The sequence below is a fragment of the Sinohyriopsis cumingii genome, chromosome 3, assembly GCF_028554795.1.
Source record: "Sinohyriopsis cumingii isolate HCF-2022 chromosome 3, ASM2855479v2, whole genome shotgun sequence".
Classification (NCBI taxonomy): Eukaryota; Metazoa; Mollusca; class Bivalvia; order Unionida; family Unionidae; genus Sinohyriopsis; species Sinohyriopsis cumingii.
In genome coordinates this window covers 61,901,516-62,043,758 of record NC_142963.1, presented here as the reverse complement: position 1 = coordinate 62,043,758, position 142,243 = coordinate 61,901,516, and the positions used below count along the sequence as shown (strand labels likewise).

Here is a 142,243-nt window from a genome sequence, read left to right as displayed (position 1 = left end):
CTCCAATGTCGTAACGGTGAGTGAGCCTGTGCCAAGCATGATAATAACTACCTTAAATGTTGACAACCATGACAACAATCACACTGGTGGAACAGTGAATGCTATGTCTTGCTTAACACTGATACAGAGTTGACTATGTAAATAAATAAATAAATAATATAGTAAACTAGGCAAAGCACACAAGTAATGAATGAGGCCATCAATAAAATAATAAAATAAATATCAGTAAATGCCAGCAGTATGCTTTAAATTAATTTCTATCCAAACATGCAGTATTGTAGTAGAGATGAAATCCCTCTGGACTTTTATTACCAAGCCTTCAAGGCTTTATTATGAAGCCCTGGTCAGATCTTTACAAAGGTGAACTTATATATTCATATAACAGGATTTGTAAGTTTAAACTATGGTATTAAAAAGATGACCAGCTTTAGAGTAAAGTGAGTAAACATCAATAAGTAGGACTAAAATCCATGTGAGAAGTTATTTGTATTACACTCCTCCTCCTCCAATGTCTTTATATCCAAAACTGCTTCAAATGTAATTTGGATAAAAAAGTGTTTTGCAGATGCTATTAAGGAGACTATCATATGTAAAATAACAAAAATGTTAAAGTCAGGCAAATTGATTAAAATCCCTCAATTTTACAATAAAAAATTCAAGTTATGCATGTTAGTAAGAGCTGTTCAATTTAAACATACGTGCTTACATAGTAACCAGGAAAGACAGTTTTAAAAAAGGTAAATATATGCCAGGATACTTTGATCTCTCAAAGGTCATGTGAAAATTGCATCCGTGGGTGACTACTCCACACTGAAAGGGCTTTCCCAGTGTCCCAAAAGTATGTTTTACTGCAACAGCCCTAATCACATTTACAACCTTTAAATTAACTTTAAGTTAAAAAGATATCCAATGCATAAAATGACCAAATACTCCCACACACATAAATTAATAATTGAGCAAATGGATTTTGTATGGAATGCATATTATACAAATTCGATTCCTTCATACTTTTTGTCCCCGATTTTGGTCTCATTCAATAAAATCTTTCCTTCAATTGTAAAAACCAATATATAGGAAGCTATTTTTCCATCATCTTCTTCTGATTTTAGTGCAACTATCACATTGTCATTTGTACCAGGGACAAACTTAAAGGATGAAAAGCCTCTAACTGGATTTTTCTTTCCAACAAATCTGACTTCTATATTATCAAAATCATCATCACAGATAATCATTACATTAGATGCCCGCCTTTCATCAGCCTTTTCATCATATCTCTGCATGCTAGCCCTTCTCGGTAGAAAAAACCATCTCTGGTGAATTCTACTCCACATTCCAGATTCATGAATCATATAGCCTGAAAAAAAGAAAAATTAACAGGGGTTAACAGAATTATGATGGTAAAATCTACCACAAATTAAACCTGATATAGGTGTACACAAGCTTTGCATGGTTAGTGGACACCGATATTTATTGTGAATGACCATGTTCATTGCAAAGAAAGTATGTTGATCAAGGAGGGGCCTAGTTAAAACTAATGATCTGAAATGAAGGGGTAACTAATATTGTACTGTTGCACTTATTTCTTTGCTAGTGGTTTTGTTTGTTTTGTTTGTTTCAAAGGAATTTTTAACACATTATTAGTTATATCAAACCAAGGAAATGGAGCTAAGTGCCTTTCCTGAGGCAGCCAATCTGGTTGGCCTGGTTGGGTTTTGATCCTGCAACCACTGGATTACAAGTCCTGGGTTCTACCAACTAAGCTACTACAGCATCCTTGTTTGCTAATGGAGGAATATTTTTTTTTATATTAAAAGTATATTGGAATTTGTAATGACAAATGATATGTACAGTATCTCTCTGTAGTATATAGGTCAAATGCACAAGTCAACACTAACCAGTAAGGCAAATGATCACTGCTTTCCAGTGTTGATACAGGCACAAATGGAATGGACTTAGTTGTTGGTATGCGCATTTGTAATGTAATGTTTACTTCTACCTTATAAAACATAAATCCACTTTTTTGGAATGGACTTAGTTGTTGGTATGCGCATTTGTAATGTAATGTTTACTTCTACCTTATAAAACATAAATCCACTTTTTCATTTGTTTATTATAATCCAGTAGGAAAGGTTGTTTTTGAGTAGGTATATCCATCTACTACCAGTCTGAGTACACATTTTACCTGGAAGATTTGTCCCTGTTTTGTCTCTCATGGCATTGTATTCTTTATGCCAGTCTAAATGGGAGACATCTCCAACAGGGCCAATGCTCTTCACCCACTGTGGGTTTTGGTTAATAACTTCACCTTCTGTAGATGTCCATTCCTTTCCAAGACCACCAACAAATAGTCTTTCATCCTTCACAGTGGCCCATTCACATTTAAAACCTGAAATAGCATAATGATATCATTAGCTCTTTGTGTCATAGAAACAATTATGGGGGTGGGGTGGGGTGAGGGGTGTAGGATAGCCTCAAAACTGACTGGAAACAAAGAAAAAAGAAACAAGTCCATATGAAACAAAATAAAGCTTGCTTCATTGTGAAAGGCAAAATTCCAAGTCAAACATCCATAATTTCACCAAATTCTTTAGTAAAATGACAAATGACTTCTTAATATAATTATACAAATATAAATATTTACACCAAGTTTGATTTAAATACATTGAGTCCTTCAATGGTTACTGAGAGACAACAAAATTCATGATGGATATAAGGACAGGACATATGTATGGGGCAAAGATATTACAGCAGTATACATTTAAAATTGTTAGACAAATATACAAGGTAATTACCTTTTGAAACATTGCCTTCCCTGACAAAACTGTTATTTTTCCAATATTTTTTTCATATTCTGACATTATTGTTACAATGTCATGGATTGAAAATTCATTCACCCAGTTCAAAATGGGAAGTTAAAATCTTGGCTGCCAAGAGATTTTCTGGGACTGACTAGTTATTCTTTGAAATGAAAAGGATGTTCTAATGAAAATATTGCTGATGTTGTCCACTGGAAGTCTATATTTGTATTGGAATATTGTTTTCCATTTATTTTATTCAAGCTAATACAAGCGAGTTGCTCCCATTCTTCATGATTAATAAGTGACTCCAAGCAAGCAGACTCAGGGCTGTCAACAGAATGTTAGGATGAGCAGTCTTGGACTCTTCACTCATGAGTCCCCAGTCTATATTTGAGAGTCCCTGGCATACATTCGGGAGCCCTCACTTCCAAAAGGAGAGAAAGAAAAATGAAAAGCACATGCTCATTATTTAAATAATATCAGGATTAAATTCTTACCTATTAATAACATCACACAACAAAGAAAAATATTATACACATAATTTTTTTTTACCACTACAACAATAATATAAGCAAAAAATAAACCACAACAATAAAACTGACAACAATTAGTTTCAATCCCAAAAATGATCACTGAGAATGCTATGTAGTTTTCTCTCAAAGTAAAAATCTCCATTCCCACCAAAGAAACAGGTGGCATTACCGCTTACTGTACATATATATAATCATGAATTACCACCATTAAATTAAACAAACGAATGAAAAAATATACTAAGCACCATATGTGCAAAAACATTTCAGGATTAACATGTTACAGCAATTAGTAAACAGTGTCAAACACTTTGAATTGACCCTAAGGAAATAAAGTGGGATATAAAATGGGCTCAATAGAAAAAATGTTACCACGTGTACGGTATCTAAACACATGTAGCTTGTGACTGCAGATCTGAATTGTTGTTAAGAAGATTACACACACTTTAATAACTCGTACTCAAGTATCACTAAGCAAATGGAATGTTCACCTTTTGTTCTTATTTTTCCTTTTTCTTGTCGGTTCATTTTCACCACAAGTCCACTGCCCCAAAAATGACAAGATTCTGCAGACTCATTATTTGTGATTCAATGTACTTTTCTGCACTCTTTACAAACGTTTCTAGTGATACTGTAGTACCCAGTAGAAGTCACATGCACTTAAATAGCAGTAATTCTTATTATGGCATATAGATGGTTTAAACATACTGTCCAAATCAAACTCTGAAAAAGCTTTTTTTAAAATTACATTCATGATTTGTGTCTGTATTGTCACCAATTTCATACAAACACCATTACAACAAAATAGGGCATTGTTTTTTTGCTAATCAGTTGCAGGTGCTTACATACACGCTCATCAGGACATGATTATGTTCTTTAAGTATTTTGGTTGGGCAGTCCTTTTGAAAACATAACTGCAATAATAAGGATTAACTTTTTATTCGTCACATTGGCTTCTTGCCTGCTTATTTAAGTCTAGCCTCTAACTATTATGCAGACTGTCCACAGGCAACCAGAATATGAAAATGTGGCAGTTCCTGGCGAAAATGATATCATCGCTGGGAGAATCAGTGAGTACTTTGAGAATGTAATGTGTATTTGACCGGGAAACTCGGGTACCTGGGAGTAGAGACTGGTCTCAATTTGTAAGTACATGTACTTAAAATTCCTGTAAGACGGGTCACATAATAAGTTCTGGAAAACAACCAGTCACATAGTCAAATTTAGATCTATAATACCGCCAGCTGTTATATTTCTATAATAGCTAGATCCGTAAGAGTTTATTCTGGTCAAGTAAAAAAATAAAAAATAATTGAAGAATAAAGTTTTGAAATTGTTCAACCCCTGAATGTGCATATAATACTTGCAGTAACTTTTTTTTTGTATTTTCTATTTTTACCACTCCCATAAAATACAATGAGGATTGTGATATCCTTCTGTAACAATTGTTACTTTCTATGATTAATTTCATTCATGATGTCAAGCTTTGAAAATCTGATAACATACAGCATGAAAGTACATGAACTCTCAGGATTTTATCAGCTTTTTGAATTGTAGAAGTCCATCTAAAACCTGATAACTTAATTGTTGTACTGAAGGGTTGGTGGTACAAATAAATACACTGATTCACTGGTTGAACATTAATGAACAGTGTTCCAGCTAGGAATTTCTTATAAAGGGGAGGAAAAGCAAGGCACTTTTCTCACATGAAGGAATTCTTCTGGACACAAAAGAAACTTTTTCAGAGAAAAAGATCTAATGACAAAAATGTTCTGAAGTAGAGCCAGGCAAATGCAAAGTCAGAAGTTTATCCAACAGTAAATGAACAGATAAAGAACTTAAATAAATAGAAAACAAAACAAATTTAAGAATGTGTTTTATTATTATTATTATTATTATTATTATTACAGTAAGAGGTGGAGGAACATGCTTTTAGATGGCGGTGGGGGGGGGGGACTAGAAGGTGCTCAGTGCCAAGGGATGGGCACTAAGAGAAAGGAGGGGAATGTCCTTTAGCTGGACCTCTGATATCTGAGCAACAAGGTCTGCATCTCCATCTCTCTCTCTCTCTCTCTCTCTCTCACTTAAATGTTACAGGAGAACCACTTTTCAACAACAGTTATAGCAGACTAATGTCATGTACCTAAATAAAGGAGTAACATGATAAATCAATTAGAATGGGAATAAAAGAAAAAATTAACTTCATTATAGTGGGAATAAAAGAACACATTAACTTCATTAGAATGGGGTTAAAAGAACATATCAACTCATATTGAATGGGGTTAAAAGAACGTATTAACTTGATTAGAATGGGGTTAAATAACATATCAGCTCAATTACAATGGGGTTAAAAGAACATTTACTTGATTAGAATGGGGTTAAATGAATATTAACTCAGAATGGGGTTAAAAGAACATATTAACTTGATTAGAATGGGGTTAAAAGAACATTAACTCAATTAGAATGGGGTTAAAAGAACATATTAACTTGATTAGAATGGGGTTAAAAGAACATTAACTCAATTAGAATGGGGTTAAAAGAAGTTCCAAATGTAAAGCATATGTAGAGGTAAATGTCAAGCAAATTTCATAATCTATTAAACCAAGATTTGTTTCTTTAACTGGTACACAATATCTGTTAGATCCATGAGAAAAGCATTTAAATGATGTTCAGCATTTAATTAAACGGTATTAGCAACTAAAATTAATGCATGCCAATTTAATAAATTTATCTGTTCTTAGTAGGAAATATTAGTGTTCATTTATTGCCATGTCACTGTGCCTTATTTTGAACTTTTAGTGCAAGAATGTTGTTTCTATAGCACCCCTATGATGCATATAATCACCCCAGAAAACAAAGAAATAAAATCATTGTTAATTGTTGACTGACTGAATCAAAAGCACATCAGACTTGATGAATATCACAAACTCCTTGCCAAATAAACATCCGATGAATAATTTAAGTGGTTGACATAAATGTTTTCCTGATTATGATGTGCTTGAGCACCAATCCAGAGCACACGTTCAAGGATATCATTATAGATAAAAACAAAACAAAGTTAAAATTTTCTGCAACAACAATGCTGCATTTACTTCCAAAGCAGTGTACAATGTGGCAAAATGTACACTTCAGCAGCGAAAATAAACAATATTGGAGATGGTTACTCAAACATCAGAAAATCTTCACTATGGATGTCTGAGGATGAAATCTGTTTGCAAGAAACAGGTAAGTATAACTGTGACTATTGTTTTTTCTAATGACCCAGTTTTTTATAGCTGGTACAGTTTCTTGGATTCCACTTTTTCCATTACTGATATTAACATCTGCAAATGTTGTACTTTTTCTCTACCAGACAAAATAATTTCAAAAGATAATTTTTTGCAACTAATATATATTTCTCTGATATCATGCCTATTGAGAGATGTTAGCTTGCAATTGTTAACTATATATTATACAAAACGTAAGTGACTTTAATTGATTGACATTTTTCTAACATATATTTATGTATAACTATGGCTGATGATTTTAAAACAGCAACTACTGACAGTCTATTTTCAGACTTTTTACATTGTTGTTCTTATTTTTCACATACTGCATGCTCCATTTAATTTTAAATTGATTTTGTTTCTTAATGCAAACTGTAACTGGTTTGATTAAGTGCACCCAATTAATTAAATCACCAACCATGACAGTTCTACTAAATATAACAAAAAGACTGCACAGTACCACACAGGAGGCACAAAGGACCACGGTTACAAAGATGGAACAAAGGACCATAAACTAGCTTTGATTCTAGGCTGTGTCCTTGTGCCAATGACCTTTATATGTCATCTTTAACATAAGGAAGTTCCCTCAGATGAATCTGTGGGAAGCTTAAAAATGCATGAGAAAACAGATAAAAGATTGTTCTATACTGAACTGACTGTACTCAGTTTACCGGTAAGTACCAGGCTTACTGAATAGAGTGCACTCATTTCCAAAGGAAGCTTAAGATGATCAATTTTATTGGTTCACAGAACTATTGTACTGATTTTTATTAGCTTGGGCACCAACTGACAAAACATGATTACCACTGACAAAAAATGTAACATGATGAAATCTTCAACAACATAAAATTGTTCTATTTATTTCCAAAGTAGCGTACATGAAGGAAAAACTAGATTAAAATGTCCCAAAAAAATTCTGGATGGGAATGGCTACTCATGCATAAGAATTTAAATCCCAGTTTAGAAGACTGGTAAGGGGAGAGGCTGATAATAATCATAGGCACTCTGGTTATGGATCTAGTCATTTTAAGAACAAATATTCACTCTTCTAGTATTACAGCAAAACCTGTCTTGAAAGACCACCCCTTCCACCCAAAAATTATGGTCTCTCATGTCATGTCATAACAAAATATAATTAATAAATCTGTGCATTGCAAATCTAGTCTCTCTCGAGACAAGTGGTCTTTCACAGCAGTGATCATTCAAGACGAGCTTCACTATAGTAAACTGAGGCAGTTGTTGTGGTGCTAGACCATAGTATGGCTTGTAAAATGTCCTTATCAGTTTAAGAAACTGTTACCTGAACAGTAGAATGGTTATTTTAGTAGACAAGGATATTGATCAAAACTGCACTGAAGTCTGACACTAAAATCTTATTACTAATTCAAAAGATGAACTGTTCAAAAACTTAGTACAATATACTTTTTTGCATCATTGTGATTTTAACATTCAGATGTATGCACCGAGTGTTATGTCCGTTCAATTTATTCTGAATGATCCACCAATTAAAATGCTTATGGTTTTAACGATTTTGCTGATTGAAACAAATTAATTGCAAATAAAACACAATCCCACGCTGAAAACTGGCTTCACGAGAAGCAATATATTCCCGTTTAGTCTGATTATAATTAAAAGTGCAATTAAAAAAATGTACTGTACAAATATTTATAAATATTCAGCATGTGACAAAAAACTTAAATATGATCTGTTTCCACCAATAATGAGAAATCACATCTATGGGCTCATGACTGTCCAAAAGAATTCACTCTCAATAATTCAGTTTTGACTCGTGAGATTTTCATGTTGACTCTTGAGATTTTGGGGTGAAGGGTCAAGTGACTCTTCAGTTTTGAAATCTATTGAGAACCCTGGATCAGCTGATTTTTATTCTTCTTTGTTCCTCCTAAATATGTTTATTATTATCTGAATAAATATCTCTGGATTCCAAAACTATTGTCACTTTCTGGCATATATGAAAAATATTTTTTTAAATACAATTTGAAACCAGATATCTTTCAATTTCATATTAAAATGTTCACAATAAAAAAAAAAACGTTTACAATGGCAAACTTGACTTCCAATATATTTCCTCCTTTGTGGTTCTTTCCCAACATTACCTATTTAGACAGTTATGATGAGGTTGGAGACCACAGTTCATTCCCTATTAAAAACATTAAATTTTCCAAATCCAGGCAATAGCAGTGAAGGATACTCAGTTTAAACAGAGGTTACCAAAATTATTGACCCCTACCTGTTTCATATCAATAAGTAAAATATGCTGAGTATGAGAAGAAAACAGTCCACTTATTAATATAAAGGCAGGTAGATCCTGATACAATGTCACTTAACTGTGCTAGTCTAGCATGGGTAATTTCCTTTCCTGGATAAGTGATTTTTAAAGTCGTGTCCTATTATGCAAATTAACAGATAAAACCAGATCATAAGCCAGGCCATATTTTGCTACCCTTGTGCTACCCCTTGTTTAAAAATACTACCCTATGCCACCAGAGGCCCTGGGTGGCCAAGTGGTTTAAGGTACTAACATCTCACCTTTATCCACATGAGTATGTGTCTTTGGCCCTGCCAATGTGGGTATCTGAGAATGCTTGCCAGTAGCTTCTCATGTGTCAGTGGTTCTTCTCTTCGTTTTCCCCAGGCTCTTCCTCCACCAGATATACTGGCTGCAATGTATAATCTATCAATGCTGCAAAATGGCATTAAGCCAATGCACCACCACCATATGGTCTATGCTACTACCATATACTTTAAACAAATTCCTGGGGCCCCACTGTGGCAGAGTGGTCTAAAGCACTCAACACCACGGATTATTGCCATTTCACCTCTGTCTGCGTGGGTTCAACTTCAAGTCTTGGGTTCGGAAATTTTGGGTATGAGAGAAAGCTTGCCAGTAGCTTCTCGTGGGTAGGTGGTTCTTCCTCCACCATTTATACTGGCTGCAATGTATAGCCTATCTTGTGCTGAAAAATGGTGCTAAACCCTACAACAACAACAACAACAAATTCTATTTTTTCAAAAGAAAATGAGTTCTGGTCTTCCTTCTCAAACATATCTGCCCAAATAGCTTATACTGGCTTGGAAAATTCAGAGGAAACTCTATGAAGTATGAAGAATCTCCTACAGGATATTTCACCTCACATTTGTGCCCAATTATAGGCGTGTGGTCCTTTATACCTCCCTTGTGGTTCTGTATGGTCCTTTTTTGTATGATGAGCTGCAAGTCATAGCTGCAAACTTAAGTACTGAAATGTTCAATGAATACTGAATAGAAGAAATGAAAAACAACAGAATTTCAAAATATGTTATGTCCTTTACCACACACTTGATTTCATTTACATGTTTACCTTTTATATCTTGTCCACTGCCATCTGTAAGCAAAACCCATGGAATAGCTTTGTTGTCTAAAATTTCATATACTACTCCTGTCCTGTCATCTACAGAATATAATTTTCCATTAAAAACAATAAGCTCAGACAGTTCCATTCCCCTCCCTTCTTGCGATAATGTCGAAGAAAGAACAACTGGACTTTCATTAAAATTAACTTCAACGTGCGATTGATCGTCTGATATTGAAAAATTTCCATAATTTAAATAACTTATCCACGTGTTTGGCTTCAGTTTACTTCTAGAATCAGTATCCAAATCAGACACCACAGCGATAGTGTATTGATAACCAACTTGAGTCCTCAGTGGACGACTCAGTGGGTAAGTAAAGTCGTACTGTTTGCCGCCATAAACACGATCATGTCCATAATAGCAAAAGTTTTTTAACCTCTGAGTCTTTGGAATAAAGAAGTACATTAAAATAAAAACTGCTGTCGCAAACATTGCTCCATATGCTAAATTTCGAGGCTTCAAATGAAACCTAGCGTTGCCAACACGGTAAGGTGTTGGCGTACGGATCGCTTTCATCCAATCATGTACGGCATATGGATAGCTAGCAGCCTTCATTACTGTCAGAATGCGTCAATCTTCTTTTTGGAATAGGATTTCTGATACTAAACTGATGTACACATCACAACAGAAATTTTAACTTTAAAAGTTCTCGTCGTCTGCCATGTTGTATACTCATATTTCCGGTGATAGCGGTTTATACATACTAGAATGCGGATAAAAAAAACAAAACAAGATACGGAATCAAAACAAAAATGCATAGTTCTAGTACCGGTAACACTGGACAACAAATTTTTACAAAAGTCATGTTACTGAAATAAAATTAGTCAATTCTTATCAATTTTTATGTGCTGAACACGAATATGACAGTCAAATTGCAAAATTGGCTCTAGTTTTTTTGTAATCTGCAAGAAATTAATGTTTACATAACGAAATGCATTCCAATAGTAAAAGGTCAACTGTAATAGCCTACCTATAAAAAATCAAGTCATTGACTACATCTTAGATTTCTTCGCCTGTCTCTTGTACAGCTGTTCGGGAGCATCTCTGAGGAGTGTCCAGCAGTAGTCAGCCAGCATTGTAGTGGACCATTTTCCCTGGTATCTTTGTTCCATTGTTGCGATATCTTGATGAAAACGTTCGCCGTGTTCATCACTAACAATACCACAGTTGCTAGGAAAGAAATCCAAATGGGAATGAAGGAAGTGAATCTTTAGAGACATATTGCAGCCAAGTTTCTTATACTTCATCAACATGTCTTCTACTAGTTCCTTATAGTTTTCTGCCCTAACATTTCCGAGGAAGTTTGTAGAAACTAGGCGAAAAGCATTCCATGCTTGTTTCGCGTCACCTTCCAGCAAGTTGTTGAACCGGTCATCTTTGAAAAGCTCTCGAATCTGAGGACCCACAAAAACTCCCTCTTTAATCTTTGCTTCGCTGAGTCGAGGGAATTTTTCATGCAGGTATCGGAATGCTGGCAAAGTCCGGTCAATGGCTTTCACGAAGTTCTTCATCAAACCTAGTTTGATGTGAAGGGGTGGTAGCAAGATTTTCTGAGCCTCAACCAGAGCTGGGTGTTGGATATTCTTCTCTCCAATGGCTACATTCTGCCTGTGAGTCCATTCCTTCCTCATGTAGTGCATTTCCCTTGCTCGGCTATCCCACTCGCATAAGAAACACATGTATTTTGTATATCCTTGCTGCAGTCCCATTAAAAGGGCAACTACCTTCACATCACCACAGAGGTGCCAGCTGTACTTGTTATACTCAATGGAATTCAGTAGCTGCCTTAAGTTATCGTATGTCTCTTTCATGTGGACAGCATACGCTACTGGAATAGATGGAAGAATGTTTCCATTGTGCAAAAGCACAGCCTTGAGACTCAGTTTCGAAGAGTCCACAAATAGTCTCCATTCTTGTGGGTCATGAGTGATTTTTAAAGCATTCATGAGGCCCTCAATATCGGAACAGAATATCAGATTACTTTCCTTTCTGAAGAAAGGCTCCAATTGCTGGTGGCGCTTTCGATATGCAGTAATTGTGACATCTTCTTCTAGAAGATTCCATTGTTGGAGTCTTGATCCTAGCAATTCTGCCTTGTTCTTTGATAAGTCCAAATCACGAATCAGGTCATTTAGTTCTTCCTGTGTTATTCTGTGTGGGGTTGATGATGCACCACAGTGAAAATCTGGATCACTGCATGCTGATGGACCAGGAGAAGAACAGGTCGACTCACCTTTGTCTTCGTCAGATGAATCAAGAGAATATTCTGCTGGAGGTTCTGGAATAGGAAGTCCCTCACCATGTGGAACTGGTCTCAATGCAGACGGAATGTTTGGGTAGACTATTCTCGACTTCTTTCGCTTCGTTATTCCGCCGGAAAGAGGAGGAACCAAGCAGAAGTAACAGTCATTTAGGTGGTTGCTTGGCTCTCTCCACACCATTGGGACTGCAAACGGCATTGATGACCTTTTGCAATTCAACCACTGTGAAAGCTGTGTTGTACATGTAGCACAGCATATATGCGGAGCCCAAGGCTGTCTTGGTCACCAACCTTGCATCCGAAGTAAAGATGATATGCCTTCTTCACTTGAGAATTGATACTTTTCTTCTGGTTGGCAAATGTCACTTCCCCACAAATATAGCAAAAATTGTCCGCGGTATTAACACACTTTCGAGGCATTACTGTTCTTTATTGTACGTAAATGGATAAAATAATAAGTTTTATGTAACAGTAGCTTGAACTGTCTCGCACAACGTCTAAAATATTTTAAATGCTGAACCTATCTGATTGGGCTTTATATAGTACACTGCTTACGTCAGCTTCAGCAGCCGCCTGGCATTAGTATAATAGGCCTACACATGTATAGTACACTGCTGACGTCAACTTACTTCAGCAGCCGCATGGCATTAGTATTGCATTGCATCAGAAAATGATGCAATCAACTGTGGATGATGTGAGCATGATGGTATTATGCAATGTTACATCATTATTCCGGATGTTGCTGCAGTCCTACTGGAGAAATTTACACAGTGAAACATAGAAAATGAGGTATATGAATATCTTCAAAACGAGAGCCAATACAAATTTTTCACGGTTATATTCGTGTTCGGCACACCAAAATACTACAGATTAGGGCCTTTTCAAGTCAGTAATGATTTCACTGTTGACCAGTGTAATGTATATTTTGTCCGGAAAAGAATCTCCTCGAAACCAAACACACAAACGAGTTCGCTTAAAACTTTTTCTTCGTGATAATGAAAACTTTCCAAATATTTTTCCACACTGCATTCCATACTCTTGGTGGTGAAAAGGAAATTAACAGAAAGGTCAGATGTAAAAAACAAAATGCCCCCAGATTTTTTACTCTTAGCCATGAAATAAGTCAGAAAAGGATAAGAAAATCTCTTGTATTGGGAACTAACTAGTTTCAAAGTTTCTTTAGGTCAGGGTTTTGAAGGACCATGAAAAACTGAAAATATAATTTAATATGGTTATGTACCACTACACTTCAGCTCGTCAAAAATCTATGTTTAAGCCTCCCACCAGTGAATTCCATTCAATGCAGTAACAAGTCACTGCAACTAATAAACATTCATTCTAAATTTCTTGCAATAAAAAGTAAACAACCTAGTGTGATACAATGTACACTATTTATCCATCTATAAGGCCAAATAAAAAATAAGTGTGGTTCTGGTTACCAGACCAATCCTATTTTTTTCCCTGCCAACCCTACATTTTTGAGGGAATTTTTTTTAACAATTCGAAAAAAGGGAAAACAAATTATAAAAAGGCATGTATTTATGACTGAAGTTAAATTCAGGATGCAAATGATGCTTATTTATTCTTCATTTAAATCATCAGTAGCCAAAAAAAAAAAAAAACCCACCTATTCACCCAATTTTTTTGTCAATGTAACAAGAATCACACATATTCTTTTATTTGGCCTAATCATAATTGATGTCAAACTGCAAGCAAATAGACCCAAATCTATCTTTGCATAAATTACCATAGATCAGTGTCTTCACTGTTAGTTCTCACTTTTGAAATGTTGGAGTATTTAAGTTTATTTATCAAGAGTCCATCAAACTGACTGAGATGCTGTACTGTCTAAAGAGAATTTCAAGTGGTTTCTAAAGTCTTTTGCTGAGTATTGAGACAATCTCTGATATTCCTGAGAGGATCCAACATGCCACATTTAGTAACAAACGTATTTTATTACATGTTTTTGTTAACATGTTTACAAGATACGGTACCTGTATGTCTAGTACTAAATTCTTTGCCATGGTCTTTGACCTTGAACAATTTTATCATCAAAGATATCAGAGAAGATCACTGACCTTAACTTTTCAGGCAATGTCAAAATATATACACATGCTAAGCTGGGTTAAATATATAATAATGGGGTTTTGGGTAAAGTTATATAATAATTCAGAAAATATGAGCTACATTAAAAATTGTTTAATATACAGGTTTTGTGGGAAAATTTAATAACTGTTAAATGTTTTTTTATGTTGCTACTCTAGGAAACTTGCTTTCAAAGCACTTGGACCTGTACTCCATTTGTGTGTATGTAGGTACTGTACATATGTGCCAGCTGTAGAAGTGTTAGATATTACAAGGTGTGACATGTGTGTAATGCTAAGTTGATGAGTCTGCAGGCTATTGGGAACATATCAGCTAAACAGCCTGTAGCCCAGTGGCAATACATACATCATATCAGTTATAGAGCCTGTTGGTCATTGGTAACATGTGTGCTATGTTTACCTGGCAGACCACTGGTAACTGCATGGGAATTTACTAGGCATAAGGCTGGACATTTGAAATTATGAAGTTAAATGGCCAGGACATATAAATAACATGGTCATAGGAAGTAAAAACCTCATGTGGTCAGGCTACTTGTCAGGTGGTGTACTAGTAATGGTAAATAACTCTTAGGAAGCAATTAATAACTGCTCCTTCCTTAAGATGGTCTGACCATTAGGGAACATTAATTATAGGCATAAGTCATGTTAATTCAGTCAGTAATGTCAGTTTGAAACTTGGAATTTAGTTAGATCCAATTCATAATAAATTAGTCAGTTAAGATTGAAAATAATTCTGAAAATTCATTCAGTAAATTCACTAGGAGTTGAGTTAGTTCAGTAGAGTGGTGACCATGAATGAAATATTCTTTTGTATAAAGTGGATATGACTGATGTGAGTTTTAATATGCTACAAAATGTAGGCAGTGAACATAGCAAAATCCTACTGAAATATCATCTGTTGTCTAAGAGAAATTATATTTTGAATTTATTATGGACAGCATGGGATGAACAATTTATGTATTATTATAAACATGCAATATATGAGAAATAATATAATTTATCAGTGCATATGTTCACTCCCCTGTCATGTGATAAATCTATAATAAACAATTTTTAAAGAATGAAATGAAAAAGTTATTGAAGTGGTATCAGATATATATCCCAAAACGTTGTTTTAGTTGAAAATTAATTAACATCAGTTTTTCTTACAGTACTCAAAACTGAAGCCGGTACATTTAACAAACCTAAGACTCTGACCTTAAAATCAATATCAATGTGCAGGATAATGGGGATATAAACTTGTTCATTGGAATGCAACTAAATAAAAAATATTGTAAAATTCACTTATATATGCAAAATTTGTAGTGACCACCAGCTGATTAAGTACAAAAATGCAAGCAAATTGACTTTTGAATTTACCCCAAGGTTAATTCGGAATGGTTTTCAAACCTTCTGCACAAAAGTGTGGATATTCTATGGGTAGATCTGCACTAGTTTCATTCAATCAATTATTGCATGTGTTTAAGTAAAAAACAAAACCATGCTATTTTCACCATTCATCCATACAGGAGGAAGAGAGATAACAATTAGACTTTTTAGATGGTTGCATACACCATGCACAATTCTGATCCATTTGCACACAACAAAATGCACTAGCATATGAGGGCATTAATGCAGTAATATTTCTTATCATTCCTAACCAACTATATAGACCCAGATCAACTTCAAAAGATGTTTTGCTAGGAATATTTTGTATGTTATCTCCAAATTGCTCCTTATTTAGTTGTGGAAACACTATACTGGCAACTATTCACTACAAATGGTTTCTTACAGTCTGTGCCTTTTTTAAAATTCTTGATCCATCTTGTTTATTCGGTCAAGTACCTTTTGTCAACTTAAAAGATTTACTTGCAAATATTTGAGCCAACTGAGAAGAATGCTAAACTATTTCTAAAAAATCAGTAACGATGATATTGATGATGTCATTATGACAATAGCAGTTCTAACCATTATCATCAAATTCATGGAACTCATTTCTTTTATACCTGTTGTTGTTGTTGTTGTGGGGTTTAACGCCATTTTTCAGCACATGATAGGCTATACATGGTGGCCAGTATTCATGGTGGAGGAAGAACCCCGGAAAGAACCACCAACCCACGAGAAGCTACTGGCAAGCTTTCTCACATACCCACATTGGCTGAATTCGAGAGATGGCAGTGATCCGTATTGACAGAGAACACTTTAGACCACTCAGCCACTTGGGGCCCCATTTTATACCTGTAACTAATGATACATTAAAAAAAATAAACACACATGATTGTTTTTACTAGAATTGTAAATTGCTTTCATACAAACCATTGTGAGACAATATGACATGCAACAGCTCCATTTAAACAGATGACCATGTCAATCATACCAGCCATGTTTTATCAACTCTCATAATTATTCCCAAATTAACTATTATTGTTATGCTGTTTACTATAGCTAAGATGTATTTGCTAACCAAATGTACCAGAGATACAAAATTTGTATCATTTTTGTGAGAAAAGTCCTGATTTTGTAACTGAAGGAAAATTTATAGCACTTTGGATAGGAATGTGCTGTGCAGCTCATGCGCAACTAAACTTTTTTAAATTCATATACATTATGCAATTTACACTCAATTAAAGCTCAGTGTATATTATTAATTTGACTTCTAGGTATATACATGAACAATTATGAAAAGCAGCCTAAGATTCTGATTTTAGTCCAATCACAATTAACACTAAAGTGATGAAGCCAAGGTGGTCCTTTATAAAGCAGTTCCAGTGATGTATCCTAAGCTGAAGCAGGGGTAAGTTACTGTTAGTAATAGGAGCTATTCATGAAGTGAATATTAAAGATCATCTTTAATATTCACTTCATGAATAGCTCCTATTACTAAACGACCCAATTTCTGTGTGCCTAACAGTGATGAAAAGACATCTACCGGTACTGACCCAAATTGGCAGTACATCCCCATATATCATCATTTAGGTTGTTTCCCACCTCACCCTAACAAGTCTTTTCCTGGGTTAGTTGTTGGGTTGATGATGTTCTTCAGACAAGTCCTTTAGCTGATTAATGAACACAAGCCCATCAGTCAGATAGAAGCAAACCACAAGGTCCATATGCCATCATATGTATCATTTATCACTGACTTGAGACAAATTGCATAATCTATGTAAATAACTGTACTGGGATACTAGTATCTCTCTGCAGGTCAATCAGTCACTCGGATTGTTATCTATACTAAATTTGCTCTCAACTAAGATAGCCAATTACTGTATGGTAACTGGAAAATTAAATAAATATAACTTACAAAATGAATGAGAAGATATTCTGTAGTGGTACAGAGCAGTACAATTCATTTTGTTTCATCGAAAAAATAGTAACCCATTTATGGTTAAATCTTGCCTAGTAAATTTATATCAACAATTAGCACAATTTTAAAATACATCCTTTTAAAAATTGTTGTTTAGGCTAAAAGAATTGTTCTGAACATTTTAAAGAATATGCAATGGTGTCTGTGAAAATTAGTTGATGATCTGCATAGCATTAATAAATGGATTATTAATGATTAATATTAATCTCTGGATTAATTAATGATTCGGGACATGTCAACATAATAGTGCTAACTATTTATCTCTGATGCCCTGATATCATTGCCCATTTCCAGCACTTGTAAGGGAACAGGATTACCTATTAAACGTTGTGCATAAACCATTTTTGTTCTATCAATAACAATGACCTTGACCTGACATTTTGACACCAAAATTGATAGGCTTCTTGCATTGCATACCCCAAGTGCAAACCATCCACAAAGTTTTATAAGTGCAGATGATGGAGTACTTGAGTTATGTGTGGAAATGGTTTTTCTTCCTCAGTCATAATTACCTTGATCTTTGCCTTTTGATGCAGAAATTGATAGGTTTCGTCCTTACCCATGTGCAAGCCATTCACAAAGCTTGTTAACTGTAGATGGTGATTAATTCATATCATTGTACAGAAACAAAATTGATAACAGACAGATGGATGGACAAGCATCGTAACACAATATGCTCTGCAAAATCCAGTCTCCAAGACTTTTTATGGAGTGCGCACAGAATATGTATACACATGCTAATTGTAATGCCAGACCATAATATCTTGATACTGTGTGCTCTGCCAATTAAGAGGGGTAATTCTATGGAAATTGTGTTCTTGTGAAAATTAAAGGACCAAGAAAACCCACAAAACTTTATGTTAAGCCTATTATATCTGCATTTATGTGACCTTGTTCCATCTTAATGGGTTATTTTGTTGACTATATCAGAATATTTGAGATAATTCAAAACTACTTTCAGATTATGAAATGGCTTTTATACATTTATGAAAACCACCAAAAATGTCCAGATCAGTACTTTTTATGTTAGATGTAAACAAAATTCATTCACAGGTCCATATATATATATATATATATATATATATATATATATATATATATATATATATATATATATATATATATATATATTCCATCTGCAGATACATGTATTTTTAAGTTTGAACACAAGAAAATTCTTTTAGCCAAGTCCTTGGTACAGACTTGGGGTAAACTTGTCTATCCCATGATCTGTTTCCAAATAGTAAATATCAATCTTAAAGTGTCTGGGCTATCAAAAGAGTCCATTTGGACTAAAAGGGATTAAGTGAAGTCCTACTGGTCAGATCCAGACAATAACCTATAAATCTGATATTGTTTACTTATATCAGAGCTTTGGTAATTGGACTAGTTAAATTTATGAAATCACTCTTTGGTGAACATCATTCAGCACAGTATTTTAAAAACTGACATCACATTTTATCATACATAGAAACACAGTACTGAGATATTATGATTTCTCTGTGTTCTTCCATGTAATCAATTTATTTGGTTAATCTGAGAAATAAATATGCCCATGAAATAACCAACAGATCAACCATTTTTCAATGTCATAAGTAGGTATTGAATCTGCAAATGATTATCTAATGTGTACTTTTCTAATGACAACCTTACATACTTTTTGGGCATCAACTGCAATTCTTATGAAACTAGCTGAAAGTAGGTAATAACTCTAACTGTAATAAAGAAAACAGAGCACCTATGAAACAGAAATTCCTGGAAAGGATAATGAATAGGACATTCCTATGAGCTGCCAAGTTCAATAATATTGAAATAATAAATACAGAATATTATTTCTTTTTGAAGTGCATTAAAATATTTTGCTGCAAAAAAGTCACATCTTATTGATTAGCAAAATTCATTTGTATTGTTGTGTCCTGGTTTTGATTTGGGTGGAATTATTTTTTGAAATTATTATTAACTGGAAATATAAAGTGCTCATCTATAATATTCTTAGACAGAAACATTAACTTGGAATTATAGTGAATTCAGACAAGGACATCTTGAATTATATTATTGTGATTCATCAAAATACTGTTGGCACATCTCCACATCACAGGCTACTAAAGACACATCAACACATTCAGTGTTGGATCTTATTTCAAACACCAACGGAATTTAATTAGAACTTTATTCATTATTAATAATAATAATAATGAGGACTTTGTATAGCGTCTAATCTTTAGAAGCTCTAAGCACTTTACAACATTAGACAACACCTATAAGATAAAAAACATATAATGATATGATTACAAAAACAAACACCATGAAACTAGAAAACATTAAAAAAAACATGCTGAGAATATTTAAGGTAGGGAACATTATTAGGTCTTTAAGTTTGTTCTGCAGTCGAAATAAGTGAGTTTTGAGAGCACTCTTGAATGTGATCACTGTGTCTTTGTGTCTTAGTTCAGTGGGCAATTCATTCCACGTTGCTGGGCCCTGGTGTGCAAAAGAACACTGTCCATATGACTTTGTTTTCATAGTGGGAATAATGAGTATACGATTGTCAGAAGAGGAGCGTAAGTATCTTGCTGGTGCGTACACATGGGTGAGGTCGGATAGACTAGAGTCCAACAGTGAAATGTAGCACAGAGAACAAATTTTGTGTTTGATTCTGGATTGAATGGATAGCCAGTGTAGGGTACAGAGCGGTGGGGAGGTGTGCTCTGATCGTAGTACTCTAAGTATGATCTAGAACTATTGATTGAACTTTTTTGACTATTTGGGATTTAATTTGCAATACTGTAAGTTTGTCTTTTTAAATGTTCACTTTTATTCTAGGGAAATAAATTATTTGTTGAATTTTAGAAAACTTGCTGGTTTTCTCTCTTTTCTATTAGTTTAAGACCATAGTGTCATAATAACACACATATTCAAACCAGCTTGGAGGTGAAAATTTCTCAAATCTATTTTTCAAAACAATGAAGTGAATATTGCCACCCCAGATACTACTTTTAGCTAAAGGTAGCTAAAAGTTGTCTGCCAACCGATGTGGCAATCAGGCAGAGTGATCTCCTTTTAGGTATAAGAATTGGCAGCAAAGTCTAAGAACCTCTCAGTTACTACTGGAGCAGAAGGAACACTCTCTATGGATGTAACTACAGGGATGCTGGGAGGGTGTATGTGTATTAAGATTGGGTAAGTATTCTCGAAGATACATACCCAATCATAATATCTTAGGCAAACAGGTAAGAGGTGGATGGAGGTATATCCACTTATCCCAGAGATACCATCCCCTAAGGTATGAGATAACTTCTAGCTAACCTGACTGTAGAGGACTCCATCTGTCGTGTCTTAAGAAACTGTCAATCAACCTAGAATGGCCACCTGTTGTGCTGAGGATATAGGTCCTACCAGAGTGAACTGGGTCCATTGGGATGACAGATCTTGGAGATAATAGTCAGAGAATGTGGACTTCAGTCTCCATCCCACAGTCTGAATGATGTTGGTTAGTGAACAGTTCCAGATGAATGCTAGGCTGATGGTAACTGCTCTAACAATGTGAGATGAAATGCATAATAAGTTAATGTGAGCTGGGGTTATTTCTCTGTGCCGAGTGAACAACCCTCTTAGGCCAGGAACAGTTAGTCGGTGTAGATATATCCTCCTGTCCTGTCTTGAGAGGTAGAAAGAGGCATGATCTCCCTCAACACAATGGCTCTGTTTTATTAAGGTACCACTTTAAAGCCCAAGCTGGGTCTTGTAGGTAGGCTTCAGCAGATGTGTCCAGATGAGAGTGGTTTCATGATGAAAATTTGGCTACCCATAGAAGGAAGCTGGTTCTTGGCAATGAAAGAGGATGCCGTCATGAATTGGACTGACACAGCTCGTCAGAGTTGCATGTAACTGAAGTCTGCTGATAGGGCATGTATTTTGCTAATTCTGCCTGCAGTCGCTAACGCCATGAGGAAGCATGTCTGGTATGAAAGGTGTGCCAGAGATGCCCTTAAAACTGGTTAATGTCTTTTTCAGCCAGGTTAATATCCATGACAGGTTTCACTTGAGCATAGTGTTAATGATTTGGTCATGTATACTCAAAGTTGGCAAGTAGGTCAGACAAGTCCTTGTTTTGTCCAATATCCACTATTCCATGATGACAAAAGGTGTCAGTGATCGTGGAGCAGTAACTTCTTATCATACTCGGTGCTAAGTTTCTCTCTTCGAAGAGCCAGAGGAGTTTATTAGCCATCTGTGGCATAGATGCCTGAAGAGACAGAATATGTTCGTTTGCACAACACAGAGAAAATGTGCCATTTGCCTTCGTATGCTTCAGAGTGGAGGGCCTGCATGTGTGAGCAATTCTCTCCACAACTGGTTGTCAGAAATGTTTAATTCTGAGGCCTGTTTAATATGATCCAGGCATGCAGATTCAGTAGCTCTGGGCAAGAATGAAACAACTGCAAGATTGAAATGGTCGTTGATCCACAACTCCTCTCATCTGATTGGTGCAATCAAGCTGAGGCAACAGGCTTATTCTCTTGCTTAATCATCTGCATCACTTTTGTAATCAGATGTGTTGGAGGGTAGGTATATGCATCCAGGTCATTCCAATTTAGTGATAAAGTGTTGATTGCCTGAGCTTTTGGATCTGGTAATGGAGAGACAAAAGTTGGGAGTTTGGTATTCCACCTTGTTGCAAATAGGTTTCATGAATGGTCAGTCATATCGGTAAATATCTGAATGAAAACCATGGAATGGTGAGATCATTCCATCTGAATTAGTTGACTGTTCTGAGATAAAGAATCAGCCAATACATTTAGGCATCCAAGCTAGCTCAATGCGGAATCGGACCTAATTGTCCTAGGTCGCCTTTTTATTTGCTCATTGCCAATGATTCTTCTGACCCAATGGAGGCCAAAAGTTTGCCAATGGAAAAGCCTCTGCCCATCTGTGGAATTGGAACATCCAACTTGGCTCATGATGGTTAAAAGGATTGTTAGAGGATAAAGGCTGTGCGAGCACCGAGGATTTTTTCTGCCAATTGTAAATTTGCAGCTGTGGACACAGTATTGGTCGAAATGTGTTCAGTGGCTCTATTCAGTACTTGGGCCATTCTTGAGACCAATTCCCATGCATGCCCTGATATATTTGTTGTTCGAGGAGAGAAGCTATGTTCCTCATGTTGGAAGACAGCCAAAGAGACAAAGTCCAAGACTGAAGCCATGGCAATGATATAGCGCACTAACTGCCAAGTGTCATCAAAGGATATTTGATCCATATGCATGGAGTGTGGTTTTGTTACCCCAAAGTGGTAATATCACTGCCCACTGCTGGAGTTTCCAAAGGAAATACTTGTGTATGGACAATGTAGAACTGACTACAAACTGATGAAGGCAGCTCAGAAAGATCACGACATGCTGTAACTCTGGTCCAGGCTGCTGATGGAGTAGGAGGAGGAGGAAGTCCGAACTCCAGAGTCAAATGAGGAAAATCTGAATCTTCCCATGAATTAAGATGGTCTAGAAGGGATGACATCACATGAGAACAAACAACATCCTGTAATGCATAAGACTTAGCTGGTGAAAGGTGAAGAGGTCTGCTGTTCAATCAACTCTTGACTTAGGTACCAGAGCCGTGAGCAAGACATGACCGAGTAAATTGTATAGAAAGCTTACTGTACTTGTCTGAACTGAGCAGAACCAGTACAGAAATGTACACGTGTCTAAATTACACATCAAAATCTTCACATAGAAGGGAACTGAGGCACCATTATAGATCTGTACAAAGTGTGACAATATCCATTATCAGCCTATTACAAAAAGGCCCACAGACCACCTGTACAAGTAAGAACACTGAATTTGGTGCCTAGATACTACTAATGCCTTGCTATAGAAACTCACATATGTACCCATCATAATGGAATTACTCATATGCTTGGAGACTGCATAATTACTAAAGACTTGCACAAACAAATTAATTATAGCTCAAACTGAATGTGAAGTCACTTAGACTCCCCATGCAAATACCTAAATGTGTGACAATAACAGTGTTAGCAAACCATAAAGGCAGAACTTTGACTGCATAGGAAGAGAAAAAGGTTGGACAACAACTTTGAGCTCCCTTTAGCTAAAACTAATATCTTGGAGGGCTGGATTGCAAAGTAGTAGTAGGTCACCTAAGGTATTATGACTGGGTAATGTATTTAAAGAAGACACTAGAGCAGGGATCAGTATGCACTCTTTCATATGGATATCACAAAAATCCCTCAAAGGGACTGATGCTCTACTGGGTGCATAGAATTTCCAGGAATTTAAAACAAGAGCATTTCTTCCTTTTAACTGGTGAGTGTAGAAACTATCTCTGATATTCTTCTGCAATACTTTTAAATCAGTTGCTGTGGTGGACATATTGGATGTGATATTGGCGCCATCTTCATTTAGGACCAAGTAGTCATCATCTGAAGCATTTTGGTATCACTGTTCATATGATCATCCAATCATGGGGAGCAGTGACATGAATGTTTTAAAGACAGCTGTCATGGCAGCCATATTTGAGGTATAATTGTCCCCATTTTCATTTATGACCAACTAGGAATGATAAGAAGTATATTGGTTAAAATCGCACATTGAAATAGCCAACCATTTGGAAGGAGTAAAGATAATACATTTATGATGCTCACCATGGTGTCCATATTGAGGGTTAGTTGCCTATTGGGCAATGTCACATGACAGCTAGTTGGAATAGGCATATAGATTCTATTTTGGGGTTTGGACTGAGACAAGGAAATCCCAGTCAAGGGGTTATTATATTGTGTCTCCTCGTGGGGAGACATATAATCTAACTCCGTAAATGGGATTTCCTTGCCTAGGTCCAAACCCCAACACAGATTATTTTTCTCATCCAATAATTTCCTTTAAAGTAAAAAGAACTCTTCACTAGTGTAATGTAGTTCACATCCAAATTGTCACAGAATAAGGCAAGAAATAATTTGGTTTCACCTTAGAACGATTTAATCATTTTCGTTGTATATGTGTACAACGTTACCTAGGGTGAATAATTGTTTTTCTGGGTAAGCAACTGAACTAACATGTACCTCATCGCAGATAAGATTGCGGCAAGATTCACTAAATGCACGGTAAGCAAGGAAATTTTACCCTAATACTCACTCTCCTGTGGATTTAAGGCATGTTCCATTTCTAACTGATACACTGGTCTATGGAACTTGTCATGGAGTGAAAGTTCTCCATTTGTGTTCTCCAGCCATAGGGGTAAGTGTTAAATTTGTATTATTTGTATTTTATTTGATATGTGACACATATTCAGTTCTTAATGTCATATCGTGAAATGATGCATTTATTACTATGCAGATTTGAAACATTGTCAACTTTTGAATTACAGGTTGCTATTAGAGTTTAGTTTAGTAGCATGTATTAATTCTGAACCTACTATTATGACCAGTTTGGTTTTATGGTAGCTGTTTAGGGCTGTCAGAAGATGTCTGGAGCTGTTTATTCTGTGTGAAGCTGTTTAGACCTGTATGTATCTGTCTGTACGTATGTATGTGCGCACCGTGGATCCATGAAGGGAGGTTGTAGCCAATACAAGTGGGCCAACCCAGTCTAGGATAACTGTGTGCTGTCATGCGTATGTGTGTGTGGGTATCTCAGGCTATCTGTCTGGCAGTCTGTGAGTCGATATGGAAGATGATGTAACCGTCAAGGCCATACGAAGACAAAACCGCTAGTTTGTAAACTTGTGCGCATGGTGGATCCATGAAGGGTGTGTACGGCCAATACAAGTGAGGGCCAACCCAAGATTTTGAGAGAGCTGTGTGGTTTGTCAGTGGACATATTTTGCAAGTTTTACAAATATATATATAAATCATATGGCTGTGTAAATGACTGAGTCATGTTTGTTTCAATAATTTGGATCTTTATTTTTGATTACATGAGATTATGTAAGTCTCACTTTCATATGAATCATTTTTGTTTTCCTACTTGTGAATGTTTGGATAGAATATTTGAATGAGACATGTTTGGAGCATGAAAGAATCACTCTTATTTGTTATATATAATATTTTTATAAATTCATTTTACATAAATTAACATTCATCACATTGTGTTGTGTTGTCATTCGATCGAATCATCCATTCTGGTCTATCCTGTTACACAAATGTTTACATGCAGCTCATTAATACAAATGTGTTAATGAGGGCTGTGGTGAGACCGTTGCATCTGAAGTACCGAGTTTATATATGCAAAGAAAAATGACAACAAAAAACGTCCTATAGTAATTAGGTATTATCACATTTAATAAATGGATGTTATATGAAATTAACAATAATTAATATTTATTACAAGAAAATGTTTCATTTTCATCAGTTCCAATTTTTAAAAGTTATATTGTAAATAATGAAACGAATACTGGGTACACAACATGTTGCATTAGATTATTCATGGGTAATTAGAGATCTGTGTCACCATCAAATATAACACTCCTTTTCTTTTTTGGAGGTGAAACTGTTTTGTGACATACTTATGTTATAAATAATATTGATTGTAAAATTACCACAGTGTATGAAAGACCATCCAAATACGGACCCTAGCTGATAACAATGTGCTGAACTTTCAAGTTCACGGTTTCTATGAAAATGATTTTTTTCTGTCTTGGAAATATGGCAAGTGCTACTGTGAAATTTGCTTATGGATTAATGTGTGGACAGATAAAAATTCCTTCTGGCTGGTAAGTACATTATTTGTCATTAAAGACTGAAGGTATATGTTTGATTCAACTGAGGCACAATTTCAGATGCTTAACAAAATTAGAAAAAAGCACGTTTGACACAACACATTTCTGGGTGTTACTCAGTTTTCTGTAGTTGTTGAGAGAGCTGGGATTTTTGTTGCCGGTAATGTGTATAGCCTTAGTGTCCCTTGATTAATAGACTTTGTTGGGATTTTGGACCAAGACATGGAAATTACAGTCAAGGGGTTATATTATTTGTCTCTCCACAAGGCTATGAAGTGTGTAGGCCTAGTCTATGTGCACGGATCAGTGTTTTCTGTCATAGTTCATTTCACACAGCATTGAGAAGTTTATCCTATCTGTAGCACAGCCAATTTTCAGGTCAGCATCATTAAATGTAGCTAACAGTATATAATTTGTTTCACATGAAGTATTTAAATTTAGTTAGGTGGCTTTAGCTACATTTAATGATGCTGACCTGAAAATGTTAGGCTTCACATTGTGTGCATACATGTCTCTCTCTTGAGAATGTTTTGTATGGTGTTCTCAAAGATGGATTGACCCTAAGTTACTATGTTTTTTGTTATATATTTTTGTTGTTGTTGTTTGTTTTTAGAACAACTACATCAGGCACAGCAGAAAACAAGGTTTTCTTTTTTTTAAAGTAGTTCTGAGCAAGTGGACACCTTGACTGAGACGACTGGTCTGAGATGACTAGACTGAGATAAGAAAAGTAAGGTTAGCAAAACAGCTAGATTTCTGTTTCATGGGTGAGAAAAAGATATCAGAAGCAAAAGCTCTGTAGTCAGTGTACTCAGTTTGAAAGATATTATTTACTGCTGTTGGGATTTTACTGTTATTAGTGATTTAAAAAAAGAAAATCAGTTTAAGGAGGGATATGTGGGAGTAAAAAAAAGATGCAGTTAAACAGCTCTATTTCCTGAATAATAAAGAATTTATATTCTGTTAGTAACTGCAAACATTGTTTGAATTAGATCACAACATACGTTCTTATGGGAATGTATCCTCTGTATTGTCTGTAATACAGATTGGTTTATGTGGAGTACCACCCAACTATCTTGGGCCTGAATTAGTACTTGGTCAACATTGATGGATGACATTCAGGTTTTCGTGGAATTTCTCTACTTATTTATTTAGACCTTTCTTCCTTCCTGTTGTGTATCTTGTGGCAATGGTGGCAGTATCCTAGTATTCCAATCTCAGTGGTAAACTAGTGTCAATCCTGTGATTGGTGGAGTATATTAAAATTTCACAAATGACACACTGATAAAACCAATTTTGAATCAAAACTTTAATTGAACTAAAATCTTTCATGATTGGGGACTAGGCACCTAAGTAAATGTTGCAAATCTGCATGTGACAGAATAAATTGTCTTAGCATCATAATGATTTATGCTAAGTATGATGAGAATCCATCAAGGGGGTTAGGAATGAGGAAACATGCAAATGAAAAACTTTAAATAAAACCCAAATTGTGAATGCTGCCAGTGGTGGTTCCCTCCCCCAAAAAGTCAATGATCACAAAGTCTCACTTGCAAATCAACCCTTCTGCATATGCCCTGCATGAGCTCAAAAGTTAAACCTTAACACTGTTCACAAGTCACCAATAACAGTTACCACCAAAAAGTGATACCTCTCAAAATCTGATAATGCAGATGAGACAAAAATACTCAACACAAATATATATCTGGAATTAAACTTCTTTATTCTTCAATTAATAAAATACAAACATATGTTTTCACTTCAAGTAACACATTTATTTATTGTAGTTTTATTTGTACTGGTCTGAAATTTAATCATCTGTGCCACACATATTTCAATGTAACAGTCAAACTCTAAACTGGGTGACAAGTTGTAATTTAATGCATACAAATGTGCAACTCCCGCATAATTTTAGAGAACTTTTTGACCCTTGCCAATATTTTAAAAAATCTGTTGCAAGTAAAATTCATTATCTAGATAACAGAACATGCTATATTAACTGAACAGAGATCTTTGTTATTAAGATCGTCATTAAGAGAGTTAGTACCAAACCAATCACTTCCAGAGTCTTGTAAGAAAACAAAATAACTTCCAATCCTCTTCAAATACTAATAAATGTATATTTTGACTGTTTTAAGTGATGGAAAGAGTAGTAAAAATTCATAAGCATTACCTGACATATACATGCACTACTAATGAACTAAAGTCAATTAAAATATTTTCCAAATTTACTCTTGAGGAATTTGCCGAGCCTGAAGTCATTCTGATAGTTGATGAAATGTTTGGCATACTCAGGATCACTGGGCTGCCACTGTGGTGTGTGAGGCCAGAATGTTGGTTTTTCAGGATTAGGACCTTGGTCTGGGAAGTAGTATGCATGCATTTCCATTGTCATTTCATTTGGTGGAGGCAGGCTGTCAATTGCTTTTATCTGAAATCAACCAATGATTTACAGACTGAATAAACATACAAATAAAAATATCTGATTTCTGGATATACGTATTTTTCTTTTCACTCTTATACAGTATTAAAAATTGTTAGAACCACAGATGGGTTGTAGAAAAATCCTAGTGCATGATGAAGGAAAGAATGAAAAAGCAAACTACACAAAAGAATTTAAATAAATTAACTTGCGGAACGAAGGGCACATATAACCCACCTCTCATGCACATCACCCCTTGTGAAAACACTGCATGTACAATGATTGGTTAACATTCATATCTAGCAATCAACACAAAGAGCAAGAGTAGCTGAATTTGAAAAACTGTCATGCATTGCATCCAGATGCAAATCAAAATGGGCAACAACGTACAAAATCAAAAGCAAACACATGTGCCAAGTTTTCTATCGTTAAATGATGACAATAAAATGTACCAAGTTTTACAGTAATCCATAAAAAAGCTACAAGACATGAAAAAACAGCTATAACAGAACTTTCAAGATTGCTTCCAAAATGGCCATACTAGAGGTCAGACCACCCAAAAATCATATGGTCTTTAATGGAACTCTAGTGTTGATATGACCACTCATCACCCCTATAATATATGTGGATGATCTTGATGACACAAGCTGATATACTATATCAGATAAAAATCTGATGCAAGATCACCTCATTAATTGTTTGCATGTCACTCATAACTTATCTCACCCAAGATCTTAATGATATAAAACTACACACCTAATATGGCCAAAATCTAATCAGAAATATGGCCTCAAGACTGTTCACTAGTTCAGTTAATCTGATGCAAGATCACCTCAATAATATGCATGGATGTCATGTCATGCATAACAAAATTCAGCCAAGATCTGCTTACATACCATATCTGATTGAAATCTGATCAGCAATGAAGCCTCTGGAATGTTTACAAGAAAGTGTTGACGGACGGATAATGATGACTGATAAAAACAAAAGGACAATGAACATCATACCACAAGGTCACATGTTCTTTGACCAGGTGTCGTAAAAACTGGGGGACTAGTTGTGCTAAGGAGATTGTGTCATGCTACAAGACAAAAAGGACATTAACTTTTTAAATAAACTACAGGAATAAAGTGATTGGTTGATATGTGTATTGTCTGTGTGCCATATGCATGTGTGCATGTGTGTGTTTTCTTTTTTTGTAGATTATATTTATTATCCCTAGATTATCTGATAACCATAAATGTTTGATTGTAAGGTGTCCTTGGGATGGTTCCCCGAACCCAGTGGTCAACCTATTACGGGCTTAATTTAAAAAATAAAAAAAGGATTGTCTGGAAATGAGATGACCAGAATCTTGATCAAGCGAAGTTTTATGGCAATTCCTCAAAAATTAGGGGACTAACTGTGCAAACCTGATTGTGCCAGATAGAAGGACAGATGACAGACATGAGAATTACTATATGCCACCGCCACCCCCAATGATATAACACGTGTTTATGCTGTTGTTGATTAAAGATTCCATTGCATAAAGAGTTAATCAGAAGTGAACATTCTGTACTAAAGGAAGAAAAGACAGGAACAGTGCACTGTGAACATTCTTCCCCTGAGGCAGAAAGATGTTGTAATATTAGTCAGATTGCATTTTTTATTCAATACTGCATCAAGTTTTACATTAAAATTGTGAGATTTCATTACACATTGAGGCAGTGGGTTAAATATTTTGCACTGAACCTTAATTGAGCAAGTCAACCAGGAACATTGGATAAAATAAACTAAATTTAAAAATTCAGAGACACTACCATGATCCAAAGCACACTTAAATGGTGAAGCTACACAAACGACGTGTAACAGCTGTCTTTGTAGTAACTTCTGAAAGATCATGTGAAAAATTGAATGAAATGGGCTGAAATGGAACATAATTTTTCCAAGCCCTATTTTTATGTATCCATTAAATTTCTTATTTTCAGACTAGTGAACCCCTTGTTTTCAAATGGTGGAGGGAATCCAACTCCTCCCCCCAAATTTCAGTTCAAGAACATACTCTTTACACCCTATAATGGAAAGATACTTTCTTGTAAAAAATCTAGATGAAATATTTGGCGCTTTCGAGATGAATTCAAGGGTTTTATTTTCCTTTTATTTTCAGCAACAGTTACATTATCTGACAGTAGATTATCATCTTTATTTGAACAAATTGGAATGGCTAGATGCCAGGAATCTCTAATAAATGGTTCTTGAGGAGATGCTGCTAAATGATTTCCCCTTTCCAGTTACGATGTCCATGTCTGATGGTGGAGCAGTTTCATTTGTATAAAACAGATCTTCATGCCAGAATGCTCATCGAAAATCAGTTGGTTAAATAATTTGTGATATTGATAATAATGTTGACAGAATATGAATAACTTACACAGGACCATATAATGTGCTTATTTGTAACGATGTGAGATGCTGATGAAGAATTTGCACTCAAGGCTTCCCTTTCCACCTTGATTACTGTACGGTAAAAAATGAAGGGGCTTTGGAGAGTGGGTGGTGAAGGTTGGGAGTAAAACTAAATTTGAGTATTATTATTGTTCAGCCTGCAATTTCCTAAATGGAAAAACCCTCATCCATGCCACAGGTACCATCCCTCCTATTCTAGAAAGTTCTTAAAACACATGACTCTATGATACATGCCCAAGTGCAACAGCACAGTCATTTATTTCTAGGATTCTGACTATAGAATGACATCAGATTGGGATAAAAGGAGGGTATCCAATAGTGATAGGTAAGTATTACATAATTAAAATTTGTTGCACCTCCCATTCATTTTAATATCAGTAAATGTTACCTGTCACTGCTGTTTAGCTGAATTTAAAGAGGGTGGTTGATATCCTCCAGAGGAGTGACAAGTTTAATTACACTGTAGCTGAACCACTCAAGTACTGTTATACAGCAGCCATGTGGGTCACTGTTTGTTCATCAACTATTAAACCCAGTGAAAAAAACACTTAGGCTCTGATTTCATAAGGACAAAAATAAAAAGATTATGTGAGCACCAAAATGCAGCTTTCATAATGTCCTTCAAAGATGAATTAGATCCAAGAAGTAGCAACAGCCCATACCCATTTCAATATTTCCTTTTCCCTTTTAATCGTGCCAAATAGAACCCAAAAGCCATTTAAAGGAAGGAGAGGACATTTCCTACACTCCCTTTTCCCATTTGAAGATGCCAAAGGAGAAGCCAAGTGTCCTAACTGGGCAAAAGAGATCATCCTGGCCATCCCAAACACATAAGCGACTGAGACTTGAGGATTGGAGAAGTTAGTAATGAGGGAGGATGGATTTTTGTGAGAATGCCTAGTTGACAACAAAGAAACGGAGTTGTAATTCTCAGTGCATCAGAAATATTCCCTCCTGTACAGAGGTCTAACTTGCTTCTGATCCTCAATGAAAGCTACAGCTATAAGAAAATAGTTTCAAGTACAATATTTTCAAATGAAGCCTCACTCAAAAGTTCATAAGGGGGTCCTACCAATGTCCTAGGTTCTAAACGAGTGCCCCACTCTGAATCTGACACATCAATGTGCAGACTGCAGTGGGGTTTTAAGGGCATGCAGTGGAACTTCCATCAGAAATTTTTCTTGATGGTACCACCACCTGAGGTGGTAATGAATTGCTGACCCTAGAGGAATTTAGGCTGAAAAAGAATCCTTGTGTGGTTTCCAGATTGCCAACAAGTTAAACTTTGAAGGAAATATATATAAATGGAGTCTTCTGAGGTTTACCATGGACTTGAAAGTCCCCAGAAGAGAAAAGAAGCTTGAAAGTCTCCAGAAGAAAAAGCTGAGCTGGAGGATAGCAATGAGGTCTTGGTCTAACAAGTTCTAGAGATCCAGGATTCTGTTTATTCAAGGGAACATGAAACCAGCCCAGATAGGCAAGGTGAGGAAAATCACTAATATGTAAACAAAACCCTGCAAAGGAATGAGATCTGATTCTAAGTCCTAGCTGAGAAAGTGTGGACCAAAAGCAGGACACATGAAGTGATAGAGACTGTTTCCTGTTGTCATGCCACTTGTCAAAGTACTGGTTAAGTAGGATCCCCTGATACCTGAGATGAGCAGCAATGACTCTCATCACTCTGGTTAATATCCTGGGTGAATGGTGTGTCACTGAATTTGAAAACTTCCTGTCCAATGCAAAAATGGAAGCATTTTTCTGCTGAGGAAAACTTGGGATGTGAAAGTAAGCATCCTGAATACTGACGGAAACTGCCCCATCTCGAGGCCTGGCACTATGGGCTGATGCTGCAGTCCCCAGCCTAAAGGTATCCTCATGCAGGAATTTATTTAGGGCAGAAAGATAAATGATGAATATTAGTTTCCTGCCTCTTTTTGGTACCAGAAAAAATCCTGGAGTAGAAGACTGGTGACAAGATGTTTTATATCATCTGTACTGTGCCCTTCTGAAAAAAGGTGTGCACCTCTTCCATCAATTTAGTTATATTTGACTGCTGAAACAAGATAGGGTTCCATGAGAGAGGATTGAGTTCTGTGAGAAGTGGATATAAACCCACCATTACAATGGAAAGGATCAATGAATCTTCCATGATGCCTGACCAGACCTCTGAAATGAGAGGTGGTTGGCCTCCAACTGAATTGAAATGAGGAATGCATGACAGGAGAGATAGTGAGTACATACAATTGCATCCCCCCACCCCTGCCTTAAAAAGGAGAAGTCCTAACTTCTTCGTCTTCCATTTTCTGCCCCTCTATCTTGTTGACAACTGTTGTGAAGGAGGTTTGAAATAAGGTTGCCTACTTGGTTGAGGTTGTAATTTTTTTCTGCCCCATTGTGTGAACAGGCTGAGCATGCTTGCTAACTGGTCTAGATTGGCCAGGAGCCAAAGCAAAAGGCTGATATTAATGGTCCTTCAGATCCTGAGACGAAATGGAAGGTACGAGACTACCATATAAGGTGTCTGATTCCAGGGAAGCAGCCCTCAGGAGGTTCTTGAAATGCCCTTGCAATACCTTTGAGGTCTCCAAAGTGATATCTGTGCAAAGATAAAGCAATAATGCTGGCAGTGACAAGCTCATAGACAAGGCATGTCTTGAAGTCTTTCATACTGCAAAGCAACAGGCAATAAAGATTTTCCTTCAAAAAAGTAAAGAAAGCTACAAAGAAGTGAGAAGCTATAGTCACAACTTAATATGGCCACAGTCTCTATTAACTCAATTATATTTGTAGAGAGGCAAGCAAATGACCCTAATGAAATGCTCAATTGCAAAGTTCTTTCGTCAGATGGATAGGGTAAACTTTATAAACTGGGATCTGATACAAAGGATCATACAGTAGCAAGGAGGACTGACCACCCTTATGCTGATTGCAGCCCTTTGTTAAATCTTGGTACAAGCTCTCTGACCATGCTAGAGTGAGAGAGCGTGAAGCAGATCTGGTCTTGATGTAGCCACCAAGTCTTTCAAAGCTGTACAGGGTCTTGGTGTCCCCAAAACACTAAAAAGGAGAAGGAGGTGGTAAACCTAGTATACTGCCTTGTTAAAGGAACATGTCATATCCTGTTTTACCACCTGGGATACTCAGTAGGAAGGGCAGGAGGTCTAAGATGTGAGGGTAAACCCACTCCTTTTAATTGTTGGCAAATTCCTGAGAATCTACCAAGAGAGACAGCATATCATCATCCTGATCATTACTTCAGGGTGATGCAAGCTTATCAGAACCCCAAAAATGCCTCCTAAGGGAAAGCTGGGAAATGTGGACATTGATATCCTGTGACTTCTCAGTGGACAAGAATGGACCATCCCTGGTGATTTGTGATTGTCTTTTCTGAAGGAAAAAAATGTTTCCCTCCCAGGCTTCTTAGGGGAAGGGGTCTGACCATCTCCTTTTCGAGATGCTACCTCCCGAGCTGAAGGTGGGATTTTCTTCCCTAAACATATCTATTGCTAGGGGTGATATTTAGGTCACCAATAGCACTTCAGGATGATGACTAAGATCACTCCTATTAAAGGCAAAGTTCCATATCCTGTATGAATTTAACTGAAACATTGGAAAGGTTGTACATCAGTCCATCCCTTACCAAGTATGCACATTGCCTGGTGACTGGTATGAATGGTGTGCATGTTATGTGTAGCTATCCTACTGGGCATTTTTGTATCCACAATTAATCCCACTCTGTGACAGCTAAAATTAATTTCTAAAAAAAGACATTTATTGATCACAACAAAAGGTGATGTTTAACATTGAGAGTTGCATAAGCTCTATTGTTATTTACTACTTAGCAATAAGTGAAAACTTTAAAACTGTTTTACTAACCACAATGTAAACATGTAAATGAACATAACTCATGAATTTAAACTTACGGCACAACTTATGAATGGAACATGTAATCTCTACTAAAACAGGAGATTAATTTTATAACTGTTCGTAATACAAATTGCATTAAACGACCATAAGGACATATAAAACATATACCTCCATACTAAATATAAACACTTGCAGACCTGCCAACCCTAACAAGATCATCTCAGTAAGGCAGTTGATTTTTTTCCCTTAAGTATGACCAGTTGTCAGTATAGGTATACCAATATATCATGTATATGTTATTGTCAAGTTGGAAAACATGTATTTAAAAAGTTCAGTATTCCAAACTGATGCATCAACAGTAAATATTAAGTTGATCTGAAACGTTTGCAACATACATATACACCTCTATTACATAAACTTCAGTTCCTAACCCTATGCAGCTCAATGGTTTGTTGCTATCTTTAAACCTGATGTAATGCTTGGATTTTTTTTCTTTATTTCACATTACGACGGCAACTGTCTCGCCCACCACATGACATATTCATATCAACATATGACATCCAATAAATGTAACTGTGTCGCTTCCTGCTTTTATTCAGTACAATCTGAATGTTCTTATTTATTCTTCTGTACCGATTACAACAACTTTTTTTAAAGAGACTTATTTTTTTCCTTTCGTCTTTAACATATATTGGTACCTGGATGCCATTTTAAAAAAATTATATTATCAACAGTTTGATCATGCAGATGCTTAACATGGAAAATTATGTGTAATTTCAAGTGTATAAGGCACTACTATAAGTTTGTCTGGTTCTCTAATTCCACCAGAGCTAATATGAAACCAGGATCCAACTCAAAAATGGATGAGCCAATTATCCAGATTTTACTGCAACAATCATATTCCAAAGATTATCCTTTTTCCCTATAAGTCAGTATTTTAAGGTTCATTTTCATAAGACTTATGGCAAAATCATAAGAGTTGGCAGGTCTGCATTTGAAGTGAAAACATCATTATATTATTGTAAGCAAAAACACTGGATATTATCACTCTGGGCTATCAAAATAACTTCTGATAAGTAATGAACTGAGGGATAATGTTCCTTAATCAAGAGGAATATAAATATAAGGTCCTGAACAGCAACAAACTATCAATGAAAGAATTTTCCATGTGTTGTCAAGATGTCGTCCTGAAAAGAAATGAGGTGCTACTGCATATGGGCCAATGATGTTAAGTCAGACTAGGTTGATGTACACATTAAGAGGTTATGTATGACAGATATTAAAAACCTCTTGTCATTAGTTAAACAAAAAATCTCAACCAAAGATTGTTTAATAAGAAATATGGGTCACAGTGACCATCTTTTGTTGTAATGGTTTGTCACTAATAGTGTTTCACACATTCATCTACTTTGATGATTCTAGCATAAGCAGAACTTGAGAAATAAACTTCAAATTCAATATTTAAACAAATTTAAACAAAGAATGTACAATAAATGTACACTGATGTAAAGTGTTAGCTCTCTCCAAAATAATGAGATGAAGACATTTTTTCAAGTTCACAACCAAGACTTAAATGGGCATGAAAAAATAATTCTGATTTTCAGTGTAAAAAAAATCACCAAGACATAATGTTTTTAGATCAATAGAAATGTCAAGTTCCCATTTTTGGGCAGTTTTCACAGTAAATAATTAGCTTCATGTTGATGACATGGGTGTGAAAAGTTAAATTTTGAGACAGCTGAAGTGTAACCATAGATTAACATCAAATGGAGCAACCTTTGCCTTTTCTGTCAAGACAAAGAAAACCTCTATTATCAATAAGACATACTGATTTCCCAAAATTTTTCAAAACAAAAAAAATATAAGACACAAATAGCAAAAAGGTAACCATGTCAAGAAAGTATGCTGAATATAATGTTTCCTTAATGTATATCAATGACATAATAAGTCAATTAAACACATTTAAGCTAAGAAATATATTGTTAACTGAAAGTAGCTTTTCACTCATTATTTTTGTTTACTAATGAATCAATACTTTAGCTTTTTCACAGCTGGATCCAAACAGAGAAGAAAGAATCAATGAAAAAACTTAGTAAAAGTGCCCATTAATTATACACGATGAAACAGTTTGGAATTTCTTTTACGGTAATGTGATACAAATTATCAGTGGCTCAATGTGTTGATGATTGGCTCAATGTGTTGATGATATAAGACAATTAGCATGACATCATTGTGGGTCAGATTCTGAATCATGTGAGTCTGTCACCTTGTGTTGTGTTTTTTTAGAAGGGGATTGTGGATATTATGATTTTTTCTCCCTTTTTAACTGACAGGATTGAGTGTGATCAAAGACAGCTCCATATTTATATATAATACTGATGATTTACCATAGCCTTAGACTCCTCAATTTCCTTTTTAAGTCCTGCTACATATTCCTTTGTCTCTACAGCCTGCAACAACAGAAGTACACAAATAAATTTGCTTGTACAATGAAAAAATACTAATAATGATAATGATGATAATAATAAAAATAACAATAATATTTGGTGCATAGTATCTGTTCAAAAATCAATTTTGTATGGCAAACCTGTAAGAAGTCACCTGTGTACAAAGGCCAATTTGCCTTTTCCCATAAGTGGCTGCCACTGACAGGTTTGATTGTATATTATTCCAGGTATTTTCAAACCCTGTTGTTAGTCATTATAGTTCTGGAAATGTTATCTCAATGGGCAGGGACAGGATTTTTTTCTAAGGGGAATCAATTTAAAAAGAAGTGTTGTTTATTCTGCTTTTGAAAAAAAAATGAGCCAGTGGGTTGAATAACAAGTTCCTTGATGGGACTAATATTCTAATGTCTGAAAAGAATTTTTATTTAAACTGCTGATTAGTGTTTTAAACCATCTCTGATAATCTTGAGCAATACGGCGATAAATTTAGCTGCCTTGCAGGTCCATGTGAAAAATTGGTATCATTCATTTAAGACAAATGAGACATAATGAACACTCTTGGTGAAAACCTCATGCCAATATGACCAACCATTCAGGAGAATTGGTGACAAGATTTGCAATTCTCATTGTGTTAGCCACATTGAACGTGTGTATGGCACCATTGTTCATTTAGGACAAACTAGATATCTTATTGGTGAAAACCATATGTCAACAAAGCCATTAATTCTGGAGAAGTTACATTAGCAAATTTTCAAGATGGTCCCCATGGTGACATTATTTGCTGTAAGATCTGCATCATTTTCTATCAGGAAGAACTACTGATGCTACATAGCTCAGCAGTAGACTCCTACCTCCTGCCGCATAAACGTGGTGCCAGGGGTTAATGAGTTAACAAGGATTTTGGGAATTTTTTTACAAATTGTCAAGGAATGGCTAAATCTGTAATTTATGTGCAGTGTTGATGCACAAGTGATTAAATATGCAAGTGATATTCAAATTTGGTGACATCATCAAAATTCACCCATTAACTCATTAACCCCTTAAGGTTTTTGTCGTTTTTGCCTGAAATGCGAGTAGGAAACACATTTTGGGGGCTATTTCTGAATACATCTTAATACATCGACTTCCAAGAGATTTTCCATTAAACTAATGCTATAACTGGGTTAGAAATATTGTTTTTCATTGGCTTTTTGCCTGCGCATGAGCAGAAGGGTAAAAGTTGGGAGTTCGTTTTTTTGCTTAACAGATGCATCATTTTCATATCAAGACAACTCTTTATTCCAAATGCCCATCTTATCCTACTTTTTGCAAAGGTTCACCTGTCTGTGTGCTGTTGAGACCAGTCTGCCTTAGATATGAGACCAAAAAGTCTAAAAACCAGACATAAAATCGGGTCCAAAAAATTAGGTTTTTCCCTCTGCATTTTGTATTGCAATAGAACGTCCAGATTATTTGGTATCATTGTAGAGTTACATCTGTCTACCTTTCTATGATACCACCCACTTTGGTGTATCATACATGACCTTGATGATACAGAGCTTGGCAGTAGGCTACTACTTCCTGCCACATAAATGTGGTGCCATGGATTAATGAGTTAACAAGGATTTTGGAAATATTTTACAAATTGTCAAGGAATGGCTAAATTTGCAATGTAAGTGCAATGTGGATGCACAAGTGATTAAAGAAATATGCAAGAAATATTCAAATTAGGTGACATCATCAAAATGCACCCATTAACTCGCGAACCTCTGGAGGTTTTTGTCGTTTTTGCCTGAAATGTGAGTAGGAAACACATTTTGGGGCTATTTCTGAATACATCCTAATACATTGACTTCCAAGAGATTTCCCATTAACCTAATGCCTAGTTGTGTTAGAAATATCGTTTTTCATTGGCTATTTCGCTCGTACATGAGCAGAAGGGTATAAGTTGGAGCTTTTTTCTTCTTTGCTTAATGGATCCATCATTTTTGTATTGAGACCACTCTTTATTCCAAATGCCCATCTTATCCTACATTTTGCAAAGGTTCACCTGTGTGCAGTTTAGACTAGTCTGCCTTAGATCTGAGACCAAAAAGTCTAAAATCCGGACACAAAATCGGATTCCAACCATTGGCAAATTTAGGGTGGAAAAAAAAAATTGAGTCTAAAACAAATTAGGTTTTTCCCTCTGTATTTTGTATTGCAACTCAAATGTCCAGATTATTTGGTATCATTGTAGAGCTACATCTGTCTACCTTTCTATAATACCACCCACTTTGGTGTATCATACATGACCTTGACGCCACAGAGCTCGGCAGTAGGCTACTACCTCCTGCTGCGTAAATGTGGCGCCAGGGGTTGATGGGTTAAAGTGGGAAGAGTTCATATTGGGCAAGATGAAAATGCATTATGCCTCAACAATGGGAAATATCCATGTAAGTGAAAGTTTTAAAAGTTATTTTACTTACAGCTTGATGTTCTTCCTTATCAATAACAGCTAAAATGTTGTCCTTGTCTGTTGGGTAAGGCACTGACATTCCTGAATACTATAACAAAAAATAATATGTATAGAGAAAAAATGATTCAATACAAATACAACAAGAGTCTTACTAAACATATTCGCTTATAAGTCAAGTCCAACTGAAAATTGCACAGACCCAGATCTGAAGTCATCTACTGTACTGGCAGATCTGTGTCTGTGCAGTTTGATGGGAGTAATCAGAAGAAAAAAACAACATAGACCCTGATCTACAGGTGCATTATGCTATGGCAGATCAGGATCTTTGTTGTTTGCAGTTGCACTTGACTTGTAAGTATCTATTGTACATAAAATCCTGAAATTCAACAAGTTTCATAAAGACTGTTGGAAATGAACACTCAAGGAAAAATCTTCTATATCCTAATGAAAATAGCTTAAGTAGTCCACCAAGCAGTGCCATAAGATAACTGAGGCAGAGTCATTATGTGTTGTCTTTGTATGTCATAACTTGTTATTGCACTGTAGCAAGCCATGTTTTCAAAGCTACTATGTAACTTTATACTTTTTTAGGATATTTGTATACAACACTGAAACAATGCATAATATTAGCCATGTACATGATTCAGTAAACTGCTAGTAATGGAGACTTCAATTGGATCTCATATGATGTTCTAATAGATCAAGGTCTATGTTGTTTTCTTTCTTCTTAAAACTAGATGGGCTAAACCCAATCTACCAATACATTATGTGACTGCAGATCTGGCATTATGCTGTTTGCAGCACACAGATAACTACAGATTGTTCAATTCTTATGCAGATGATACTGCCAGAATGTGAAGAGATGGGAGGCAGGTGTGACTAGCGATAATTGTCAAGATACCAGAGACTGGTTACTCCTTGCATTGGACTGGCAAATTCTTTGAATTTTTGTTCTTTGCCTATTATGCTGAGATTAAAAAAGTTCACAAAAATGAAATCTGATATAACCTGTGAGACAGAGCTATAAAGTTAATAGGCAGGCATGGAAAGTAAACAAGCACCAATAACCTATCCAAAAAGGCATTAGAGGGAAAGTACAAAAATGAAGTAAAACCAAGAGTCTCTCTAAAGGACTAACACTCTACTGGGCAAAAGAATTTCCAAGAATTCAAGATAAGCCCCTTTCCTTCTTTTAATTGCTGAGTGTTGAAACCAGCTCTGATATTCTTCAGCAATAACAAGATTTTCAAATTAGCTGCTATGGTAGACATACTTGGTCTCAAACTGGGACCGTTTTCATACAGAACCAAGTAGACATCATCAGATGTCTTTTGGTGAAAAATAAATATGACCATCCATTCAGAGGGAGTTGAGACTGCAAGCTTTTCAAGACTGCCATTGTAGAGGCCATAGTGGTTGTATGATTTGCACCATTTTCATTTCAGACAATTAAGGTATCATGAAAAGTCTACTGGTGTAAACCCTATCTTATATAGCAAGGATGGAAACAGCCTCGCCCGCTAAAAAAAAACTGAAAATTTTCCATGCATCTCTCAGGCATGTGTAAAGTGTGGAATTTCGCAAGTAACAGAAAACATGCACAACAAAATCATCAAAACATGTAAGAAAAGATTAGCTATCCTTATCATTTATTAACCTGAATATTCTTTAATTGTTTTGACAGGTCGTTTGTGAAAAACTGTTGATACCCCTTCTTTCAGCTTGTATTAAACTGTTTTCTGAATAGCCTGGGATGCCTGCTGGGAGGGAGAAAAAAATAATCCTATTAAACTGGTTTTAAAATAAGGGTAGTTGTTTTTTTAAAACATTATATATATTGATTACTATATATAATATAATAAGCACTTCAAGTACTGGCTAAACCAGTTCAATCAGATGCATAGATCAATTTCGGGATTTTTTTAAAATAATCTTAGGGTGAAAAAGTTTCAAGGGTTGGCAACATTTTCTTTTGGCCAGAGGTGGTTAATGCCATTTTCAAAGATGACAGTGACTGAAAAACTGATGGAAGCTTCTGGTATTAACCTGATCTTCCCTGTCTGTGCTTTTTCGTTTTAGCATGGTTAGGGAGAACCTTTTTTCCAGTTAATCCAGGATTAATTTTGTCTTGCCAGCTCAAGCACGACATAAGTCCAGGTTCCAATAATTTCCAAATACATTCTGAAAACATTATTGTGATCTTTTTCTTCCAGACAGCTCCATCTGAACAGATTTCTTTTTACAGACTGTTCAAAGTTAGTTGTATCCAATCTTTTCCTGTCAGCAAATTTCAATACCGCAGAAGCGACAAAAAGATCTGGGTGTGCAAGACATTAATCAAAACTGCATAATAAAGGACTGAAACAAAGCAATTCCCGTCTGCACAATTAACTTCTGGTATACCCTGTCTTGTTGTTTTGTTACCGTCTCTCCTACTCAAATTACATTCAGGAACAAATATGCCAATAAAGAAAAATGGACAAAAGTCTGATGGAAATTTTACCCAAAAAAAGGAAAACTGATCTGCATTAAAAACCAGATTTCCGACTAAAAACAGAAAATTCCATCTCTGATATAGCCATCCATCTGGAGATGCTAGAGACACTGTTATTTTCAAGATGACCATACTTAGGAGTAATTTGTATCATTTTCATTTAGAATCAACTAGACACCATAAGAACTGAAAACTGCATGTCAACTTTCCATTCAAGATGGAGAAAGATAACATTTTCAAGACTGTCAGCATGGCAGCCATATTCAGTTTCAGATAAGCACCATTTTAATTTAGGAGAAAAAGCTGCAAAGTGAAATTGACAATATTCAACTGAAAGCTCCTTTGAATATAGTGCTTTTAAGTTGAGTCCAACTGCAATCTGCACAGACCTGAGTCTATCCAATTTGTCAAGAGCAATCACCAGAGCAAACAATATAGACCCTCATCTGCTAGCAAAATTATGCAACCACAGATCATGGTCCACATTGTTTGCAGTTAGACTGGACTTAAAAGTGAGTACATATGGGAGATGATCTTTATTATTACAATATCTGCAGTAGAACTGCCTTTGGTTCTCATTTCTTTTGAACTTACAGCTTTCTCAAACTGGTCCACCATCGCAGAGGAAGAAAGCCTGCTCCTGTAGAAGGCAAAATCTAGCTTAGGCAGAGCTGCAGGTAGGCTGTCTACTCTGGAAAAATGGATTGGTAGACTGTGATGAAATTCTCCAAATACTGTATAAAGCTGAAGTATTTTTTTAATCTGAGAAATCAAGTTGTATGCCACATATCACATTTCAACTTAACCATAAGCATTGTTAAACATTTCCACATCTCTCATCATAGCGAACATAAATGCAAGCAATTATTTTTTTCTACCAGCATAAGCATACTAAACATTACTTATTACAAACTGTTTATATTCCAATATGGATTCAGTGCTCAAAGAATATTTTTTTTAGACACAGGCCCAAGGCTGGTGACTTTAAAAAAAATCACAAGCCCTGACTGAAATTCCACAACAAGCCTTTAATTTTAATTTCCATATGCCAAAAAATTCCTGTTTTCAATATTATTGACTCGAAACTGGATGGATGTGGTGTTGAAACTTCTCTGCTGGTCTCTCAGAGCGAATCCTGAACAGAGCAAGTTCTCGTATGTTGACATGCTCATTGCAGCATGTGCAAAGACTTATTTGCCTCTCCTCCTGATTTTTTTTTTGCAGGTGTGCTTAATAAAGTAAAACTCAACCATTCCTGAAATTTTTCATTATTTGTTGTGCTTTGCTGATAGTAATGATAGCTAGTATATTGCTCCCTAAATTGGCTTCAAAAATGAATCACACTTGAACACTATTCTGACAAATGAAATGATCATGATTTGTATTTTATATATGCAGTAAAATCCAACTTCAAAGAAATCTTGCCACTGTTCAAAAACTTGTCAAAAACCTATAATACATATGGCTTTAACATTTTCATTCAAAGCAATAACTTGTTCTCCTACACGCATCTAGCATCTCTTTGATTAACCCATATTGGCTTGTTCCACATCCTGATCATACGGATGCAAAATAGCACAATGGGCTCACAGATTGCAGTCTTCAAACACACTAGCTACTGTCAGCCAATTAAGTAATATTAAGTGAAATGGTGGCTTATACCTGACTTCTTTGCCTTTTAATTACTGCTGTTTAAACTGCCTTAAGGATATCTTAACATCAGCTCCAATCATGACTGTTTACCATTTATATTTGCTACATGTAATGGGCAAGTGGAAGTGTGGGTTTTTTTGTTGCTTTTTTAATTTTCGAAGATTACTGAAAACTATTTTCTATCCAAACATGTCAAGGTGTTTGGGAGTAAAAATTCTTGCATTTAGCATGACATGCCATTATACAATTTGATTAAAATCATATCAGATCTCCACTTCATGTAGAACAAATCTGATTATTTTTTACAAGCCTTATGGGCATCTCTTATGGAATACAGGATGGGCCAATCTGAAATTAGAGGGGCCCTCAGCATCAGGCTCTCAAGATTTTTTTTGACACTGGGATTGTTTTTTTTAAATATTTTCCGTGTTTACAAGACAATATGAAACAATTTTATTAACATGTGTAAATGCAACAGCCTATAAAGGCATTGTATTAGTGTGATCATAACATCCTACTTTATGTTTGTACAGATAACTGAAAACAAATTCTTAAATAATAAGGACCCTTACAGGCACAAGGACAACTGTACTCTGATGAAGTTATCGGAGGGAACAAATTAACAACAACAATACCTATACATCAAACCAAAGAAAATCATAATTCCCACAGGATCTAAACACAGAATGTAGGGCTCGAATTTAACACAAATTTCTTTGTAGCCAGAAGGACTAGTATATTGAGAAAATTACTTGTCCTGTCAAATCTTTACTAGTCCTGTTCACAAAACAATGTCACACAGCTTTCATGTACATTTACCGATTCAATTTTAAAGTTCGAACAACCCCAACAAAACTGGATGTTTTCTGTGTGTTTGTTTTTGCGAATTGCGTACACCAGTTACACCACAAAGCATTCCTTTCCTCGTCATAATTCAGCCATTCCCTGTATTTTGTCCATTTCTTCTGAAATTTGCATTATGCTTTTCCCTATCATAAGAATTATTCCTCATCATTCTCATTCAACTTTTGCTTTTTTCCCCAGTAGCTGAACACCTTCTATCAAATGCCACATTTTGCCTGTCTTATAAGGAGGAAATTGTGCCTTGTTTTGAAATACGAGATGTTATAGTATAGCTGACGCGAATTATTTAAAGCAAGAAAAGGAATGGCACAATGTCCTTTATATAAGAAAGTAAGAGCAAGAAACATGTTTCAAAACACGTGTCTTTGCCCCCTCCCACAATTAAATGGCCTCTCCCTAACAAAGACTTAAGCGGATGTTCTGCATGATCAAAGCAGAGGTTATTGTAAACAGTTATAAAATATTAACATCAGAAGATAATGTTTGTTTCAGCTTGGAAAAGGTGTGTTCCCATCACGAAACCATCTGACACTTGGCGCGTTGTATTTAACAGCTCCAATTATGGTATCATAAGTTGTAAGTTTGGTAATTGTTCCTAATTAATCGAACTCAGTGTATTGTTGAAATTAATAATAAGGCGGAAAATTTTCAAATCTTAGATGCCCATGCTCAGAGATTTTAATTCCCAACAAATGTACGGCATTCTGCTTGGATATATCCACGTGTATTCAATTATTTGTTCATTCTTCTAAGGGAAAAATATAAAAACTATTCTTATCATCATATAAAAAATAGTTGTATGGAAAGGATGTGTCAATAACGTAATCGTAATAAATTTATCTAATTCTTATAATTTTTTCAATGGAAATGTAAAATATATAGTTTCCTGTTTGTGACTGTTGGAGCGTTTGGGTAGTGAGCAAAATTTCTTTGAATAGTTTCTGCCGTGTTCTTTTGTGTGGTATACCGCTTTGCAGTTTGTTACTGTGGTCGAGTGAATAATGTGTGATATCACGTCATTTTTTCAATTAATTCGTTATCAGATTAATTACGATCAATTACCAAACTTCCGTTGTTAATGACAGGACCATAATTTGCACTATTAAGTGAAATGCACAAAATTGGATAGATTCTTGTAATAGAAACGCACCTTTCCGAGGCAGAAATTGACTTCATCTTCTCATGCTAATATTTTATGACTGCTTACAATGGCCACTGCTTTGATTCTACAGAACATCTGCTAAGTCAAGTCTTTATTAGGGAATGGCATAAACAAATGCCGACTATTGATAACCAAAACTTACTAGCCCATCGGGCTATTAATATTATGAAAGTTACTAGTCCGACAGGAAATCTGCTAGCCTCGGGCTAGCAGACTAGGCTAGCAGACTACCACTAATTTCGAGCCCTGGAATGGTCATTATGCTCTACAGCCTGAATTCAACATGTATCTGACTATCAAAAGGGCAACTTATTTTACCACAAATTCAAATTGTTGGCTTTGTTGTTGTTGTTATTATTATGACAGTGTGACCCCGCTATAACACGGTAGTTGGGAGCCATAAAACCCGAGCACGTTATATACCAAACCGTGTTATATGCAACCAAGTCAGTTTGCTGAAGAAAATGTACCCCACCCCCAAAAAAACACCAAAGAAAATTGAGGGTGGGGGTGGGTAATAAATGCGGGCGGTATAATATACGTGCTTCATCGGCACAGTTGCCATCTTGAATTGATGCATATTAAATGAGAAATACACCTGTAGTGAAAACAGAAGACATAATATAATAGTTTACTTTATTTAGAGAACCATGAATTGGTACATATACGTGAATCCTGTTTATATATAAATGTCTAATGTATAGCATGAATAGAGGATCAACACCGTGTACTCACTTGCGAACCTCATCATATACACTGAATCCACAATACAAGTGATTCCATCGAAAATATGCACACACACAGCTTTAAAATATTCAATGATTTTGTAACAGGTCATATTGGTCTGAGTTCAGTGGAAAAACATAGCACAATCACGTAACGAATGACGAAACACATTTACTTTAAACTACGTTCCAAGTCGGTAAAAGTTAATTTGCATTTTAAGCTGCCATTGGTAGCGTTCGTAAGCATAAACTTTCTCCTACAAAAAGGAAACTTTCATAGCACAGTTAACGTGTTCCAGTCACGTTGGAAAATGCAAAAATCCATCAGATTTCATCACTTTTATTTAAGTTTGGTACTGACTTCCTTTGAAGAAAAGTTCTTTGCTGTTATTGAAAGATTGTAGTCTGCTTTCTTTGATGAAGGGTGCATGCGCTATTGAAGTCACCGCTAAAGGACAGCTTTGGAGAACCAAATGAATGCCCATTTCTTATTGTGGTGGCAACATCAAATAACTGTATTGCACGATTGAGACTGGTATTTTTTTCATTTGCTGAGCACATTTTCATAACAGTCGGTGCTTCAAAGGTAATCTGTTTCCTTTGAAATTTCAGCAATCTATTTTATCTGGGTACATTTTTAAAAAGGAATTGGCCGTCGTTTAGACTATTCTAATCGCTGTCCCTCCATGCCTACTGAATAAACCAATAAGTAAGATGTATTTTTTTTTTCATTTGTGGTAGCAGCGTGATGCTGCCTTCCACGCATGCGTCTGAAAATTAACAAAGGGTCAACAGACGATAGAGATGCAGGTGTTCTGATGATAGGGATTATTACAGAAAACGTGAGCGTTCTGAAGAACTTAATTCTGAGTGAAACGAAGAGGAATTTTACTTACCATCCACATACAAATGTCAGTCTTTGTAAATATATTAATTACTAGTGATCGGCCGAAAATCCGATGAAAGATAGATTACGAGACAATGCCTCGCCCAGTTGATCTCCGTTACCAGAAATGTCAGCAACAAAAAAGCAGATATTTCACAACATACAGAACTCACGCTAGATGTCAGGATAAGCGGATTATGATATAACAATGCACTGTTTAGATGGTTTGTCAGTATGGACAAAGAATTTGTTTATGTAACAATAGATAAATTTCAGTGCATTTTATAGCCAGTTTGCGGCTTCCTTTCATGGGGTCTCTGAATTTCTTCACTCCAAACCAATGGTTGTATATAAAGTTTAAACAGCCAACAATGTCACCAACAAATAAAAAAGCCACATGGTATGGTAAGGAAAAACAATCCAAGTTTGCGACATTGGCAAAGATCTACGCGATCCCAGAATAAACTTTATATGCATTTTTTTCTTCTTTTTACTTTTAAGAAGAAGAAAAATACTTTTCGTGTACGAGAAAAATACTTTTTCGTGTACGAGAAAAATACATATAAAATTTCAGGATCCAAGCCATGATCGTCTTGTATTATTCATACGCGATCTCTTCCCCAAAATGATAAGCAACGTTTTACGTATTTTTTTGTAAAACTTAAGAATTTTTTTTGTGCACAAGAAAAATACACGTATATGAAATTTCGGGAGCCACGCCATGACCACGTTATAACTGAATTCGCGTTATAACGGAGTGCGCTATAGCAGGGTCACACTGTATTATTCAGGTAATATTAGGAAATTACCCATATACAAAATCAAAACCACATTAACTCTTTGACATTTGGAATAAATACAACTTGGATAATTTCACGGCTTATATAAATTTGAAGACTAACGAGTTATGGCACTAAATCAAGTTATAACTTTGGGAAATACAGCTAATCACCAACTTATGTGATGGCTGCATTCCCGAATATGGTTGTATAACTCAAAATTGTATAGCTCGGAATTTCTGGCTTTACTGCCATTAATTTTCACAGAAAAATATGTAATTCAATTAATTTTAATACCAATTATTTTAGCTGTTTACAATTACTGTTTTTTTTGACAAATGATTTCATTGGGTTTTTTTGTCCTCACAAAAAAGCTAAATATAATAGAAAATTATATGAAATCACATTAACAAGAAACTCACACAAGCATTGGTCTTGCTAGGATTTTCAAACACAACATTCATTTAAACTGATCGATATAGTCATGCAGAAACATGTAAAATAATCCTATTATTCTCATTTTTAAAATGAAACAAATATACATGCCATAAAAATCTGCATTGCACGAATTCTTTTTTTTTACTTTCAGTACATCTACACAAAATACATTATCAGCTATTCTGATGAGGTAAATCAACTTCCCACGTTAATAAGCATCCAGTCTGCTAATCAACATGTGTTAGTCACATTTTTCACAGTAGATAACTGCATCAGTAAGACAATTTAGAATGGCATATAATGTTGTAAAGTTTTCAATGGATATTTGATTAGTGATATTTTGCAGTGGTTCTTTTGTTATTACAATTTGTGGAAATTTACATAAAACATAACACCATGATAAATTTCATAAATAAATCAGCATCCTGTATATTATTTCTTTCTTTTTATAAATATTTTATTTTCTTCTATCATATAAAAAAGTAACTGAACTTTATTACATTTCTGATCAGCCTTTTTGAGAATTTCATTATTTAACTTATTTGAACCAATTTATTATTTATAAACTGGATTGATAATGGAACAAATTAAAATTAAATTAAAATAAAAAACCCTGTAACATTATGTGTTCTGTCTCTGATTATTTACACTTTTAGAGACCAAGCTACAAAGGATGCAAACAAGTTTTTAAAAAAATGGGACAGTCAAAGATCAAGGTCCTGTACATTAACAATGCCAATTAAATACTGAACTATCATATACTAAATCTAACACCTTTAATTGGAAGTAAATATATTTATCATAATACGAACAGTATTATCCTCAATTTGATTATTTTGGCTTTCTCTATACAGTATGTTTCAAAATGAATACAATAAACTTATGAAAATCATTAAAAATGTGTAGTTTTGTTAAATGTCATTTTACTTATAAATATGAGGTTTTATTTATGTGCTATTGATCTTGCGCTGTAATATATAATTTTGTCTGGAGCATATATAAAATACATCACTGAAAAAAATAGACTTCTGTGGGGTGCATCAAAATGGGTGAAGTACTACACGATCTTTATGGCATGGGGTTGTCTGGATGAAAGAGTGTTTAAGATGAGTATGAGGGAATATATCATTGTCATTTCTTATAAATACTTTACTAAAATAAGTGATGTTTTCAAAATAATGAGAGATATCAATATGAACGAAGAATATGTCTGAAAAGATGAAAGTAATGCGCAAGTGCATCAAAACTGTAGTACAGGATACCTGGCCACCATTATACAAGTCCATAGCAAGCAATAATTTTTGTCTGGAAGTTTTTGTATGACACTTAAGAGATACAGAGCTTTCAAGAAATAAGGGTCAGTGGCCCTATGTTCTATCCTAATTCGTGTTGTTTGCTGTTTTAAGTTTATTTTAAGTACTGTTCATAGCAATAAAAAAAACTTTACTGCCCTAATAATCGCAAGGTTTGCAGGTCAATATAACTTATTTCCACCCTCCCACCCCCTTACCGGCCGACTTCGAATGTTAATTTACCGATTTACAAAAATGTCATTCTTTGCTTTGAATAGTCTGAAGTACTCTCTCTGATTTGGCGGTACACGCTCAGCAAATGCCTTCCAGTTCACAGCTGTTTGTGCCACTCTTTTTGATGCCATTATCGTCTTGGCCGTGCTACCGAAAATGAAGGGCACTGAAGTCTCGTCCAGATAGTCTCACGAGTCTACGAAACGAGAATTGATAACAAATGGCTGTCAACGGGTGCTCGTTGAAACTATCAACATTGTAAAATTTCACTGGAAAATCAAATTGAAATGAGAAATGTGTTTCATTTATTTCATTTTCAACTTGTAATTTATGTATAACATTCACAAGACTTATGCAAGTGCAAGAGGGCGAGCCAAAGTACGGAATGGCAGCGAATGGTAAACTCAATTCGACAGCACTGAATGGCAAGGCAAAGGGTGGAACCGCCACTGACGGTGGTGTTGATGATGTTGAAATGTGCACAAATGAGAGCAGCGTTCATTTGAACTCAGCTGATTCAAAGTCGCGCAAAAGTGACTGGATTAGGTTAAATGTTGGGGGCACGGTGTTCATGACGACAAGAACGACTTTGTGTAAAGACCACAAATCATTCTTATACCGGTTAATTCAAGATGACCCAGATCTAAACACTGATAAGGTAACAAAACTTTTATTATTTTTGTGTGATTAACTTACATGGGAATAGGAAACTCATTATCTATCACACACACACACACACATATTGCGTTGCTTGCTTGGGTACCTCAGCTCCCCATTCTGTCCAAAAGGAGAAGTGACTTCTCAATAAAATTCAAGCCTAGCATGTTCCCAGATAACCAGCTCAAGTCAAAAAGTACACAAGTTCAGGCACCCAAATTAAAACAAGTGCAAACACTTTGAGCTTCTGGACATGTACTGTTTTTATTTCGTACAGTTACAAACCTCAGATTTTAGAAATTCAACATCTCCACAGTATAAATAATTATATTCATGAGTTTTTCCATCCTGGACCAGACATAGTGGTCATTGTGAATCTCTGCATTGAGGCTTGAATTGGATGGATTGATTCATTGCCCTAATTGGAAAGTCACAGCATTATAATTATGTAATTGTAGAGGTCTGCTACCTTGATGTGGAACTTTATCTGTTGGTTGGGCTACAATAGACAGCGTGGAAATGCTCTTTTTTATTTGCACACACTGCTGTTTAATACTCTTAAGACTCACCTGGTAAAATGCATTGACATATGTATATTGCAAGAGATGAAAGCTAAATTTCCAATCAAATTCTTCTTCTAATAATATGCTGGGTTCCTCTGGAGCATACTCACACATGACTAGCAGAGAACTCGCCCCATGGAAAACTCGCCCTGGGAGAACTTATCCCAGGTGTCAGGAGAACTCGCCCCATGGTGATCGGAGAAGTTGCCCCACTTCGTCTAGAGAAGTTGCCCCACTTCGTCAAGAGAAGTCGCCCCACTTAGCCTGGAGAAGTCGCCCCAAGGATAATATATAGTAATCCTGCAGAGATGTCGCCACATGGTTGTTAAGGCTTTATTTGTTGTTTTTCTTCAAGTTTTCCATTTGATCAACTCCGCTTCTGTACTTAATGAAAAATAAGTGTTATCCGTCCCTTTTGCTCTGCTCTTCAAATCATTAAATGCATTTTATTTGGAAAGATAAGAGAGGATGTAAGCATGATGTGATGTGTGCAGTTTTATGTATAAAATGGTTCCAACCTAATAACCTAAGGCATCCTGAGATGACTTTATGGCATTGACTTCTATGACATGAAATCGACTGAATTGGCACTGACCGTCAGTAAGCCAAAGGGTTATGTTATTATCTCTCTAACTGAACAATTTAATCTGATTTTTCATTGAGATTTGCTAACCATTGACAAATGATACTTGAACTCAATAAAAAGCATCATTGATGCCTACTCAAGAAATGTGGTCTCTACTGAGTTCATCATCATGGCTAATGCGCATAATTCAGACGGTTTCTGAAAGATCACTTGTACTACATCATTTAGTTTATATCTTCTTTTTTGTCAATGTTCGTAATTATATTATTTCTCAATAATAACAAACTATTTCAACTTGAACGAGAAGTTTAAAAAATATTTCACTACTAAATTACTGATGCAAAATAAACAAGATTACGTTATTTTGTAATATATAATAACACCATGATCACGCATACTAGACCCAGATTCACTAATGAGGCACAAATCAGTGTCGCTGACACGTTAACTCATTATATGTTTCTTTCCTTGATGCATACATTTTTGCTATATCAATATACATCTATCATTCCCAAAAATTCAATGTAAACAATAAATAAAACTTGGATTTGAAAATATTGCAACCTAAATGGTGTATATCAATACCTACGTTACTGTTGCCAGTGTACTTACGAGATATTACTAAATTAAGAGACCAAGATTAAATTCCATTGAAAATATTAAAATCAACTGTTACAATGAATAGTCTGCTCTTTGATGGATGGAGATAAAACTTATGAGGGAAAATGAAGAACGATGTGTGTGGAGTGGAAAATTTTGTGCAAATGATTTCGCATTTAATTTGTGCTTCTTCAGGCACAAAATGTTTTAAAAGAAATGGATAACATCTTTTATTTTAAAACAACAATTATGTCATTATGTAACAGTAAAATAATAAAATAAAAGAGACAAAGTCATACATATAATTATATTGTTATAAAGGATATACAATTTATAAATTAAAAAAGAAAATTATACAATTTTGTATAGTGCATTGGTATTAAGGCCATTAGGATACAAAGTATCTAACTTATGAATCCAAAAAGTTTCTTTTTTGAGTCTATTCATGTCACCATGCACAATATCTATTGTCATGAAAGACAATTCGCTTAGAGAGTGATTATTGGTGTTAAACTGTGTTGAAATATTAGATGAAAGCTGCGGATCTCTATAATTTTATATATGAAAGCGATGATTATTCATATTAATAGGTTTTCTTTTTTTTGCACATCTTTAGCACCGGTGTATGTTACATTTAGATGATGAAAATATTTTTGTTTTTTCTTTTCTGTCTGTTTAGTACTAATAAAAAACATCTTGCAGATTCTTGGGTCTTCTTTACGCGATATTTGATTTATTTTTGTAAAGTGCTTTTACGCTGGTTTTATTTGATAACTTTAGGAGACTATAAAATTTATTAATTATGCAACGTAGATTAAGTAATGAAGGATTCGATTGTATTGTGAAAGGAATTACATCTCTCTCTATTTTACATTCTGCTGTGTTTAAAGCCTCATGTTGAGTAATATTAAGGGCTCTGTTCAATGCAGAATCAATTATATGTGTACGATAATTTCTATCTTGTAAATATGTTTGTAATTTATTCAGCGAATTTTGTAATTGACAATCCTCTGAAATAATGCATCAGTATCTTTTCGACTGGCTATATGGTATATCGTTTTTACATGACATGGGATGACATGAAGAATATTCCACATATTTGTGAATATTAGTTTCCTTGATATGAATACTTGTAGAGATAGTGTTATCAATATTTTATATCACATTTATGTCTAAAAAATGAAACATGCCTACTAGAGGCAGCATAAGTAAATTTAATTGTCAGATGAAAATGATTTAGGCGATCAGTACATTTTTTCAGTTCTTCGGTTGACTGCTTCCAGATATAAATATGTCATCGAAAAATCTGAACCAAAGAGATGGATTAAACTTTTTGTTTTGAAGAAAATCCTTTTCAAATTTACCCACAAAAGGGAAGAATATGAAGGAGCCATATTAATACCCATTGCCATACCCATTATTTGTATGTATTTCATATTATTAAATTGAAAATAATTATTTTCCAAGATAAGTTTTATTATTTTACGAATATCTTTGCAAGATAGTGTGCTATTATTAGGATTGTTATCAAGAAAATATTTACACGCTTCAATACCAACTGCATACGGAAAGTTGGTATCTAGTGATGTTACATCTAATAATACCAGGATTGAAATTAGCAGATAGCTGTGGAATAGACTTCAACTTTTTAATGAAAGTTGTTGTATCTTTAATGTATGATTTCATTATGAGTTTTGGGTAATATGTAGAATTCAGGTATACACATGTTAAGAGGGAAAGTATCAAATTCCTCATATACAGAATTTTTTTTATAGTCATCTCATTAATGCATGTTGAAATTTTTTATATAATTTCTATTGACGGATCTTCGACAATATGTTTGTAGTAGTTTTCTTCATTTAATTGGCGTTCAACTTCTTTAATATAATTTTCTTGATTCATAATAATAATAGTGTTTGACTAATCATCCTTTTTAATCACTATACTGTCGTCATTCATTAGATTATATAAAGAATTGATTTCGTCTTAGAAATATTACTATGATATTGCTTTTTCTGATTACCAGTTACTATATCTTTTGTGATTGCTTATAAATAAAAATCTAAATATGAATCATGTAAAAGATGTTTTAATTCTGTTATAAAAAGGTTATCTGGGTTTTGGGGCGACTTCTCCAGACGAAGTGGGGCGACTTCTCCAACCACTCTGGTGCGACTTCTCCAGATACGTTGGGGCGAGTTCTCCCAGGGCAAGTTCTCCATGGGACAAGTTCTCTGCATACCCTCACACATGATGTGAACTATGTATATGGGGTGAGAGGTCCATGTGCAGCTAAAAACAAGTTAAAAACATCTCTGGTTTGAAGCTAAGCAATCCCCATGCCAACCCCTGCTCTGAAAGCATCAATTGATTTGTCATTGAGTAGTTTGGATGGTAGGGAGTTCCACAGGCAAATTCGGGATGGGAAGAAGACCTTGTATGCATTGACTCTAGTGAAAGGGATGAGAAATCTGCATGAATGTCCTATAAAGTAAGTTCCTGTATAGTGAAGGTTTAGTGTTGCTGGGATGTCAGCAAGCTGGTGTACAATCCAGTACATGATAAGAGCCATTGCTTGTTGTCGTCGGACTTGGAAGTTCTTCCCATTCCAAATGTTTGGAACATAGTGGGGACATTACTGGTTCACCAATAATCACCAGTAGTAAACTGTGCTACCCGATGTTGTACTGCTTCAAATTTGGCAATGTTTGATTTGGTAGATGGGTCTCAAACACATACTCCAACTGTGGACCTACTAAGGATTTGTAGCATGTTAATTTTTCTTGGTTGGGACATGTAGACAAGAACACAGTGGTGTTGTTAACCATCTTTGTAACAGTCAGTGTGGCTGTGCCATGATATGGTTCTATCGATGGTGACTCCTAAATATTTGGCCTTGGATGTCGTGACCATGGATGGAATATATGGATGATTTATCTCCTATTGGTAATTTGGATGACCTTGCACTTCTCATGATTGGACTCCATTAGCCAGTCCTGTTCACATTGTTGTAGGTGGTCTAGGTGTGCTTGTAATAGTCCTTTGTTCTAGTCCAAGTTGATTACTCTGTACAGCAAGCTGTCATTGACAAAAAGGCTAACTTGGGAATTTATTCTCAGTGGCAGTTCATTGATGTAAATTGTGAACAGTAGTGGACCCATGACCATCAGGCTAAGGGTCTCAAGGGAGAATAGTCCTTGACTAATGAGTCACCTTCTATAAATAAAGCATTATTATTATTATTATTACTTGTGGAAAGCCAAAGTAATGGGAGCTGATGAAGAAGACAGGCCTTCTAGCACAACATTTTGGTTTCTTCCAGTTAAAAAGCTGTTTATCCACTCAGGGGTCTTGCCTTTGACACCATAGTGATGATGCTTGGCTGCAAGGCACTTATGAGGGACTTTATCAAAAGCTTTGGTGAAGTCAGGCAGAATTGCATTGATCTGTTTATGCCAGCTGTTAGATCCTGGAGTGTGATTATAAGCTGGCTCTCACATGATCTGTTCTTTCTGAAGCCATGTTGTCTCTGTTGTGGTTGGATATTAATGTACATGAGAATACCATGAGTTTGGTGTGCATGGCATTGATATTTGCTTTCTTTCATAAGTACATGAGTTTCTTAACTGGCATGTCTCCTTGGAATGATGTTAGTGTCAAGTATTATTATGTTGTGATCACTGATCTCAGGTATAGGGGAGCACGTGGCGACAAGAAATGGGTGGTTTGTTAAGAAAATGTTGAGTGTGTTGTTGTATCTTGTTGGGAAGTCGATGATTTGTTTAGCACCCACTCCTTGAGAATATAAAGATGCTTCACAAAATACAAAAGTACCAAATGAGAAAAAGAAACTACACTTAAGTATTAGTAGTTTCATACAAGAAGAAAGAGGTTGAAGCAGCATGTAACATCATTGCATGGATTACAAACATAATAAAAATGAGAAAGGCTGTGATTGGGGGGTGGGTCATTCCACCATAATTGAAGAGCAAGATTGACACATTTTTACTGTCAGTATTCAGCCTCTACTACAATGAAGCTGCTGTATTCTTTTCCCAGCAGATCAAACAAATATACTCACAATTGCTGGTTTGGTCATAAGTTCAAACATATACTTATGATTGTTGTTTTGGTCATCTGGTGAGTTTATTATTACCAAATGTATTGGTGAAAGTTATGAAAAAGTATATTTATTTAAATATTTTCAGTAGGAAATTGTATGCCTATTTTCATTTGATGAAGATGCAACTTCATTTTTTTAGAATTGATTCTTTTGGCTATGAATATAGCCAATCAGAAAGACTGTTTTCAAAAAATTTCTGATGGGTTTTGATTATTGTCAGTTAATACTTTAACCATATTTATTCAGTTTATTGGTCCAAGTTAAAGCTAAAAATCAAATAGGAAATCTCTACTGCCATTTTAGTAGTAGACTACTGTGAGGGTTATTATTGTTGGGGTGGGGTGCTCCTAATATTTTAATTAAATTATTATAAAAGTCTCACCCAGGCTCAATTTGGTTGAAAGTTAAATTAATAAAAGATAGATGTAAAGCTCAGAGCCCACAGTCAGAAATGCTGACAGTTAGATGGTTAAATATACAAAAAGGTTGAAGTTTAGTGAATAACAGTTTAATAACAATTCAGTAATCAATGATTCAAATTCCCAATTACACTCATTTGCTTGCCCTTTTAATAGCCTATTGCATCACTTGATTAGCAGTGTGAGATCGAATTCCACCTGTCCTTGTATTCTACTCATCTGTGGTATTCTTCTCTTGCCTATATCTGCCAATTCCTTCTCTTCCTCCTCGACTTTCTCCAAATTCCTTCTCCTTCTCCTTGAATTCTCTATACTCCTTCTCTTCCTCCTTCACTTCTCTCCTCCAGACTCCTTTTCCTCCTCCTGTACCTTCTCTCTACCTTTTCTCCACTGACTAGACTTCCACTGACTTCAACTCTTTAGCTAGTTTCATTTCCATCTCCAACTCAGGATCATTTTTCTATTGGATAGTAAAAAAAAATAGTATGCAAGAAACTAGATATGCTAGAACAATGGTACCCAATCTGTGGCTGCAGACCCAAAGGGGCTGGGTGGGGTGGGGTGGAGTATTTCAAGGGGCATGTATTTTTACAATTAACAGAGCCAGTTATGTATAACTATTAGCATGTAGGGTCTGTAAAAAAAATTGAGGTTAAGAAGAGTTGGGTACCACTGCTTGAGAATCATGAAGCTTGGTGAAAGAATGAATCTTGATAAGCACTTTTCCATAACTGCAGAAGTAGGTCATGGTGGTGCACATTTTATGCTTCACTGACTTGGTTTAGGTATTATGTTTATGTTCATTTCACTGGCATCAAAACCTATACTTCATCTTGTACTGTCTTAGGTTAAGTTCTGACATTTAGTTCATGACCACATGAGTTTTCCATCATAGAATCATGAAGCTTGGTGAGGGGATGCGGCTTGACAAGTACTACACTTATGTTGCAAAAAAGATGTATTTGTGACAAGCATTTCATGCTTCATTAACTTGTTGAAATGTATTGGGTTCTGGTTATATCAGAACCATAAAACTTGAAAATTGTATGCATCTCAATTAGTACTACAACCAATAAAGTCACTGTGACCTACATTTTATGCTTTGCTAACATTGGTTAAGTATTTTTGTTTAACTCATGACTACAGATATTTTTCTATACTATATAAATCCTAAACCTACACAGAATAACCTATAAGGAGTATAGTTGAAAACGGGAGTAAATGTGTTTCTTCAGTGGTGAACTTTCCAAATTAATGGCTCACTGAACCTGTTATATTGTGATAGATTACAGGTTAACTCTATTTTGTACAGTATATGAATGAGTGTGGGAATTAGATGAGTTGACTGCATGCTATTCATATGAGGCCTTAGCTGTACACACACAGACACATTCCATATTAGGAGGTGTGATTTAGGAATTATCTATTAGCTTGTATTTGTTTTACACCGTCCAGTTTGGTAATAAAGCATTGCAGTGTGAGATAACAATAAATGAAATTGTAATCAGCTGGTCAATATCAGTGATGAGATAATAATGCAAGTACATGTACATATTGGAAAGTGAATATATAGAGTCTTTAAATGGCAGCATCCCTGATTTAGAAGACCAAGAAATCGATTTTAGTTTTAGTCATGGAGACTGCTAATTATGTTTGGTAGAGATCCTACTTGTAATGTATAGCTTTAGTGTTGAATTGCCTGTGAATGTAAAGTGTTGATTTATTAATCTGCCTTAATGAAATAAAGCTCAATCTCACAATGTTACATTAAATACTTTGCAGAAAATAAAATAGATCTGGATCTACTGTCACACAAAGTCCCACCAGATAATCATCTTTTGCTGTTCACTCTAAAGTATATATGTGGGTATTTATGTAAAAACAGTGTGCAGAATACATGTATTCTAGTCAAGGGATTTATCTGACAGTAAATTTTAAACCATGTGTTTTGTAGGATGAAAATGGTGCCTACCTAATTGACAGGGATCCTTCTTACTTTGGCCCAGTGTTGAACTACCTACGTCATGGCAAACTTGTAATAAACAAAGACTTGGCTGAAGAAGGTAAGTGACTTGCATTGTGAATTCTTGAGGACCAATAAGTCACTAAAAGTAGTCATACTCACTTCATGTACATGGGAGTTCCAGTAGGAATAAAGAGGGATATTTGAGTTGATCACTTGTACTAATTTCAAAGCTGCTTTTATTGAAGGATTCATTATTGTGGGTATCATCAGTTTTTATGGTTTTTGCAAATGTTGAGATTTTCATTTGCACGTATCTTCTTGGCTATGTCCCAGTGGTGAAGGTGCTCGTGTTTGTCAGGTCTTTAAATTTGGAGTTTGTAGTAACCATAAAACCATAAATCCATGGCTGTTGGGACTTCAGCTTATTATAAGGATTTCAGTGTATCTAAATTACTTGAAAACTGTTAAGTTCCCAGCATTGTGCTGTGTCAATTGTCATTGTCCTAATACAGATATTTGCTACTTTCAGCCTCATTTAAAAGGTTTATAAATTGTTTTAATTCATTGCACACAGACTGCTCAAGTGATGTCACACCATTCATAACCTCCACCTTTCTATAAAGTGGGTTTTATTTCACTGTCATGGGGATGTGGTGGATGAAAGGGAGGTGGTCATTGCATGCAGCCTAAGTAAATGGAAATTTATGTTGAATAAAGTTTTTGTTAATTGACACTGATAGCCTTGGTATTCTTCTACAAATATACTGGTGACCACTCTGGTGGCCTAACTGGTTAGAGCATCTGCCCCAGATGTAGAAGGTTGTTGGTTCTAACCTTAACCGAGTCATACCAAAGACATAAAAATGGTACTAACAGCTGCCCCACTTTGCACTCAGCATCAACACATTAGTGTTAGGACTGGTCGGCCTGGTGTCAAGATAATATGAGTGGGTGGGACATGATGCTTCATGTCTGCAGCGTGATTCCCCAGTGCTAGACATCACTATAAACTGCCACAGTGCAGACATCATTGTGATATGACTGAGAAATTATTAGAGTTATGCTAAAAATCCAAATCTCACACACACAGACACACAATGATGGAATTTTAATTTTGCTGTAAAATTGGCACTATGATTCTGGCAGTGTTTGTACCGTATAATCTCATTATAAGTCAATCCAATTGCAAACTGCACAGACCCAGATCTGCTATTGCATAGTGCACTGGCTGATCTGGGTCAGTGCAGTTTGTTAGGAGTAATCATTAGAACAAATAACATAGACTCTGAACTGCAGGCCCATTATGCTATGGCTGATCAGGATCTTTGTTGTTGCTGTTTGACTCGACTTATTACTAAGTATATATGGCATTTGTTATGTATGTATGATGGGTTTATGGCCTGAATTACATGAATTAAGATTCGTTTCTTTTTATTCTACAACAGTTTTAAGTGTAATGGAATAATAGTGGTAATATCAACAAAAATACCTAAATAAAAATGTCATAACCAACCATCTTCACCAAAAGACTTCTTTTGATATATAGTTTTTTTGTAAATAGAATTGAACTGATATTCATTGCGGCCACCACAGGAACAATCTTAAAAATCTTGTTATTATTACTCCTTTAGAATGAAAAGTGATATCAACATCGGGTTTCACCAGAAGATTTGTTAAGATCTTAAATTAAAATGGTACTGATCTGATGGACATGATGGACATCTAGAAATGTTTTTATTACTACTACATGTACTCTTAAACAGGAAGTGATTTTGACAGAAGTTTTCATTAGAAGAGTTCTTATGGTCCATAGTTGGCCCTAAAAAAAAATGATGCAAACTGACTCTCAGGTTGGCCACCATGGTGATCATCTTGAAAATATTGGTATGTCTACTACTTCCAAATGGAGTTTTCACCTGTACACTTCTTATGATACCTAGTTGGAACTGAATGGACATGGTTACAGTCTGTGATCCAATATGGCCACCACAGCATTTAATTTTAAAATCTTGTTATTGCTGAAGAATATTGTGGATACATTCAACACTCAGCAGTTAAAAGGATGAAATGATCTTATCTTGAATTCCTTGACATTCTTTTTGGCCAGTAGAGCATCAGTATGATTGAGGGACTATTTAAAAATGTCAGATCATCTTGTGACTTTTAGTATGTCTGTTAGTAAGTTATAACTTATTACTATCTTCATTATACCTCAGACATATAGTGTTGACACTAACTGAATTGCCTGACATATTCTATTTAACAGGTATCTGTACTAGAGTGCCAAAAGCATGACATTTATGTGCAGCCCATGTCACTTTACAAATGCAATAACATTATCATTGAAATTATTTTTTTAAAAGAAGCAGGATTTATTGCTTGTTCAAACCATTAAATTGACAAAATTGAATACTCCATTAAAAATATTAAATTCACTGCAATATATTAGGGACTATCCTAATACAGTTTCAGAAGTGAGACAATGTGAATTACATATTTTTACATGCTTCTTTTAGAAAAAGGGGACTAATTGGCAGATTGCGATGTCATGTACAAGTCATGAGGGGCAATTTTTATACTTTGACTTTTCAGGTTGCTTAACTGGATCTTAATCAAGTTCCTGAAATTTAGAATAGATTTTCAAATTTGACTTTGTTAAAATTCATTAAACTATATTTGGAAACTATTGACCATGTTCTACAAAATAACACTTGTTACACAACTCATTTTGATTGCATCTAGCAGCATAACGTAAAACTGCCTTTCTTCAGGCCATAATTTAGAGTACATTGAAGTCGCTTATCTAATTGTTGTTTTGTTCTTAAGGTTTTAGTTAATGTTTTCATTGCGTATAATTTATAGCCTTGATAGATTTTGTTAACTTTGATGCTTATCATTTTGAATCAAAGACATTTGAGTCTCACTGGTTTTATAGGTGTTAAATGAAAATTAATTGTAGCTTCCAATAAGAGTAGTTACACATATAGAGCAAAATTTTTGCATGGACTTAATATGTAGGCAGTGGCCTTCAGGGTCTCTCATATTTGTTGCACAGAGCCCAGGGATACCAGAATAATGAGTTAGGGCTAGCATTTATTGAACTCAGATAGTCCAGTGGGTGACTGAATAGTCATTTGATACCCCTTAATCATAAGATAAATACAAATATCTTGTTCCAAGGAGAATATATTTCCAATGGCACATAAAAAGGCAAAATGGGCAAAAATGTTTTATAAAAGAGAATATATTTCCAATGTCACATAAAAAGGCAAAATGGGCATTTGAAAATTAATGGTTTCATATTAAATTGCCTTCTCTTGACTCCTGAACATATCTGGGCTAACTAATTATTTTCTGGTAGACTAATGGGCAACCTTTCTTTTTGAAATTTGTTGGACCCTTCTTATTTTAACTTTTGTGACATTGGAATCTCATGTTTTCATTTAAATATTTTCAGGTTACTGTTACACGTGTTTTATGTCACTGTTATTTATTGATTTCAGGTGTATTAGAAGAGGCGGAGTTCTACAATATTACAAATTTAATCAAACTTGTGAAAGAAAGAATCAGGGAAAGAGATGCTAAACAGAATCAGGTACATTAAAAAAAATCTTCATTCATTTAATTCAAAGACAAAGTAAATATGGGGAGGAAGACTATACATTTTTTAAAATAATTTTACACATGATTTGTCACATATGATGATAAAACTTTTATTAGTACATTGAAACACCTATCTTCATTGTTTTTATTCAAAGGCAAAGTTAATATAAGGAAAAATAATAAGCTTTGTAAAAAAATAAATATGCATCGTTTATCACATGTGATGCCAAAACTTTTATGGTCTTGAAATACAGGTTTGCAGAGTTAATTTACAAACTTAATGTATACATTTGCCCATATTTGATTGTACATATTTCCTATGTGAAAGGTCTCACAGATTGTCAGTGTGCTGCTTTTGTCTTGATAACCCAGGGAGACTTCTTATGAGCAATTCAACACTTATTTCTCCTAACTTAAAACTTGTATCAATCATGTTTTGAAGAAAAATATTTGTAAGATCCTGGGAATAAGAAAATAAAATAGTTTGAAGAAAATGATGCATAATTAAGAAAAATGAAATCATTATGATGGTATATTTGCACATTTGTTTACATTCCAGACCTACATGAAGAATGTGTACCGAGTCTTACAGTGTTCTGAGGAAGAACTCACACAAATGGTATCCACCATGTCTGATGGTTGGAAATTTGAGCAGGTAATTTGTAAAGTTGGTACTCACATAAATGGTATCCACAATGTTTGATGGTTGAAAATTTGAACAGGTGATTTGTAAAAACCTGCCTGGAACATCATGATTTGCTCAGCAACTACCATCACATGCCTGGTGTGTCATTACCACTTAACTTTGTACATGATGTCATCTTAATGTACAGTATCTTATAAATGTTTGATCGGTCACAACAATTTTGGCTGCCAGAATGGAGAATTCCCAACCTAGAGAAAGAAAGTCGACTTTTATAATATATACATTCACATGATTGAGATACTATTTATGACCTCATCAGTGTGCACCTAATTATGAAGAAATTATCATGAAATTATACTTATCTAAGCAAACATGATGTATTTTGTTGAATAGGGTATATAAGTAACAGCTTTACATTTGAACCGATTCCCAACACTACTTGTAACTTTTTTATGAAACGGTATCCTGATCAATGTACACAGCTGAGTCAGTTTAAAAATAGAACACAAATAACTCAGTCTCTTTTGTTAATAGTCATAACATTCTTAATGTAATACTTTTGTGTTTATCTTTTTGTTTAATATTTATAGGTTACTGCATTTGTATAATGGGAAAATATGAATTAGTTTTTCAGATGGAAATACTGCATGACCTTAGTAGTGCAGTATATCCATCCGACAAAACGAGTTCATATTTTCGCATACAAATGCAGTAACCTTTTCATTATATGCTCATTTTCTTATTCTACCTAAGGCTTTATTATATAAACAAAAATACACTACAGTAAACAAAGTAACTGAATGTATGTTGTATTCCAAACTAAATACACAAGTGCAGATTCGTCATTACACAACAACATTATTAATGCGCACATAACTCCGCTAGATAAATTTGAATTTAGTCATGAAGTAGACATAACTTAAGAAAGAAAATGGCATCTTGGTCAGTGTATCCCCCAGGGGTGTAAAATTGAGGGCACAAAAAACCCTTTGGTGTCAAAACTGGAGGTCAAATAAAAAATGTGGGGGTCAAAAATGTACTGACACATTTTCATACGACTCATACCTTTTCAGCTTGAAATAGGATATTGCAACTTGCACGACTCTCTCTCTCTCTCTAAACATACAAATACACCAGCATGCACAATTAACAAACAAATGGATTATCCATTCAAAGAATAATTTTATTAGTTCATTTTTCTTTAAAGTCATACTTTTAACAGTCTCCTCAACAATATTATAGCCCAACACATTACATATAAGCCAATACAAAAAGCCAAATAAATCTTTTTAACCAAATGGGAGTTAATTTACTGCCTTTAATCAAATGTGTACTATCATAGGCTTCATCGTACTTCGTCCTAGAACACATTTCTCCAAATATCAAGGAAAATACTGATTCATCTTCTTTCTAATAAGTTACACTTGAACTTTAAGATCTTTCTTTTATTGCAGTAAAAGTTAAAAACCAACAAAATCTGCAATGACCCGCTGACTTTGTAATCCAGATAACGCATTTGCCTCTGCAAGTTTACTGATTTCTATGTTGTGAAATAATGTCTTAGGTTATAATGTGTTCTCCAGATATCTTATGGCGAATGAGAGCCTATTTTTAAAAATTCTAAAAATCCTGTCACGAAAGGATTGTTCACTTTTGCAGTGTTTGCAATCATGCCATCAGAAGTCACACCGGTAATCATAACGAATATTCCTGTCAAGGGAATAATTTTCTCCATTTTTCATTATAAAGTTAGATCCACGGTTACTCTTTTGTGTTCTGCTTCTTTCACTTTCTTCGCTAATGCTTCTTAGTGCATGACATTTTAATCTGACGATCACTTTCTAGTGCGATGAGCCTTGATGTTAAATATCTAGAACAGCTTGCTGAGCTCGATGAAAATCGCGAGAAGCTCGTGAGATTAAGGGAAGCTACTCCTTCACAACATTGCCTATGCTAGTCTGGTTCATTGTTTGTTATATTCCCTGCGTTGTACTTTGCTAGACGAATAGAGGAGAGCAAGGCAGGGAGCAAATGAAGCGGGGAACCAGTCAGTGCCTATACACGAATTATATACGTTGCCATCCATCGTCCATTGCATTGGGTATTAAACAAATCATGATCATATTATGAAAATCCTTTGCGTCAAAAAAACGCACGGTAACAAAATGTGTGCGTCAATTTTCTCCAGCGTGCATCCCTGACGCACAAATGTGCGTAAAGGGAAACACTGATTTTGGTTTCCTTAAAAATGAAATTTGGAGTCATATTGTGAATGAATGTGCATTGCAACAACATTTACATTTGATCTGGAATGAACAGATTTTGGTATTTTTGTTGTTTCTATGAAATTTCATGATTATGGACTGGATTTATCTGTGCCAATTCTACATGAAATACACCGGATTTCAGCAGTGATGGAGCAGCATGTTGACATCTGCAAGTGTGTTTCTATTCTGTTATTGAATGTTTGAAATCATAATGTGGGGAAAATATGAAGGCTTCCAACTGCAATTATCAAAAAGATGCTATGAAATATATTGTTTATTTTATTTTGAGTGCAGTAAGAAGGATGTAACTGTACATGGAATATAGTCGAAATTACAGTACAATTTTGAAATGTGTGATCAGGCTTGAGAACCCATGACATTGCTCATGTAATTCTGATTTGCAGAACTAAGAAAGTACATTTTGAAGAAATTCAGGATGTAAAACTAAGTATAATTTTGCCATTCTTATTACCAGCTAAAGAAGACAGTTTATACCTTGTCACTTGCATGTTATTTGTAGGGACCCAGCAATTTTATGAAATCTGGCATCTATCACAATTGTATCAAAAAAAGTTAACACGGAATATGGCAAAGCAGCTGGTATGTGGCAGTCCACAAAACATCTGCTTTAGTTGATTCAGAAACAAATTTAATCAACCAAAACGTAAAGCACCTACTACGTGAGTGTACATGATTTGTTTACAAAGTAGTTATCATGCTGCCTTTGCTGCACATTTCTGATATCACGTTCAGTCACCTGCTTCGTTGAAAGTTTATTTTGTGAGTCTGTGAATTCATCCACATTGTCAATTTTGGCATCTCTACTTTCAAATGGCTCAGTTGGTTTACTTCATCCACAGACAAATAAAATAAAAGTGCTAGCACCTAGTTCCATTGTTTGTTTACAAACAGAAATTAGTTCTTTATTCATACGAGTTCAATATGAAGTGTGCCCGAGTGCAGTATCATAAAATATTGCACGATTCTGACAATGTAAAGTTAATGGAGGAAAAAATGAGCATATATATTACAAATTGTAATAAAGAATCTAAGACAAGTGCAGATTCAGGCTGAAGTTTGCAAAATGAATTGTGTAGTTTCTGTTTGTTCATGAACACCAATATTATTATTTAACTTATTTCATATATTTCCTTTGGGATGAGCACTGAGGTAAGATGGTATATATATATATGAAATAGTTCACTCTGGGCAAAGACAACCAGTTTGATAAATGCTATATTTGATTCATCTAAATGTGGCTGCACTGTCATTCTTTTTATATTCATTTCAGTTGATAAATATTGGCTCACAGTATAATTATGGTACAGAGGATCATGCAGAGTTTCTGTGTGTAGTGTCCAAGGAATGTCCAAATAACTTAAATGGCCAAGAGACTGAGCCCACAGACAGAGCAAAGGTAATGGAGATAGTTCCATGAGTTTTGGATTCAGCATACTCTGGCTATAGTGTGTGATGTCAAGAGTGATTTGGAAGTTGTTTAATTTTTTGATAATTAAGTGGTCATTTAAGCAATTCTGATTAATAAATAAATAAGTCTTTTTTTTATGACCAAAGTGTAACCAAGTATTACCCTTGGACATGAAAATATGACTGAAAAACATGAAAGTCTTCCTGAGAACAAACTGAGGAGCATCATGCAGAAAATTTTGTTTTAGATGAACAAAAAAATTTGAGAAACAAATTCTAATAAATTAAATTGTATTTTTTATAATAATTTTAAATGTGACTACAATCAGTTTTTAAAAAAAATTATCTTATCAAATTAAATCCTCATTTGTCACTAATACAGTTATTATCAAATTTTAATGTTTTTGCACCTCAGAATCACAGAACCCATTTATTTATATTGCATCACAGGTTAGATAGGCAATTAAAGGTTCACAACTTTAAAAGTATTTTGAATGCAAGAAAAGCCAGACTGATGCTATTATGGTCTTGAAAATTTTTGAAAGTCTTTACATTTGTTTGGGTAGCAAAAGCCTTTAAATTTTGCAAATATTTGACCATCCAATCTTTCATTTTTACCTATATACTTGTTTTGGTGGATCTGGAACATTAACAGTTGTAATAATCCTTGATTTTATCACATTATATTTATTTAATACCTTTGGTATTGTTTTCTTGTGATCAGACTGATACATTTTAGCAGAACTTCCAAAACATAGTTTTGGTGTCATTATGAATTAACGTCGGCAAATCACAGAAGAAGCACGGTGAACTTTGACCCCCACATCAGTTTGAACAGGGAGAAAGAATGTTGTCAATCACAGATGTAACAAATCCCAGTTACTCACAGATTAGAGAGTTCAGAGTGGACATTTCCATGCAGTATATGCTTTGTGTAATGACCCAATAGATTGTAGGGAAGGTAGAGGAGTATGCTCTTTCCTCACACATGGGAAAGTAAAATACTCCAATCATTACTACCTTTCTCTTTGTTTTCAGTCAGTCCCCTATGGGATTGGACACTGCTTTGATCTGTCAACACCCCACTTTTCCTATAATCCAATACATCCCTTATGAAGCTTGGGGACTCCATCACACATTTGTGAGCCAGCAGTGTCTTCCCTTCCCACCATGGTGCCGTGGATGATTTGACCTGAATGGCCTTTCCCATCTCTTCTTATTTCATTATTGAAGAAAAGTGAGGAGGCTGCCATCATTCTCCAGCATTCATTTGGGATTTTTAGTCCCCATTGCGAAGTAGGGAGTAAGAAGGGTCTCATCCTGTTCCCCCTCCAATGGACAGGGACAATGAACCAACAGTTGTAATGTTCCATGCTCCAAAGAGGGAATCTAGAAGGGACAGGCCTTTCACAGCTCAAGAGTGATGACAGGACAACAAACATTCTTTTCTAGTGGACATGGATAATTTTCTAGAAGACCCAGTTGTGTTGTATCCTTTCCCTTCCTTGAAGTCCCCATCTCCATCCCACCCTTCAGTTCAGTTGATGGAAGATGGGGAAATTTGGAATTTCTACTAGGCAGTTAATGATGTTTACCACCTTTTCAAGATAAGTGCGCCTTGTCTTCTGGATCTTTGAACTCCAGGATCTTGTCCAGTGTGGAGAGGCTCTTGGGAATGCAGTCAGAATGAACATTCTATATCTCCTACACTCTGTGATGGTCATTGAGTTATCACAGAAGTTGTCCCAAGGCCAGGAAGCATCAAGGCATCAGACGAGATAGTCTGACTCCTCTTCTGTGCTTTGGCCCCTGGTTTCCACCTCAAGTTACAGGGTCTACACCCGTACTGGCCCCTCTAGCCTCCCACATTGGACTCGGGTATCTCCCAGGTGGTGATATTGGTAGAAACCTTTGCCCTTTTCTCCATTATGTCTCTAAAGACTATGGAACTTGACACTCGTACATAAGTTACCATATTCTCCTATACTGACCTTTATGCAGGGGCCTCCTTCAGTCTGTTAAGGAGGAATCTCTGGCAGCCTTAACTTCTCATCACCAAGACAAGGCACATGCTTGATGTCTGTGACACTCCTGGTTGAACTTCACTTTTGTAATTATTCAGCTCTGATTCATATATGGTCTTATTGGAACACAGCAAAAATGTTTTGAGGACAGTGCCATTTGATGCAGAGACCTTATATTCTGTGGCTTAATCCTCACAGTGACCACCCAAGATCAAAAGGAAAGCAGTTCCAGTTTCTTACTGGACTCCTTGGCTGAGACAAACTGGCAAAAAGGACCCATCCTGAGAGGTCTTTGGGACCCCCTTAAGCACTTTAAGCTGGGACTTCAACACAACCATCTACAGAATACTCCCCCTTCCCAAAGGAGGAAGTTGCACTGCACCCTCTCCTGTTAAGCCCCCATTTTTCTAAAGTCCCACTAGATACCAGGCTGGGCCTAATGGATGATGCTTGATTCTTTTGCACAGGAAGAGTCTTATTACCTTTACTTCCAAATACCTACACCTCCATCATGGACCCAAATTTAGTTTCAGCAGCCCAGATTAAAATCCTTGTGGGAAGGAGTGTGCACCTTTATAAGGAAGGCTGCATTAGAGAGGGTGACAGACATCCAAAGTCCAGGATTTATTCTCAGATCTTGCTTGTTTCCAAAAAAGGGGGGGACAGTTTGGCTCATCTTCAATCTTTTCCCATTAACCCTTTACCTCATAGAGCAAAGTTACCCAGTGCTGTGCGCTATAAATAAAACACCTGTTACCCATTCGACTCCATATGCATAGGCCTGCCTGTTAACTGTTAGGCAATGTAGTGTATGTTACGTTTAACAGCAATTTTAACCATGTTATATTTTTGGTACACATCTATTATGTGTGGAAAATTTTAAGAGTAAAGTCCAATTGTTATTGCTGTGTAATTATTTTTCACAGAAGAATTTTTTATGTGCTTTAAAATCTTGAGATAACTTGTTCACCGTTAAGTCAGTGAAGCCGCATGACCAACCATAGCTGCCATTTCTCATACTCGAAATTATTATCTAATACAGTCATTTCTGCGAATGACCATTATGTCAGATCACATGGTCACTGTTTATGCTCTGGTCGAAATCTGCTATTTAAAGTAACTGGGTCATATTCTCCACTCTCCAAAATGGAGGTTGCGGATTTCATTCAGTACTTACAAAGTTTTCACGATTAGAATCACAACTATGAAAGCTTCGATAACTTAGGTAAAGGCTCTGATATTGATGTAGGCAGCAATTAGTTTTTATTAATTATCAAATTCAGATGACTTAGTGATGTAGACGCGGACAAAAAACTTGTAAATTTCGAGTATGGTCATATCAGCTTGAAGTTTTCACTAAAGACTTCTTCTAGTGTAAAGTTGTTCCTAATGAAAATAGTGCCAGTCTGATGTTCAATATGAACATCATGACAGCCAACTTCAAAATCTTGTTATTACTACTTTTCCCGAATGAAAAGTCAAATCAGCATAGGTTTTCACCTGAAGACTTCTTTTGATATTTAGCTGATCCTAAATGTCCACCTGGACATTCATCATTAAAATCTTGTTAATGCTGCTACACCTCAGTGGAGGATCATGTCAACATAGGGTTTTCACTAAAAGATTTATTACAGTATCTAGTTGGGCCTGAATGAAAACACTGCTGGTCTGACGTCCAGTATGGGTACCACACACAACAGCCATCTTGAACATTTTATTTTTGTTAATCCAGAACAATGAAAAGTCATATTAGTCTGACCCGGTAGTTGTGGTCTGTCTGACCTGTTAGGTCTTTCTGTTGACATCAGGGTGAGGTGGAGACCAGTGGTATACTAATTAAAACACTAAGTCATATTGTCTACTGTTTATATCCAATATACACAGTAGTTCTGTCCACCTTTCCAAATTCTACACTAATGTTTATCTACATTGTTTCTCACTATATTTGTCCCCTCAGAATATCTTTCTATCACTCCATTATGTCTATTAGGTATCCTTTCTCTTAACTCCCCATCTTGTATATCTCTGTCTGCTTCTTATTTTGTCACTATTTCTCTAGAAGGGATGGTCAAAATGGCATGGGGTTTTAACCAGTAGTCTTCCAATGGTATCTAGTTTGACTTCATCAGTGTGGGCTAATCTTACATCCAGTATGGTAGCCACAACAGCTAATTTGAATATAAGCAATGGTTTCAACACTTCACATTTAAATGGAGAAATTGTCTTATTTTGAACTCCTGGGAATTTTTTTCAGACAGTAGAGCATCAGTCCCTTTGAGGGACTCTTGTTTCGAAGATGAAGATGTGCACCTCAATCAGTAATGCTATATGGTCGAATAAGTGGGTGGTCTACATAGACCTCCAAAATGCCTACCTTTACAACCCAATCCTCTTAACCCACAATAAATTCCTGTGGTTTTATCTGGACCAGGAGTCTTTTCATGTTCAAGCTCATCTCAGCAGCCTAGTTTCTACTCCAGAACCTTCACCAGGGTGTTGAGTGTAATATCTGCTTGCTTAGGGTAGATCGTCCAGTATGTTGACGACTAATTGATGAAGACATCCTTGTAAGGATGTGTCATGCTGTTGGGGCAACATGACTGATCTAATCCAAATCCCAACAAAGAGAAGTTGGCTCTGATACTTTCTCAGAATTTTGTTTGTATTGGGATAAATTTCCTCACCAGTCGGGGGTCAGTTCATGTTCTTCAGACAGGATTTCACAGATTCCATCTCATTGCAAGGCTCAGGAAGATTTAATTCTCTGCTAGCCTCTTCCTCTCTTTTCTAATGGCTCAGAATGTGTCAGAAGTCTTGGTTTCTCTCTGAAGTCTTCAGATGTGGCCTCTACAGTTGTTCTCGTAAATAGGAGACCTCACAAGCACCTCTTGTTTGTCTAGATCCCCTTATCCAGACTTTGTCACAGTGGGAATAGGTGGCAAAATCTGGACAGGTTTCTGACGAGTTCCAATCCATGATCCAGATCCTCACTCTTTCCTGTACATGGATACCTAAGATTAAGGCTCAGGTGCTCACCTATGGTCCAAGGGATAGTAATGAATGGTCTAGTAGTCTCCAAAAGAATCTTCCCTATATATGAATGGCCTAGAAATGCAGGCTGTATTTTTAGTACTTGATGAAGAGCTCCACCTAATTAGAAATTGTGGCCTCATGGCTGTTATGGACAACACATGTGTGAAGTATACTCAGATGCCAAGCGAGCATTCATGCCCCTAGCTCTCTGTTTGGAATTCTGTAACCTCTGTTGTACAGCCTCATCAAAAGATCATTGTTAGAGTTTGCCACAGGCAAGAGAAATATTCTGGCAGATAGCCTGGCCAGACAGGGTTGAGTAGTTGTCGAGGAATGGTTCCCACACCAGTAGGTAGCAAAAAATACTTCAGCAGTGGAAACAGTCAATTGTACAGTTTGAACAGCACACTCCTATATGTCATGTCAGTTCAAGACCAGAGGGTATAGGTGCTAGATGTCTTCTATTTCAGTGGGATATGCATACACCTTACCAACTTTGTGAGTAATTCCTCAGCTTGTAACTATGACATAATTAAAATTAGTTTTACCCCCCCCCCCCATTACATCTTGTACCCTGCTCCTATTCAAAAAGGGGGGTAGGGAATGAATCTCGGAAGAGTGTCAAATTAGTGGTAGATTTATTTGGTGGATTATTCTGATTATTACAAAAAGATATGGTTGAGAGTATTTATTAGAAATTACCAATAAGTTAAAGTAGTAAATTCATTGTTTTCTCTGCATTCTTCATTTCACCTATATTTATGGGCAACTCACTTTTTGTAATCATTTGATCCTTTTTACAGGTACTACAACAGAAGGGTTCTAGAATGTAATGTCCTTGCTGGAATGCAAGAACAACGTGAAATATGCAGTACCCTGTTGATGAAGCAAACAATGGAAATTGCCCCACTACTTTGCAGCACAGCGCATCCCCAACATCTGCTGAAAAATTGTGACTCCTTTATTAGGGCCTCACTCATTGAAGTCTATGGAGCCCTATAGTAATTATGCTGTCTGTCTGTCAAGCTGTCCAACCATTAATGATTTGGATTCAGCAAGATAACTTGACTGGAAATAATTGGATTTTAAGCAAATTTATTCTGCAACTTTCTATTGATAAGACCTAAAATGAGTTTAATTCCACCCATCTGTGTTCTAATTTACAGGCGTTATGGTTCCTGATTACCCATCATTCTAGCTCTAGTTTTTATTGCTTACTTTTACCAATGGTCACTGGATTTCAGCCAGATATGGTATGCCACTGTTTAAGAATGAAGGCTTAAATATGTTCAGTTTTCAGCATTCCACAACATCATTTTCTGGGACTTACAACTCCAGATTAGCCAGACTGCAGATTGGCTGATGCATGAGGCCACAGTTTGCACAAAAATATTAGAATGTTAATCATGGCAGTGGAGCATTTTTCATTAATATTCTATGTTACTTTGCCAGATTTTCCTCTCTCAGGCATATTAGTATAGTAGGCATGAAATGATCACTTATTACTATAGTGGAATTATTAAAAATAATGTTGTTAATTGTTGATTCTTGCATGGCAGAAAATGTTGTATATACTATTGTAAAGTATAAGGTTCTTTACTGAGCCAAGTCAAATCAATACTTATATCCTTTCTTGACTAATTTTTAAAGATCTTCATGAAAATTATAAATATGCATATTTTGCCATGTTGAATGAATAAGGATTTTAAAGTAATATTAACATTGCTACTATTTTCTGTTAACATCAATGAAATTGCAAGGTAACAGGTTTTCATGTATGATTTACTGTACTACATTTTTTTGTAATAAGAAAGTGATTAATGTAACTTGAGCAAGAGTTTTTGCAGGTTTAATGTTTCTGCTTAAATAGCTATTGCTGCTTCTGTAATAAAGATTTGCAAGAGTTATCTCCCATGCCAACTAGAGCGCGGCTTTTGCTAAGGCTGCAACGTTTACACAAACAACAGCTTAGTTTATTTTACTTCCTGTAATTGCTTACAAAGTTGCTAACCATGTAAATGAAACATTACATGGCTGGCTGTCATGCAGGAGCTGTCCTTTCCAATTAAATGATATATTTCCACATCTCTACCTAAGACAACTGTTTAGCTTAATTTTCCTGTTAATTCTTTTTGTAAAGTTTGAATGATGTTTGCAATGAGTGTGACATCACTTGGAAAGAGCCAAAATTGATGAGAATTGGTTGTGCCACACAATACACATCAGGTTGATTACTGGTAATGTTGACATAATTTCCATAAACAACATTTTTTGCCTTTAAAACCATGTTTGATAACAAAACTTTGAGTAATATTTTATTTTACAGCAATGTGTTTTAAGTTTACAAGCCACTCTAGTTTCTTAGTCATTGTAGATCCTAGAAAAGCATGCAGTATTCATGACTTGGAATTACATCTGGCTGCATCATCAAATTTTTCAGCACGACACATAAATGTAGCAGTACATAACAGTATCACTACGATCCTAAGGACCAAAACTAACATATGTTCAACAAAGACATGTCTCACAAACTGAATCACGCTCGTATAAGATATAGCGCAAATGAAACGATCAGAAATTGAATGTGATATGGCATGCATATTGTCTCAATTCTAAGCCTTATGACGTATTGGACAGAAAGTTGAGTGTTTAATCAGTGTGACTAAACTGCATTGTTCTGGTTATTGTATACCATGTACACATTTCAGTATTTTGGTAAACATTGCAGCCTTACCTCAGTTGAAAATGAGTATAGTTTTAGACAGTACAGAAACACAATTTTGCAATAATTTCAATGGTACAAATATGACCAATTAGTTTCCAGTTAGTATCAGAAGAAATTAAACTTGCTGCATTATATGACTGTTAGTTAAAAACATGTTTTAAAGTTTTCTTCCCAAGCATGGTGGAATATTGCCAAGAAAATTTAAGCTGAACTTTGAAATCATACTTTGCATTGATATGTTTATGGATTACACATCTGATGATAGAAAGATATCAGCAATCATATCAGTTCTTAGAGAAACATTTAGTAGAATAAATGGATTTTGAATTTTCACTTTTGCTTTATTCTTAACTCGTATTTTTCTACTTTTTTCAGTCAGATGGTGAAAGTGTACCATTTAGCCATCAGTGGCTTTGAATAATATGATAAATAGTGTGAAAGTATGGTGAACGAGTGTATTATTTAGCCATCAGTCGCTGTTGAATAATCTGATAAATGGTGTCAAAGTATGGTGAATGGATGTATTATTTAGCCATCAGTTGCTATTGAATAATATGATAGTGTCAAAGTATGGTGAATGGATGTGTTATTTAGCCATCAGTAGCTGTTGAATAATCTGATAAATAGTGTCAAAGTATGGTGAATGAGTGTATTATTTAGCCATCAGTCGCTGTTGAATAATCTGATAAATAGTATCAAAGTATGGTGAATGGATGTATTATTTAGCCATCAGTCGCTGTTGAATAATATGATGGTACCAAAGTATGGTGAATGAATGTATTATTTAGCCATCAGTCGCTGTTGAATAATCTGATAAATAGTGTCAAAGTATGGTGAATGGATGTATTATTTAGCCATCAGTTGCTGTTGAATAATTTGATAGTACCAAAGTATGGTGAATGAATGTATTATTTAGCCATCAGTTGCTGTTGAATAATATGATATTATCACAGTATGTCGAATGAATGTATTATTTAGCTATAACTCAATGTTGAATAATAAGATAAATGAAATAGTCAATATCAAAGTGAATAAGCTTTTATATCATAAAGCTTAATGTGTATTCCTTGGTTTGTATTTATAACTTGTTTGAGTTTCTGCATGCATTTGACTCTGTATGATGTATATGTGAATAAAGACAATCACAGCAAATAAGAATCTTACAGCATGAAAATTGTATGGATTTTTTAATTTATTTTGAACACTTTTGATATGATTTAGTGCAAATACTATCACCATTCAGAAATGAATATGATCTGTAATTAATTGATTGTGTGCTTTATGATTTTTTAGTCTTTTCCCTTTTTAAAAATGACATCTTTAAGCACCATTTTATGTCAGTTGTAGAAGTTCTAACAGAATGTGGACATTTTTGTGGATCATGTGGTTGACTCAGTTAACTCGTTTAAATTAATCTAGCACTGCATATCAGTGGTAACCTGTTGACTACTGTTGCTGGTCACATGTTTGTTATTAGAGACATAGTATGGTTTCACTCGATCATAAACCAGTACTACTGCAGCTTTCAACCCACAAGTTACTATAAAGTGGACTGACCTAATTTATACATAGTGACACTTGATGTACAATGCATGAACAGGTGGAATGTTCATCAAAGATAAATGAATTGAATGTAATGGTAATAACTAAAATAGTATACTGATTTCATTCTTGCAAGGCTTGTTATCAAGACTAAAAACCACTAGACATAGACAAATGAAAGTTTGCTACCTTATTTGTATCTATATATAGATGATTTTAGTCGATTTTCATGCCATTTTTCACATCTATATGAATCTTAAAAGCTAAAAAAATGTTATCAATGCCTTATTAACATGATCAGGGCAAACCAACATTATGCTTGGCTTGTGTTTACATATATATAGTTTAAAAGCAAATGTAAATGTAATTTTTTTACCATCAATTTAAGGAGTTGTGTTAATAGTAAAGCCACCTAATTTTTTGTAAGGAATTTTCAGGTTTTATTTGCATCTGCATCACGTAGCAGTTTGGTAGTAATAATGCATAAATGATGTGTTATTTTTATCAGTATGACTTTTCTGGCAAATTACACAAGTGAATATATCTTGTACAATGTTCGGTCTTGCAAGCTAATGGTCAGCATAGTTAGTATGACTAACATGAGTTTAGAAATATGTTTCTCCTGGTTTCACTGCAAAATATTTATCCTGTCATCAGTCATACCAATACCTGTTGTCAACTTTTTTAAGTAACATAAAAGTGTCAAACATGTTGTAAAAGAGCACATTATATGACGCAGTTTGATATTAAAAAAATTTGATTTTAAAGTGTTCATAAACTAAAGTTCTTTTAACAGAGATGTATTTTATATACAGGGTATAAATCAAATGTTCATCTATTTGTATCATCAGTGCAAGTCTATCATCTAAAATGTTTGCTTGATATGTTTACATTTTTATGGACACAACAGATGTATATATGTTTTGTGTAAAAGAATGGATACGTTTTTTTTCTTCTTCTCATAGTTCTTACAGCACATTTATATGTAAATGCAAGCTTAATGTGTTTTTAAGTGAATCAAGCTGATTCTCTATTGCAGGGGTGCACAACCCGTGGCCAGCAGGCAAGATCCGGCCCACAAGTGTGTTCTGTCCAGCCCTCAGGGCAAATTAAAACAACACAGAAATCTGGCCCCCATGAACCGTAATTATATTAAAGAAATTAGTGTCTGCTGCCCTCGAGTGGTCTTAGAAAATGCAATCTGGCCCTTGGCCGTAAAAGGTTGTGCACCCCTGCTCTATTGGGATAAGTTTCAGGTTATTACCCACTTTGAAACTTTTAAGTTGGTTGTACCTTACAGTTTAACAACAGTTGTAGTAATCTCAAGTGGAGTGATAATTAGTCATTATTATTGAAGTTTAGTCGGAAATGTCAAATGACCAAGCATTCAGTTATGATTTTTTTTCATCATTATTACCAATATTCAAAAAAAGGGCTACATCACAGAATTTTTTTAGCTATAAATTTCTGTAACTCTTTTTCTCCAAACCCATTAGCAGCAAAAAACATGTTTCATATATGTCTCTTATCAGTTATGTACTATGATTGATTAAACTTGACTGCTGCCAGCTAGTTGAAACTAGTAGTTAGGCATCAAGTAATGTCGTACAGGTTGTGTTGAAAATGTCAAAAACTGATTATAATGAATAATTAATTAGTTATGAGGAACCAATCATTAGTATTACAGTTTCAACCAATTATCAACACTAGTAATGGCAAACAATTGCTGTGAGTTCATTAATTTTCTTAGGTATCAGTTTTCATAGTTTTATGACAAATTTTTCACTGATATTTGTGAATTGGAGAAAGGTTCTTTGTTTCCACAGAATGGTCATTGTTCTTTGAGTCGTGTAATGTATGGTTTACAGCATTATTTGAACCCATGAAAATAGTGAGGAATGGTTTTCACGACTTTGGACAGAATAAAATTATAAAAACCAGTCATCAAATATGATAAACTTCTAGGAATTTAAACTCAACCTGTGCATGGTGGGCCAACTAACCCCCCATTTTTATGTTCTTTTTATCATTAAACTTACAAATAGAAAAACTTTGATTACAGAAAATAGAAAGACTTGTCCCTGACTTAACATTTCTTTAACTGTTTTATTTTGTTCAACAATTATAAATGCCAGTGTTTAGAAAAGGCAAATATGTAGCAAAATTTTACTTCTGAAGAAAAAAACCCTCATGTAAACTATTTTTTTATAAACAGCTCTTTGCAGTATTTTGAAAATGGAAGTCCAGGGCTACGCATCTCCAAAAAATATAATGCATCAGTGGAGAAACTTCTTAGGCTGTTCCATTAAAAACATGGGACACAGGGAAGGCCCTTTTAAAGCTGGATACTCACCCATAGATGCAATTTAAAATTTCTTATCATTTTAATATGAACTCTGAAATCAAAGTACCCTGGCATGTATTTTTAAGAAACTGCCTTCCCTGGGTTCCATGTATGTTAAATGGAACAGCTCTTACTACTAAACACAGTTTATTGCCTATTTACACAATGTGTGGAAAAAAATTATAGATTACTACTTTTGGCTAGTTTTTTTCCTCTTATTAGTGCATCATATGTACTGGTGAGGGATAGCAGTGTTTAAACAAGGTTTGAACCGCTCTGGTGGCCTAGTGGTTAGAGCATTCGCCTCGGATGCGGGAGGTTGTGGGTTCGATCCCTGGCTGAGTCATACCAGAGACTTACAAAAATGGTACTAACAGATGCCTCACTTGGCGCTCTGCATTAAGAGGATAGAGTTAGGACTGGTTGGCCTGGTGTCAGGATAATGTGACTGGGTGGGACATCATGCTACATGTCTGCGGCATGATGCCTCAGTGCTAGACATCACTATAAACTGTCACACTGCAGACATCGTAGCGATACGACTGAAAAATTGTTAATGCTACATTAAAAATCCAAATCATGCACACACACACTCAACAAGGTTTGACAGAAAAGGAACCAGATGGCACCCTTCATTTAATAATGTGGGCCAGTGGTGTGATTGTAGTGGGCCAACCTCATAATTAAATAAAATATCATTTATATAATCTATTGTACCTGTTATTTGTGTAATTGCATGAAATGGTAACAAAAATTAACCATATCTACTGTAGGATTCTCTTCTTCAATACTTCTGACCATACTCTAACAGCTCTTGAAAAGTCAAAGTTTATGATTCTATGCTTCTTTCATCTTATAGTCATCTTTCTTTGTGAAGTTTCAGTTTTCAAGCAATTTCTTGAGGTAGTAATACTGTATTTCTTCGTTTTTATCCCTCCAGTCCATTGGAAGATAAACTTATTGTTCGACTTTTATCCTGGATTTTATGCATTTAACAGCAGCATCACACGAGTCATCACATATGCAGTAAATGTTGTCCCTTTCACAATTTAGCCTATTTCCGTAAAGAAATGTTATTTATTCTTTTAATATGTTACCCAATCATAATACCTTAGAAGATCTACTTCCTCACAATCCAGCTTCCCAGATACTGTTTTTTGCTAAAGGGAGCTAAACATAGTCTGCTGACCTATGTAGCAATCATACAGAGTGATCTCCCCTTAGGTAAAAGATTTTGTGATAAAGCCTAAGAAGCTTCATTGTTTTTACTTGTACAGATGGTCTATAGGCTTTTTTCCCTACTGGTAATTGCCTCATTTTGGATATTGTCACCCCCACTTTGCAAGTATCTATAATGTGAAGGATTTTGTGTGTAATATCAACACTTGTGTACATTTCTGTATTACTTCAGCTCTGATAAGACAAGTACTGGTTTACTTGGTCGTATCTTGCTCATGCATGCTTCTATAGGCGACACTTGAGTGATGTTTATCTGTGTAAGCATTCCATCATATTTAAAGAGCACTTAGTAACTTGTGCATCTTCACAAGATATGCGTGGGCTACAATATTTATGTGTGCAGGTTTTCATGCCCTTGAGAAACTCTTTATATGTATATATAATTCCATCATTTCTGTTACATACAGGTGAGTTTCTTTTACCATGGTATCCTTAGCCTGGAATGCTATGCTTCAATGATTCTACTTGTACATGCCATCCTTGACCTTCCCTAGAAGTTGCATTGTAATTGAGAGTGTCTGCTATCACTTTTTTCCATCATTTAGTCTAGCTCTGTACCCACACTGTTATTTTAATTTACCTGTATGCTTCATTGCTTTATTATAGTCTCGTTATCAATTTCTGGGTCAGCATTTTAAGATCTAGCTCTGCACAGACATTGCATTTGAAAAGACAGGTGGAGGGCTATAGTTGCATACATTTTGCTCTGTTTGTCTTAAAGATCAGGGAAAAGCGCAAAAACACAGCTCAGGCCAAAGACATCACCAGTCTGCATGCTGACCTTTCCTCAGTATGAAAGTTCTGGCAGACAAGGGAGGTAAATCAACTTACCCTTCAGCTATGAAGTGCCAGACACTGACAAGCTCTGAAACGGCTCCGACATCACCACAGGACTGAGCGTTTTTGGAAACTTCCTCTACCTTGCCTCAGTGTTCGACTTGATTCTTATTGTAGAACAGCAAGGGAAAAGAGCTAACAAACAGCCAAGTTCCCTCACATCTACAGACATAGAGACATGTTACATGGATCAAACATCACATAACCCATCCCAACTGATGATCCTAATGCTGTCCTCCCCCCACAGATGGCCTATTCTCATTGCAACCAGCCTAGACCATGAACTAGGGATCACAAAGGGCAAAAACGTCAATAATACGGGCTGATTCACTAACATCCCTGCTTCCAGCACTCATCTGGCATGTTGCCACAAATAGTATTCCCATCTCAACAGATGTCACTTCATAATTTCTCTACACTCTGGCATGAGAAGAGACTCTTTACTCAGCGAATGTCTCGAAGTCACGGTTTCTAATGCAGGGCATTTTACAAGTTTAGGGAGTGACAGAGCTCTTCACTCTTTGCCAGCTAAGTCTCAAGCATTACAGGAGACCTTAGCCTCACCTCATGCAACCAAGATGATGTTGCTTGTTCTCCAGTGCTGTCACTTATTCTACACTATCCATTGGAATGGGAAGATTCAGCCTTTCGAACAACCATTAAAGACATTTTCTACCTCTGACCCCCAGAGTTTTGTCCTCCTCCCCCCACTCATCAACAACCTGGACCAGGCTGCAGCATCTTCTGATCTTATGACAGAAGGGAAGAGTCCAATTCAATTACTTTTGCATTTGTGATGAGTTGCAGATGTTCTGACCCGCCTTCATCATCAGTTCATCTGCGGTGTTACCTTTCCACACAGTATGCTTTTATTTGGAAACCCCAGCAGTTGACAGCAGTATTGACACTTTGGGGATGACAAAGCCACACTCCATACATATGGACCAGATGGCCTTTGAAGACATAAGGCAGTTAGTGTGCAATATTGTTGCTGTGGCATGTATGTTGGACTTTTGTCTCTTTAGCTATCTTCCAACAGATTGAACATAGCTTATCTTCTCCCGCTCTGAATATCTCGGGGCATGCATGGGAGTCTGTCTCAAGAATGGCCAGAGTACTGAACAGAACCACTCATCATACTTTGGCTAATGCCATAACTGCAGCTACAAATTTCTAAATTGGCAGAACACGACTCTGCTTCCTGCCTGCACTTTCCTGAAGGACTACCATAAGGCCACATTAAGAGCAAAACCTTCATCCTCTATCCGTCTGTTTAATGTGATACAGAAAGCAAGAGATTCAGAGTGTCACCTTATCCTCATTGCACCAGTCAATCAATGAGCCCATCAATCTTGCAACGGGAGACTTTGGATTTTCCCTTAGCTACTCAAACAACCACGACATTAGTTATTTCATTCCTACTCAAAGTTTGCGCCGAGTATGATAAAAGGTCACAGCTCCACGATCACTGACACCTTTTGTCATTGAAGAGAGGATATTGGACAAAACAAGGACTTATCCAAACTACTCTCCAACTTTGATTATACACGACCATTAACATTAGGCTTATGCCAATGTGGAACCTATCTTGGGTATTAACTGGCTGAACAAGACATATTTGAACCACTTTCATGGGCATCTCTGGCACACCTTTCATGCAAGACCTGCTTCCTCCTGGCTTTAGCAACTGCAGGCAGAATTAACAATATACATGCCCTATCAGCATACCCAAATTATATGCAGTTCCGACAAAACTGGTCAGTTTTACTCATGACAGCATTCAAGTTCATCGCTAAGAACTGGCTTCCTTCCATGGGTAATAAGCCTTTCATCATGAAAACTCTGTCTAGTCTGGACACATCAGCTGCACGCCACCTACAATAACCAGTTTGGGCTTTTGTGTGTTATCTTAATAGAACAGATCTGTTGCATTGAGGGAAATTATGTCTCTTATTACTTCACATAAAAGAACAGTAGTATCTATCAAAACTGACTAACTCATCCAGGATTAAGCAAGTTATTCGTTCTGCATATAGAGAAATAACCCCAGCTCAAATAAATTTATTATGCATTTCAGCTGACAAGGCTAGAGAAGTTACTACAAGCCTAGCATTCAACCAGAACTGTTCGCTAACAAACATCATTCAGGCTGTGGGATGGAGATCAGAGCCCAAATTTTCTCGCTTTTATCTCTGAGATCTGTCATCTCATATGACCCAATTCAATCTGGCAGGACCTATGCAGCTCAACAGATCACCTTTCCAGGTCAATTGACAGCTTCCTAAGATGTGGCTTCACAAATTTTCTGGATTTGCTGGGGGGGGGGGGGGGGGGGCTATTTGAAGCTGTGCCCCGACAGATTGAGTCCCTTCCAGTCAAGTTACCTATAGGTTGTCTTGCATATCTGATGGGATCAGAGATGGTATCTCGGGTAAAGGGATGTACCTCCCTACTTACATAATCCCCTAATGTATTTTTGGTATTGTATTTAAATAAGAAATCAATTTTCCCTTGTAAAATATGTATCTTTATGAGTACTTATCCAATAATAACACACATACACCTCCTGGCCTCCCCGCAGTTATATCCACAGAGAGCGTTCCTTTAATACCAGTACTAACTGACGCCTTATTATGCTTTGCTGCCAAGTCTTGTACAGAAAAGATCACTGCCTGATCGCTACATAGGTCGGCAAACAACTTTGAGTTCATTTTAGCTAAAAGTATTATCTGGGAGGGCTGGATTTGTGAGGTAGTAGTAGTTCTTTACGGTATTATGATTGGGTAAATATTCTCAAAGAAACTTATTTTACTAGGAAAAAGATTGTCTCTTTCTGTATCCACCCATGTGAGAAACTTCAGAGTTGAAAAATGACAAATGGTGCTAAATGTGTCTCGTCACACGTTTACAAGAATCACCCAAACTAAAAAAATTTATTTTAATCACAGATGTTCATAAACCAAGAGTAGAAGTCATCTAAATAAATTATTTGAATGTTTCTTATTTTTTCAGCAAGGTTATTGCAGTTCAGTTCCTTGCTGATCTTACGCTCGACCTCTCAACCCAAAAATAGGGGATATACCGAGCATACAACTATTTCTAGATGATCTTGAGCTTTGCCTTATATGGGATTAGGAGAATGGGTATATTCTGAGCATAGTGACCATTTCATTAATAAAAAAGCCTGTAATAAAAAAAGTAAGGGAGCAATTTGGATATCTTTTGATTGGTTGGTGCATTAAAGGGAGAAAAAAACAACTTGTTAATTCTATTTGCCACATTAAATGTTTCTTTTTATCTTGTGGTACTTGGTATCTGTTGTGAACAAATGCCACAAGGGTGCATCATAACTGAAACACTGAGATTTTTGAACCAATGCATATGATGGATTATGTTTTATTTCATTTTTAATTAGAAAAAAATATTGATCATTAGGACTAGTGGTAAAATAGCAGTCTTTTGTTATTTTATTTTTGCATTTTTGGATTGAGCTCAAAAGTTTAGTTTGCCAAAAAATAACTGTTGTAAAGAATTTTTCTTTATTCCATAGAAAAAAGGGGGAAAAGTGCATCCAACATGGCTTTCTCACCAAGGCCAGCTGTGTCACACATATATAATTATAGGAATGAAAAAATGGGAAAGGTGTGTCCAATATGATTTTCTTACTATGTCCAACTGTGTCACATGTATATAAACATTAGAAAAAACTGAGAAAGGCATATCTTACATGGGTCAGCTGTATCATTTATAGGAATTGGGGAAAAAAATCTTTCTAAAGTCTGTATATTGTGTTTTATTTGTGAAGTTGAAAACTGCATGCTTTACAATTGCCCTAGAAGAAATATACTAGGACTTGCAGTATTTCACATGCATTATGTTACAGAATGTCTGGATCCACTGAGTTTTAGTTAAACAGTAGTAAATATATTTATCAGTATATATTCTCCATTACTCGATTTCCATACGTTAAAACAGATTTTCATCAGAAGTAAAAAAGATTTCTGCTAATCCACTGTAATCTTTATAAGCAAGTGTTTCAGTGTTTAAAAAATAAAGCCCCGTATACATGTACTTAACTGCGTCAGACTTTGATCTGTTGTTTTCTAATGCTCTGACAGGTCTACACAGTTTGTTTGGGATTCAGAAAATAGAGCAAATGGCATGCATGCCGATACATGGGTGCTTCAGGTAACAACAGGTCTGTATGTAGTAAGGAAGTCTTTCGCACTGTTAGTGGAGAAGGAATTTGTATTTACAAAATAGCATGTCCTGCTTCCCCATGGAAAATGTCTGTTTAATCCACATCATCAAGTAAATATGTCCAAGTACATGTCGGGCAGTAATTTAACCACACGTCTTTATTCATTAAGCCTATGTTTACGTCTTGAGCTAACTTTTCTTGCATGAGACAAGTCTATGTGCATTGAATACAGCGAGCTACCTCTGGAGACCATTATATTTTGCCTCCTAGCACCATTCACTGGTAGCCTGTCCAGTGGGTTTGTAATGCTAGCCTTATTGAATGCAGCCCATATAGTTATACAAAAACAAAAGACAAATGAATGGGTAGGTCGTATGGTTTTAGATGTTTGTTACATTTTTGTGTGTTGTGTCATTTATCTTGATGGTATTATGCTTATTATTCATTAATTTTTGTAGTAGTATAAATATGTAAAACATTTATCTGTTTAATTTCAAATATGATGACAAAATGTGTTGTGTCTCTTTATTAAATTATTTGTCTCGAGTCGCATGATTACTGCATATACTTGCATATAGGTCGAGTCAAGCTGCAGACAACAAAGATCCTGATCTTCCATAGCATAATGTGCATGCAGATCACAGTCTGTGTAGGAAATAATTAACCAGCAGATCAGGGTTTATGTTGTTTACTAATACTGATTACTCTCAATAAACTAGAGACCCAGTTTGCGGTTGGACTCGTGAGTATATATAGTAGTTATGCTGTCAGTCATTTATAAAGTAAATCTTTCATGTATTTGCATATAGTGCACTTTTAATGTCTTAAGTAGAAAATAAAATTACCCTCTTTTAAAGTGATGAGGTTACATGATAAATTATGACTTGTTTTGTTTTTGTTTCCCAGCTATCATTCAGGGGATCTGTAATTTTGGTTTATTGTTAAAAAACATAAGATATTGTAATATACATATGCCATGGTGGGATAGGGGACAGATATACTGTATATATATTGTGGCTGCATAATAATAATACTTTATTTCAAGATAATGCAGTCAGCCGTACAAACACCAATCACCCTGCAATTCTCAAAAAAAACAATCTAACTTGAACATAGGCAAAAAAAACAAAATCAAATGCCAGAAACACTTGCATACCATGTGTTTACTAACTTTATTACTCTCGCTCTCACACATAAATACACACTTTTTTGAGGATGAGCACACATGGCTGTGTAGGATTGGTGCATGAGAGCTAGGCAACTGTGACAAATCTTCTAGTGAAATCTCATGTTAATATGACCATCCATCCATTCAGAAGTAGCAATAATATATTCAAGATTGCAACCACAGAAGTCCTGTTGGATGTATGACAGGCACCATTTTCATTTGCAACTGACCAGTCATCATAAATCTTTTAGTGAAAACCCAATGCCAATAAGATGAGTGATAATTGGCTACCTTCGTGAGCACAATTTCAGCTAGACATCATAAGAAATCTTTTGCTGTCAATATGACCATTCATTCAGGAGAAGAAATAAGATTTTCAACATGGTCTGTGTGGTAGCCATATTAGCTGTCCTCGACTCTGGGATGAATGGTTTGCAAAGGTTTATGGTAGTTCTTCCAGTAGTTTAGGAGTAGTGATAACAAATTTGTGATATTGGGCAGACCATCATAGACACTGTTATGGTGTATGACCAGAAGATCTAGAAAGGAGTGTATACATCATAGGGACTGGTTGTGGATCTTACTTCTAATGTGCATCTCTCAATACATGACTTGTTCAGTATGGCAAGTTTCACTTGCTGAGCTACATATATAAATTATTTTTAGTTTCCGATTATCTTAAATTTTACAAGTGTACTTTCCAAAACAGTAATGCATACACTCTGTAAATTTTTCCTTATTTTATAAACAAGCAGTGTTATTGTACTTGTGCTATTTCAAGTTAATTTTCCAAGTATGCTGGAGAGATCATTTCATCAACTGTCTGCTTCAGACAGCAAATGTGTTTCTTAAAAGTGATAAATCGCAGTTGTCAACACAAGTTGGCAAAAGACATACCATATATACTCACTTGCAAGTAGAGTTCAACTACAGGCTGCACAGACCCAGACCTGTCATTGCATAATGCACTGGAAGATCTGGGTCTATGCAGATTAGGAGTAATCAGATATTTACTATACAGATCTTTATCTAACAACACCTCATGCAACAGCACATCAGGGTCTATGCTTTTTGCAGTTGGACTGGACTTGTGAGTATGTATGGTAGGTGAATGTTACCTACCTCTGCATTGTTCGAGTTGTACAGCAAATGCCTGACTTACCTTCACTGCTTTCTGCAGTCACCAAAATCTCCAAAGTGGAACCAAAACAAAAGGACAAAGAATTGCACACAACTTGCATAAGCTTTAACATGTGATACAATGTACTATGTACTTTTACTGGCTTTAATGTTGACATGTTGTAGCTTTTAATGTGAATTAGGAAACTAACGCTCTTATAGGACATAGCAAATCTTTTAAAGGGCAACTCCTTTCCTTTGCATGTGGTGTAATTAGGCATTAAACATGACAAGGCATAAAAACACTACTGCAACAGGTTGAAGTTTCATCCCATCTAATGGTCATTCCAGAATAAAATTCATCACAGTATGAATAATGTATTACAGAACTTTTTCACCTCACAGATAAAATAATTCAACCTGTGGTATAAATGCTAATGATCATGATGATAATGAAAACAATAGCAAGAACAACAAAATGATAATATATGGTGGTAATGATAATAATAAGAACATATGCAGCAATAATGATGCCAAGTAATACAAATGAAATTCCAAAATTTTGATCTGCAGGATGTAATATAAAGTACGGCAGGTGATGAATGAATTTTCTATCTGTGGAAATTTCAAAGCATTTATATTTTACTTACTACCATCTTAACCACAGATGGTTATTAAACATTGATAAAATACATGGGAATGAATACTGTTAGAAAAAGGGTAGGGAGGCAGAGTCCATTACAGAATTTTTACCCATGGGTGAAAGGTATATTGTGTTGCAGGTTCGATCTGACATAATGAGATTTGATTTTTCATAAGTGGGATTTGGAAGGGAGAGGCAATTTCTGTTGGGGTGTAAAGTATACCATTATCTACAATTATCTTACACCAGGCATTCATGTTAATTCTGACAGATTCAGTTTGGTATTTGCAAACAGCACAACAAAAATATTACAAAAGGATATTTATTATGGCATTATAATAAATAACTGCACATTTCAAACACTGTTGATGTTCTTGTACAATTTTGAAAAATCAAGTACAATGAGGAAATTTAGGAGATATGAATCAATAAAAATAAAGATGCAGCTGTTGATAATCATGACAACTTTTACCAATCAATTTATTTGCAAGAATTCAAGTAAAAATACATACAAAATGCATATAGAAAGATAGATTTACTAGTCAATTAACTCCTCAGCATAATTAATATAAAACATGTCATGACCATAATGTACAGAACAAGATCACTACATACTTAATCCATGCTAATCATTACACCAGAAGTATACAGGATAATCTTCTAATCTACAAAGGAAAGTGTTCTAATTTTAAAGCTTTTATTTTATTCTTCCACCCACCCACCCAGATCTTTTTCTACCAGTTAAAGGTAATCCTTTATACCCCTTCATCCCCCACCCCTACCCCTTCTATCAAGAAAACCCAGGTACTACTGTATATTTACATAAGGAGTTTGTTATCTTTAAAATAATAAAGACCTTCCCAAGAGAGAGAGAGAGAGTGCGAGTCATGCCCAATTTCAGAACATGTACTCAGTTTCGAAAACAGTCATTTCAATTAACATCCAGACCACTTCATTATGCAGCAATCTTTGGGGTCAGCCTCATGCTATTTCATTTTCATCTTTTACCGCTCATTGCTAGACATTTTGCTGATATGGCCAGAACTGTTCTATTCCCTGCCTGGCTGGTTTAAAGGTTGCACTGTTTATGCATAATTATTTTCATATGCTCACAGGTTATACTCAAGAACGACCTAATCTGTATCCTCCTCCTCCACCTCCAGGGAAGCCTGGCCCTCTCTGCCTCTGACCTTGACCTCCCTGACCTTGACCTTGGTTGCCTCCTCGTGGGCCACCAAATATTGATCTCCAGCCATTATTACTCTGACTCCACTTGACAACTAGAAACAATATGGCTGCCAACAGAAGTCCTTGTAGACCAAGCAGTAACCCAGCTAAGATAGCACCAACTGTTACAATTGGTTCAACAGTGTATGGACCTAGATTCCAGCGAGGTATACCCATCTGCAGTAGTCTCTGATTTAGCGAATCAAATATGGAAACTTGCTGGCCTTGCATGTATTGCTGCTCTGGATTCTCATCATGCCGAATACCACCCATATTCTAAGGAAAAACAAAAGATAAAAATGTCTCAATTTAAATTTTAACAATCGATGTATGAGAACATGTTGCTTTTATTTTCATTTAACTAAGGTTTATATATCATATTTGTTTCTAAACAGCAAGTGATTTTCCCTTTTGCAGGACCAAAATAGAGGTGCTAGGCTGGAGATTTAAACAAGTAACAAAATTTTTGTTTCCTTCTTGCATTTCTGGGCAAAATAAAAGAATTAATAATAATAAAAATATTTAATAATAATAACAAAAATAAAAATAATAATAGCAATAACAATAATAGTAACAATAATACCAATGATGACTTTATTTGGAGAGGGTTAGTTACAATAACTAATCTACTTTTTTGAGGCACTTTCCACTAAATTGTTTGATCATTTGGAAGTTCATATAACTTATAGCATTTAAACCCACACACACATGTACCTGAAAACACATATTCAAATACAATATATCATGTTTTACTATACAATCATCTGATAGAAAACTTAAGAGGAAAAAACATAATAAAAACAGATGGCTACATTTTTCACACTTGATTTCTTTTAGGATTTCATCCATTGTGAAAAGAATCAGGACTGGAAGACTTTGTTATGACACAGGAAATACCATTCCATACTAGTGAACCTGAATATTAAAAGATCTTTTTAAAAAAAAACACAATTCTTACTTGACTTTAGTGATATGAAATTTGTTACTTATCCCACCTCTAAAGTTTGGAGTGATTACTGATGTTGATAAGAGTGGACTTTCTAGACACTTCAGACAGATATTTGATCTTTCTTAGGAATATTCTTTCATGTATAAGTACAATCTTGATATCATTTATTACATCCTGAATATTGGCTATATGTTGATCTAATATTAAATGACATGCCCTCTTATGGAATCTGGAAGTTGTCTTACCTTTTGAAACACAAAGCATTACCGAAAATATATCACAGTAGACAAGTTGGATGAGACATTTTTTGTTAAATTACCCTATAGTGAAATGGGATGGACATCTTTTCTTAAGTAGCCAAAGATGAGAAAAACATGTAGTGCAAAACATTTTCATCTGTAAAGTGCAACTCTCAAATTCCTTTCTTAACAATCAGACTGCCATTGCCACCTTTTTGTCCTTCATATTTCTTGTTTGAAAAGAGTTCTTTGAAAGTGGTCAGTAAGTAAGCACTGGAAATTGAATTTCAAGCAGGGTATCTGCATTTAAAATTCAATATTAGCTTCTGGTGACGAGTTTTCCTGCACAGAAACATGCATTCGTTTTTCAATAACAGAATACTGATTAGATTAAAAATATTATTTTGCTGCCATATCACAATGAAATCTGGTTTGTGAATTTATTTCCTACAAAATCTGGAATGTAGATGTTCTGTCATAAAATTTGTGCGGTATACCTTTTAGTGTTGATGTACAAGTATGCCAAGTTTCATCCCTTAATGTTGAACAGCTTGGAAGATAGACAGTGGAAGGGAAAGTATGATGGAAAACATAAAATACTAAACCATTCCCATGAGGACGACATCCCAATGTGATACAAGACACACCTATTAGCGATGATGTACAAGTATACCATGGGTTTGAGTCAAGGATTCGGCCAATGTGGGTATTTGAGAAAGCTTACCAGTAGCTTCTTGTGGGTTGGTGGTTCTTCCAGGGGTTTTCTCGGGTTCTTCCTCCACCATTAATACTGGCCGCCATGCATAGCCTATCGTGTGCTGAAAAATGGCGCTAAACCCCAAAACAACAACAAGTATTCCAGGCTTCATCCCTTAATTTTAAATGACTTCCAAACTTAAGTTAATGAGCAGAAATGAAAGTATGACAGACAGATGGAAATGAAGCAATCTTGTTTAGGACGGTCACATAGGAGTCCAATAAATCGGTCCTAAAACTGGTATTAGCACATTGCAACAACCAACATACCAAATCAACTTTGGAGGCTGACCTATCTGACAGAACTGTCTTTACTCCATTATTGTTCTGTTTAACTAACCCGTCTCTGTTGAGCCTGCGGTCTTGCTCTTACATCGTCATCTGCAACTATTTCACCAGTGCTAAGTATTTTCACCATCACCAAGTAATTTAGTCAATTAACCTGGAAAAAAATGCAAGGAAAAATAGCTGTAGGTTAATAGATAATGCCATGAAAGCATTATATACTTTATAACAAGAGCACGTCTGAATACTGAATTCTTTTGTGCAGATATTACTTTCCATTTTTAGTTGCAAGACCTTAACCATTTACCTCTTAGCCTCAATATCAACTGACTCAGTCCTTACCCCAAGTGAAAACCATCCACAAATTTTGGTCCAGGTCCAGGTTCAAAAACCATTTTTCTTCTTTTTGTTACAGTAGCCATGGGCTTTGACCTTTTGACCCCTACATTAATATGCTTTTTCCTTACCCCCAAGTGCAAGTCATCCACAATGTTTGGCATAGGTTAGTGATGTAGAACTAATATTATTGTAACAAAAGCATTTTTTTCTTCTTTTATTCACAATGATCATGATGTTTGATCTCAAAATTACAAGAGTTTTCCATATCCCAAATGCAAGCCATCCACAAAGCTTGGTAATCACAGATTATAGTGAACTCAATTTATTGTGTTGAAACCATTTCTCTTTTCTTCAGTCAAAATGCCCTTAACTGTTTTAAGCTTCTGAGCCTAAAAATATAAGATTCTGTCATTGGCCAATGAAAAAATGTGTCATTCTGATAACCCAACTTACCATAATTTAATGACCCTAACCCAATAACATTTTATTACCAATAAAATAAATAATAAAACTGTACAGACAGTGCCTCGTTTTTCACATCTTAACTTGTAACTTTAGATTGGAAACTATCACATGAGCAAATACAAGCTAGATACAAATGTAATAACAATAACAAATTAGTGGTGACCTTCCTATGCTATTTTTCACACATTTCCAGAACCACATATTTGTTATGTTAGCATTACTCCATGTGCAATCTATCCACAGTGCTTGGTAACTATTGACAGAGAGCAACTCAAGCTGTTGTGCTGAAATAAAACTGGTAACAAAGTGATGGTCAGCACAGTCTTTGAGAAGGGTTATGTAGGACTCCTGTTAAAGGTACTCTGCAGTATTGCCCTTGAGTGGAGTTATCTTGGACTTGTGCTAAAGGTATACTGCAGTATTGCCTTTGAGTAGGGTTATGTAGGACTTGTGTTAAATATACTTTACAGTATTGCCTTTGAGTGGAGTTATCTTGGACTTGTGTTAAATGTACCTTACCATATTGCCTTTGAGTGGAGTTATCTTGGACTTGTGTTAAAGGTACTTTACAGTATTGCCTTTGAGTGGAGTTATCCTGGACTTGTGTTTAAGGTACTTTGCAGTATTGCCTTTGAGTGGAGTTATCTTGGACTTGTGTTAAATGTATTTTGCAGTTTTGCCTTTGAGTGGAGTTATCTTGGACTTGTGTTAAAGGTACTTTACAGTATTGCCTTTGAGTGGAGTTATCTTGGATTTGTGTTAAATGTACTTTGCAGTATTGCCTTTGAGTGGAGTTATCTTGGACTTGTGTTAAATGTACTTTGCAGTATTGCCTTTGAGTGGAGTTATCTTGGACTTGTGTTAAAGGTACTTTGCAGTATTGCCTTTGAGTGGAGTTATCTTGGACTTGTGTTTAAGGTACTTTGCAGTATTGCCTTTGAGTGGAGTTATCTTGGACTTGTGTTAAATGTATTTTGCAGTATTGCCTTTGAGTGGAGTTATCTTGGACTTGTGTTAAATGTATTTTGCAGTTTTGCCTTTGAGTGGAGTTATCTTGGACTTGTGTTAAAGGTACTTTACAGTATTGCCTTTGAGTGGAGTTATCTTGGATTTGTGTTAAATGTACTTTGCAGTATTGCCTTTGAGTGGAGTTATCTTGGACTTGTGTTAAATGTACTTTGCAGTATTGCCTTTGAGTGGAGTTATCTTGGACTTGTGTTAAAGGTACTTTACAGTATTGCCTTTGAGTGGAGTTATCTTGGACTTGTGTTAAAGGTACTTTGCAGTATTGCCTTTGAGTGGAGTTATCTTGGACTTGTGTTTAAGGTACTTTACAGTATTGCCTTTGAGTGGAGTTATCTTGGACTTGTGTTTAAGGTACTTTGCAGTAGTGCCTTTGAGTGGAGTTATCTTGGACTTGTGTTAAATGTATACTATATAAAAGGTAGATGTAAATACTATCAGCTGCTGATGAAGAGTTTTATAAAATTACATGACAATTTTATAAATAAAATAGTATCTGACATGCATGTCAAATTGGATTTTGACCAAAAAGCTCGACCATATACCACTTATATGCATTGTTTTGAGTTTTTAAAATATTCTCCCTTTTGAATTTAGTGTAATGCAGTGGAGAAATTCAGTTACATTGAATAACTCTATATACGAAAAAGCAGCTTCATATTACATGTGTTATCTTGAATCTGAAGTTACTGGAAATAAATGTTCTTCCAAATAAAAAAAATTGAGTCAAATTTATTTTTCCTTTAATGTGTTTGCTAAGAAAATAAATACTAGTTAAAATACTAAATCTAGTAAAAGGGATGTAACTCTAACAGTATTAAAAACATAACATAACTGCATGAATAGTTAACATTCTAATGTATTTAGTCAATTATAACCATGATCAAGACCAAACACTGCTATAAGAAATATCAAGGTCATTAAGGATTGTACATTTCTTCTAGATTGTATTCTTCAGGTATTTGCTCAGTGCTGAAAAAGGTTTCTGTTTGCTTTGTGTTTTATATAACTGAACTTTTCTTTTAATTGGTTTTGCTTGTGCTTGTGTTATTTTATTTTCCTCTTTTCCTTTTTCCTTTCAAATTTAGTGTAATGCAAACTACAAATTCAGTTACATTTCAACACTGTATATTGCAAAACAGTCTCAGATCAACTACCTGAAATGTAACGTGTTGTTCCAAGTACTAAATACCAAGTTAAAATCCTGCTTTTAGTAATGTTGTTTGCTAAAGCAAAAAACTAGTTATATTTTACCTTTAAACTTATTATACCTAGTATAAAATGATATCAACTCTGTAAGAGAAATATTCAAAACCTCAAGTGGCTGTATGTTTATGAAAAGTTAACATACTATTGTCTACTTGTGTGTGTATGAAAAGTTAACATACTATTGTCTACTTGTGTGTGTATGAAAAGTTAACATACTATTGTCTACTTGTGTGTGTATGAAAAGTTAACATACTATTGTCTACTTGTGTGTGTATGAAAAGTTAACATACTATTGTCTACTTGTGTGTGTATGAAAAGTTTACATACTATTGTCTACTTGTGTGTATGAAAAGTTAACATACTACTGTCTACTTGGGTGTGTATGAAAAGTTAACATACTATTGTCTACTTGGGTGTGTATGAAAAGTTAACATACTATTGTCTGCTTGTGTGTGTATGAAAAGTTTACATACTATTGTCTACTTGTGTGTATGAAAAGTTAACATATTACTGTCTACTTGTGTGTGTATGAAAAGTTAACATACTATTGTCTACTTGGGTGTGTATGAAAAGTTAACATACTACTGTCTACTTGGGTGTGTATGAAAAGTTAACATACTATTGTCTACTTGGGTGTGTATGAAAAGTTAACATACTATTGTCTACTTGGGTGTGTATAAAAAGTTAACATACTATTGTCTACTACAGGGTCTCTCCAAACTTTATGAAACAAGGACTATATTAGCTTTTTGAAGCAACTGTGAAAAAATTAAATGTATGCAAAATTGTTATAAATGAAATTAATAATGACAATTTAAACAATGTACTTCTAGACATATTAAACATGAAACTACATATCTATATCAAAACTATATACTTTTATATTGGTAAGTGTTAATTTTTTTTTTTTTTTGTACCATGCGGTGTTGTTCAGTGGGTAAGAAATCAAACCATGGGTCAGATCCAGCCATAGTTTTGATACCCTGGTCTACTATAATCATAGTTAATGGGAAGTAAGAAATATTAAAATCATTAGGGTTTGTATATGTGTATACAAAATATACATAATACAGAGGAAACAAATTATAAGCAGTCATTTCATCCAAAATATTGTATGTGTATTTATTTATGTGACTGGCATATGATCATACTCAACAGATGATTCAGATTCAAGATAGTCAAGTTTATCTATAAAAAAATTCACAAGGCAAAATAAAAAATATCTTTCCAGTGATCCGACCATCCCTGTTTCTCACTGCCAACCCTAGCACTTCTTACTCCCACTTGGTAAAAAAAAAAATTAAGAACAAAACAACAAACCCAAAATTGATTTGTGCATCTAATTTAGCCAGTTTTACAGAGCGCTTTGATGTGCTTAGTATGTTACACTGGTCAACAGTGAAATCATTACTGACTTGAAAAGGCCCTAATCTGTAGTATTTTGGTATGCCGAACACGAATATAACCGTGAAAAATTTGTATTGGCTCTCGTTTTGAAGATATTCATATACCTCATTTTCTATGTTTCACTGTGTAAATTTCTCCAGTAGGACTGCAGCAACATCCGGAATAATGATGTAACATTGCATAATACCATCATGCTCACATCATCCACAGTTGATTGCATCATTTTCTGATGCAATGCAATACTAATGCCATGCGGCTGCTGAAGTAAGTTGACGTCAGCAGTGTACTATACATGTGTAGGCCTATTATACTAATGCCAAGCGGCTGCTGAAGCTGACGTAAGCAGTGTACTATATAAAGCCCAATCAGATAGGTTCAGCATTTAAAATATTTTAGACGTTGTGCGAGACAGTTCAAGCTACTGTTACATAAAACTTATTATTTTATCCATTTACGTACAATAAAGAACAGTAATGCCTCGAAAGTGTGTTAATACCGCGGACAATTTTTGCTATATTTGTGGGGAAGTGACATTTGCCAACCAGAAGAAAAGTATCAATTCTCAAGTGAAGAAGGCATATCATCTTTACTTCGGATGCAAGGTTGGTGACCAAGACAAGCCTTGGGCTCCGCATATATGCTGTGCTACATGTACAACACAGCTTTCACAGTGGTTGAATTGCAAAAGGTCATCAATGCCGTTTGCAGTCCCAATGGTGTGGAGAGAGCCAAGCAACCACCTAAATGACTGTTACTTCTGCTTGGTTCCTCCTCTTTCCGGCGGAATAACGAAGCGAAAGAAGTCGAGAATAGTCTACCCAAACATTCCGTCTGCATTGAGACCAGTTCCACATGGTGAGGGACTTCCTATTCCAGAACCTCCAGCAGAATATTCTCTTGATTCATCTGACGAAGACAAAGGTGAGTCGACCTGTTCTTCTCTTGGTCCATCAGCATGCAGTGATCCAGATTTTCACTGTGGTGCATCATCAACCCCACACAGAATAACACAGGAAGAACTAAATGACCTGATTCGTGATTTGGACTTATCAAAGAACAAGGCAGAATTGCTAGGATCAAGACTCCAACAATGGAATCTTCTAGAAGAAGATGTCACAATTACTGCATATCGAAAGCGCCACCAGCAATTGGAGCCTTTCTTCAGAAAGGAAAGTAATCTGATATTCTGTTCCGATATTGAGGGCCTCATGAATGCTTTAAAAATCACTCATGACCCACAAGAATGGAGACTATTTGTGGACTCTTCGAAACTGAGTCTCAAGGCTGTGCTTTTGCACAATGGAAACATTCTTCCATCTATTCCAGTAGCGTATGCTGTCCACATGAAAGAGACATACGATAACTTAAGGCAGCTACTGAATTCCATTGAGTATAACAAGTACAGCTGGCACCTCTGTGGTGATTTGAAGGTAGTTGCCCTTTTAATGGGACTGCAGCAAGGATATACAAAATACATGTGTTTCTTATGCGAGTGGGATAGCCGAGCAAGGGAAATGCACTACATGAGGAAGGAATGGACTCACAGGCAGAATGTAGCCATTGGAGAGAAGAATATCCAACACCCAGCTCTGGTTGAGGCTCAGAAAATCTTGCTACCACCCCTTCACATCAAACTAGGTTTGATGAAGAACTTCGTGAAAGCCATTGACCGGACTTTGCCAGCATTCCGATACCTGCATGAAAAATTCCCTCGACTCAGCGAAGCAAAGATTAAAAAGGGAGTTTTTGTGGGTCCTCAGATTCGAGAGCTTTTCAAAGATGACCGGTTCAACAACTTGCTGGAAGGTGACGCGAAACAAGCATGGAATGCTTTTCGCCTAGTTTCTACAAACTTCCTCGGAAATGTTAGGGCAGAAAACTATAAGGAACTAGTAGAAGACATGTTGATGAAGTATAAGAAACTTGGCTGCAATATGTCTCTAAAGATTCACTTCCTTCATTCCCATTTGGATTTCTTTCCTAGCAACTGTGGTATTGTTAGTGATGAACACGGCGAACGTTTTCATCAAGATATCGCAACAATGGAACAAAGATACCAGGGAAAATGGTCCACTACAATGCTGGCTGACTACTGCTGGACACTCCTCAGAGATGCTCCCGAACAGCTGTACAAGAGACAGGCGAAGAAATCTAAGATGTAGTCAATGACTTGATTTTTTATAGGTAGGCTATTACAGTTGACCTTTTACTATTGGAATGCATTTCGTTATGTAAACATTAATTTCTTGCAGATTACAAAAAAACTAGAGCCAATTTTGCAATTTGACTGTCATATTCGTGTTCAGCACATAAAAATTGATAAGAATTGACTAATTTTATTTCAGTAACATGACTTTTGTAAAAATTTGTTGTCCAGTGTTATATAAATACTAATCATTATAATATATATAATGTTAAACAAATATCTACCAACCCTAATTTTAAAACCTGTGCAATAGGAAACACATATATTTTGGCCTAATGTAGATTTAAATTATCTTTAATTTAAGGACAAACCTTTGTATCTAGAATTTACTTAACACATCAACCCCTGGAGGTTTTTGTCTGAAATTCAAGTAGGAAACACATTTTGAAAGCTATTTCTCAATAAATCCTAAAACACCAACTTCCAGGTGATCTTCCAATAACATGCTGCCTAGTTGTCTTAGAAACATCGTTTTTCATTGGCTATTTGGCTCGCGCATGAGCAGAAGGGTAAAAGTTGGAGTTCTTTTTCTTTTTTTTGCTTAACGGACCCAGTACTTTCATATCGAGACCACTCTTTATTCCAAATGTCCATCTTATCCTACTTTTTGCAAAGGTTCATCTGTCTGTTTGCAGTTCATACCAGTCTGCCTTAGATCTGAGACCAAAAAGTCAGAAATCCAGACATAAAATCGAATTCCGACCACGGGCAAATTTTGGATAGAAAAAAAATTGGGTCCAAAAAATAAGGTTTTTCCCTCTGTATTTTGTAGTGCAACTAGAAATTCCAGATTTTTTGGTATCATTGTAGAGCTACACCTGTCTACCTTTCTATAATACCACCCACTTTAGTGTATCATACAGAGCTCGGCAGTAGGCTACTACCTCTTGCCACTTAAACTCGTCACCAGGGATTAATGTGTTAAATAAATTTTAGGTAGTTATAAATCATATTAATGAAAGTATAGGCAAAGGGCAATAGATTCCAGATTTTCAGATTTACTGAGCATTGGATGTGAACAGCCATCATGGCAGCTGTGTCTTTCTTGGCAACTGTTATTTTTTGGTTGAAAGAGTGGTCTTTTTGGACATGTAATACTGTCATGCCCAACAGTTAAACATTCATAAATCTTGAAGTTCTTAAGTGTAGCCCACAGGTATTAGGAAACTGGAATATAAATCTGTCTTACTGTAATCATCTGTACATCTCTTCTGGATTTATATGTACTTTCCTACAACTCTTCTAAACTTTACTTTTTGGGAAAGGAATAAGATGCAGATCTTTGTGTGTTTATTAAATATTGCAAACAAAGTATGGCTCCTGTAATCTAGATATATTCTCAAGACTGTCAGGGCCTAAATAATGATTTTAAAAAAGTAGTATGTGGTTTACTTTTTGAGAAAAGAAATATAATATAATTTGTCTGCAGGAGATACATATTAACAACAATCTGGTGCATTATGTGAAAGCTAAATGGGGAAACGGGGCCATTGTATATTTGTCTCTTTGCATCAAACTCATGAGGCATGCATGTTTCATTTAACAGAGCTGATGTCGCATTGCACAGATCCCAAACATGATAACTGTTTAAATCTAGACCTTGGCTGCAACAGGTGACTTAAAAAAGAGCAGAAATGGATGCAGCATGCACATTTTGATGTTTCAGAAATACATTCTTTAGGTGCAAAATACATTTCAACAGATAGCCATACAATAAAAAAATCCAATCTGCAAAGACATATTTAAAATTTAGCCATTTATTTTTTAAATAAAGCTAAAATTGATTCCTAAAGAAATATTTAATTTTGTTCACATGACAAGCAAACCACATGCATATAATTTTTAAAATACAAATTGGTTCCTGAATGTTATTCACCTTATTTCAGATTTGTTAATTGTGAGTTCTTGACACTGAATAGCCAGAGAATAATAATGTGAAAAGGACATTTCTATATTACCTTTTACATATAAGGAAAATACTGGACAACTGGAAACAAATAATAAAAATAAATAAACAAAATACTGTTCAGCATAAATATCAAATATCGACATGTTTTAACTCTAATTGCAAACAAAACTGGCAGTAAAGTTTTCTATGAACTGTTTCCTGATGCATACCAAATGTTAGAAATTTAAAAGTGGAATTTTGATTTATTTAATGTAACTCTTTAAGAATGGAATTCCTATACATTCTTATAAAAATAAATGATATAAAAGACTTAAAGTTAAAAACTATGCAGTGTATCTTATTCAATTTCTTACAAAAATAGGTCAAATTGATTCAGGTAAGTGTAGCTACCATAGAAAGGCAAATAAATCTATGATTCATCTAATTTTTGAGAGCATTAATGTAATATTTGAGTGTAACTGGGTGAAAACATTTTGGAATGAGTTAACTACATGTAGTTGGCATTGGATCTTAACCTACAAGTTGAATTAAATTTAAAAGAATTTTATCTTAGAAGCTGCAAGCAATGCTTATATTATTTATAAAAATCTCTGCCACTAAAAATGTAGGATAAGATTTCTTTCACCTACCTTAATAAAAGCATTTCAAGCAATAATATCTGGATAAAGTGTAGCTATCAGAGATTGGTATTTTCAAACTGCTATTCTTATTCAGTGTACAATTAATTATTCAACTTTAGTATTACTGATCTTATCTGGAGTAATATCCCAGCCCACATGTTCCATAACTGAGAAATACATTCTTCAGGGTAGATATATACAGTTACATGGAAATGCTCATTGCTCTAACATTGAAACTGAGTGAATTTTTGTTTTGTTTTAAATGTCCTGATTGAATTAAAGATGAAAACATCTTCTTTTGAAATGCCAATCTTGTAAAGTGTACGTCAATGTGGTCAAATAAAATTAAATATTAATTGTTGTCCTAAAAAATATTACTAAAGTAGTTTAACAAAAGTCAATTCAATTGTGAATACTGAATGCTCTGCATCTTACATGTCATCAAAAAACCTCCTGACAAAGATCATACATCACTGTAAACTTTAACCATGGTTGCCAGTTACTAAACTTGGTCAAGAAAAGAGGATGTCCGATGACAGGTCTATCATAACAAATAACAAGGGTGCATGAATTTGTTTTCAACACGAGCTGTTTTTATTATCGGAATCTGAATGTATACATTGAACAGCTTGTTCTGGCATAAAATTACACTGGAAGAGAGAATCATTGAAAAGTTAGATGAACTGTTCAGAGCTGTCTTGAAGCTATCCACTGCTGATGTGCACACAACATTGTCACTATGATGATTCAAGTCCAAAACTGTTTTTGCAAAGAAAGAATTTCTAAACTGTTCTGTTCTAAAATGCTCAACTATGAAACAACTACTGTTATTTGTTACTTGTATTTCGAAAGTGTTGTTAGTTACGAAGTTAGGCAAAGATCTGGCTTTGATTTGGCATTTATGTCTTACTGGTTTTAGAAATACATTGGGTAAGAGAGCTGGCACTAATCCCTCAACCACTTTGTAGAGGTATGTCAGTCAAATCATACTTCACCTGTCTTGGAGGGTTGATAGACCAAGGTCATTTAACATTTTGGTGACGCATCCTGCTTCACTGGTTGTAGTCACCAGATACAAATCATACTGCCTGGCATTGACCCATCATGATTCTGTTGATATCCTTGGTGTAGTAGGGATCCCAGACAAAACAAACATACTCCAGGATCTGACTACTGCCAGATAACACAACCATACTCCAGGATCTGACTACTGCCAGATAACACAACCATACTCCAGGATCTGACTACTGCCAGATATGTGGTTCATCTGCATGTCTGTGGACAGTGTCTGAATTTCTTTTGAGAAATGCCAATGGAGAGTTTGCTTTATTGGTCACTTTAATGATGTGCGATTCTGACATGAAATCTTCAGATAATGTTAGTCAAAGATATGGGTTTTCACTGACTTGTTGCAGTATGAGATAATTTAAGGTATAGATGTGGGATTTTGCTGTTTAGCTGGTCATACTCATAAGGCTGCATTTAGTGGCATTAAAAGTCATACTCAAATCGACTGTCCATTTTTCATGATGTCAAGATCATTCTGAAGGGTATGATTGTTACTTATGGTGCAAAGAAATAGGAGGGGTCCCAGTACAATTCCCTGAAGGACATAAAGGGCACCAGAGTTGACAATGATTGCTTCAGATGATTCTCCATCTACCACCACTTGTATGTGTCACTTTGTCAAGAACATGAAATCACAGTACATGATATTCAACCCTGTTTGAATTGGATCACACCTTAAGGTTGACCGTGTCAAAATGTCAGTGTAATTTAACAATGAATTTCTGAGGGCATGTCAATAACGACCTTCCAAAGGAATATGGATGTACTGGGATACTATAGTCATACAATGTAAGAAATCAACCTAATATTTATTAGGCTTAATGTCTTATATTGTATGATTAACTTTGACTATGTTCATCTTCATTTACAATTATTGCTGACAATGAATTTCATGCATTATCAATTTCATTTTCATTCCATGTTATATTAAAAATATTGCACGCTATCCTGGTGCTTCTTTCTGTACTGTATACGTGTTAATTGCTAATAGGAAAAAAAATTATATTAAAAGGTTTTTGTCCATATCGTAATAAATTTGCTACAGACATGAAAAAATACATATAAACAGCCTACATGTTTTAGCAATAAAATCACATTTTATCCGTTTCGAAGAAGCATTACAGTACAGTAAGGAGAGTAACGTATACTTCTCGACTATTGGGTGAAGTAAACATGTCATGCTGTTTGGACTAGAAATCTATAAACATGTTAGGCATGTCAACTGAATGACACAACAAAAAAATAACAATACATATTGGTTCTTTGTTGACAAAGGTTTTGTTGCTTCGTATTTTATAACAGGATCACACTCTTACCTTCCTATATATATACATTTATATACACGGTTTTGTGACGTGTCGTAAGTTGTCTCCCCTAAGAGGACCCAATCGATGCATGATTGATACGGACTTACAGGTACATATACCACGATTTTGAGATATAAATTCGAGTCACTATATTTAAAAAATGTCTATATGCGTGGTTAAAATGGTTAAGAGAAGGCCTTCAGTAACAAATTTAAAGCATTACTTTAGTATATTATACCTTAAATACTGCAAAATAAGTCCCAAAACATGATGACAGCAAGAAGGATAATCACCGAGTTTTCAGCTCAATCAAATGAGGGATTGCTTCAAAATGCTATTGGAGAGAAATACCCCAGCCAATCGAAAACGTTTAAGGGTAACGTTTAACGTTTGTTTAGCAAAGCATTAACAATAAATGGTAAAACCCGGATTGCTAGTATTGAACCTCATACTTGATATTGATTCCGTGAGGTTACCTCACACAGACTCCTAAATAAGCACATAACAAACAATATAAATATTAAACTTGGTGAACGCTATTGAAAATATTTATTAAAAAAAACGAAATAAAAAACTTACATGATTAAAAATATTCAAATAGAGCATATCAAGTTTTTTTATAGTAGATATAAAGAAATATTTCACGAGTAATGTGGAAATATAGTATTGTCACGAGTGATGTGGAAATATGGCATTGTCACGCGTGATGTGGAAATATAGCATTGTCACGAGTGATGTGGAAATATGGCATTGTCACGCGTGATGTGGAAATAAAGCATTGTCACGAGTGACAATACAGAATATTTGCACTTCATGAGTGAAATATTTCTTTATACCTATTAAAAAAAGACTTAGATTTTATTTCTACTTTTCATTTTTAAAATGCACAAATCTTCGATTTGCATAAATTTGCTTATGCATTCTGTGTCGATGCTATTACTTATTGCATTACGATATCGATAAAAAGAAGTTTAGAAATTGTACAATAATTTTAGAATTCAGACTTTTTTATATTACAAATTTAGACGCTAAATGTAACTTCGAATTGTGTGTTTTGTCAAATTAATGAATGTTTTCATGCGAAACTATATTTGTTATTTTTGTTACGACATTTTTTTGCGCTGATTCATCCCAGCGAACATGGATGGGTTAGAAGTACTGTAGCAGCATGACAAATGACTCCAAGAGACTTCAGACATCGTTAAGCAACATATTTTAATGTCGGTCAGTTGACTTAGTTGTTATTTTTATTTATTTATTTTTCTTCATTCCAACCTGAAGTTTGAGTGTTGGTAGACTTGAAGTCGATTTCGGTAACAAAAATTGCATCCAGATTTGGGGCCCCGAGTGGTCTAAAGCGCTCACCGTTCCGGATCACTGCCATCTCACCTCTGTCTGCGTGGGTTCGAGTCTCGGGCTCTGCCAATGTTGATATGTGAGAAAGCTTGCCGGTAGCTTCTCGTGGGTCGGTGGTTCTTTCCTGGGTTTTTCCGGGTTCTTCCTCCACCAATAATACTGGCCGCCATGTATAGCCTATCTTGTGCTGAAAAATGGCGTTAAACCCTATAACAACAACAATAACAACAAAAGCATCCAGATTTCGTTTGTCGTAAAATCTCGGTTTGCAATCAACAAAAATCAATGCCTGATTGCTTCATCATTTTAAGGCATGGTTATGACTGTGGTGACAGTTAAAATCGCTACCTACTTACACAATGTTTGTTACTATATGTACTCAAGAGGGTGTGTTATAATTCATACCATTTGTCGTTTTGTGTAACAGGTATACGATACGATATGTGACACAGAATATCGAATAGCAACAGCTTATGGAACTTCAGTCCCTGACAATTTACATGGTTCCAGTGTGAAAACTAATTATGCAAAAGTACTTGAAGACTGCTTTTTTTTCTTTGAGTTTCATTTATATGCATCCCTGACGGCGCATTAACACTGACTGGCAAAACTGATCGACGAGTTATCTGGATTTTCATTTTACAGATAGCAGACTCGGTCATGATTAATGTAGTTGTTAGTTCGCATATATATATAAATATAAATAAATAAATAAATAAATAAATATATATATATATATATATATATATATATATATATATATATATATATATATATATATATATATATATATATATATATATATATATATATATATATATCGTTTACATTATTTTATTGTACTGTTTTCTGAGTAGTCTTTGTTATAACAGTGTATATTCGTATAGAGCGTGTTTATACCGTAGAATAGAATGGAGATAGCTCCTGGATATTGGTGCTTCCTAAGTTTTTATACTTTTTAAAAAAGGGTTTATTAGCCCATTTTTGGTAATTTTCCGGTGTAATATGCCGCAAGGCGTCAGAATGGCGCGGTGTGGGATATGCGTTTAATTCTAGGTGGTGCGAGTACTTGAATTCAGCTTATATCGTTTATATTTACTGCGTAACGGAGCATTTGATTGACTGCTACTGGAGGGAGAGATTTGTATGTATTTCTTTTTTCACGAACATTCACAGTTGGTTTTGAATTCACTCAATGGGCGTGTGGGTATTAAGTGACGTCGGTGACATTTGTGGTTTGAGTACATACTCGTTTTGGTGCGAGGGCATCTGTGCAAGTGTTCTCCTGTGTAGTCGTAGTTCTTTTTTTTCTGAATACCATTTACATTTTGTACACTTCATTTTGAAGTGTTGTCGGCTATGAGAATGTGGGTGTTTGCTCTAGTGGCGGATGGATCGATGTTATTGCCTCTTTGTAATCGGAGCTGTATGTTCTGTGTGCTCCTATCGGATGATGACTACTTCTCCTGGAACTAGTATTATCATCCTGCTTCCACTTTGATAATAAATCCATATATTAGGTTAACTATACTGCATAGGTACAGAACGATCTTCTTCCAAAGTTGTTAGGACAGACTGTCAAAAATAAGATTACTTCTTAACATTAGTTTAATTCAAATTAGTGATAATGATGAGATTTTCAGTAAACAATCAGGCAATTGTAGTGTATGTAGTGGTGTAATATACTTTTAATACACAGATCTATAGGTTACTTTTAAAACGAACTATTTCGATAAGGGTCAGAAAGGATTTTGCATACGATTAATATTATATATGTTGGGGTTTGGACTGAGACAAGGAAATCCCAGTCAAGGGGTTATATTATTTGTCTCCCCATGAGGCTATGCAGAGTAGGGAGACAAATAACGTAACCTCGCGACTTGGATTTCCTTGTCTTGATACAAATACCGACATAGATTATTTTCTCACCCAATGTTTTCAAACTAAATTAAAATGACCCTGTATCCATGCAACCTAGCTAGCAGATTTAAAACACAGTATTCGTCAGGTGCTTCTCACACTATATAAAGGTAATTTGGTTTTGTCCTCTTTTATGAAAATCTGAATAATTATATAAGTAGAATATAGCTATATACGTCGCTCTTAGAAAAGGAAAACTAAATAAAGAAAAAAGTTACAATTGTTCTGTCTTGTAAGTATTGCGCAATGAGCATCTCGATCCACGTGCTTTTGTATATCCAAATACTGCGCAGTAAGACGAATATGTTAATGAGGGAAATCGGGTGACCTGTCGACCCTAAGTACACAAGTTCTACGAATGAGAAAATATAAACAAAAAAATCATTTGATATTATTACTGTATTATCACGTATTATCGATGGACGTCCTATGAAATTGAAAATAAATAATTAATATCTTTTATACTTGTTAAGTTTTAACTTTCATCAGTTCTAATTTGGAGAAAGGTCTATGGTCGGCAATGGTACGATACTGTGCTGTATAACATGTATGCTGGTTAGAGTTCTAACGAAGTGTGCAGTGACATCAGGAAATTTCGAATTCGTGACTTTGTTGAAAATTTATATTTTCTGTCCTGGAAATATGGTAAGTGTTGCTCTCACTAGTGCGATGATACACTACACAGAAATCTTCTTGTGAAATAGCGTGTGGACTGATGAATGAACCACTCTGGTTGGTATGTGGACTGATGAATGAACCACTCTGGTTGGTATGTGGAGGACTTTTCATTTGCAATCGATTTATTATATTTGATTCAGCTGGGGCAGATTGTGGGTGTTTGACAAAACTAGAAAGAATCCAGTTTGATATAACACATTTCTGTTTTTTTGCCGGCTTTGCAGTAGCACTTGAGAGAGTTTGGTTTTGTGTGGCCAGTGATGTGTATTGCCTGTATTGCCTGTGTGTGGTCAGTGATGTGTAATGCCTAAATTGCCTGTGTGTAGTCAGTAATGTGTATTGCCTGTATTGTGACTGTGTGTGGCCAGTGATGTGTATTGCCTGTGTGTGGCCAGTGATGTGTATTGCCTGTGTCTGGAGTTATAATCTGATTATGCGTATAACTGTTGATAAAATAGATTCCAACTTCTAAATCATGCAGAGACAGCCCACACTTTTTTAATTCCCAAATTGACAAAAGAAGATATTTAAGATTTTTAACAGTATTATATTGTATTGTATTGTATTGTATTCGCTTACTCTTTGTTTGTACCCTTCTTTCCATTTTAAAAATGCAAAGCATCAAGGATTTAACAAATGCACAAAACGTAGTCATTTCATTTATCAATTTATAATTTCGAACCCGATTGTCGACAGGTGGCGCCATTTATTGTCACCATGTTAGAATATCAAAGCACGGAATCTGTCAATGTAAACTACCAGACAGACCGCTCACTGTCCTTATCCATTTTCTAGAACATATATATAGATAGATAGATATAGTCAAAGGAATGTAACTCCCAAACTTGCAGAGATTTACGGAGTTATTCATTGCTTACCGAACACGGTGGTCTACATGACATCTGTTGTCTGAGAAAAGGAGACTCGCCCATGTAAATACGGCGACCGTGTTACTTTAGAAACTCCGGTTTGGTTGGAAATGCCAACAAGTCCACCATTTTAGGGACCCCCTCCTGGCAACAATCAGCTTTGTGATAATAAATTGATGAACAAAATGACTAAGAATAATAATTTTTAAAAAAAAAATATAATTGGTAATTTTCTTTCATTTTTTAAATCGGGAGGAGGTATAAACAAACTGGAGGGTAGGCAAATACAATTTTTGGCGGAGACTTTACTTTAGTCATGGATCCAGACTCTGACATTTATAATTACAATAATGTGAAAAGACAAGGGAGGTTCTTTTGGATACTTGTCTTGAATATAGTTTTATAGATATTTGGCGGGAGCTGAATATTAGTGTCCATAGATGCACGTGGAGGAAAAACTCCGTAAAACAAACAAGACTTGATTTTTCAATCTCAGAGAATTTATTTTCATTAGTTTCAAATGTAATTTTGAACCAGTTTTCAAGACTGATCTTTCCTTGATATAAATAAAGCTAGTCTTCCAAAAGGACATTAAAAGAAGAAGTTTTGAGAAATGAAAAAAATCACTTTCCAGAGGCCCAGCATACGTGAAGAAAGTAAAAGAAACCATTCAAAATGTACAATATGGGTACATTTGTGTCAAAAATCATATAATTAGATAAATATTACACCTGCTGAACTGAAATTCACTAACAATGATAAATTTTCCTTAGAAATACTACTAATATCAATTAGAGAACATAAGATATCATTGTCTTCTTTCAAGAAAAAGAATCGGAATCGACAGGTCAATCACATGCCTGCGTGATAAAGTTATTAGAAGAAAGAAATGATGCAAACACATAATCAAAACTAGATAATAAAAGGAAAGATTAGGAGGAAGAAAACGCAAGTAGTAGCGCTTAGGGATTGAGGGAAATGGATTGCAGAGGAGGAAGTATATGAATAAGTCTGTATTCCAGGAATCAGAAGCTACATCTGTAAAACGACGCATGCACTTGTCCAAAATAATGGATCGATAACTCAAAAGAAAATTTTCTGGAGAAATTAAACTTTACTATAATAACTTATATCGATAAAAAGACACGCAAAGTTGTACTGTTCATCTTGAGACTTTTCTCAATTATTCTGATATTCTGAAATTAAATAATATTCAGAAAGATCCAACAGATGGTATTTTGTCCTATTTAGAAGTCAATAAAAGTCTCCGAAAAGACCAAAATAAAGACAGTCCAGGATATGGTGGTTTCACAGTAGAATTGTATAACTTATTTTGGAAAGAAGTGGGACATCTTGTGGCGAAAGCAATAAATTTGTATATGAGCATGGATAATTATACCTCATTCAGAAGGAGGGTGTCATAGTATATATACCAAACGGTGACACTCCTAAACAATATATTTCAACCTTGATACCTATTTCATTTCTAAATGTGTCATAAAAGTTTTTCTGCTCGTATAACAATCATTACTCCGTACAATTTGTACATGAAAATAAAAGAGTTTTATTTTTACAAAGCAGATACATTCGTGAAAACTATTAGAAATTTATGTTGTTATATTTTACATAAGAAAGCACAAAACACCTGGTTTTCTCCTTGTAGTTGATTCGAAAAAGTATTGGATTTTACTGCATGGTTTTTCATATATACGGTAATAATTTTTAAAAAATAATTTTGATGAATCAATTATAAAATGGATACAACATTGTTTTTTTATTGTAACGTCAAAATCATAATGAACAAATATCCAAATTGTTTTATTTTGTACAAGGTGTAGACTAGGCAACCCTCTCTTCCCATGTATCTTTATTTTGTGTACGGAGATATTGTCTCATATGATAGAATAATCTTGGTGGTACAACTTGTTATTTGTTTCCACTACGCATTGACTCACTCACGATCCAGCCTAAAAGTCTCTGAAATCAGCTTTACAGCGTTCTACTAATATCGTCCATTCACGAGTCTTAGAATTATTAGAATAAAAGGTTTTACGGTTTGAAAAGCAAAACAGACAGTAAATTCAAATTCTGCTTCAAATGCAAACTTCACTAGGACTGCAATTATGTTTTTTCTTATGCTAATGATGATTAACGGTTGTAAATTTACATATTATATAAAATCTTTGTGGCTTGGGAGAATGTTCTTTGAGAACTCTACATAGAAAAAAAACTTTTACAACATTCAGTTCTAAATATCGATTATTTCTTCTTTTTTGGAACAGATTTTGCTCAGTCTGTAAGATTTTGTTTTGTTGTGGTAGGGGTTTAACGTCATTTTTCAGCACAAGATAGGTTATACATGGCGGCCAGTATAAATGATGGAGGAAGAACCACTGGAAAACCCAGGAAAGAACCACCGACCCACGAGAAGTTATTGGCAAACTTTCTCACGTACCCACATTGGCCGAGCCCGAGCCTCGAACACACGCAGACAAAAGTGAGACGGCAGTGATCCGTAATGGTGAGCGTTTTACTCGGGGCCCCAGTCTGTAAGAAAGAATCTGAATCTATTTTGGATATATGTTTTGTGCTTTCTCAGAATTACATAAATCAGTAAAAATTAATTCACCTAAATAATATTTACAAACATCTGTATTGTTTAATACTAGCATAAAAATAGAAGGTAAGTGACTTTATTAAAATGTGGTAATGTAATGTAGACACTATCCGCAAAAATAAGTAGGCCGTCTATGTTTTAATGTAAAATTCATTAAAAATGACGAAACCCCCCCACTTGTATAAGGAAATAAATTCCTAATTTTAGTAATATAGAAGAAAAAATATTTGGCATACATTTTTAATTCTTCCATATTAAACCACAAAATGTCGCAAACTTAAATGGTTGCAACTGAAGATTTTTCATAGAATCTTGGCTACAAAGACATTAATTAAAACAGTCCACATTGTCAGAACTATCTTCATTCTCGGTGTACGTCACACACTGAATCAATATCCCATTTGTTCTGGGACTGTGCCATATTGTTAAATGACACATTACAATGGATCGAGAGTACGTGCTGTCCCATCGACAAATTAAAGAAGAAAAAAACACAATTGGAGTCAAAAAAAGAACTCAGTCTGATGATGCAATAAATTTAATCATCTTGTTAGCAAAGAAACTTTATTGTAAATATAGATATTGTAAAGATGAACATTTTTGTTATTTTAAAAAGTTACTTAAATTTAAATTCAATGTTAAAATAGTAAAATACATAAAGAAATTGTGAATCGGACAAGTTTGACAGTAAATGGTATTTACACTGACGATTAACTGAAAATCTTATGCTCATGAAGTTTATTAGCGTGTAAAGAAAAAAAAAACAAGATAATTTTCACACGAGTTATTTATTCTTCACCTTCTACCTTATATGACACATGACACAGGTAGCCTGAATTAGAACTATTTTTATACTATATATTTAATGTCTAATCATTTCATGCGATAATCAGTGTATACTAAAAGGAAAACCATGTGACTATATCTAAAATATTTATATTAGTATATGGCTTCTAATAATATCTTTCACACTATTCTATATCACAGACAATGAAAAAAGTGCATTTCTCCAGTGCGCTGTATATAACTAATTCGACACTGCATCTTAACTTTTGTTGACCTTTATCTTTCTTTAGTATGCATTTTTTATACCTGAACTTACTCGCCACTACATAGCCAGGAATGTGCTGATATGCCATTAAAGTGTACAAATATTCTCCAAATACAAAACACTGATAAATTAATTATTTAAATTATGAGTCACATTCAGCGCTAAATGAATATTACTATTCAAATTGTACCATCTTGTAATTTGTATCACAATATTTACAACAGCAAAAAAAACCATGAGATATGATTTGGGTGTCTTATGTGGATAAAACTGAAAAAATATGCCCTAAAATAGAGAAATAATTTTACGCGCAAAATCGTCATGTGACGCATCAGCCTAATATACGACTAATTTGTTTGCAGTACAATAACAGTCACATTGAAAATGATGCACACTATTTGGCTAATATCAATGGCAAATAAAATTATGGAGCCGCAGTGATTTAGTTGTACGCGTGCCGGATTCGCATCCGAAAGGAATCCTACGCTCGAATCAGATCGGATCGGCTTCAGTGGTGCATCGCTGTTTGTTACTTTCCTTCGATGGTTTGTAAATTAAATAACGTACTATTGTTGCTTGTAAAACATCAAACCAGGGTATTTGCTAATTGTATTTGCGTGTCCGTTTATTGTTCCGATCGATTTTCGTGATTATTTGTTGGTTGTGTGGAATCTCTTTTGGGTAGATCCTTTTCACCCCATGTAATTAACCAATGTTATATTGAACCATGTTAAGGGCTTTTATAGTAGCATAGTCTCCTAAAATGGCCTCAGAATTTTTTGCAGATTCTCGCAGATAATTTTTTATTTTGTAAACTGAGACAGCAATAATTATGGGAATTAGGTGTTTGAGTTTATCATTTTGTATGTGGCATGAAATGCCGATGAAAGGATTAGAATTATGTGGTGATAAATTATACCATTATAAAATAAGATAAAACATACAAATGTGAAATTAGAATCTCGTGAATAAATGGTCCTTACCTTAAACAGAGGAAAATTATTTATGGCATTAGCGTATTTTATAGAACCATTGTGTGACAAAAATGTTGTCTTGAAGCCCTTAAAATATAGAGAAGACAAAGACATCAAGCTAAATTCACCCCAACATTGCTTTTTTGGTTTTGTCTTGACGCGAGTTTATAGCGATTGCTCGATTTATTCAAAGGAATTTAAAAAATGTGGACTCGGAAAGAAGCAGCGGTCTCTCCTTTCGAATTAGTATCAAACGCAATCAGCCAAATTACTCCGCAATCATTGGATATTTCTACGCAAAATCAATTAAAGATTGACATCTTCATCACCAACCAGCTTGCCTTCGATAGAGGGCAGGGTTGGGGTAGATAAAAACAGGTCTTGTTGCCCTTTCTCTGCAAAAAATACTTGTTTGCTATGTCCATATGTTCCACGTCATTTCAGTAGGGAAAAAACTATTTGGATTCAGGAAAATAATAAACTTCTTGCTTGACAACCATCCACCGAAAACAAAGTAATAAAGTATACATTTACCGGTAATATCATAGTTGATGAAGTATGAAGGGTACAGTCTTTAAGCCAACCATCTTAATTCAGATGTAATGGGTCTCTGTAAGGAAAACATATCCTGACCTCGATTAAATAAAATCTACATTGTGAGTAAATGTCATCACACTAGTAAAATGGGTCATTGAACTTGGTATGGATCAGGTCCCTTGTTTGTTTTGGGTCTTGTTGTTTTTGTTTTGCATATCAATTTTAAAATAAATTTTTCTATGTATTGTTTCCCTTCACAATGGCTAAGATAAACGAAAAATGAAACAATGCAGCAATAACGAGGAAAAGCCGAAAGAAAAATATGTCCCAGATTTTAGCAACATCTTGCCATTTGTTGGAATTCTCAGCATCGGTGATAGATTTCCCTGAGCGCACGGAAACAGCAGATTTCGGAACTATTTTATTTTTCCTGAAGTGATGGTCCAGAGGTGGGAGAGGCTGTGGGTATTTATCCAAAGCTACTATGCCTCCGTTCACATGCGATTTAGAATCCTCCTTAAAGTCGACTCCATTTTCGCGCGTTCCTTGATCTTCCTTGGCAACGACCTTGACTTTGACCAACTGTGCATCTCTCTCATCTGAGTGAGTTGAGCGATCCGTACATGCGACAGAGGCAAAAATGCCTGTAGCACTCCTGCATACTGGTGATACCATGACTTTGGGATCCCGGTAATGTATGGCGGAGATCACGGCACACATAAATGTTGTAACAGCAGAAAGCACCAAGTTAACTATAACATAGATAGCTGCAAAGGAACAGATAGCTTCGTATTAAAGATGTCGGATCTTATTTGAAGAAACATCAATACTAAAAATAATAAAAAGCAACTGATATAACTAATATGTGATATTACTCAGTTTTATGGTCAAAGATGTCTGTATATATTCATAACTTTTGGCTAGATGTAGTTGATGTTAAAGGTCAGAGGTGCCTTGTAGACAAAAAAGCTTACAGAGGACTTAGCCCAACCAAACCAAATTATTGATGTGCAGGTTTGATGCACACCACTAGCATAGTAATTCAGCACTTTGTATGGTTAAGTTATGGAGTAGAGATTAAAAACACATTCAGAGGCATGGCCTTATAAATATATAAATTGTCAAGGGGAGAGTTGCCCTTTACTTTTTTCTGACACCTCTCTTTGCGAGGTAGGATTCATTTTATTGACAATAAAAACAAACTCCTAATGACAAAATAAACAAAGTGTATTTAGTTTCATAAAATTCTTATAGATACTTTTGGAGTTATGTGCTAGCATACAAAATTGAACATTATGCTGAAGCCTCCGCTGACGATATCAACATCGCTATTTTTCTAACTTTGGTCCCGAGAATAATCTAGGAAAAAACGTAAATAGATTTTAGATTTTTAATTTTATCGCTTGTATCAAAATACAAAAGAATAATTGTTTCATTGCCTTTTCGATGGTTGCCATTAAAGAGTTAGAGATTTGGTAATTTGCCACTTTGCAGTTTTGAATAGTTGTTTGAGGTTTGAGATACAAATGTTTAATTTTTTATTTTCGTTTAGTTTTATGATTCTACAATACCTTGAATTTAATATGGTTTTCGAACTATTTCGGTCAATATATTTTATATTCAAATGTAAACGTTTCATATTCTTACCAATAAGAGGAACCTGGCTTGAGGCGGGAATGACAATTAGAACAGCCGCAAGTCCCAAAAAGTGAGCGAGGATGATTGTTGCAGCATAACTCATTTTATCTTCGGAAGATGATGGAATAACAAAGGAAAGCACACTTAAGAATGACAAAATAATGGTGGGAAGGAAAATGTACAATCCATAGAAACTGGAACGCCTTTGAAGGACAATGTTAAAATATAGTCTGGAGCGCTGCAAAGCAATTCCATAAATGGTCTCTGAGACAACCCTCTTTTCAGCCGAGCATTTACTCTTGTCTAGGCTCCATTCCGCGTTCTCTCTGGAAAAATAAAATGTCATCATTTTCGATTTAATTAATTATACAGAAAAGTACTGTGTGCATAGAGAAACGGTTTTGATATTACGGACCAATTTTTCCATCTTGCCTCAAAATTGCTTCATGCACTTTCCTCAATGATAGTTTGCTGGACATTATATACATGTACTTAATGGAACTTATTTATTGCAGAAATATTTGTAGGAACATTGAAGGGTTTATTTGTGGAGAATGAATAAGGTGGAAGTTTGAAACCACATTGAAGTTAGTGAAATGTTCAGAGGAAGTACATGCATTTAACCTTATAACGTGCCTACCCAGTGTCATGGTACCTAGGGAGGAACATAGACATTTCAAGAATTGTAATGAAATTTTGAAACAAGTCACAAATGATCTGCAATGTCCAAGATGCAAGAAAAGAAAGAGACTACATGTCCATTTGTCATTTTTGTTGTGCCAAGGCCAAGGCTGTTCACTTAGAAGAATGCTTATTGTTGCCACCACAATCCCCAAGTGTAATTCTATAATATGTACAGAGGCTAATAAATAATTGACCGTGAGGAATGAAAAATTTAAAACATATCCAGTGGACCATATTGAAATAATGCTGACCAAGATTTCTGAATCGTTTTTAGAATATCTGATAGCAATATAAAGTCAAGTAATGCTTCTTTAAGGAAAACATTAAACTAATTGGGCGGTAAATATCATTAAAATTCATTGACTGGTAAATAGATGCATGGCATATCATCTAGTTGCTTACGTATGAGATATATTGCCTTGTCTTTCAGCCTTTTCTCTTTCTTGTTTTCTTTTGTTTCTTTCTTTAACTGTACGTCAGTAAAACTGTAAATGTCAACGCGAAATATTACTTGCTTCAAATAAAACAAAGAGATTTACACGAATCTATTTTAGCGCTAGAGACTAACTAATTAAATATTGGTCAGGCAGTATAAACAAATAAACAACGGACCCAATATATTATACCAGTTAGAGTAAATATGATAAACTAATGTCTCCCCTAACTGTGCTGTATAGTTTAATTAGTGTGCTGGTACATTCCTCTTCTTGGAATTCAATTACTCCAAGAAAGGTTATAAAATGACCACACATAATTTTAAGTAATCATCAGTTTCATGTCAGCTAATCCAAAGTCAGAATGTTATGACCCAAAGTTATGTACCGAGTGTAGACTATATATACAATTACAAGTCCAACTGATTCACTGAATTAAAATAAGAGGATTCTAAATTTAGAGCAGTCTCAGAAATGATTAGGAATTCTGTTATTAAATGTTGGTTTTAAAGCAGATTTTATAAATAACTTTTTTTCTACATATATGACATACACATAGATTCATGCATTAAAGGATCATATGTCACACACACACACACACACACACACACATATATATATATATATATATATATATATATATATATATATATATATATATATATATATATATATATATATAACATCATGAATACTTCTCATGTATATATAACTTATGCCAGTGTCCAGTCCCAGTATATTCCCACTGTAATCCCAGTTAGCATGTCCACATCACTTTGACATGATCATCCAGATATATTGGTGGACACTTTTTTCTCTTTGGTTGTTCGGTCCAGTGATTAGACTCACCTCTTGCATCAAAAATGATATAGTCAAGTGTATCCAGTTTCCATTCCTCGAGGATTGTACCTTACAGTGAACAAGTATGAGTGTACACGCATAACCCATCTCGATTATTATGCATTACAATGAACATGTTGGGCTGTACACTCTTAACCCATCTCTTAATTCTGTTTATGGTCAGTTATTGGATCAAACTGTACTTCAAATAGGTAAGTACTACAAGAACTAAGGCTTCAACTTCATTTTAAAAGAACCATTTCTCAACATCAATATGCAGCTTACATGTAAAATCAGTCTGCTGCCCTTTTTGATGTTGGATCAAAAGTTTCCCGAGAGCCATTCTTTTCAAGAAGTGAAAGACGTTTCAGACTTAGACCCAATTTAAAGGAAAGACGCTTCTTACTCAAATGTCGCAAGAGCTGCGCATCAGATGCCAAATATCTGTAATGAATATATCATTAAAATTTGCAAGATATAGGAAACTACGACTATTGGATTCTTCTTCCGGTTGTGTCCGGCTGAGATTGGCCTCTGCTTTCACTTTGCCTGGTGCAATTATTTTAAGTGACCAAACATACAATTAATACCAGTTTGTTCATGTTGATTTTGCATTTTCTTGGATTCATTTAGTCCTGTTTCAATCTCTTTGCGCAAATATATGTCGCGCTCATCCGTTCCATTTCCATAGACAACAGTGTCATCTGAAATGTTACTTCTACCGTCACAACCTCAAAGTACTTGTTCAGTAACATGCTGACACATTTCTGGTGAAGTGATAACTCCAAACATAGCCGTTTGTTCCGCTATAGCGGTCTGGAGCATTCTAATAATTTAGTCTAATAATAGTCTTTACTGGCATCAAGGTTTGTAAACTCGATAGCATCATTCATGTCCCTTAGAAGTTCATTCACAATTGAACTGGGTATCTCTCCCAGTAAACCGTTTAATCTGCTGGAGGCATTTTATTACGTATGCGTATCTCATCTTTTGGATTAAGCACAACAGGTGTTGAAAGCCCCAGTATGGCACAAGTAACGTTGAAAGTGGTATTTTGGTCTCGTGTTAATTCAGCTTCCATTCTGCTTTGCTTCTTACCGAGTAATGCAACTTCTGATTGATTGCACAAAGTGAATGGACTCTGCCATCATTGCGTTCTTTGTTGATATGCCTTCAGTGTTTCAACACCGATTATATTCATGGCACCATTTCCGAAAGTTAGTGACCGAGTTTATGGCACTAATTTGTGGTCTGATATATAGAACTCCAAGCTTTCTAGCATTTTGACATCCAAAGAGTAAACCATAATTTGCATCGACAATTTAAAAAATTTCCGTTGTCAGTTAAGTTAATACTGAGACCGAGGCTTCAGATTTTTGGATAATTATCGGGAGATACTTTGAACCGTACTTGTACATTTAACTTGTTGCATTTTTCAAGTTTTAATTTTGACTTAAGTCTTTTCCATTTTCAAATCAATCACATTACAGTATGAATCAATATCAATCGATATAGGAAACTGCATTCTAGCAATATTTGCATCAACACCTACCAGTTTGTCACAAACGCATTGTCATCTTCAGAATCATCGAATTGACTCGACACCATTCTCTCTTTGTTATTTCTGTACTTTTTGCGTTCCTAACATTGCTTTGCTTTCTTTACAATTTTGCAAAGATTCTGGAAATATGTATTTTCCCCACAATTATAGAAAGTCGTCTTTTTCAAAAGTGGCCAAATGTCCTGATTTTCCACATTAAAAACAAAAAGTTTTAAATTTTGCTTCTTGGATTTCTGTTGTTTCCGATTCTTATCCCAATCATCAGATTTCACTGCAAGTGTTTCTGCTCCGTGATGCCTCAATTTTGACTCTGTATCATTGTGCCTTGTAATATCTAGTATTGTTTGCAAGTTCTGATCTTTTTCAAGTATAAACCGTCTCCTGATCTCGTTGATTTGTATAATGCGAAGTGCTCATTTCTGATGATTAATACACACCATAAACAATAATATGGCAATTATATGGTAATGGATCATTATTTCATCCTTTGGGTCTCAAAGGTCACACCGTATATATCAATGTCTTAATGCTTGTTGAAAAATCGCTCCACATTTCATGGTCCTTCTTAACACACAGTCAAAACACGTTTGTCGAATGGAAGATTTTACTTTTACTTGAAATAAGCAGTTTTCCACAACTTTATCAAATTCGTTACGATAGCCAGTAACCCTCATAGTGTCAAATATATCTTGCATCTTTGGTCCAACAAAATATAAAAGTAATGCTTGTATGTAATCCCGTAACTAACAACGAAATAATTTAATTTTTTAACCATTTGAGCTCTGGGCCAAACTTGACTGATCACATTTTGTATCAAAATGTTCTATATGGGTACAGTTATTACTTGGGAAAAATGAAAAAATGTTTATTATCCTGTTGAAACGTTAATTATCATCCGCCGCTAAGTTTTAAATGTTATTCAGTTCAGTCATCCAAAATTTATTCCAGGAATAGAAATTTAATAATTCGGAATTGATTCTTTTCCTTTCCTGATCTCGGAACTAATCATGTCTTTTATTCCTTGGAATTTAATCCTTTTGAAAATTGTATTTTTCATGGGTGGATGCAGGAATATCGTTTAGGTGTGCCGTAAAGAAGTAGGCAAGGGGTCTTTCGGATAACCGTTTCCGCCCGTCTAATTCATCTGGTATATTGAACTGAATCTCTTTCGCCAGTTGTAATGTTAAGTGCTCTAAACACAACACAAATATAGATCACTAGTCTTCTGTTGTTTTTTATTTTGCTTTTTTCAGGCTAACCAATGTGGTCTTGTTCTGGAAAATTACAGGACAATGAGGACTTAACGGACAGTATTTGACTATTCAGAGCCTAGCTTATGAGCAAATGCCTTCTCTAGCTGTGATGTATAGCTTCATTTGTGTGGTGGTACTGAACACTGGGAACGTTATTGCATTTTCATTTACGCTAGCATATAACTTTAGCAGATTAGTTTCGCGTTGGTGTTGGATGGTGGTTGACATACGAATTGCTCATTTCTGATTAGTAATACACAATGTGAACAACAATGAGGTAACCATCATTTTTAGTTTCAATTGAACCATTTACTTACTCATAGTATGTCAGTTTTATGTTGCTTTCCAGAAGGTTCAGTGGAACTTCTGTCTCCGTCATTCCCCAGGAGGAGATAACGATGGAACATTTTTGACTGTCGAACGGGAAGTGAGTGGCATCCATTTGACAGTGGGTCTTTAACAGAAAAGGTGGCTCCCAGAAGTGTAAACCAGATGCGATCGCACGAACAAGTAAACGATCGTCCCCGATAAAATTGGATGTCGAAGCACTGGAATACAATGTTTCTTTGTAGATGTTATCATTAAATTAATGCTTTAAAATGGTTCGGATTATACAGCATTATTCAAGACAGGTTTCAGGAATTTTGAACGCGAAGGTAGCAGTTCTCCACATAGAAAAATATGTCTTATACAATGTATATCAATAAAGAAGACAGTAACTAAAATTCGGTCTATAATAACATCCTTAAATACCATAAAATGTTGAGATGCGGAACTTTATCCAAAAAGCTCGTCGGTAAACAACACAAGCGCGAGGATATGGCATATAAAGAGATGTGTATATTGTTCAAAAGGGAATACAACTGGATTAATTTCCAAACATAACCAATTCCAGTATACTCGTATACATGAAACCGAATAATATTACTTTAAAATAAAAATAGAACTAGAAATGTACTCATTTGACACGGATGCCCTTGATCGAAGCAGACCGTTCTTTTATTTTGAATTCGCTTTTTTTAGTTATGTGGCTATTATTGTCATTTTCAAAAGTAGCAGGGCGGTTCCAAGACAGAGGAAACTTTGATCATTACGACCTCAAGCTATATGCATGTGGTTTAATTGCCTATTATTGCGCGCACATATTTTTTAAAGGACGGACAAAATACCTATTTTCAGCATACCATCTCATGACCATGGGCAAGAACAGTTGCATTAAACGGGGAAAAACCTACCCATTCCATGCAACAAGGGATGGCTGCCATACATCCCCGTCTTTCAAGTAAACAGTGTCCACATCTTTCGAACTTGTCCATGATGCGAAGGAAACGGACCAGACCTTAAAAAGAACAAGAATAATGAAATGTAGTAAGTTTCCCAACTAGATTTACAATGTACAATTCTTGGCAAATAATTTAACAATGGAGATGATGATGTGTTATTAGCAAATAATTCGTGTCCTGAGGAATATTGTGGAAGTAAAACGAAAAATTTAACTTCCTATTGAAGCATGGAGATGTACATTTACCTATTATATCAGGGTGTATGTCTATATAAGAATTCAAATCAAAGTAACGTGTTTGATTTAAGCTATTGATTTTTTTTTCAAGTTAGTTGAAAGGAAAAATACTGCATATTATGCGTGATATATCTTATATTGCCAAAGTTGTGGAAAAACACTTGGCATGAAAATCTTTAAATCCATTTTGATATATACATGCCTGACTCATAAACCACATTATTATTTGTATCCTGACAGCTTTCTTGTTGGTATTACCGGTTGCAAAGAACTTAGAGATGTGTTACGACTCATAAACTAAGTAACAAAAAGAAGCGAAACTAGCAAGTTTTGTAAAACTTAAGAAGCAGTTAAGTTATCTGAGTCATAAAATGAACATCTATGAAGAACTTATATAACAAAATAATCCTGGAACATTTAAGTTAATGTCCAACGGAATGAAAAGTTCCGTATAGATTTCAAATCCACGAATACACTGGCCCGCCAACAATCATGACGTGTCAAAATGGTTTTGTCCAAAAATCTTTTGAGCAAATCAGAATAGTCCCATAATAATAGTATAGCCCAATGAGCTCTTTCTATTTCCACTGAATAATCCAAATAAATATTTCCCCTTAAATAATATCTTAATACAACATAAAAATACATCTGCAGACTTGATGTTACAACCAGAACACAATAAATAAGAATGAGAAAATTGTCCAGCAACTTAAATACAGCCGACAGGATCAAATACGCTTATTGTCACTACTCATACATGACAAATTGTAAATTTCCAAAAAACAAATCACATGATCTAACCAATCCGATGGGAATTCTTCCAAGAACCCATCTAACCGACCTATTCAATCGGAAACAGCCCGAAAATTTTGAACATATTTACTAATAATTGTATTACTAGTAACTGTAAACACGTTCATACCGCTCCGGTGGCCTACTGTTTAGAGCGTCCGCCTCAGAAGCGAGAGGTCGTGGGTTCGAACTCCCGCCGAGTCATACCAAAGACTTACAAAACTGGTAATAACAGCTGCCTTGTTTGGCGCTCAGCATTACGAGGTTAGTGTTAGGACTGGTCGGCCTGGTGTCAGGATAATGTGACTGGGTGGGACATCATGCTACGTGTCTGCGGCATGATGCCCCAGTGCCAGACATTGCTATAAACTGCCACACTGCAGACATCGTAGCGATATGACTAAATAATTGTTAAAGCTACGTTAAAAATCCTAATCACACACACACACACACACACACACACACACACACGTTCATAAGCATCTATTATAAATCCTATGCAATTTGACCTTCTTAATATCTTTAAATAGAACCTATGCACGTATGAAATTTCAACAGAAGATAATCACTGAAATTTACAGTCATGAATGCAATTACAGAAAATATAGATATTCATATCGCCCATGTATGTTGTTGATGATATATACTGGGTACATCAAAGGTTGCTTGGCGATGTTATGGAGGATTACCTCCTCCTAATGAAACAATTAGTATGACAAACAAGTTAACGATACACAAACAGTGATCTGAGAAAATCAATAAACCACCAAATGCTCTCTTTAAAAAAGCTGCATTCTCCAAAGCCAATAAAACCTTGTTTTTGTACAGAAATCGCTAAACAATTTGTGACAAAGTTTAAGCGACAATCGATTAGATTGTATTTCACTGAGAGTTGTGAGAGGTAACTATTCAAAAGACTTTTGGACCCCCATATGATCATTTTTAGTGATTAATGAATGTAATGATGATGGAGAAATAATGTTTAAAGACGAAAAAAGTATTATCTCTGATCAAAATACGTTCTTAATAGCGATACATTCAACAATGTTTTTTTTCTTTTTTATTAGGTAAATGCTGTTTGGTAATGGAAACTACTTTCAAAAAATTACAAGATACATCGTATTATGGCTATAAAAACATCGTCCTCAGCTGGAATTTGTTAATTTTACTTCGAAGCAGTCGCTTAAAGGGAATTCATAAGTATTTAAAGAAGAGAATGATCAGAAAACTGGTGTTGTGCATGTATCGTAAAAATGGAGACTGTATTATCATTACCCAGTGATACTGAAACTTTTGAAACACTTTGCAAATATCATCACAGAAAAAGTTTCCTAATCAAGTACATCTCGTTGAGGTGTTCGAAAGAGTTATCGATTAACAACCAGGAAACTACTTCAGCTATCTCTTTCACTCATATGTCAGCTTTTCATAGTAGATACAGCTGTCGGTCCACACTCATTGTTCTGACAGAAAGATGGCGGAAATCTCTACAAAAGAATATATGGGATCTATCCTAGTGGATTTTTTTTCAAAGCGTTTGAATGTCTTGTACGTCTACTAATTAAAATAATAAAACATTTTGTCTAGGTGAGATGGCCTTCAAACCGATAAACAGCTAAAAATGAAACAGAAAATAGTGTTCCAATAGGAACCAAGAAAAGTGTTAATACTATCAAGAGGATCCTGCAAGGTGCTGTGTTCATTCCAATAGTTTTCAACATTTTTACTAACTACATTTGTTTTATACACAAAACAAAGTTTTTTAATTATATAGATAATAACACACGTCCTTATGCACACGAACATTAGTATATATTTAAAACCACATTGGAAAAAGAAAGTCTTCAATTTATCAAAGTCTTACCTATAAGCAAACACAAATTTACAAATTCTCGGCATTATAGATTGGGCAGCAGAGATTCAAAAGATATCAAGTTTTCATTTGGCTGGTACATCCATACAAACTAAAAAACCTGTAACATTACTTGGTGTCGAAACTGAAAACTTACACAATTATAGAATACATGTCAACAATATTTATAAAATCTCATCTAGACAAATAAATGTTGTTAAACGTTGCATCACGTTTAGATAAGAATATCAACATAATAATACATCTATAATAATGTTATATATATTTTATTTAATTGTTTGCTAGTCAGTTATTTTATTATATTTTTATTTCATTACATGCAGGGGCCCCGAGTGGCCAAGTGGTCTAAAGCGCTCTCCGTTACGGATCACTGCCATCTCACCTCTGCGTGGGTTCGAGTCTCGGATTCAGCCAACGTGGGTATGTGAGAAAGCTTGCCAGTAGCTTCTCGTGAGTCGGTGGTTCTTTTCGGGGGTTTTCCCGGGTTCTTCCTCCACCATTAATACTGGCCGCCAAGTATAGCCTATCGTGTGCTGAAAAATGGCGTTAAACCCTACAACAACATTTCATTACATGCTAATATAGTGTAACATTGTATGTTGGACTTGACCTTGTCCAAAACTGAGTTCACTTCTGCTTGATCCAAATTTACTTTTTTTAATTCTGTGTAAGCAACTAATATGTAGATAAAATAATCTCTATGTGTATGGGATTAAAACATGTATTATCATTAAAAGAAGTAAATTTTTTTTTTTCGGTCTAGGTCAAGGTTTTTGAATTTCCTAAGTGAATTTTACATTGTGCAGGTTATGGTGTTTATTTTGGAAACATCGGGATCATGGTAGAAGTTTATTTTCCACTAGGTAATTTTTTTTTTTTTAATTATTATTATAGAAAATGTTAATTGTGACCTGAGGTCAAGTAGAGAACAAAATAATCTTTCAGTTGTGCTTTAAGACCTAGAACTTTTAATTTGTATTACATGTTGTGTTTGTGTCGAGTATTTCATTTTTGGACTGGAAATTTTATTTCTTCAAATTATTGAATTCAAATGAGTATTTTCTCTGGAAATAAAAAAGCGCTCTGATTAAATTCTAGGAAAGAGACATTCACTGGAATTTATAGTGAATTTAAACCTGGAATTATATTATGGTGATGCAACAAAAGACTGTTGACACATCAACACTTCATAAACTATCACAGACACATCATCGCCATCAGTTTTTTAATTTATTATGGACTTCTACTACTGAATTCTATTCAGGAATTTAAAACTTTAGGAATCGTGTCTGTAATTCTTGGATTATTTTGGGATTTTATTCGCAATTTTGTAAGTTATTTTTTTCTTCTCATTTTTACTTTGTATTCTAGAAAAATTAATTATTTGTTGAATTTTACAAAGCTTGCTGCCTTTCACTCTTTTCTGTTACTAATTTTAAGAGCATAAACTAATAATAATAATAATAATGACTTATTAAAACCTCTAATCTTACTGGTTAACACATACATAAATACACATCAACAATATTAGAAAAACAGGACACCGGTGCATTAAAAACAAAGCATGTTGAAAACAAGGGTAAACAACACTGTTAAGTCTTGATAAGTGTGTCCTTGCAGCTGAGAGAGGTGAGTTGTTAGAGTACTCTTCAGTGATATCATGGTGTGTTGTGTGTAAGCACAAAAGGCAGTTTGTTCCAGTAGCTGTACATGTACTCTGATATGCAAATGAATATTGTCCATGGAACTTGGTTTTAATGGTGGGAATAACGAGAATACAGATATCACTAGAAGAGTGTAAGTTTCTAGAAGAGGTTATACACTGGTGAGGTCAGGTACGTATTTCTGACTGTTGGCAGTCAACGAAATGTAGCAGAAAGAAGTGATTTTGTATTTGATTTAGAGCAAACGCGTAGCCAAACAGGGGGATGAATACTCGGTTCTTTGTTTTCTAAGGACGACCTGAGCGGTAGAATCACATGTCATCCACGAGTTCACATCAGAAATTTACTTCTCAAATGGTACCACCAACTTTAATTGGATGAATAAATTTGTATATTTTGGCGTCAACAGCATACATTGGTGTGATATCAGATGACGATTTATGACACTTTAAAGGGGATGAGTGTGCAGAATGAACAGAATGGGTCCGAAAACGGAACCTTGTGAAACGCCAAGTCAGAGACCAAGTGGACCGAAATGTTTTCCATTTACGTACACAATTTGTGTCATTTCGACTAAGTATGAATTAAAGCATAGTAAGGTTGTGTTACGAATACAAATACATACTGGATATGTTGAAGTAATATACCATGGTATATTATGTCAAATGCTGCGGATAAGTCGAGCATGGTGAGAACTGATATCTTTCCATCATCCAAAGTAGAGAGAATGTCTTTATTTTCAGAAAGGCAGTTTCTGTGCTATGACAGAGTCGGTCAGCGGGATGAAAATGACTGAAATTCAGATGAGATACAAGTTGGGACAGGACAACATTTTCAAATATGTTTTACTTAAATGGGAGGTTCGAAACAGGGCGGTTGTTGATCTATTAAATCGTTAAGGCCAGTCGTCAGTTTCTCAAACAAGGCAGTAAAATTACATTTTTTAAACGATGGGAATATCCCATATAATATTTAAGCGTGTGTTGATAGCATCAGCTCAATAGAGAATCAAAGCACTAAAGTAGCAGTGATGTAGGAATCGGATCTAGATTCAATGACTTTGGAGCAATCTTCCTCAGGATTGTAAGCAAGAAATCCTAAGAAACAGGGTAAAATGCCTCTAAATTTCTGTATCACAAGTGTGAGGTGAATATTATTAAACTGAATTATATTGTAAAGTTGATCTCTAATGGTCTGCACTTTATTACACTATAAATTTACGAACAGGTCTGCAAGGTTTACATGAGATAAAATCCTTGGAAGTGGTGAGCATTGACAAAAACTTGTTAGTGATACCGAAGTGTTTTTTTTTTGTTTTTTTTTGCAGTAGGAACTTTTACTGTTCTTAGTACTACAAAAGCAAGTGGATTTCGCTACATAATCTATGCTGATGACCAACTTTATTCAGTTATTATGACTTAAATTTTTATTCGTTTGTATGTCATGTTATGGTGAACTACTTAAACAGACAATGTCGTCTACTTAACACGTATGCAGATAGAGGCAGATGAGTCTCGAAACGTACAAACAAGAGCATGCTTTAAGCCCAGTTCATATTAAAGGGGTGTGTAAAAATACAACTCTGTAAATATGCTTTCAGATACAATAACATAATTGACACACCATGAATTCGGATAACAAGGTAGAGTATAAACATTTTTAGCCTTATCGTGGCTTAGCTGTGGAATTTCCTATGAGAAGGTCAACATTTATAACGAATTAAAAATATTAAGTACTGTTTGGAAAGGTGGCTGCTGTTAATACAGTGCTTATTATTTAAGGGGATGAAATGAGTTTGATGTCTAAGTTAGACTGTGTGAAGTATGCAATGTCATCTTTTTAAATTGCTTCCTAGTTCAATTGTAGCAGCTTACTTTTATATTTATTTGCTGATCTGATTGCTTGGTTTTTCTGCCATTTTGTTTTAACCTCTCACATTAAAGTTCACCCTAAAAATAAGTTTAAATAGAATTTACTTGATGTGCATAACTTGTATGCATCTTTTATAACTTGGCTTGTTTTAATTGTTCAGTGTAATATGTGTGTAACGTATATATATATGAACGAAAGAATGTTTTTTGTGCGTTTGAGGGGTATTTAAATGTTTTGTATATTTTGTTATAACTTTTTTGTTTCTGTGAACCTATCAATATGTTGTATGAAATAATATGCAGATGCAAGTGAATCACACTGGAAATCTGCCGATATATGAGTCTGACATAATATTGGTAAATGACAGTGACGTGAAAATTCCGTACAAGGAGAAACATTCAGATAATAAGGATAGTCCGTACTGTAAAATCAAAGCGGACTTAGAGTACTCTAAACCTGATATGTAGGCCGACTTGAACAAAGGCTACAGATGTAATATCTGTATTATATGATATCAAGGCTCATTTTAAAAAAGTTGGCAGATGCACATCGCTGTCATGTCCTGCAATTTTGAGGTGGTTTCATCTTCTTAAAGATGGTAACGAACCAATGAAAGATAACCTAAGTTCTGTATCTGCGATTGGTGAGAGGAAAAGGGCTGCTGTGAAGGGGACATTTGATGAAAATGCTTCATACACAGTGGAAACTAATTCTATTATCACTGGCATTGCTTTCTCAGCTGTTTTTAATATAATGAATGTCTTGAAGCTCAGTGGTATCTGCAAAATTGGTCACACATTCAAATCGCCAAACAGCTATATGCAAAATATTTTAAAAGAGTGACCACATACGTTTGAATGCCAGAGGTGGTGATACATGGATTTATATTTTTGAACCCGACTCAAGAGAAAAAGAGCAGAGATCACAAATCGCTGGACTAAGTCGGACTGTAAAGAGAATTTTGACGCAAAATACCCCGTCGTCCAGGTAACTGTGCCTGACTTTGCTAGTGGCACTGGACATTGTTATGTCTCCAAAATGTTTTCAAATACTGTGGATTTCAGGAGAACCACTCTTCCGCGTAACGGTAGCTGAGGTATCCATCTAATTCAAAGCAATCCACCGGCGCATTAATCGGCCGTCGCGACAAACTTCCTAAAGCGCCATATATGAACAACCTGCCAAACAATTATAACGAAAGAGCGTTCAATAATTAGATGATTAGACTGGGAAAGCGTGTATAGGTGCATTTAATGACTGGCGTAATTTTCATTAATAAGGTACTGACTAAGCAAACATCTCGAATTCGCAATGTGGCTACAATATTTTATAACGCTTTAAATGTCTGAGTGTGATGTGATTTGTGCGTTTATTTCTTTGATGCACCTTCTTAACGACTTATAGAAGTCGATACTATGACTGTCTTGACAGAAGAAACGTTACTAGATGTTTACCCAACACGTTGGCAGCGCTTTTTAGTCGAATTGTTTTAACCACTAACATTTGTCATGGTTATTATTGAGTAGAGAGGTATATATTTCATTTCTTTGTATGCAAGGTTAGCGGGTTTCATTTTTTTATCACTATAACGATGTACGTGTATATTAAGTGCTACTTGGTTAAAGTGTGTGTGTGTGTGTGTGTGTGTGTGTGTGTGTGTGTGCAGATTGACTGAAAAAATAATGGTTGTTAGATAATTCATAATTTAATGTGTAAAATCTTGAACGGTCTGAGTTTCCACGACAATAAAATTTGACATTAGAAAGGATTGTGTCAGAAATGACCTATTACATAATTCTGGGCCTACAATTTAGCATATATAGTAATTTTATCCTTGCGATAAAACTATCGTGAGGCTGCCTGTACAATGTCATCTAAATACGAAAGTACTTAAAATACGTACATTCATTGAAAAGTTAAAAGAAAATGTTTTTCCGAAACTCCTTTGGTTAACAAAAGTGTTTGTCATGGGTGAGTGATCAATCCTGAAGCCAGTTCTCAGCATTTTACTCTCAAGACCTTTTGATGAACTTTTTTAAAATTTTTAGTAATTCGTATGATTCTTTCTTAATAACGAAAATCTTCCAGTTTTATAGAATAGTATATTATGATGCATGACAACGAACATACGCAAATTATTCGCAAGAAAACATCAAGTTTCTTATATTATCTGGTCACATTCAATGAAAGCAACAATAATTTCAGACACCAACATTTTTAGTTTAGTGTATCTAATCTATATTAATTTGTAATACATACGTTGTGTCCATGTACCAGTTCAGTTTTCGTGTGTCATTTTGTTTATTCACGACGGTGAAATAATACGGCTCTTGTAAGTATTCATCTGCTTGGTTGCCAAATGGAAATATAACCTGTTTATCTTGTTATGTTTTTCACGGGTTTAAGCGTGCTCTATTTTGAGTTGTCGCTTGTCTTCGCTTGTTTGTCAATAGTAGAATAACTCTATCTCATCCAACTTTATTAGCATATTCATTTTAACGTTTCTTAATTTTGTGGATTAAATCTTTTAGTGCGAAAATGCTGATAACATTCAGTTTAACCTATTGAGTACAATTTGGACTTTACTGTCTTTGGATCCTGATTTTCAAAGTTACCATATGATTTAACTTGATAAAATATGGTCAGTTGTCAAAGTGTCTAAGGTGTTTTTAATTAATTAGGTATTATCAGCTATGATTGATGACATGTGGATGGTCAGTTTTTAGATGCCAAGGACAGTTTGGTGAGGCGGCTCTGGTGTCAATTCAACAACCAGGTGCCCTATTCAATGTTGCTTCACTGCTATGACTAGATGGAAATCACGCAGCTTATTTAATCCTCGTTTTGAGCATTATCCTTGTATTTAAAGGTTGGAGTGAGACAGAAGACTGCTTTTAAGATGAAATCAGAAAATAAAAATGCATGAACAAAATCTTTGAGCTATAAGCAGGCAAAGATATTGTATATGGACAGTGAAAATGAAACGTGAATAAGCAGAGAAGCATAAATAATAAACCATATACCAAATTTAGCTAAAAGAACATGAATCATTTAGCATGATACAAAAGTGAGCAGATGGAATAAAACCATAAAAATAAACATTGCAGCAGAACACGAGAGAGAGAATTTGACAACAAAAATAAATAAACATGGCAGCAGACTAAAGTATTACAGACGACCTAATCATGGAGGTAAACATTAAGGCAAACAGCTAAAACAGATAGACACAGCTGCAAATAGGCATATATACAACCAGACTGTTTCGAATTAAGGTGTCAGGGAGAAGGGAAGATGAGCACAATAGAAGTGTACTGAAAGCATAGAAGTGAACAGACGAGCAGCATGATGTTGAAAGGACACTGACTGCGTAAAAATATTGAACGATTTATAGCAGGTATGGCGAGAAAGACTCGAAGCCAACGTCAAGGCAAATTGTGGCGCAATGAAAATTTTGATTAAGGAAAATAGAAGTGAGTTAATGGGTAACAACCCGCCATGCACACATAAAAAGCGTTTTTAAGGAGCAATACCTACCACATTCAACCATCCTGCTGTTGTTACCGTTTGGGATTTCATGTCCTGTTGGAAAAGAAAGCGCTGGGTATACAATCAGCATCATTTATCTACGGTAGTACAACTACGAGGTGTGTATATAAATTGCCCTTTACAAACTCACATATATTTTATGTTTCGTTTTACATGAATAGTATACGAGAGGTCTGGATAATCTACTCACTCACCTCTTGATGACAAAATAAAAAAATTATGTATTCTGTATGTGCCATGCTTTATTTATAACTACTTTGCTAAAACACTGGAATTGCAGTTATAATACATTTAATTCCATTTATCCATTTAAAGAAAAAAATCCTGTTGATATACTGCTTAGCAAACTACACGGGACAAACCGGACAATAACGTACCTACCTTATTTAAAGAGCTGAAATTTAATCTGGGATGATAATATTTTAAATAAAAGGATAAGTGAAGTAAATACATGAAAACTTTGTAATAGACATGTAAAAGCTTCCACTTTCTTCTCAGGAAAAACCAAAGTTTTTGACTGATGCACCAATGCACCAATCCTTGATCAGGTTAATAAGAACAAAGTCACGAGATGTCCCTGTACTAAACCGACTGGTTTGGGGGAAAAAACGAAAATAAATGAAGGAAAATAATACAAAACAATTTTTGGAGCTAAAATGACATTTAATTCCTACAAAAGTATGTCATTTAAAGGAAACATATCCGGATGTAAACATATGAGCAAAGAAATATGTTTAATGGAAACATTTTAACTTAAAATACTTGATAAATCAGTAGATACAGTATTACGATTGTAGAATCAAGAAGAATAACTGTGTTAAAGACAATGGAGCCTAATGGATGAAGACCTTACATTTATATTCATAAAATAAGAGAAAATGCACGTGAAAGGGTACAAAATATAAACCAAAAAAATATATAAGAAAGTACATAAAATATTTATGTGTGAAAACAACTACTGTGGTCTTGTGTTTCGATGAGGGGCCGAAATAAACACACTCTGTAGTTCTTACCACGTCAATGACAGCGAGAAGGTAGAGCGAAACATTTACTGTCGTGGATTCTTCTGGCCGAAGTCGGGGACTCCAAGAATTGGCATCCAGGAAATTAGCTGATAGTACCTTTATGCCGTCGTCATAATTGTAACCATTAGTACTACATACATCTGTAATTATAAAGAACTTTATTACTATATATATATATATATATATATATATATATATATATATATATATATATATATATATATATATAAATAATAATAATAATAATAATAATAATAATAAACAACACAACCACGTAGAATGTGACACCGGTTTCGCTTTATTGCTTCATCAGACTGAATTCAATATCATTGCTTACCTTTAACGAATAATTGACATGGAAATATGCATATGCAGTACATATGAATGATATTTTGATACATAAAAATGCATAAAACTGGATCTTAAGGAAACATATATCTCTACTGATAGCTATCTCAAAATTTATGAATAAATAGAGATAAACAGTTTTATTAATATTTTTATTATGTATAATGCACATTTAAAAATTAATAATATATTAAATCTTGATATATTATCGACGAATGTTCAATAGTTTATCATAATTCAATATATGCAATGAAAAATTATGGTGTGCATACTACTTATAATCAAGTATTTTATAAATAATTAATCATAATGTATTGAGAATTCATTTTAAAATGCCCTTTAATTTGAAAGAATTATTAAACTAATTTTTGTGATATTAATTTATACTTTCACTAGTTAAGTTATTCTGTAAAGCCGAATATTATACAAATATTCTTAACTAATTGTAAACAGGGGTCACGACCTTTTGATTGGGATTTCCACTGACGCTAAGGTATCCCACTATACTACTTGTAGATATTATAACATATTGATTTTTTCACCCTATGTGCTAAACTCATAATTAATCAGAAGACACGTTGTCTTTGAGAAGAGTTTATTAAGATAATTACCTTTTCATATCAAGCAAATATTATACTTACTTTGCAAAAGAATATAACAGATGGTAACTAAAATACTCCTTTTATCCGTTTTTGTGGTACAACTAAGTCCTGAAGACATTTTCTGTTGTTTATTGCAGCTGTAAAAATCGACAATACACAGACAAAAGTGTTGATACACAACCTTGGTTTTCAATGTATGACTGTCAAAAGAACTTTATTGATCAGATTGCCCTTTCACACAAATAGCTTTCTGCACTGTTTGTTGTCCTAAATAAACGCCTGAATTTAAGACAAAAGTCAGTTTTGTCATGTAAAATGTAATGAGGCACGTCCGAACCTGACGAACAAAGATTATTAGTGGCAGTGAATGGAACAGATCTTTACAAATATGATATATTTCTTCTTTGTATGTCTGCGTTTACAGCGTTACATTTATTTGGTCGTACCATAATTACAGACCAGTATATGTCAAAATGGCCACTATGGCACTTGAAAGGTGGTCTGCAATTTGAAACTCGTACGAAATTAAAAATTATTGGTGCCACCAAAAATGATGAAAACGTTCTAAAGTGATGTTAATTTTTTAAAAGTATTAGTGTTTACACAATGGTTCCACGTATATCAAGAATGTCTATTCATATACCAGATGAAGATCATTTCATGCGTCCGTTACTACAACGTTTTGTGATGCGTATGCAAAGGAACTCGAAGGCTTTGGAATTTATCCTCATTTTAAAGTGACCTCCTATGCAATGTTCTTTCCTTCTGTTTTGTTTTGTTGGTTTTAACGTCACTTTTAACATGTTGTTGGCTATGGCATGCCAATTAAATGGCAGTTAAGTTTTTGTAGCAGGGACACATCCATGCATTTGACACAGGTTGGACAGATCAGGTATCTAGCCAGCGACCATGGAGTCCGGCGTGCTACTAACTAGCTATCGCGGCAACCTCCCGTCAAAACACAGAAAATTTTTATTCATTTTCTTTAATTAGTTCCTTGACTGTACAAGTTCTCAAAACTCATATTAATTACTCTAGACAATTCCTATGTATGTATGTATGTATGTATGTATGTATGTATGTATGTATGTATGTATGTACGTACGTATGTATGCATGTACGTATGTATGTATGTTTTTCTGTCTCTCTGTCTGGATCGATGGATGGATTGATGGATAGATTGATGGTTTAACTGCACATCAGCACAATTATGGTCATATATTACACATCAAAAACTAGGCAGTGACACTGGATAAATCAAAACCCTTACCAAAATTCACAGGAAGACAAATCCCTCCAACCAAAAGTCAATATGCATCATGAGACAAGATATAATAAACTGGGAAGTTTTCATAAAATTGTCGAAAAGGATAAACTGTAAACTACAGTACACGAAAACAAGAATATCTGGGTAAGCATATCAAATCCACGCTCAGTGAATTGCTATCAATATTTTGACATTGGCTCCATCCCGGATTGGGGTATAAACACAATATGACAGCATTATTTAATGACCAGTTGCATTAATTTTCTACAACTGAACAAATCAGTACGTCTATTTCCTCTTGATCAGTGTTACCTGGGTCGGGTCGCATCGGGTCGTTAAGTTAATCAGTATAACCGAAAGACCTATAATATCTTTTCAATACCGCAATAATCTACCCGGACAAGTTTGAAATTAGTGCTCAATCTTGCTTTGTTAACAATTGAAGAAAAAAAGCTTTATCTGTTAATGATTTCACTTATTGAATAAGTGCATAATTGCAAGCGTTTTTTATTCAGAATCTCTAGAAATATACTTGAACCGGTTTTTGTCTCATCTTTATCTGCTCATAATCTTCTATAACTTGCTATTACTTCATGAATTGCAGGACATTCTTTCAAATTATTAGTCGAAGGCGAATGAAAGGTAATAATTTTTAAGATGGTTTGGTTATCAAGTCATTACTGTAAGTTTACTTACAAACGGAAATGAAAGCTATGCCAGAATGAGAAACACGTGAACCCTGGATAGATAAGCAACACGCTGATTATTATAAACACAAGACCCATCATTAATCTGTCGGGAAAACTAAAGGTAAAATCGCATGTTTCACTCTTCACCAAAAACAAAATCAATACGTAATTAACTCCATTGTCTTTTTTGGGGGTGGTGGGTGGTGGTAGTACATAACCCAGGATCACACCTAACAAGCGTAGATACGTATGAACATTACCTCCCATCCTTTTATGTCCAAACTGCGTACAGATTCACAACATACGTAAGGACGTAAGATGCGCAAAGTCTTCTACTGATCATTTCAAACGGAGTATTTCCAGCATGACCTATATAAGTCAAAATAAAATGTGCTTGAACAAGCAAATGTCAATAAGCGGCATGGGTGAGATGCATATTTGAGATTTTGCAAGCCAGCATTTTTGTAATCGTTCATTTTGATTAACACGAATATTGTCTCGTGGGCTTACGAGTAGAATCATACGTAGAGTTGCAACTAAATATATCAGTGTAAAGATTATGACAGTGTTACTCCCAATTCTGACAACATTTTGAAATATTTTGTTATTACAAGTTTACGATTTTGCGGAATAAAAATAGCGTGGTTAACCTGCGCATTTACCATCAATTTATTGAAGGCTAGGAAAGTGCTAATAATCGTATCTGATTAACACGCACAGATGAGTATGACAAACTAACAAAGGGAAGAAAAGTATGTTAATTCTGATCTATCCCCCACCCAACACCTTCCCAGTTTTGTCAATCAAGATCTCGTTTAACTGGTCTGGAAACTTCATTGTCACGATATGTGATAATTGTCATGTCGAACTGTAATCGATCTTAGTGTTTAGTACTCACTCCGAGTGTTTCATACAATGTCCTTTTCATGCACTATGCACTGCATTCATAAGTGTATATCCCACACCAAACTGTAAACAACATGGACCCAGATATGGACCCTGATATACCGTTGCATACTACGTACTCAAGACATACCTAGGTCTACGCTGTTGGTTTTACTTATACTTTCAAACGATCATCATAAACCCTGCTAGCAGTTGCGTACGTTTGAACACAAATAAATACAAACACCAATGATTAACTTCGAAAGCTTAAGTCATTAACATCGAAATCCAAGAGGAAAGGCTACGTGGATGACAAAAACCATATGAGGCGCAAATGTACTATTCAGTAGTTTTGTATAGAACCTCTTTTACAGTTTTATTTTCTTGTTTAGTAATGCCGGCAATATTTGATAACTGATCAGAATCATCTGTACCAACTTGAATGTCCTATATGCCAGGATGATAAATGTCAAATTAAGCCCAGTTCAGGTGAGCAAATTTTGATACGTCGTTTCAAGGTCGTTTCTGCTTTTAGTATAGGATATATTTGATGGTGGATGGGCACATTTAAAAACAATAAACGGTTTTCATGCCATGGTGCTTTTTATCAAGTTGTGTCAAATTCTATTTAACACATTTGGAGAAATAGTTTAAAGGTCTTTTTACTTTTAGTAACGCCGAGTGGTCAAAGCGCTCTCCGTTACGGATCACTGCCATCTCATCTCTGTCTGTGTAGGATCGAGTCTCGGATTCGGCCAATAGTAGTAAAGGGGGACACATTAGGGACAATGGGACTTAGCATTAAAAAGACCCCTGGGGCACTTTAGGGACAATGGAAATTTAACATGGAGAAAAATCGTGGGTCACTTTAGGGACAATGGGAATTTAACATAGAGTTTGGGTCTGTCTAGGGACAAGGGAAATTAACATGGGAATAGAGTTTGGGTTTGTCTAGGGACAAGGGGAATTGAATATCGGATTTTTTTTTTAAAAAAAAAAGTTTTTTAAATTTAAATTTAAATTTAAAAAAGGGGTAGGCAATTGAAAGGCTATCTCTTTTCGAGAAATATGGCTGGCCCTGAAAAGGGTCTTTGAGTTTATGTTAATGTATTCATTAACATAAATGGCACCGCATTGGTCTTCTTCTTGTCCTTAGGCTACGTCTCACTGTTGGTCCGTAAATCAGCACTCTTTTCAGGCATCCTTGTCTTTCAACGTAGATCCTACGTATCCACAGGCTGGTGTTTGTCCTGTGGACAACGGTCCACTTGGATCGGACATACATGAGCATGTCCGTCCTGAACATCATGGAAGACACAAGGGTGGATGACTCAACTGTGGTCCACATCTTGAAGCGACGAGAACAGGTGAATCAATGCAGTGAACTGCGCTTATTTATAGGTACAGGTAGGATTGAAACGGATTGAGTTCATTCACCAATCCAAACACGCGTTACAAATTTCAGTCAGCTCGCATCCAATCCGAAGAGAGTAGTCTGTGACGTCAGTTGGTCTATATAGATTCGCTAGCGCAAGTGTGCAGTCAATCTATGCGACAGTGATTCAACATGACGGAAACTCAGAAAACGATCCATTGGGGTGCACCAACAGGGGAGACTGCCCAAGGGAACCCGGAATTACTTTCAGAAGAGGTGAATTGGGATTTTGTGGATTTTCTCTCCTCGCAAGAATTTGTTCCGGAACCTTCGTTACCTTCTTCATTACCGCAAGTGGAGAATTTTAGACAGAGACAGAAAGAAGAATTGGAGAAATTTATACAACGACAAAAGGAAGCGGAACAAGCTTTTCTCCTACAGCAACAGCAGCAAGAAGAAGAGGTAAGAAAAAAACAACATCAACAACAGCAAGAAGAAGTAGCAGCAGCAGCAGCAAAGAAACAAGAGGGTGAAAATCAAACGGTCACGGTACTGTTGGACATTTTAGCGGAGTTAAGAAGTCTGAAACAAATGTATCAGACTTCTTTATTACGACCGAAGAGAATACGACATTCCCGAGCTAAACACGTCAACCCTGTGACTAAGCCTACCGTACCACCCTTAGTGATTTCAACCCAATCATCATCAACATTACGCAGTCCAGAAGTAGGCCTTGGCCGTGGCAAAGGCTTAAGGCAGTTAAAGTTGATTGCTTAAACTCACCCCTACACCGAAATAAAAAGGCCCTTTTCAGGGCCACCCACATTTCTCGAAAAGAAATACAATTTCAATTTGCCAATAACTCAAAAGAAAAAAAATAACCCATTTTACCCTTATAGTACGTTTCTGTGTATGAGTGCGTGAGTGTACTTTCTTATTTTAAAATCAAAACTCAAAGACACTTACCTTATATCATTAATTTATTCTTTTATCCATTTTTTTACAATCCAATTCACAATTCACAACAGAACACTTTAATTAAAAGTTCATTGACTTCTTCTTTCTCCTTGTTTAGTCTCTCTGTTTTTTAAATTTCTTCACCGTCACACTCTTTTCCTCTTCTTCCTCCTCACTTTCTTCCCTTGTTCTTTTCTTCTCCTGTTTCTTTTTCTTCACCTGTCTGCTTTCTTCCTCTGAAAAATCCCTCTCTTCTTCCGAAGAATCCCTCTCTTCTTCTGAAGAATTCCTCTTTTCTTCTGACTCCTCTTGTTTCTTTTTTGGGCAATCTGGAGACCAATGTCCTTTTTCTTGACAATAATAACAGGTATCTTGACTTTTGTCTTTTTTAGTCCCTGTTTTTGTTCTTTTTTGACGGTCTGGACACTCTGAAGACCAATGCCCTTTCTTCTGACAGATATAGCAAGTATCTTGACTTTTATCTCGAAAGGAAGGAGAGTAGTCCGTGGGCTGGTCTGAAGAGAATTTTCTAATGACCCCTCGCAAAGCTCTGACGAAACGTTCGATTTGGTTAGTCTCTTCCATCGTTGTGCTCGGCTTGAGAGTGAAATGAATAGTGAAAGGACAAGACACGCACCCTTTTATATACGCTGGTCTGCCATGACTATAAATTAGTTTATGGTGTTTACACTTGAGTCATTTGACGTTTTGCACTCAAGATGAAACGATTCTATTCATTCGAGAAGAAAGAAGAAGAAAGTAAGAGGCAGAAACGTGATCTATCGCCTCGTACCAGGGCTGAAATCTTGGCACAAATTCATGCCAGTGATTTTGAAGAGGACATGAGTGAACCAGAATTTGAAACCTCTAAACCAAGTTCACCACCCTTAGTCAACCCTGAAAAATACTATTCCATTCGAGAGACGGAAAAGCGCTCCTCTAGAAAATTTAGAACCACGGCTTACACCTACACGGTGAAGTTTAAAGATTTCAAGGCCGACGTACCATTGGAGAAAGCACAAGGGTTTATCACCGAGATGTGGGATTCTTTGCTCACCGCATTCAAGCGACAATGTCAACCCAAAGAAGACGATCACTTGACACTATCCATAGATCACGACGGTTTGAGATCCCCTGTTTGGATCGAGTTTAGCAGACCCGCAGAACTAACCCCTTCCAAAGTCATGGACAAGATTCAACACGTACAACAATCTAATGACCAGTTTGACATCACCGATGGTAAAGCCACACTGAAAATGGCCCACGTCTCTCCTCCTCAAGGGACTGGACGCAAAAAGGTCTTATTGGTGAACGACCTTCGCAACACCAAAAAGAGTCTCGTCCGAATTAACAACCCTCAAGACCAGATGTGCTTAGCCCGTGCCATCGTAGCGGGACGAACCTATGCCAACAAGAACGACACGGTAGAATGGAAAAGAACCTGGGAGAACATTCGAAAATCGAACCGAACCAAACAACGAAACGAAGCAGAACTCCTGTTGCAACAAGCTGGCCTGTCCAAAGACACATCCTGTGGCATTCCTGAGATGCAAAAATTGCAAGATGCCCTAGCTCCACGATACACCTTGAAAGTGCACCCTCAAGAAATGCGCGGGCCTCTGTTGTTTCGAGGCCAAGACTTTAAGGACGGAAAATACATTCATGTTTATTATCACGATGACCATTTCGATACCATTACCACTATCACCGGATTCCTGGGATATGCTTATTATTGTGAGAAATGTGATTATGGTTATAACAATCGAGAGCAACACAAGCATTGTGGATTGAAATGCCCAGGATGTTTGGCCTCTTCACCCTGTCTGAGCGAAGAACCAGTCACTTGTTCAACTTGTCTGCGCACGTTTGTCAGCCCTACCTGTTACCAACAACATTTGAAAACACAAGGTTCACAGAACAAATGTGCTTGTCAACTCCTGAGATTGTGCCCTACGTGTGAACAAGTCATACGTACCAATAATGCCAAGGTACACGTATGTTCAGGAAAGAAAAAATGTCACATTTGTCACCACATCGTGGACTTGGAACACCAATGCTACGTGCAAAAATACCAACCCCCACCAGAGAAAGAGGACGGTCACAAGAAGAAAGGCAATTTCATCTTTTTCGATTTCGAATGCATGCAAGAGACCGGCATTCACATTCCTAATTTCTGCGTGGCACATCGAGCGTGCGAGAAGTGCATTCAAGAACCTATCTTCAGTCATTGCCCTCACTGCAGCAAGATTCCCGGAGGGCGTGAAAAAATCTTTCGGGGACCAAACACGTTAGCCGATTTTGCCCAATGGGTCTTAGACCCCGTCGACAAGACGCGGAGCCAAGAGGACATCGAACGTTACGGAGATTGTCATCGTCATGCCACGGTGATGGCTCACAATTTCTCCGGATACAATGGACAGTTTCTTTTGAGATACTATACGGAACAAGGCACCGAACGTCCTAAAGTGACTTTGAACGGAGCCAAAATCATTTTCATGTAAGTGGGACAAGTACAGTTTAAAGATTCGATGAGCTATTTGGCCATGCCTTTGAGTCGAATGCCTAAAACGTTTGGAATGACAGAAATGGCTATAGGGTACTTTCCACACTTTTTCAATACGGAAGCCAATCAACACGCCGTTCTACCCCATTTACCTGAGGCTCACTATTATGACCCCGACAACATGCGTACCGAAAAACGAGAAGCTTTCTACGCTTGGTACCAGGCTCACGCCTCGGACCCTTTCGACTTTCAGGAAGAAATGCTAAAGTATTGTCGTTCCGACGTGGACATTTTACGGCGTTGCTGTGGAAAATTTCGAGAACTGTTCATGGAACACGGAGGGGTCGATCCTTTGAAAGAAGCTTGCACCATTGCCAAAGCGTGTTCCTTAGTGTATCCACAACGATTCATGCCTGAAAACACCGTGGCTGTCATCAGCCCTCAAACGACCCACTTTGTCAAGCGTCAATACTCGGTCAAAGCCCTACGTTGGTTACATTACTTGTGCGACAAGGAAGACAAGTGGATTCAGCATGCCCGCAACGGAGGGGGTGAAAAGACCATCGGAACGTATTCGGTCGATGGCTGGGACTTAGAAAACCCCAAGATCGTGTACGAGTTTAACGGTTGCTTATTTCAAGGATGTCCCGTCTGCTACCCTGACCGTGACACTAAAAATCAGTTTTTGCAACGGACCATGGAAGACCTGTACCAGGACACTTGTCAGCGACGCCTAAAGTTAGAACAGCAAGGATACCAAGTGGTGGAAATGTGGGAACACGAGTACGATCACCGTATGAAAACCGATCCCGAGTTTAAACGCCTCGTGGAAAGTTACCAGTTCATGGACCCGCTAAACCCGAGCGATAGTTTGTACGGAGGAAGGACCAATGCCACCTGTTTGCTGTACCAAGCCGACGGAGAGAAAGGAGAAGAAATCAAATACTTGGACGTGTGTTCGCTGTATCCCTACGTGTGCAAATATTGTCGCTTTCCCGTAGGGCACCCGCAATTGCTGACGGAACACATCGACCTGAAAAACATTCGACAATACGAAGGCTTGATCAAGTGCAAAGTTTTGCCTCCCACGAACCTATACCATCCCGTCTTACCTCACCATTGTCAAGGCAAACTGATGTTTCCCTTGTGCCGTTCTTGTGCCGAAACGTGCAACCAAGACCAAGCTTGTCAGCACAGCCAGGAAGAACGGGCCTTGACGGGAACCTGGGTCAGCGTAGAATTGTTCAAAGCTCTGGACATGGGATACCAACTGTTAGAAGTGTACGAAATTTGCCACTTTCCCAAGACACAACAATACCACAAGGGTGACCCCAGTCAGAAAGGCATTTTCGCCGACTACGTGGATGCCTTTTTGAAACTGAAACAAGAAGCTAGCGGCTATCCTTCCTGGTGTCACACTCCCGAAGACCAAATACAATTCAAAGAGAAATACTACGAACAAGAAGGCATCACTTTAGACCACATCGAGAAAAACGAAGGCAGGAGATCGTTTGCCAAAGTGATGTTAAATTGCTTGTGGGGAAAAATGGCACAACGACCGTGTTTACCCAAGACGGAATATTT

At 35.5% G+C, this 142,243-nt stretch overlaps 5 protein-coding genes across 9 annotated transcripts in view; 1 reads left to right on the top strand and 4 right to left on the bottom strand.

Annotated features, from left to right (window-relative positions):
- The window catches only part of LOC149802965 (soluble calcium-activated nucleotidase 1-like), a 15,449-nt gene extending 4,763 nt beyond the window's left edge, over window positions 1-10,686 (bottom strand). Inside the window, exons 1-3 of the mRNA XM_089952496.1 lie at window positions 9,957-10,686; window positions 2,183-2,386; window positions 1-1,354 (exon numbers count right to left, since the gene is read on the bottom strand). The exon at window positions 1-1,354 is cut by the window's left edge and continues 4,763 nt beyond it. Of these exons, the coding sequence (XP_089808622.1) occupies window positions 984-1,354; window positions 2,183-2,386; window positions 9,957-10,563 (1,182 nt within the window). The 5' untranslated portion in view covers window positions 10,564-10,686 and the 3' untranslated portion in view covers window positions 1-983. The remainder of the gene's footprint in view (window positions 1,355-2,182; window positions 2,387-9,956) is intronic.
- Window positions 10,687-28,146: 17,460 nt separating this feature from the next.
- On the bottom strand, window positions 28,147-50,774 carry LOC149802964 (ATP synthase subunit d, mitochondrial-like). The gene is made up of 5 exons (XM_089952490.1): window positions 50,598-50,774; window positions 43,150-43,246; window positions 40,072-40,149; window positions 37,565-37,627; window positions 28,147-28,877 (listed from the first exon to the last, which is right to left on the bottom strand). The coding sequence occupies exons 1-5, from the start codon at window positions 50,717-50,719 to the stop codon at window positions 28,653-28,655; spliced, it is 585 nt and encodes a 194-aa protein (XP_089808616.1). The 5' UTR covers window positions 50,720-50,774; the 3' UTR covers window positions 28,147-28,652.
- A 10-nt stretch (window positions 50,775-50,784) lies between these two features.
- LOC149802963 (BTB/POZ domain-containing protein KCTD5-like) lies at window positions 50,785-86,268 on the top strand. Its single transcript, XM_089952489.1, has 6 exons — window positions 50,785-51,246; window positions 59,491-59,599; window positions 63,006-63,097; window positions 63,665-63,760; window positions 67,310-67,435; window positions 73,307-86,268. Exons 1-6 carry the CDS (start codon window positions 50,941-50,943, stop codon window positions 73,334-73,336), a joined length of 759 nt encoding a protein of 252 aa, XP_089808615.1. The 5' UTR covers window positions 50,785-50,940; the 3' UTR covers window positions 73,337-86,268.
- A 2,361-nt stretch (window positions 86,269-88,629) lies between these two features.
- On the bottom strand, window positions 88,630-103,678 carry LOC149802962 (protein FAM241B-like). Of its 5 annotated transcripts, none has more exons than XM_089952491.1 (3): window positions 103,569-103,678; window positions 91,833-91,934; window positions 88,630-89,824 (listed from the first exon to the last, which is right to left on the bottom strand). In XM_089952491.1, the coding sequence occupies exons 2-3, from the start codon at window positions 91,908-91,910 to the stop codon at window positions 89,444-89,446; spliced, it is 459 nt and encodes a 152-aa protein (XP_089808617.1). In that variant the 5' UTR covers window positions 91,911-91,934; window positions 103,569-103,678; the 3' UTR covers window positions 88,630-89,443. The 5 variants fall into 5 exon arrangements, with proteins under 5 accessions (XP_089808617.1, XP_089808618.1, XP_089808619.1 ...); XM_089952492.1 differs by lacking the exon at window positions 103,569-103,678 and adding an exon at window positions 103,340-103,404; XM_089952493.1 differs by lacking the exon at window positions 103,569-103,678 and adding an exon at window positions 100,385-100,413.
- A 7,639-nt stretch (window positions 103,679-111,317) lies between these two features.
- On the bottom strand, window positions 111,318-133,169 carry LOC149802961 (neuronal acetylcholine receptor subunit alpha-9-like). Its single transcript, XM_089952488.1, has 7 exons — window positions 133,023-133,169; window positions 132,022-132,173; window positions 130,997-131,041; window positions 120,978-121,081; window positions 120,060-120,290; window positions 114,980-115,296; window positions 111,318-114,099 (listed from the first exon to the last, which is right to left on the bottom strand). Exons 1-7 carry the CDS (start codon window positions 133,099-133,101, stop codon window positions 113,570-113,572), a joined length of 1,458 nt encoding a protein of 485 aa, XP_089808614.1. The 5' UTR covers window positions 133,102-133,169; the 3' UTR covers window positions 111,318-113,569.
- Window positions 133,170-142,243: the final 9,074 nt, after the last annotated feature.

Excerpts from the sequence above, each read along its gene's own strand:
- LOC149802964 (XM_089952490.1), bottom strand. The coding sequence starts at position 50,719 with ATGGCATCAAAAAGAGTGGCACAAACAGCTGTGAACTGGAAGGCATTT. Across the intron at positions 43,247-50,597 it reads AATGACATTTTTGTAAATCG|AGTAGACAGCCTACCTGCAG; the intron begins GTAAATTAACAT and ends CCATTTTTCCAG. Across the intron at positions 40,150-43,149 it reads TGGACCAGTTTGAGAAAGCT|TATTCAGGAATGTCAGTGCC; the intron begins GTAAGTTCAAAA and ends TTTTTGTTATAG.
- LOC149802962 (XM_089952491.1), bottom strand. The coding sequence starts at position 91,910 with ATGGTGAAAATACTTAGCACTGGTGAAATAGTTGCAGATGACGATGTA. Across the intron at positions 89,825-91,832 it reads CGCAGGCTCAACAGAGACGG|AATATGGGTGGTATTCGGCA; the intron begins GTTAGTTAAACA and ends GTTTTTCCTTAG.
- LOC149802963 (XM_089952489.1), top strand. The coding sequence starts at position 50,941 with ATGCAAGTGCAAGAGGGCGAGCCAAAGTACGGAATGGCAGCGAATGGT. Across the intron at positions 59,600-63,005 it reads CAAAGACTTGGCTGAAGAAG|GTGTATTAGAAGAGGCGGAG; the intron begins GTAAGTGACTTG and ends TATTGATTTCAG. Across the intron at positions 63,761-67,309 it reads ATGGTTGGAAATTTGAGCAG|TTGATAAATATTGGCTCACA; the intron begins GTAATTTGTAAA and ends TATTCATTTCAG.
- LOC149802961 (XM_089952488.1), bottom strand. The coding sequence starts at position 133,101 with ATGTCTTCAGGACTTAGTTGTACCACAAAAACGGATAAAAGGAGTATT. Across the intron at positions 115,297-120,059 it reads ATAAAACTGACATACTATGA|AGAGAACGCGGAATGGAGCC; the intron begins GTAAGTAAATGG and ends TTATTTTTCCAG. Across the intron at positions 114,100-114,979 it reads AAGCCAGGTTCCTCTTATTG|CTATCTATGTTATAGTTAAC; the intron begins GTAAGAATATGA and ends GTTCCTTTGCAG.